The following is a 115,937-nucleotide window of genomic DNA, read 5'->3' on the forward strand; positions in this document are numbered from 1 at the left end:
GCTGGACGGAGGAGAGAGTCACTGTCCTTCCTCTGAAACATGCAGCTTGCTGAAGTCGTTTTTGTTGAAAAGCAACATGGAGGAAAGTATCATAGACCATCTCTGTGTAGCATCTAGTTTGGTCCTTCGTAATCTCCACAATTCCACCATAAGCTACAAAGCTGCCTTTAGTTATGCTTGAGAAGGCTCAAACTATTTCTTTTGGACTCAAAGAGAGGTTTAGAATGACACAGTTTAAGAATCTCCGGTTTAAAGGAATGATAGCAGAAAACTACACCATCCCACAGGAAAAAAAGTTTTAACAAGTGCAAACTTTGCTATAAATTCTCCGGAAGAAAGCAACAACTTTTGATGTTAATAAACCAGCGGTTTTAAAACCAGCTTCCCCATTTGCTTGTTCACAAAAAAGCCTGACATGCCTCTCCTCACCACATCAAATGAGGCCTCTTACTCCCATTTTGCTCCTTCCCAGATCCCCCTCCTGCCTCATCCCACAGCAGGGAAGTGGAAACAAGTCATTGAGTGAGAGGATGGGGAGAGCTACATGAGAGCTTAGCCTGAAGATTTTAGAGGCATTGTTTTCGCACAATTGTTTTCGCATTGTTGGCATACCCTCCAACATTTCTCTGATGAAGAACGTCCCATTCCATAATGATAATGTTACTATTTATACCCCACACATCTTACTGACTTTCCCCAGCTACTCTGGGCAGCTTCCAACATATATAGAAACATAAGGAAACAGTAAACATTTTAAAAAAGAAAACTTTATTGCCTTCAGACAGCTCAGGGGTCAGATAACTCAATACCCTTCAACATTTCTCCAATGACAATAGATGACCTAAGGGAAAGCAGGGCATTCTGGGATCAAATCAGAAACCTGGATGGCTTCTGTAAATCTGGGACATCCCTGGAAAATAGGGACACTTGGAGGCTCTGCAAGTGCACTGGAAGTGCAGAGCTGGCCAGGTGAAGAGCAGTGCATGAGAAACTTAGGAGCGTCTTCCCATTTGCCCCCCTTGCCTGCCTCTGCTTTGCCAACTCAAAAGAATAAAGTGCTTGCTTGGCCACTGTCTGGCTTGACAAGCGCTGCAATGGAGGCGAGAGGTCTGACTTGGCAAGGAGTTTGGTCTTATGGAAGCATCTATACCTATCTCTATAACTGGTGTGTGTCGGTCTGTTTTCTCTTAGGCATGCAGATTTACTCAGGCGGGCGTTGGAGTTTTTGCATGCAGAAACTGAACATACAAGAAGCTATCCAACATCCTGATGGGGGAAGGCTGGTAGCTCACTTGCTTTGCCTAAATAAATCCCCATAATGCCCTTCTTCACACTTGCACATCCCTTTCTATCATCCATCCAGGCAAGCAAAAGGTATCAGAGTTCAAGGACACATTCCAGCCTGACAAAACCAGTCATGGAGCGTGCAAAGCAGGACTGGCGAGAGAGTGTGGGTGGCCAGGGAGGAGGCCTGGCTGGATGCAGAGCAGTGGGGGGGGGGAGGCACCAGCTATGGAACCCCCAAGGGAAGAAGCCAAGGGGTTGATTGGTGGTGGGATGACAATGAGGGGTCAGAGGGAGAAGAAGGAGCAGGCTGGGAGGAAGAGGTGATATATTGCTGGCTGGCTCCTGACTGTTGTGGCATTTAAACTGAGTAACTGCGCTTTGGAAAGCATGCTGAGGATAACTACCCATTCTGAGTATAAATTAGGAGAATTGTTTTAATTGAAGAAAATAACAGAAGTTATATTAACTCTACAAAACGTTACAAAAACATGACCCAGCCAGCCACCCACCAGGGTACTGAGAGAGGTACACAAACCTCCTTATATACTATATCCGATTGCTGACACAGCTTAATTCACACAAACTTAACATCACCTGCTGTACTGCCTCGCAGCTGCAAAACTAGGTCATGACATTTACTTCTGGCTTTTAAAGAGATACACATCTTGTGAAACAATAACGAACCTCAAAACTTAAACCATTCAACACTGACTAAGGGTCTAAAATTCCTCATTCCTGCTCCATGTTCAGGTCTCTGAAAGACAACCACATCTGAGGATTTCCACCACTCCTGCAATCCTATGCACACATACCTGGAACATAGTCCCAGTCAACTCACTGGGATTTGCTTCTGAGTAGACATGCACTGTGAACAACTGGTGGTCTTTTGGATTAGCCCAGGCATCCCCAAACTGCGGCCCTCCAGATGTTTTGGCCTACAACTCCCATGATCCCTAGCTAACAGGACCAGTGGTCGGGGAAGATGGGAATTGTAGTTCAAAACATCTGGAGGGCCGAAGTTTGGGGATGCCTGGATTAGCCAATGAGATGGATTGAATTTCCCTATTGACATTTGGAGTCCTGTCCCCCTCCCCCTTTAAGGGCAGGGTATAACTGTCTAAAATAAACAAATAAGGTCCCGTGAATTGCAGCTAAAGCAATATTTTAAGGTGAATTTGACTCAGGTGAAGCATCTGAGGGATCTCAAGGGATGGAAGCGCAGTTTACACAGTTCTATTGATGTTTCTGATTCAGGGCACTCCCTAAATTGTTGCTGAGGTTTGCTGAGGAGGGGGGAGGAGATTCCTGCACAGAGGGCTTCTGAGGGAAGCAAAAAGAGCTTTGATTAGCCATGTTGAATTTGTCAGGAAGGAAATTTTCAGAGAGCGGAACGTCCAGACTAATCTGAATGAAAATACAGAATGATATACAGCTGAGAGATGAAAGGGAAATGAATTGGCCACAAAAAGGGTGCAGCTAGATATTGCAGGGAACATGTGCCTCCCAGTAATGCCTATTAAAAGAAGTCTGTGACAGGACGCCGTTGGGTTTGTGGTTTGCCCGCCCCCTTCGGAGAACAACCAATCAACTGAACTGGGCTGACTCCAGGTTGGCAAGGTGCCCTCTGATAGGCCTCCTCGGCTGCCGGCGGTGGGCCCTGCTGGGCTTACCTGGTCACAGCAATGCAGCAAGTAGCACGGGGGTTGGCTGAGCGTCGTCATGTTAATTTCCCACAATGCCCCAGAGTGATGCTACATTTAGGGGTATCGTGGGAAATGAAAATTATACCCTAGACCCAACTGCTCGGAGCATCAGCCTTTAGAGAAAATAATCGCAAAGGAGCCCTGGAATCTGCCCAAGAATCCCAGGTGCTGGAACTGGAGCAGGAACAGGGAGATGCTAGACACAGTGACATCACCCCACCACATGTTTCTTTTCCTAGACATTACCAAGGGAGACAAATAGGTTGGAGGCAGCAGCCACGTGCCCCACACAACGTCTCCTTAGGACACCGTTCCCCCCCCCCATTTGCTTCCTAGCAACACGTAAATGAATGCTGCTTCTCGAAACCGAGAACGTGTCTTAGGACGTGCACTTCCGTTTTGTGAGAGGCAGATCATTTGGCTGGGGAATGATGCCGAGCGATGTGGCAGAAAACTGACATGTGACACGGCTTTCCTCAAAATTGGCAGGCCCGCCATATGCTGCGAAATCTGGGACTTTCGGCACAAACAGTACCGTTTCAAAAAGACAAGGTTTTGGCAATTAGCAATTTCTCTCGCTGATGGCGACGTTTGTCACTCTAGAAATCATTCCTATCAGATGTGAGCTTGGGCATCGACAGAAAATTGGGCAGAGTTGATCAGAAGGATGCGGCTTCTGACGGCACACGAGGCAAACTGCAGTTTGGGATATCGAGCTGGGGGATTAAGCAATTTTGCTTTCCCACTAGCATAAAAACAATTACTATTACTGGAGAATCATTGGGACTAATATGTGAGCAATATACCTTAGAAAAAACAGGCGACACACCTGATCAAGGGAACTTGCTGAAGTAGTTTCAAAAACTCTGTATCCAAAGCTTTCTTGAGCTTTCATATCTGGTGGCACCTGACACATATCTCTTAGCTACACATGGCTCTTAAGGCCTTATAATAATTTAGACTATCAATATGGTATTTATTTTTCTTTCTTGGAAAAAAATGTTTCTAGCCCTCATTATTGCAAAACGAAAATTGTAAAATTATCAGAAAAAGATGAAGAACACAAAGAAGAGTCCAGGTGTATTTGTGTTTTTTGCATTTATCTATCATCTATCTATCTATCTATCTATCTATCTATCTATCTATCATCAGGGATGGAGAGACCTGTCATCCTCCTCATGTTTTTTGACTAAATCTTCGATCATCCTCTATGCTGATTGGGGCAACGAGAGCTGCAGTCCAAAAATGTCTGAAGCCACATGTTTCCTACTGCTGCCTTAGACATTCATAGAATTTTTCTTCTGGTAGAATAGATATCTGAAGAGCTAAACTTTTCTATGAAGACATGACTATTATGCACTGCTTCAAAGGAGTTTTCTTGTTTTCTATATGTTTTTTTTTTTTAAAAAAAGGATGATCGTGCCTTCCCTAAGTGATCATAAATAATAAGATCCAAAACAAAGAAGCAGTCCACCTCAGTTTGCACCCAGTAGTGTTCATTATACTAGCAAGTAATTAGAATGAGATGTGATTTCAAAACCTCCCCCCCCCCAAAAAAACCCCACTCATTTTCTAAGAGCTGGATACTCTAACTAGTCCCAATTTCCTGAGTGTCAGAGAATCAGAATTCTGGGCCCTATTAAATTAGTGCTAAAATTAGTGTCCAGAGAGATGGCACTGAAAGCAGGACACTTTCAATAGAGACAGAAGGAACTGTGTCATCGTGTCCAAAAGGCAATTTGTAAAGTCCAGCACTGTGGCTCTGTGACTTTCTCACAGGGAATGTACGTGCTGCATCCCATGCTGTGCAACTTCACAGTGCAGCTGTTTAAAATCAAATTAGGATCTTTGCCATCTACCCTAAAGTCTCAGGTCAGGGTCAACAGAGGAAGGCTAAAAGCACCATCCTGTGGCATGTGTCTTTCCTGCATCTATGCAAGGCCATGGGAATCTGCACTGATCTCCAAGAGACAGCTGCCCAGTTCACCCTGCTAAATGTCCATGGTTTGCATGTATCCATGCATCATGTTGAGAAAGGTAACTGTGAAACAGACTGTGTTCATGAAGAGCCAGTCAACCATTCCCAGGATTGCTGCTGCTGAAAAAATTGCAGCCGTGATCCTGGAAATGGCAAAGACTATTTCTAGAGGTTAGGAAGATTGTGGATTTCAAAGGGGCCCAAAAGTGGCACCATCACTTTGCAAAAGGCAAAATGGAGGTGTGAGAGAATACTTGGTTTGGTGTGCTCCACGTCTTCTGAGTTAAAACTGCAGCCCTCTAGACTGTCAGCGCTTACCATTCTGCAGAGTTTGCTTAGGTGCAATTTCAAAATACCCTCTCAAATGTTCTAGTGGCTGCCACAGGCCAGTGACAAGTGTCACCTCAAAGGACAAAACACCTGTATCAACCCTCCTCAGCAGCTCCTCATAAGAGGAATGTGTTTGATTTGCCCCATTGACCAGGTCTATGCCAGTTTATTGTGGCCGACCACAGCTTTTGCAACAGCCCCAGCCAAGCCACTTGGTATTGGTTAAGGGAGAGCAAGGTTGACAACCAGAGACCACAATCCTAGTTTCTCCAGACATGGAGTGGGGGTGGGGGTGGCAACAGAAATAGTGTGGAGGCTTTTGACAGCATTCATGCTTACTAGCCAGGCTATACCTGAAGGAGCGTCTCCACCCCCATCATTCTGCCCGGACACCGAGGTCCAGCGCCGAGGGTCTTCTGGCGGTTCCCTTGCTACGAGAAGCCAAGTTGCAGGAAACCAGACAGAGGGCCTTCTCGGTAGTGGCACCCACCCTGTGGAATGCCCTCCCACCAGAGGTCAAAGAGAACAACAATTACAAGACCTTTAGAAGACATCTCAAGGCAGCCCTGTTTAGGGAAGCTTTTAATGTTTGATGGATTTCTGTATTTTAATGTTTTGTTGGAAGCCGCCCAGAGTGGCTGGGGGAACCCGGCCAGATGGGCGGGGTATAAATAAATTATTATTATTATTATTATTATTATTATTATTATTATTATTATCATCATCATCATCATTGCTGACTGCTGAGTGGAAGAGAAATAGAAAGAAGTATCAAGCAAGCCATGTGCTTCCTATTTCTCTGTTTGCAGAGAGACTTTGCAATCTACCATTTATACAGGTGAGGAAAATTAGAATATTGTTGAAAAGTGCATTTATTTCAGTAATGCAACTTAAAAGGTGAAACCAATATATGAGATAGATGCATGACATGCAAAGCAAGATATGTCAAACCTTTATTTGTAGTAATTGTAATTATTTGTCGTTAGGCGGGTCAATTATAAATGGAATGTAATTAATGAAATGTAATAGTGATGTTTATTTTTGTATTATTGTAACTATTTGTTTTATTACTGTAGAATTTCCAAAAGAAAGCATTTGCAAAAATTAAAAGAAAAAAGAAAAAATAATAAGTTGCATTACTGAAATAAATGCACTTCTCGACGATATTCTAATTTTCCGAGTTTCACCTGTACATGGAGAGAACTAGCCTCCTGAGGCAGCCATATTTGGCTGTGTGTGGACTGCCCATAGGGCCATCACTGCACATAGATGGCAGAATTGAGACCTTGTCATGCCCATTTCTGATCCTGTTGGTGCCTCCAGCTGCTCTTGTTGTTTGGTGATCAGATTTGCTGCAGGGATAATATAGCAACCTACTTCACCTTCCCAATAAGGCTTTGGATCAAGAATCCCAGACTTTTAGGAGTTCTGTGGCTGTTAGACCCCCCCCCCCCAGGCTGCTTGCGTTTCTTTGGCTCTCCACCTTGCCTTGATTCCTCATCTGATGTCTGCCTGCCTTCATTTCCTGTCTGGCTGTTTGTCTGAGCTAAGCTAGCTGACTGTACTAAGTTTTCTTATCTGTTTCCTGGTCTGTTGATCTGAAGAGTAGGTAGGAATGAGGTTCAACTGGTTGGTCTGGTCCTGGATTGACGAACTGGGCTTTATCCTGCAAAGGCTGTTGTTCGAGTGGCCTTGTGTCCTGCTTTGCAAAGGACAGACCTTTATTTGAGGGAGTTTTCTAGCTGAAGAGCTGTTCCGTCTCAAGCCCAGCTTAAAGAAAAAGGACTCCAAGACAGAAGCCTTGAAGTTACACCTGGATAGCAGACTGAGTAGGCATACAGGTCTGGTGGTTAAAGTTCCCCCCACTATGATGAGACATATTTAAATCATAGTGATAGTTTCTGATTCTGCATCTATACCCATAAATAGCGATACTCACAAATCGACACATGCAATTGCATACTCAGACACAGCAACCCTCCAAAGACATGGCCGCAACTTTACTGAATTCAGATGCTGTAAACCTTGGCATAGGCACTGGGCATGTGTCCCTTTTAGCCCTCTGCTGGGAGCCTGGGCATGACAGGGTCAGTTAGAGGAAGATGGCACCAACACAAAACACATGTTTACATAGCTGGTCCCTCCCCAAATCACTGAGGGGTGCTCTATGGCCCTCCTGCCATGCGCTATGGACAGAGACTCCCCTCATTACCCCTCTAATGGAGTACCCTTGTATCACCGCTGCAGGAAGCGGGTGAGTCACCACTTCACCCCAACTTCAGATGTTAGACTAAAGGATTCTGCCCAAGGCCTAAACCTCCAAAGTTGTGACAATTGCTATGGGGAAGGCAAAACTTGCAGAGCAGGGGAAATTCCTTCCCGGCTCTGAAGACAGCAGCTATCGTACAACCATAGCAACGCTTGCATTTCTGGAAAGAAGAAGGTTAGCCTGCAAGAGAACGAGATTAGATGATGGGCTGGGTGGATGATGCTCTGGGCCGACTACGCTGCCATGAACAGCCCCAATATAAGCTTGAAGAGCGGAGTGGAGCCTGAGGCTCCTGCAATGCGGTCAGCTCCTATTGCCCTGCCCCTGGGCAGCCGCGGATTGGCCAGAATTTGAATCTAGGTTAGGTGGGAGCCCAGTAGGCTCCATGGCAGCCGGGGAGGAAGAACAACGGCTGCGCAAAATGATGTGGCTCCAGGAGGAAGGGAAAGCGCCATGCTAGGTCGCACACATAGTCCCTCGTACTGGTCAATTTAATGCAAATCTCCGTCCACCTTTGTTACTCTTATTTTGTGGTGCATTTCATCACTTTCAGTGATGTGTAAATACTTGTCCAGAGGGTCCTTGATGTTGTACTTGCCCAGAGGGTCCAGACATTTATCTAGGGCAGAGCTTTGCAAAATGTATGTTGTGACGCTTTAGTGCGTCAGCTGCAGTGTGTAGGTGTGTCCGAGGCTGGAAAGGGGTTAGTTTAACCTCTGGTTTGCTAGTAAAACTGAATTACTGTGTGGCAGAATGATGCCTGTCTAAAAAGTGTGTAACCAACATGCAGAGTTTGGAAAGCTCTGATCTAGGGACATGCTTTTGTCTACTGCTCTGGACCTGGGCACTACTGGCATTATATCTAAGCAATGCGTACACATTATTGGACTGATGGCTCATTTCACAAAAGGATTCAGTACTGGATCTTGACCTTTCAACTGATTCCACTAGATGTGGACTTCAGGTGAGCATTACATGTTTGTTTTTTTAAAGTGGAGCATCACACTTCCATCGCACATGAAAGCTTATTATCCACAAATGATACATAATGTCAGAATCAATTACCAAGAGATCAATGATGAAATGGCAGTGAGCAGCTGATTTCAGAGGGGTTTAAAAGCTTTCCTAATATGCCTATAATTAAAGCCATCAAGCTTCTCTATGAAGTTGTGTATGACTATCTGCAAAGGTTTGCCAAATATATATCTCTCTTTTTTTTCTTGGCAGCTGCCACAAGCTCCCTCTTGTCATCTAACGTTTTCTACTCTTACAGATGTGAAATTCTTGGGTAGTGACTGAACTCATACTTAGCTTTGAGAATGCACACAGGAGTCCTATGAATGGTACCCAAGTGAAGGCCTGGAGCCTTTAGTGAGTGATGCTTAACACAGTGTTCCCTGAGGAATAGTTTTGGCAGCTAACTTAAATGCATATTTGGTACCCATGCCAGGAGTTTTCTAAAAAAAGGTCCTGTCTTCTAGACTGGAGACAGATGCACTATTCTAAGAGTGGCGAAGGTGACTTGATAGCATCACCACTGTCTCCAGATTTCTTCTGACCCCTTACTCCATCTCCCAGAAACTCTGCTGAAACAAGTTCTCCAGGTTTTCACCAAGTTTCACAGGGAAAACATTCCATACTAACATGGGGAGATAGCTCTCTCAACTATGGCGTATACAGCTGTTTGGGGTGCCTTCTTCCTAGTGCTCACAATACCACTAGAGCCATGATACCATCAAGGTAGCTCTCTCCTGCTGCAATGGCTAAGAGTACCTACCAGGTGACACACCTTTGTCACATTGAGTTTCCCTGTCCCCATTCCATGTCATTTGCTGTCAAAAGCATCTGGTCGGAGCCCTACCATTCACAGTGTGAGACATTTCAGTTTTGTGTATTGTTTCAGCTGGTATAAATTAGGTGAACCTCACTGAGTCCTGCCTGCTAGGTCCGAACCAGCAGTGTTTTGCATCTGGTCGCAGATTGTGTGCCAAAATGCACTTTTGTTTTTATTTTTTTATTTTTTTTTGCAAGCAGAACTTAGGGTATTCTTCTGTTCTTTCTGGGTAGTTATTCTGTAAAAGAACTTTAGGATCATAAGCAGAATGCTTGCAAGTATGAAAGCAAATCTTCTGGAATATTTTGAATACTCTTTTGCATTTTTGGATTGCATAAAAAGTTTGCTTTCAAAGAACAATATCTTATGAATGGGTATGCAATGCAGAACTACCAATTAAGTCAAACAATTGCTAAAAATAGACGATTGACCAGGACATGACTATTTTTGGTCTCCGATAATTAGAGTTCTGAGTTGCTGTTTTTCTGAGGGGGAGGTGTTTTTTGTGAATATGTTAAGTAGGATTTTAAAATCAGTCATGGACCATGTAAGGAACAAATCTCTCTCCCCACCCCCACCCCCACTTCCCCTCATTTAAAAACTGTTTACAATAACCAGACTTCTCTAAATGTGCCTTTCACATGGAGTGGCAGTTATGTACTGTTAATTATTTTATCCTTTCTTAAGCTCCTCTGAGGTAAGTGGTTTGTTATGCAACAAAGAGTCAAATTGCCACATGTCACATGAGAGGACGAGGAAACCAGGCAAAACCTTAGATAAACTGGGATTCTGCTGGGTTACAGTTGTTGTTGTTGGGCACAGAAGCAGTGAGTGAACTCACCCTCCTTTTGGAGAGGACAATATATTAGCTCAGAAGTTCCCTATAAGTAACCCACACGAGTACCACATTTCCTGAGCATCTGTGCTTCATGACACCTTCAGGCCTCCTAGATTTCCTCGTGGAGGCCTCCAGCTTCCTCTCTTGTCAACTCAAAACATAGAAAACTACCTACAATGTTGCTGCAAGATTGCAGAAGCCCATGTGAAATGGAATGGTAGCTTCAGTTGGGCCACATTTCACTTTGCAACATTCAAAATGCCATAGAAGCCTGATGACGCTGAACCGCAAGTTTGAATCGTCCAGCAGTTTGGTCCAACAGTTCAACCACTCAAGTATGTTGGTTCTTGTGCCATGTGATCATACAACCGTGGGATCAGTTCATGTGACTGGGGAAGGTGGTATTTTAATTAAGATGTCCTCAACTACATCATGTGGTTCATTCATGAGTTTGGTTGGTGGAATGTTAGCCATTATTTGTATAAACAGTGCTTTTTATTCTGCTGGAGCGTGCGTAGTTCTGGTCTGGCTCCTCTCAGGTGGGCACCATTGCGGGCTGGCACTCTGCCTTCCCCCTTCTTGCCTTTACATACCTCTGAGAAGTGGAAAATGAGCATTTCAAGTCAAAACAGAAGCTGGCCAGCATGTGCGAGTCTTGCAGGAGAAATGGGACAGAAGCTGGCATCCAATCCATGGGCTGCCACTTCCTACCCCCTGTTCAAACATTTGGCTCCAGTTGGTGGATCTCAGGGATATAATAATAATAATAATAATAATAATAATAATAATAATAATAATAATAAACCCCCAAACAAAATATATCTCATAAGACAGAAGTCTTACCACTCCTTTTTTTGCACATCATTTATTTATTACAATTCTTATGTTACATTAATAAACACTGTTATGTTACATTGCAAGACTTATTGTACTATGATTTTCAACATATACACAAAGGTAATATACAAAATATACAAAATTAAAAAAAGAAAGAAAGAAAGGGGAGGAAACAAAAAAAACCCAAAAAGTAAAGAAGTAAAAAATATTCCCAACTCATATATATACCAACATTTTAGGCTTCCTGTCAATCCCCATTGTATATTTTTATTTTACAAATGAATGTACTCTTATTGTTATATATTTCTTTATATATTTTTCTATATATATTTTGTCTAATACATTCCTATATCAATATGTACACATTCTGTCTCCAAAGTCAATCGAATGCTAACATAGATACCGAGCCCTTACTACGGTATATCTTCGAACATATCTCTTATACCTATCCCACTTTTCCATAAATTTTTGTTTTGAGTTGCCTCAGATTATTTGTCCATTGCACCATTTCAGCAAATTTTTGTAGCTTGTTCTGCCAATCTGTTATCGATGGAGCTTTGCTACCAAAGTCCGGGCTGCAGCTGTTGCATATACCATAAGAATACCTCTCTCAATTTAATCAGGATATCCTTACCGACAATACTTAATAGAAATGCCTCTGGTCTTTTTAAAAAGGTTATTCCAAGCATTTTTTTCAGCTCATCATAGATTAAACCCCAAAACACTTTGATCTTCCTACATGTCCACCACATATGGTACATGTCACAATTGCTCCCACCACACCTCCAACAAATATTCGCTAGATTTTTGTACATCTTTGATAGTCTTGAGGGGGTGAAGTACCATCTGTGTTGCATCCATAGCTGCCAAGTTTTCCCTTTTCTCGCGAGGAAGCCTATTCAGCATAAGGGGAAATCCCTGTAAAAAAGGGATAACTTGGCAGCTATGGTTGCATCTTTAGCATATTTTCCTTAATATTATAACACACAGTAAATTTCATATTTATTCTCCAAAGATTTTCCCATTCGGCCATCACTATTGGGCGGCCAATATCCTGTGCCCATCTAATCATTGTTGCTTTAACCTCATTCTCCTTGACTTCGGTACATTCTAGAAATTATCCTAGTTTTATTGTTTATTAATTCTATTTCAGGTTTTGAGGGGTCTTTGTCAAATCTTTTTATCCTGTTTAAATATTTTGTACATTTGATGGGACTCCAACCACCCAGAGAGCTGGTCCTTTATTTCCTCATATTTCCTAAGTTTAATTTGGCCATCTTCCCACTCCTAATATATATAGTAAATACAAATCACTTCACCCGCTACTCAGATAATGTCCACAAATTACATTATCTGCTACTCACACGGAACAGATAAGATCTCTTTTTGTTAAGCAAAGCCGATTTAGGATTCATTGATGAACCAACCAGGCAGGGTCTTCAGTTCCCTAAGAGAGAAGGAAAATCAAGGCTGCTAATTTATTATGAAACCACTTGCATCTCGAATGCAGGACTTCAAAGTCGAGCAGCATGGCAAGTCCATTTGCCTTTGAAGTCTTTGAAGTCTTCAAAGCAGCTGCTTCTCAGAGATCAGAAACCGATGATTTGCGACAATATACAGCCCAGCGACAGACAGGCAGAGGGATGCTTTCGTGGCTGCTTTTTTTGGAGACAAGTCTCATCTTGTCAGGTAGGGGGAAAGAACCAGCAGGTAGTTGAAATAATGGAGATGGGGCGGTGCAAGGAGATTGAACAGATAGGTGGAGCATAGGATGAGGGCCAGACCAGGACATTTTGCTGCCTGAGGCAAAGATCAAGATGACATCTCCATCTCCCCATTTGATGTACAGAAGTCAACCAGACTTGCCGTTGACTTAAATTACTTAATTTAAATGTTTACAACCCACTCTTTGATAAGTGTGGCTTACAACACGCAAAACAGAATATAAACCAGTCCATAAAAATATCCATAAAGAATAAAATTAAAAACATCAGTAGGTACAGGTTGGTTAAAAGGAGAAATTCATATTGGCTGTTTTGTGAAGCCACGCTGCATTTTGGCTGCATGTGCCTGTTCTCAGCAAGGGAACACACATATGCTTTCAAACAGAGCAGGATTGCAGGGCTCTGGGAAAGCAGATCCTAGCAGAATGGAATCCTCTGCTCACCAACTGGTTAGCAGAGGGTTCCGTCCTGCTGGCTGCAGGTAACTCTCTAGTAAAGCAGCAGCCAACAGGGATGAAGCCTTCTCTACAATGTGCAGGAGGTGGCAGAAGCAGAAACATGCTCTCCTTCCTTTCCTATTCCTGTCCTGACTGTATGTTCAATTAGGCTTAAAAATAGAAAAATTTCATCCGACCCTGAATTGACTTGGGGCTGTATGTGGGCTGGTTACTTGGGCTGGTGGGAGGAAACATACAGAGGGCCTTCTTGGTAGTAGCTCCCTCCCTGTGGAACGCCCTCCCTTCAGATGTCAAGGAGATAAAGAACTACACTTGACATTTCAAGAACATCAAGAAGACTTTGAAACTCTCTCTCTCTCTTTCTCTCTCTCTCTGTGTGTGTGTGTGTAGTCTATCAAAGGTAGCATTCATGTGCAAAATGCTTCAAGCATCATCATCATGGGCCACTAAAAGAAAAATGCTTTCCTCCTAGTGAGGGCCTCTTTTAGAGTTTCTTTTGTAACCTACATATATCCATATATGAATGTCATTCTGTTTGGGGTGACAGTTTAACATTCATATATGGATATATGTAGGTTACAAAAGAAACTCTAAAAAAAGCCCCACATTAATTCAGTGAATGACCTTCTTTATACTGGTCAAGTAACATGACATTTCAAGTTCAACAAGAAGACTTTGAACCTACACACACACACACACACACACACACACACACTGTATATAGTCTATCAAAGTAGCATTCATGTGCAAGATGCTTCAAGCATCAACATCACGGGCCACTAAAAGAAAAATGCTTTCCTCCTAGTGAGGGCCTCTTTTTCATTAAATCATCAGCAAAGCTCCTGCTATGCTCAGTTAGAATAATATAGAATAATATAACATGACTTTGTTTGCTGAACAGTATGTGGTAAAAACACTGTTCTTGCAATACGATTTAATGGACAGTGGGGGACCTTTATTCCTGCTCATTCATAAATACATTGAGTCATTAGAAAGCCAGGTTACCAGAGAAGGGTGAATCTCTTAGTATCCCAAAGACCAGGAAGTGCATTGCCACAAAAAAGAACAGCTTATTAAATTTGTATACAGCCCTTCACCTGTAGATCCCAGGGCAGTTCACAGCAGAAAAATACAAGATAAAAACACAAAATCTATCTATCTATCTATCTATATATATAAATGTAAAAATCTTGAAAGTGTCGGTCTCACTTTTCTCCATAACCACTTGACCGATCGTCCTGAAATTTTGACACAATGATCCAGGCCACTCCCCGAGCGTTGTTGGGAACAAAAATCCCTCAAATTTCGCATCTGGGCAGGTAGAAACCTGGTTTTCCACCAAGTCAAACAGTGCCCTCAAGTGGCGTTATACCCTCCTCCCCCCCCCTGTGAAATCTAAGCCACATCCACAAACCAAATGACATCATCGACCAAGCAACTGAAACCACCAAGGCAGCCATTATCAGGGTGGGGGGAGCAACTGTCCAACAACCACCAAAACAGCCATTCCACCCCCAAAGCCCAAGCCCAAAGCCTCTCCCGGCAGCTGCATTAATAAACGCCTGGAAGCATTAGGCAGTCGTTCATCATTTCTTCTAACACGCACTTGGGGGCACAGCGAGGGGTTTTCACTTTATAATTTAGTGGCCATTGTGTCACATGCGAGGCTCCAGCGGCCATTTTAAGTAAGGGCAGTCATGCCCCTTTTAACCTAGGCTTCAATCCCCCCCCCCGATTTACAATCCCCTACCTTCCCCTTGCCACTTCCTGGGTTTTTTATGGAACCAAACAGCTTGGGCGCTTCGGAATATGCCTTCTGCTGCTACGGAGCTGTGGGGCTTCGCTACGACTTATTGCAAGCATCTGCGTCTTTTAAAAAAACAACAACCATGCACTTTCTCTCCCCAGTTTAAGTCCTCAGATATTTGCAGTGGCCAATCCCACCCCCTCGATTTACAATCCCCTACCTTCCCCTTGCCACTTCCTGGGTTTTTATGGAACTGAACAACTCGGGTGCTTCAGAACGCGCCTTCTGTTGCCAGGCCCTTGCAGGGCCAGACAGAGGCCCGGGCCACATTTTAACCCTTTTGTTACTTTTTTCATTTTACTGATTGTGAATATGCTGACCGAGAACCCCCTTTAGATTCGGAGGCCCGCGCCAAGTGGCCCATATGGCCCCCCTCCTTCTGCCTGGGCCTGTCTGTTGCTACGGGGCTGTGGGGCTTTGCTATTTGACCCCCCCGTCGGGATTTTTAAAGTAGTTCTCTGGGTCCCAGGGCGCATCATCACCCCCGATTCTTAATATAAATATATAGAAATGTTCACGATGCGTGTGCAGGGGCCAATGTATGGAGATACAGCGGGGAGGGGACAACAGAGGGCTCAGACAAAAGTAAATATTGGGAAATGGAACCCAGAAACTGACAGTTCCTTCTCCAAGGGTGGGGGCCAATGTAAGAAGATACCGGGGGTAGGGGCCAACACTCCCCAGGGACAACAGAAGGCTCAGACAAAAATGCATGCTGGGAAATAGAACCTAGAAGCTGACAGTTCCTTTTCGAAGGTATGGAGATACAGGGGGAGGGGCCAACACTCCGCAGGGACAACAGAGGGAAGGGTATCCTATCGAAACACAGGGATGAGCCAGAGTGGAGGGAGGAGGGGCAGGATACTTCATGGATCGGGACAGGGGTGGGGATCACAGGAAAGAACCACAGCAACGCGTGGCCGGGTCAGCTAGTACCTAATAAAAACAAGAACAGAACAGAACAATAACACCCTCTCTCACAAACACATTTAAAAGGATATAGGGTGTTAGTCAAAAGCCTGCTGGAAGAGGAACATTTTTGCCTGGCACCTAAAGGTGTATATTGAAGGCAGCAGCAAACACAGTGCTCTCGAAAATACTCGCTTGGATCCTCTGCAGTTATCACGCAGCTGTAGCATGATAAAACCATTGATTGGGAAAGGCCCATGCATGATCAATCCAGATCTGTTGTCCCCTCTCTCCCTCCCTCCCTCCCTCCCTCCCTCCCTCCCTCCCTCCCTCCCTCCCCATCAAATCCAATGGAATTTTAAAACTGAATATGGCAACATTTCTTCCTCATGTGCCTTCACCTTTGAGGCTGGGCTATCACACATGCCAGAAAAGATGCTTTTACAGAAACATGCCCCCCTCCCCACTGAATACGTATTAATAATGTATAACCATAATTTGGAGATAATGCAATAATTGCTTGCTTGATTATGTAGCCAAAAGAATCATTTCTGAGACGTTTGATTTCTACATGGTGACTGCATTTTGTATAATTTGGTGAGTCTGAAGGGCTGGGAAGTGGGGTGGGGGGTAAAAAAAAAAAGCAGATGCTCATCTATTTGTAATGGTCCAGAAAGCAGCACTAAATTGAACTAGAATTACTTTCAACCTTTCCAGGCACCTAATTTGACTTTAAAAATAATCACAGCATAAATGGTCTTATATCACTTGGAGAAAATCTATGTAACATTTATGGATGAAGAGAACAATTTCCTCTACTTAATAATCACAGAGTAATGTAGACCAAAAAATAAAATAAAAATCCCATAAATCATAAAGCACCTCATTTCTTTCCACTCCTGCTTTTTACCCTCTCCTCTTAGGACTATGTATGCATTTCAGTGGAAGGAACTCCAATTAAACTCACTGAAACTTCCTTCTGAGTAAACATGCACAAGACTTCAGTAAATCCCACCCATTTCAGCTAAGGAGGATGAACTGCATGCTTAACTCTACCATGAAACCAATGGGATTTAAAAGCCCTTAACTCTGACAGGATTTCTCCCTGTACTTGAATACATACTGTATGTGTTGGGCAGGGAGTTCAAACATGCTAGGGCTATGTTTATTTGGTAGCTCCCATTTTGGATTGCAACCCAGTTGTCTGTTTCCTCCAAAGCAGACCCAAACAACAACAACAACAACAACAACAACAACAACAACAACAACAACAACAACAACAACAACAACAATTCTGGGCAGCTCCCAATCGAGTGTTAAAAACAATACATCATTAAATATAAAAATCTTCCCTAAACAGGGCTGCCTTCATATGTCTTCTAAATGTCAGGTAGCTGTTTATCTCTTTGACATCTGCTGGGAGGGCGTTCCACAGGGCGGGCACCACTACTGAGAAGGCCCTCTGTCTGGTTCCCTGTAACCTCACTTCTTGCAATGAGGAAACCGCCGGAAGGCCCTCGGCACTGGATCTCAGTGTCTGGGCTGAACGATGGGGGTGGAGATGCTCCTTCAGGTATACTGAGCCAGGGCCGTTTGGGGTTTTAAAGGTTGGCACCAACACTTTGAATTGTGCTCGGAAACGTACTGGGAGCCAATGTAGATCTCTTCAGACTGGTGTTACGTGGTCTTGGCGGCCTCTCCCAGTCACCAGTCTAGCTGCCGCACTCTGGATTAATTGCAGTTTCCGGGTCACCTACAAAGGTAGCCCTACATAGAGCGGATTTCAGTAGTCTAAGCGGGAGATAACTAGAGCATGCACCACTCTGGTGAGACAGTCCGTGCGCAGGTAGGGTCTCAGCCTGCGTACCAGATGGAGCTGGTAAACAGCTGCCCTGGACACAGAATTGACCTGCGCCTCCATGGACAGCTGTGAGTCCAAAATGACTCCCAGGCTGCACACCTCGTCCTTCAGGGGCACAGTTACCCCATTCAGGACCAGGGAGTCCCTTTACAGGGGACAAACTATTTAAAAGGCTGCCAGAGACCAGCTCTGTCTTTGAAGGATCCCTGTTTTGAAGGCCATCCTGTTAAAGGTCTGATTTAAAGATAAGAAAAGAAAGGAGCGCAGAATGAGCAGGCACATAGGTCCCCTGGTCATAGTCTTCCCCACCATGATGAGATGTATTTATATTTAAATTATATTTCTAAATTTGCACCTGCACTTATAAGTCAGTATGTGAGGATTTTATGAAGGCCCCTCCCATCAACTTTGATGGTTCTTTATCTTTAAACTGGACTTGGGCTAGAGCTTCTTCAAATGGGGAGTATCTTCTGCAAAGTATGGCATGTAGCCATCTCATGCCTCACTTCTGCTTCCCCCAGCATTTTGAACACTAAATTGGGTCAGGTCTGCCTGGCACCTAGTTGAGTTGTGGTCGCTTCTGATCACTGAGGAAAGGGAATAGGGAAGATGAGGTCATTAATACCAGTCTGTATACACAAAGACTGTTTGGTTGTGGAAACCTCCTGATCCTTCAAGCGCACATTGGATGAAGCATTTAAAAGGCAGAAGCTAAGAAGAAGAATTAAGAATACATCAAAGCCCTGTAGTAATTAAAGTCAGAAATGAGCTTTTGTGGTGTACAAGGAAAATGCTGGGTCCAGGAAGTGGTCAATTTGGTTTCATGAAGGATAGTTCTAAGCCTGTTGCTAAAAAGGAACTTGCTCTGGCCATGTGAAGGTGCGAAGCAGAAAAACAAGCAATGAATTATGGTCAGGCTAAAGATAACGTCAAAAACGAGAATTAATGCATCACAACTGAAGGGAAACAAGTGTTTCTGGAATAGGTGGTTGAGAAAGGACGACTGTCTGAAACTTTTTTTTGAGGGCTTCTGGTTCTTGCATATCCTTCCCCACTCAGATGTATTTATAGGAAGGTGGCATATAAACATAACAGTTTGGACAAAATCCACACACACACTGCTGTTTTGTCATGGTGGGGTAATGCACTACTACTGCCCTCCACATGCTGGAGGAAAAGCCAGAAGCAGCTGTACATCCGTGGCCTCATTGCACTATGTAGAACCCTGCACCATTCATTCATTTTCTATCCCACCTTCCTCCTGAAGGAGCCCAGGGCAGAACGTTTTCATGTCAGAACATTCCCTGCCAATGGCCACCAAAGCAGTCATGAAGGAGGTAACGGGGCCAGAGAGTGTGGTCGCTGTTGTCTCCTTCACGTGACAGCACTCTCACACATGATGACACCTAAATATAGTCAATGCTGTTTTTCTAGAAAAAGAGGTGTTGGAACTCACCATGAACACCTCCCTCATTCTCTCAGAATGGCAATGGCGCCCACCTGAGAGGTGCCGGAACAGAGTTCCGGCAAGTTACGGCTGAAAAAAAACCCAACCTGGTTATGGTTGCTATAATTCAATCCCAGTTTCTCTTGGTGGTGGCTGGTGCCTGTTGGAAAAGTAGGGCAGAAGGCAAGGAGGCCAACAGTAGGTGGAACCAGAGGAAACGACAGGCAGGGACAACTAGTACTAACTTCATCCCCATCCTACATTGAGACTAAGATGGAGGAAGCTGACAGGCAGTGGCAAACCCTGGGATGGTTATAAGTAAGAAGGCAGGCAGGAGGGGGCTGGCTGAAGTTGGTGGGGCAGCGCCCCATTTGTCCTAATAGACCTGCTTTCACTGGTTTCTCTCTTCCCTATAGGGCCAAGCCTGAGTCATACAATACATTTGTTTGAGGCAGCCATTATGGATCTGTTGATGGTGGCTTCTTCACTCATACAACCGCCTGAATCGACTATGCGGGCACTTAAGACTTGCACACAGCTGGATTGCACCATGTCTATCTCCATCTTGTGTTCAGTTTCCAACAAAGGCCAGCCAAACACAGGTTAATGGCTCCAGTGCAACACCCCAATCTTCCAAGTTGCCAGGACACAGCAGTTTTTGTTTTCCTCCCTACTAAACAACTATTTGCTGGTCCAGCAGCTCATAGAATTGGAATGCCAGCTAATGGAATTAATTGATTGAGCAAGAATGGTGAGAAGCACATTAGTACTAAAATTACCACAAAAGAAAAAGAAAGAAAAAAGCAATTAGAATGGTGGTTTCAGAAGAGATAGACAAAAAATAATAATCTTCCAGATAATTATTTTCCACTCACCTGTTAAAGTTGGCTTCACTGCCTAATAAAATGACAGAACAAATATTAAAAGAAAAAAAGAATATCAATAAGCACACAGAGGGGAACAAAATATTGACTCATAAGCAAGTAAGTGTTGGACAGAAAACGAAAGCCATGTGATGACTCCAATGAATCGTGAACTCTGTAGAGGTTTTATACATCAGGAGAACCAGAATTCTTGTTAGTAGGCTCGCTGTGGTGTTAGCTAAAGGCAAAGGACTCATATATACACAGACCAACACCTACATTTATACTGCCTGTAGTGTTTGGTCATGTAAAGTGCAGTCTGGGCTGTTGTTGTTTGGGTAAATAAAAATAAAACACACCCTAGTTAATTATGGAGGGCATAAATACTCCCATTGGTTGCTTTATCTGTAGAATATCCAGAGTGGACTTACCACTTGGTAACATCGTCATGGTGAGAAGGGAGACTCAGAGCACCCCCAAATTGCCACAATTTTGCATGAGGGAGTCAAGTGCATACTGAGAAATTTAAGTTTACACAGCTCCAAGTGGATAAAAGCACCCTGTCCTCCTTGCAAAACAAATCCACTTCAAAAAAAGAAGCAGCAGCAGACTTTTTCCGGTTAGGAAAGTGACAAGGAAATGCATGGAAAGTGGGGAATGGGCAAGTGATTAACAGGAAACAAAGCAAGCAAATCAAGATGAATGGAGGGTGACTGTTCATTGTCATATAACTTTCCCACAAGCAAATCACAGCAAATACTCAATAAAGAAAAGACCAGGTGTAATCTAACCTCTGCATAAGTTTAGTACAGGCACATCAGAACGTAGCCCTCTCAGTATATAACATACGTACATTGGAAGCAACCACCCCAAAGAATCTGTAGTTTACCCCTCACAGAGCTACAATTCCAAGTTTCTCAGTAAGAAGCTGAAGAAGGGTGGACAGGCTCCCTCGAGAGACAACTTGCTCACTGCCACTCTTTCCCAGCAATCTAAAATACTGTTATGAGATTGTGGGTGCCAGACCCCTCTAAATCCCTGGATTCAGCAAGAGTTAAAATCTAATATGCCAGGTTTTCTTCCTGATAAGGTGTCACCTGGGTGACAAACACGGAAAGGGGGACACTGTGCCAGATGGCAAATGGATGAGATCCCTTCTTCAACTCTTGGATAGTTAACACGACAAAGCCTGAGTTTTAGAGCAGAGTTTGCTGTTATGTGAGCCGGAAGCTGGAAGAAAAGTTACAGGCTGGAAAGGCAGAGAGAGAGAGAGACAGTGCTGTGGCTGATTTTTGCTGGAACCCAAGCCTGTGGCTATGGGAGAAGCAAGACCCTCTTGGGGGTGTTAATACTGCAAACCCCTCCATCATAGGCTCGTCATATTTATTTTATGCAAATAAACCATATATCATAAAGACCCCACAGTCTCCACTGTGCCTCGTTTCCAAAAGGAAGCACATGTTTTGAACTACTGGAATCTTGCCCTGATCAGCGATGGGGGTGGTACACAACAATACGTTCTTACTTGATATGGCATTAGATGGCAGACTGGCGAAACAGGTGCCCCACATTAGCTGAGTAGTACATACAATTGAACCCTTACCCCCGAGTTCGCCTACTGTGTTCAGGGGAAAGTTCATAGAATCATAGTGTTTGAAGGGACCGCAGGGACCATCTAGTTCAGCCCCTTGCAATGCTAGAATCTTTTGTCCATCATGGGGCTTGAACCCATGACCCTGAGATTAAGAGTCTCATTGCTCTACCGCCTGAGCTATCCCAGCTCCTGTGGCAGATATGCAAGTGTTCCTCAGCAGACCAACTGATGTGGGAAGAGTTTTGTGAAAACCTCTGCCAGAGTCAGCTAAAGCAAGGGAAAGGGGATTCCAGAAATATCGGGAGGGTTGGACAGGAAGTCTCAAAAGCATGACTCTTGGTTTAGGGATAGATGGGCAAACAACATAAGCTGTGTGAGAGAGGCCAAATTTTCTGGTAACTATGGAGTGGTGAGCACTGAGAAGTTTAGAAGCATCAACAAGAAGTGATGATCTGAGATGGCCATGGGTCCAGTTAGGTTTAAGAAAATCCATCTCTGTCAGTAAAAATGTCTAATTGTCTAAGCTTGCTAGAAGCTTCTAAATAAAATAAGGATGCTCCAGGGAAAATCTGCCCAGGAACCTGTTTTCATTCGCCCCTCGTGACTGTGTTTACTGTTGCCTGCCACTTTGTATCCAAAACTCATATTTAATTGCTCATGCGTCTTTTAAATTCTCAAGGCTTTCTCGCTGAGGGCGATTTGCAGTACAATCGAAGCAAAGCAAATAAAAGGCTGTTTTCTATCATGAAGGAAACAAAGAAGCCCCTTTTTTCCCTTCTGATTTAAAAACGCAGCTAACTGCTTCTTTGGAACAAGATGGTGGGAGACAAGCAGATCAAGTTTGACAAGGGAAGAGGCTGAATGGAGGAAAAGCAGCTATAATCATTTTGTAGGATTGGGCTACAGTATTTGCATGGCCTAGTTTAGAGGCAGCCAGTGTGATGATCTCCATGTGAGGTGAAAGACCAACTTCTACCAGGCACAGCCAGCAGGGCCAATTGCGAGGCATGCCCAACAACATCAGGAAGACATAAAACCATAAAACCATAGAATTGTAGAGTTGGAAGGTACCCAGGGGTCATCTAGTCCAGCCCCCTGCAATGCAGGAATCTCAGCTAAAGCATCCATGACAGATGGCCATCCAGCCTCTGCTTAAAAACCTCCAAGCGTCCACAACTTCCCAAGGGAGGATGTCCCATTGTCAAACAGTTCTTACTGTCAGAAAGTTCTTCCTGATGTTTAGTGGGAATCCCCTTTCTTGTAACTTGAAACCACTGGTTCGAGTCCTACCCTCCTGAGCAGGAGGAAACACGCTTCTTCCCTCTTCCATGTGACAGCCCTTGAGATATTTGAAGATGGCTATCATATCTCATCTCAGTCTCCTTTTTTCCAGGCGAAACATATCCAGCTCCTTCAACCGTTCCCCGTAAGGCTTGTTCCACATGTCAAACGACATCTGGAAGACACCGCATTGGCTACTGCTGACCTAGTTAAACCCTTCTGGCTGAATAATGCGTATGTGAAAACCCATAAACTCCAAATGCTATAGTCCTGTACATACATGTTTAAATGTTAACTGTGGAGGGGTGTGTATGCACATGCCAAACCTACTGCCATTCCCATGTCCCCATGTGGGCTAAATGTGCCTACTGTCCTTCCTTCAGTTGGCAGTCTGGATTTTCCCACCCTAGGGAGGTTGCGACCATGTTCAACTGCATGTGCTTTCATCTCGCCCTTTAGAAACTTCCCACACAAGGTGAGGAGGTCAGATGTGGAAGGGGAGGTGTATGCAGCACTGCACCTTCATCACTGACAGAATTTAAGAAACCTGAATAGGTCGTGGCACACTAAAATAAATAAATATAAAGAGACTTCTGGTTGGACCTCTGGTCATGTTTACAAGCCTCCACAAATGAAGGCTGGAATTGGAGAGCACCCTCTCTTTGTCAAAGCTTTCCACGCAATGTAGAGTCTTGAGTGTGTACAGTTCTGCGTCGTGCAAGGAGTTTCCACTAAGTTGAGGAAGCTCCCCACTTCAGATCTTTACCCTCAAATGCATGGAGGGCTATGGTTGTTCCTTTGTGGTTGGCTGTGGTGGTCTTTGTTTTGTGTGTGAGTGGGGTGGGTGAGTGTTTTGGGTCAGGTTAACCATATTGATTCGTAGGCTGTTGGTGGATTTTGTCATTGTCTTGTTGGGCTGTTTACAGGTAGGTAGCCGTGTTGGTCTGACGCAGTCAAAATAAAAATAAAAAATCCTTCCAGTAGCACCTTAGAGATCAACTAAGTTTGTCATAGGTATGAGCTGTCGTGTGCATGCACACTTCTTCAGATCTTCTTGTTCGGCTGTGTATGTGATAAAGGGGAACCATACCGGGGTGAAGCCGTCTTCTTCTATTTGTCCCCGTGTCAGTTTCAACTTATTGGTTAATTTTTCTAGTAGGGCTGTTTCCCATACTATTTGGTACCATTGATCCATGCTTACTCCTGACAGGTCTTTCCAGTGTCTAGTTATGGTGCTTCTGGTTGCTGAGAGTAAGTGGGATATGAGTTCTTTGTGATACAGGTGGGCATTATTGTCCTGGAAGATGTTTAGCAAGGCCAATTCTGGGGTAAATTCTAATGTTTGTTGGGTTATTTTACCTATTTCTCTTATGGTTGTTGTCCAGAATAGTTGGATTTTGGGGCACTCCCACCACATGCCTGTTGAGGTGCATGCTCTCCATCACCAATGTCTCAACAAATGAAACTGATTTGTAAAAATGCTAAGAGAGACATTGCACCTATCTTTGTAAACCAAGAAAACCCTTAATTTAAAAAAATGCATGGAGGGCTGTAAATGGTATTCAGGTGATGCATCAGACAGGGTGAAGAGGGGCCCTTATCTGCAGGACTCTGCCTCCCACTCGTGTTTATAGAGATGGAGAAGAAATTCAATTTGGTTTGCATTTTAATGAGAATCTATCTAATTCATGCTTCTCGGAGCAATGCACAAACCAAAACACAGCTATCCTTCAATTCCTTGAATTTTGCAGTGCAGTTCTCCAATGAGTTAAAAAAAAAAAGAGTTCAAAAAATGCATATGCTGAGAGGAAAGCGTTGTGCATTACTTAAAATAGCACAGGAAAGTGCATTAGAACAGAGAATTGATAGCAAAAATCTGCTAGTCGAGACTGCCTGCAAAAGCATGTACTCTGGGAGAAATTTGCACTAAAATGGTGACCAACTTTCATGAGGGTGGAAGTGCGCCTGTTGCTGCAGAAATGTGGAGAACTGAATTTTAGCCTGGAAAAATGAGAAATTGGCAGAAACCAAAATCTGCAGATCTGCCCATCCCTGGGCAGCCCTGTTTAGGGAAGCTTTTAATGTTTAATAAATTATTGTATTTTAATATTTCTGTTGGAAGCCGCCCAGAGTGGCTAGGGAAACCCAGCCAGATGGGCGGGGTATAAATAAATTATTATTATTATTATTATTATTATTATTATTATTATTATTATTATGTGTTTGCTTACCCATGAGGAGACTGAATGCCCATACAGGGCTCCTGCAGATTCTCCTCCCGGTTGGCTTCCCACCCAAACTTGTGCTGGAGCCAGAGCATTTCCTTATTTCTGCAGCTGGTAGTTTAGGGGCCTAAGAAATGAGTGGCATGGCCAAGTCCCAAACTGCACTGCAAGTGTTTCTGAGACCACACAGGAAGCAAAAGGAAGAGGTGCTGCCTACGACACCATTGCAACATGCAATACTCAAGGCTCTGCCAGTTCCATTTTGTGGGTTAAAATGCCCTGGTTTTTCATTTTTTGCTCCCCACCCCCCGGGCTGTGTCTTCCTCCTCTCCAGTGCTCGGGTGCCTATCTCACCAGATATATAAAGCAAACCTGTCTCTTCTCCCATCCCCAGAAAAGGCTATACCATCACAGCAAGATTGTCCCCGGGGGTGGACTTTGGTCTTTCGAATTTCATCTGCACCCTGTGCGATGCCAAAATCCGGCTCTGATCTCCTCAGCTCTGCGCCCAGTGCAGGCGAACCTGTTGCATTGCCCTGTACAGTGGTACCTCGTGTTACATACTTAATCCATTCCGGAGGTCCGTTTGCAACATAACATGAGGCACGCTTTCTCTAATGGTGTCTCCCACTGCTGCTGCGCTGCTGGAGCTCGACTTCCGCTCGCATCCTGGGGCAAAGGTCACAACAAGGGGCATCTACAGTGGTACCTCGTGTTACGTACAGCCCCCCCTACGAATGCTGCGGGTTACGCATTTCACTAACCCGGAAGTAGATGCCCCTTGTTGCGACCTTTGCCCCGGGATGCAAGCGGAAGTCGCACTCTGGCACTGCAGCAGCGGGAGGCGCCATTAGAGAAAGCACGCCTCATGTTATGAGCGGTTTCCTGTTACAAACAGACCTCTGGAATGGATTAAGTACGTAACACGAGGTACCACTGTACTTCCAGGTTAGCGGAGTGCATAACCTGCAGCATTCGTAAGGGGGACGGTACGTAACACGAGGTACCACTGTACCTGCCTGTGATTATCCCCACCTCTTCCTTAAATGAGCAAATTTGACACAATACTTGTGGCTGGAGCATTGAGGGTGAGGAGTTTCAGGCTGCAATCCAATGGTCCAATGGGAGACCATCTCAGGGGTCTTGGAATCGGTTGGATTTCCCTCTTGGAGGGTGGAGAGGAGATCCAATGTTGGCTATCTCTCCCATGAGACTGGCAAAAGGACTGCAGCCAATTCCTCTTTGATGATGGAAACTCTGACATTGGAGAAGAGACAGAGGAGAGGTGGTGTGGGTGCAGCTATGCCATATATTATGTATTTTGTGGTTTAATATCTTGATTTTATTCTGTGAACCGCCCTGAGACCCCTGGGTATAGGGCAGTATAGTAATAATAATAATAATAATAATAATAATAATAATAATAATAATAATAGATCCACAGCTCTCTCTTTCTCCCAACGTACCATGGGAAGATTATCTGGATTTGCATTCAGGTGAGCTAGAGCTAAAGCGAAGGCATAAAATGGAGAATAACTCATGAGGAAAGGTACACAAATAGCAGACAATGACAAAATCATCATCATCATTCAGAAGAAGCAATGGTCTGCTGCAGTATTTTCCAGGGTAGGAACACCGAGAGGAAAATTTTTTGAATAACGCTAGTATGGTATCAGGAACAGCCCTTAACATTCCTCCAAACTGCCTATGCAACAATTGTTTATTTTACGTCACTTTCCGAGCCCTTACAGCAATGATGTGGCCTCGCTATGCATATGATAGTCATGTGCATCGATTATAACTGTGGCACTTTTATCTCTCAAAACAACAACCCGCTCATTTTCTGTCACTTGCTGATGTCAGTTCTTTTTCCTCCAAGCAATGCAAGCAGGGGCCGAGCCATATGACGGTGGTTTGGTATTCTTCTAACAAGCCTTTCAAAGCAACCACTGTTCAAATGCTCCACTGTCTTTAGATGTAGTGCATGAAGCAGTAGCAAGAGGGAACGAAGAGTCTGTGAACAGCGTTGCAGATAAAAACTCTTATTTGTTAAAAAATGTGTAGGGTTATATTCTGTGTGCGTGCGCACATGTGTATTTGTGTGTGTGGTGTGTACAGCAAGACAGAGAGAGATCCTTGCTCTGAGGAATTTACAGTCTAAAAAATTAATACAGGAGAGGCAGTAGGCAAGATTAATTACCGCCAGATGACATGTTTGCCTTATTGTGCTCTTCTACTTACCAGTAGCACAAAACTTGAAAAATCCCAATACTGTTTCTTGGCTCTCCAAGACCATAGCAAATCACATATGTAGAACAGGAAGGGTGGCAGACAGCCATGTGCTTACAGCGTTTCTGAATTTCACATGTGTTAAAGCCAAACACAATTTTATACACAGCAAGCCAGTCACAGAATTTATAAAATTGTGCAATGATTTCTGAAGAATGTCTGGCATAAAACTGTATCCAGGAAATCCTTGTAGTTCTTGAATAGCCGAAGTTCACAGTAAATAGCATTCTGTCCCAATAATGAGTTTCTATAATAGTACAAATCTGCTTCTAGAGCGGAGTATTTATTTATTTATTTATTTTTAAATCACCCAGTTCCGTTGTTACACCAAACCATTGTTTAGTGTTACAAGAACGTGCCCCGTCTCCGCTGGACTTAAGTATTCCCCTTCCTCTCCTTTAGTGCTGCTGCAAGGAGGTGATTGGAAGCTTCCACTTACGTTTTAGAGTAGCAGTAGTTTAGTGTGTCATCCAAACCCTAAACTGTGGTTAATTATGGTTAGCGAAAGCAAGATGACTTTATAAATGTATCACCAATCAGTTAAGACTAACAGCAATATGTCTGAGTTTTGAGGCACAAGAAAGTTCATTTCACCACAGATGGAAGAGAAAGATTCTGAATTCCCCCAGTCAGACTGGAGAAAGAGGAGTAGTATGAGAGTTTGGCAAGAGGTTAGGTTCATCCTCGTAATGCTAAACATTGATTTACCCTAGCATCCAAACCAGCCCTGCCTTAACTGTTGTTTTGAAATGAAAGAACAAATAAGTGTTTATAACTTAGCAGCAAGAAACTTGAAATAAAAGATCATTGTGTTAAGCCCACATAGTGAATCCAATGAATTAGGTTCAGTATCTTCATGCAATATTGTCAAATGGAAAAATGCATTGGGTCAGAGAGAAAACAAAAATTGCTATATACACAGTGTGTTGGAGATAAACTGATGTTAAAGATGACCATATGTTTGTGCTAGAGACCTCCAAATCCTATTATATGCCCAAGTTTGGATTAAGTAAAAACCCATGTGCAGCAAAAATGGAAAAAAAAGAAATCAAACAAGTGGTAAGATGTAGGAGTAGTCATGTGTATTGTTTGGGTAGATGATTCTCTTACCAGCCCTGTTGTTTTGCCCGTCTCATAGCTACTAATCTAATTTTCATGCCTTCTGTCTCCACCACCACTGTGTTTTCAAGCCCGGGTGTCTTAGTATTTCCCCTTTTCACCCGCAAGTAGGTATATAGCGGACATATTTTGTAAGTGGCTTGACCTAGTTCTAGCAGATTACTATTAAGTAAGTGTTAATGGTAACAATTAATTGCATATAACAGTCACCAAGGATGGGATATTATTGAGTCATCTGATTTAGCACGATTGCAGCTTTTTGACTCTGGATTTTCAATGTCTCCATTTGCAAAACTGCATTTTTAAAACTCAGAATGAAGTCCTAGTTAAGCTGTATCATTACCATAAGATGCTTTCAGAGCCACTGCGTTTTTCAACCTCAAAACAGATATGAAGTTACTCTCCTTTCACAATCTATAAAGCATTTTGAGAGCAATTTTCCTTATTTAATAGGGGTTGCCGTTCTGCTTGTGATTCTTTAATTTAAAGTCAAACACATTAGGCTCCCAAATATTAAGAATGATGGCAATTGAGAGAAGGGAAATTGGAAGGCTAGTACAGGCATTCCCAATGTGGAACATCTCTAAGGGATGGAGAAATATGGTACACGGCTGTTCATTTCCAGCAAATGCAAGCTGGTATATAGGACTCCTGGCACATCTAAAAGTAGTGCAGAAGAAGGAATTCATGGCAAACTACTCCTGCTGAAATTCCCTCTTCTACACAGCCAATATTCACCAATCTGATGCTATCCAGATGTTGGACTACAACTCCCATCTTCCCTGACCATTGGCTACGCATGCTAGAGCTAATGGAAACTGGAAGTCCAAAACATTGTTTGGGTGCATGCCAAAATGGGGAAGACTGTACCCAAATATTAAAAGGTGTACGAGCCCTGTCTCCATTTTTACTTGGTCCCCATAGCTTATATTCGTCAGGGAATGAATATGAAACCTCCACTCTTAAGACTGGCTCTCCTGAATCTGAGGCCCAAGTGAACTTCCAAACAGGTTCTGAAACAGAAAAGGATGTAAAAGTCGGGAAAAGGCACCAATCACATGGATGCAAAATCCCCCAAGAAACTTTGAGTGGAGAGACCACAAGGGTAGAAAAGGTCATAGAGGAGATTGACTGGAACTTCATTACTTAGAATTGCCAACTGCCACTGACGCCTAATTCACATAACAACTTTGTCGTTCCTTTAGACATCTCCTAGTTTTGCATTATGCTGTCTGGCTTACATGGGCCTGCAGTCAATTTTCAGGTTAGCACAGGGGTCGGCAAACTTTTTAATCAGGGGGCCGGTCCACTGTCCCTCAGACCTTGTGGGGGGCCAGACTGTATTTTGAAAAATATAAATACCCTGCAAGCCAGTCCCGCTGCTGCCTCTGGACCTGGAGGAACGCGTCTCAGCACCGCCCGCCCACCGGCGTTGTTGACGAGCAGCAGCCACTCGCATCAGCCCATCCCTGCGGAGCTCCCAGGAGCCTATCCGAAGCCATGCCAGTGTCACTGCCCGCCCAGAAGCCGTGCTAGCATTGCGGAAGTCAGTCCCCGCGCAGTGAGGTGTCTGCAGCACGCAGGGACTAACCGAGCAGGTGGCAGGGTCCACGGGCCAGATTTATGAGCCTGGGGGCCGCATCCGGCCCCCGAGCCTTAGCTTGCCAACCCCTGGGTTGGCGGATTGGGGATGTAGAAAACCTACATGCCAGTGAGTGATGGGTTTCCCCCCTTGTTCTAGGTAAAGTACTTCTGGTACCGGGCCTATCCATTCTAGTTCCTTTATAGTAAGATCGATCAACTACACTGCTCCCTGTGTCAGGAATGCACAGGCCAGTCATAGGGTGCTGGTGAATGAACTTAATTCAAAACCAGATGGTTTTGACTTGGCTTGCATATAATCCATCTCCATAGCTGGTGCACGTTTGTTGCAGTAGCACATGTGTGCAATTAAATATGGCTTTTCAATTCACATTTTTCAGTTGATCAACAACACTATTGAGCCTTTCCCTACTCTCTTTCACATTGGAGATCTCCAATATAGGTTGCCAGTAAGCTCATATAGACCATAAAAAAGCAGGTTGATTAAGCCACAGGGCAATGATGGAACTAGCAAAGTATATCACAGCACGGCTATAAATGAAGTATATTATTAACACTTTTATTTAAACTCTTTTAACAATACAACTTTTCAAACATCCACATATTTATACATACAGCTGCTTTGCATATATATATATATTTATATAAAAATATTTTTCAAGAACCTAAAGGAGTTGAGGAGACATTATTGCTACAAACCTGAAACTAATTTTTCCAAAAAAATATATAAAAATATAACTTTTGAGAACATTAAAGGAATAAAGTCTTCCATCTAAGTGCCAATGAAGTACCGCGGTGTGGAAAATTATTATGCCTTCCAACAGCTATGGCAGCCAAAAAGGTGTTGGAATGTATCCTTAGAAGTTGGGGTCAAGTGCAGGATAGAAGCCAAGGCTTCCCCATTATCAGAACAGGAAAATGACCTACGTGTGCAATGAGAACAACTGGTGCATTTCGGGAGCGTTTCCCTTCACAGAAGAGAATGGGAAACCCCTGCATATGTGGATTTTAGACTGAGCCCTTCTTCGCCCAAACTTTGGAAAGGTGCAAAAGCGTAAATAACTAGTGTCTACTGTGAAGGCTGGCTAGTAAACATCTGTAAATAGAGCCCCAAGTGGCATGGAGGAAAATGTAGCTGTAGATCAGATCATACAGTAAAAGTGAGTGGTATTCAGTGTAATTTGAGGAATCAAGCAGTGTATATATATATATATATTAATTATCTTGCATTTGGGTGAAAAGCTACTTCTAACGAAACAATGTAAACTCAACAAAGGTGTGCTGAAATAACACGGTGCTGAAATGCTGGTGCACTATAAATAGCTATTTCAAAATTGGTCTATTAACCTACATGCCTTCTTCTAGATTTGCTGCTTTATGGAAAACTGAATCTTTTAGGGGGAAAACAAAGGGTCTAGAATGTTTAAGCATCTTTTTACGGTCTAGGACAATAAGGATGGATTCTGAAACAACAGTAGCAATAGCGGTATGCCATTCCTAAATCTACCTGCCTGCTATACTCCGCTTGGCTCTAACATGAAAATCCACAAACCTCACCATCCCTGCAGTACATAATGTTACAGAGGGATAAGCCCTTCCCCAGGATGTGGTTATGTGGGCCTCTACAGAAAGCTTTCACGGTTGTGTAGAAAAATGCAACCAGGAGATATTTGAGGAAGAATAAGAAGGGAAAGAAAAGGACTTTTGCAAACAATAATCACGTTGGTGGTAATAAAAGCTGTGAAAAATGAGCAGCTTTCTTCAGAAGGTACCTAACTCATACCATTAACACCTTGCCTAGTCTCAGATCAGACTACGAGAGCTTTACAGAGAACATACAACTGTATGTTGTGAAATGCAAATAAGACATATTTCTTCTCCAGACTGAGAAGCAGCAGTCAACGGGGATGCAATTATTTTGATAACTTGGAAATAGCCACACAGCAGAGAATTTTCTTCTTCCTGGCATATGCCGTGAGAAATGGATGCAGAGACTTGACCTGCCAAAGTAGATGAAGCTATGAAAAATAATTAAAACCAACCACGGGACAGCCACTCACACGTTACAAAATATAGGTACATGTACATGAATGTGAACCTATGCATTCAAAAATGAAGCATGAACATAATCTTCTCTCTCCGCCACCCCCCCCCATGTGCGCCAACTTCTACCTGGAATGGAAGTTACAGAAGCATCAAGAGGGGGACAGACCAGGTGAGAACTGCCACTCCGATGTTGCTAGACTCTTTTCTGCCATTGGTTATGATCATATGAACTTGTCCTAAGAGGTGGCCCAACATCTGAGATGCTCAAGCTGAGGTGCTACAATATTCAGGGTCTTTCCATTCCCTTCTGCTCAAGTGGTCTATTTTGCTCCAGGATTTGGAATGTTATATGTTTTGCTTTTTGCTTGCATTTCTAACATATCTGGGGTTGGGAAAGTAATGGAAATCGATTCAGACACCTGCATTTATTCATTTCCAAACATAAACACCTATTTTCTAGAATCAGAGCTCTTGACGTCTGGCATTTTATATATATACATATATATACAGATAGATACATCTTTAATCCATACCAAAGATTTTAAACAGGTTGTTTTCCCCACTCCCAAATCTGGTTCTACACTACGAACACATTTAACATAGCAACTATACAGATTCTAGCAAACAGTGTAACGACATTGTTAACTGTCATGGGTAACCTACTTTTGTTTTTAACAGCATGTGATTTTTAAAAAGGGGGGACGGGGAACAGAGCAAGTTCCTACTACCCTTGGCGTAGTAGTGAATACACTGCGAACAAGCGGTAGTCATTTCGAAAACAACAACAGTAGTTTCTTCATCAAGGCTGGATGAGTCTCCTGTCAAGCAACTTCATGTGTGAGCAAGGGCTGAGTCGATGAAGCGCTGCTGCCTACTGAATTTATTCTCACCGAGTGATCTGGAGCATTTCCTTGAGTGCAAACGTCACTTGTAACATTTGAGTAAATCTGGAGAAAGATACAAGAACAGCGATCAGTATTGAACGACTGCAATGACAACAGACTACCTGCCCCATGGATCGGGATTAAAAAGCTCATGTTTGTTTTATATTGGTTTTTGCTCCCATTTACAATTGTAGAGAGATCCCTTAACTTACTTTTATTATTTCATTTATTTGCACCTTTGCGGGAACTTCCAAGCATTTTGCCAGGATTTCAATTATCGTTTCACTCCATCTGTATAAGTGTCAGGGGTTTCTACATGGCACATCTCCCCATCCAGACAAGCATTGCCGGCGGTTGGACTAGATGACTCTCGAGACCCCTTCTGACTGTACAATTCTATGATTCTAAGCTAGATTATTGCAATTAAAGGACACCTTCCAGCCACACACAAAAACTGGATCAGAACCAGGGGTGCTTTTTGTCCCTAGACCTGAGGTTCCCCACCCCTGATACAAACCAAAAATGGCTTTCAAATTTGTTCTGTTTTCTAAAAAACAGTAAGCTTTGGATTTAGTCAAAAAGCACAGTGAACATCATTAGATGGCAACATTCATAGGCTTCTCACTTCAGTCTAGATTATTTGGTCTCTTTTGATCTGTAAGGATCTCCAGTGTGACTTACATAAAGTTTAAAAGTACCTCAGAAGTTCTTCCATGCCATCTAACATAAAGCACTGCTCTGGGGTTGCCATCCCACAAACCCCAATTCTCATTAAGAAATTGGGGGTGTTCCCTTCCAATTTTATCCCACTTGCTGTCCCTGATTTTTTTGGGCAATTTACTGGTCAATTGTCTGGCTGTGTACTTCCCCTCTACTCTGGTATTTCTGCAACTAGCCAATATGACAACACAAGGCTTCTAATTTCGAGCCGAAATCTGCTAAATGCCATTCCTGCATCAAGATATACAAAAACAGGAACGGTATTTGGTGACAACTTCTTTTCATTTATACTTTTTCAAGCAACTGAGAAAGGCATTTAATGCAGAGGAAATTGGAGTGGGGGGGGGGCATTTACGGCGTGTAATGACATTAAACAAGGGCACTCAGCACCCATCTCCATCAAGAAGGCAGATTGAAAGGCTCAGTGCTTACATGGTTTGTGGTATCTGAAATCTGCTGCTCAATCAATTGTACAATTTGCTTAAAAGTCGGCCTCTTCACGGGGTCAGCATCCCAGCAGCTCTTCATTATCTCATACCTGCAAATGCGGCCAGAAATTTATCAACTGAGATTTCAGCAGTCGGTAAAATGTTAAGTAACATGTAGAGCAACGATGAGCAATACGGCATCCAAATGCATACTATTTTATTGCACAGTTTTTAAAGCACGTTAACTGGAATAAGTAGAAAGATAAAAAAATATAGTGATTGTGTGTGGAATCGTAAAAAGACAACAACAGCCTGTTGCTGTATGATGGCCTGTGTACTCAGTTCCGATCTTGCCTTGCCATATATTTGAGAAGCCCCCATTCAACATGCAGGTGGTGTGAGTTGATCTGCCTTTGTCATCAAACATCTCAACTTCTTTCAAAACCTATCTCTCATAGACAACTCACTTTTCTGCTATCAAGTAGCCCAAGCCCTTTGTTCTTTATTTAGTGCACCCTCATTCTTTATTTACTTCACCCTCTCCATTCATGCTCTTTGCTTCTGAGCAGAGACGCTACTCATCTAGATCTATATCCATGGTCTAGCACACTGTCGGTGGGAAATAAGAGCAGGACTTATGGGAACATCAAATCTTGAAGACCCTGCTGTCAAGGTCATCTGACAGTCACAGCCTGCTGGCTATCAACAACATCCCATCAGCTACGATGAGAAAATCAAACTGAAACTAGCTAACTTTGGGATACAAAGTTCCATGAGTTTGTTTTCTCTGATCATCATAATCATTTGCTTAATTCGTCAGTTGTATAGATTTAGTGCTTCTGTGATCATGTTACACCAGTTTCAAGTTTCAAGACAGGTTGGGAAGGTCATCAGCAATGGCTTCCAACATTTCAAAAGGTCATGTGGGGTGTCTTCTGGGCAGGATTTCTAGGGGCTGCCGTGTAGTCATTTCACCTCTCCAAAATCTAAGTGCAATTGTTCAAAATAAACAAATTTGGGAAGGGACCATCACCTTAATGCTAGAACATGTGGCCCTAGAGAGCTGGACCACTGCTTGGGCTACCCAGATCAAAATTCACAGATAATGTGCTTCATCTACTCACACTGCCAAATCCACATTTTCTGGGTGCATGCATTGGGTCATATTGCTGCTAGATTTTGTTTTTCTATTTTTAAAGAAAATCGAGTACAGATCATCATGCAAACTAATACCCCAATCTTACATGCATGTATCTGGGACATCAATGGTACTGATTTTACTGGGGAAACTTCCAAGTAAATGAATCTAGGACCAGCTGTTAAGGCAGTGATAGGGGATTTTGTAAATATTCAGTATACAATTGCAGTTTATTTCATGACTGCAACTTTGAGCAGAACACAAATACACTGCTTAAATCAAGAAGGTTAAATCTAGAAGTTTGACATTTTCAACTTCAACGTTGTTATAAATTTGTCCTCTCACATTTCAGCAGGTGCAAATTCTGGAGTAAACATTCTGTATCCTTCCTTAATCCTTTTATAGAACTTGGAATCCACAGGCATTCCAGGATAGGGACTGCTTCCTGTTAACACAGAGCTGTCTGTTAATATCTCATATCAGGTTTGGTTAAATGTGAGGAACAAAAGAGCCAAGAAGTAATTGTTGAAGCTCTGTATAAACTACAAGAGTTGATAGTCATATGCGTCTTACCTAGAGAGAACAGTTCCCAAAGCAGGATTCCGTAAGACCAGACATCACTCTCAAACGTGTATACACATTCAAAAATGCTTTCAGGTGCCATCCATTTCACAGGAAGCCGTGCCTTTACAGAGAAAGGAAAGAAAAATGAGTGCATAAACAGTGGGCGGGCAGGGGCTGAGCCAACCCCACTGCCATCATAAGACTACATCAGGCCTGATTTGGGTCCAGTCACTGTGCTACCTTCAGAATGGTTCATGGATTTGCTTGCCCCTTCAACTTCTGCCCCAGCCGGCTGGGCTGCAGACATGGCTGCATTGCTCCGTTAAGCCCTGCCAGGAGCAAGCGATAGGATTGCACAGCTCATTGAAAAAGTCATTCCTATCAGAAATAGCAGCTATAGAGATGAACATTCAGTGCCATAAGACAATGCCACCAAAGCACTGGAAAGGGTTCATTTCAAAACCCTTTAGGCGCTTAATCCAGGTAACAAAGATAGAAGTGAGAGTCTTCCACACCATCTCCTGCTCTGCTCTGAATATTCTGAAATGCTTAGAACCCACCTAGAGGAAAATCCCTGGCCTGCTTCTACAAAAATGTAGCCAAACGTCTACACCTATTGCATTGAAAGGCAGTTAAAGGAAAGGCAAATTAGGCAATCATGGCAACCAAACATACGCAGTACTGCCTATAGCAGTGGTGCCTTAAAGATGGTCCATCAGCCTCAGACACCCTGGCCACTAGTGAGGGAGGATGGGAGTTGTTGTCAAGATCTAGTGAGCACAACGTCTCGATTAAAAAAGAGTCACAACACACTTAGCCATGATGATGATCCTATTTATCCAACTGCTGTTTTATAGTATCCCACGGCTATGCTACAAGGTACTTTGTGTTTTTATTTGTTCAAAGTACCTTGAACTGTTTGAAACTGCTTATAAATACAATGAAAAAAAATCTTATAAAATAGAATCAACCTAAGGACAGTATCCCAAGAGCTGTGTTACTATTTTTTATGGATTCAAGTGGGTTTTAGATATGTATCCCCCCAGGCACCCCATTTTTGAAACTGAGGGGAATTTTCAAAACATTTTGTGATATAGCTGGGATCTTCCTGTTAAAAGATAATAAGTCAGACGTCCCAATGGATTCTCCAATGGGCTTGATTAAAGCAGCACCTTGGAAGTCGGTCTGATTCTTAATGTTGCTGTAGCCTATATAATTCCTAAATGATTGCACGTTTCTAGTTTTCTCATCACAAAGCAGTTCCTTTTCTCTAATGAAACCCCTTTTAAGTTGGTTTTGGGCATTAGAGAGCAATCTTAGGTTGAAATCACTGCACTTCAAAGGATCACCTTTCATCAAATGGCTGCCATTGTATGGTACAACCGCAATTCATTGTTTGGGTTCAGGAAACCAATTAGTGTTACTGTTTAGTGTAATTAGATGAAGTGGTAGCCTTGAATTACAGCAATAATCCTAAAGCCACCATATCTTTGATCACCGAAGGATGATCGAATCGTGGGTTTTTTTTGCTGGAGGTTGAGGTAGGTGCTGGCTGCTGTCACTATTCAGGGTGATTGGAGTTCCCCTAGCATCAGCTTTGATATTATGCCAGAAACAATTATGGAACATCCCTAGCTCCTAACAGCTGCAGCCAATTCGTCTCCTGACTCTTTCACTCTATGAAACATCAGGCAACTCAGGACACAGAAACCCCTTAATCTAGGCAAATGGAATGCAATTACTTACTGCCCCACTTGCCTAAGCTGTTGCCCTGTATGTTAAAAATTCTAGATGCAGATAATTAGTCTGAGGCTTCACAATTAAACCTGGTCCTCGCTTTAGTTTCTTTGCACATTTAGCTGCTATTAAAAGGCTTTCATACTCTTGTTTGCTTGCCTGTGCTGCACGCATTCTGTCATCACAGCTCGTGCCTGCATATCACATTGAATTTTTAAAGGGAAACAGGAGTGATGGTAAAACCTGAAGGAAGGAATGCAATATTCTTTGCCTGAGCCTCAGATGAGTCAGATTCTCCTTATCTCAGGAGATGGTTTCAACTGCACACATGGCACACAGGAAGAGATTACAGGTTTAATGAAGAGATTTAGTCGAGAGGAAGTTTATCTGAGGGAAGACCATTTACAACAAGCGAACCTATGACAGAAGGGACTTCCTCCATACCTTCTGTTCTGAAAATCAGCACAATTTGTTTCCATTGTCCATCTCTCCATTCCTATTCTAAGTTGGCCCCCCCTAGGCAAAGGCTATTTGGCACACAGACGCTTACGGGCGTGAACTCCAGCCACTAAGAATCAAATGCAGTTCCACAACACACTTTACAGTGGTGCAGGTTGCATCCAAACATACTTACATTTCCTTTGACCACATAATTTGAGTCATTCCTGATATCTCTTGCAAGGCCAAAGTCACATATTTTTGTAATCCGCCCATGAGTAAGCAATATGTTTCTTGCTGCCAGGTCTCTGTGAATGCACTGAAGGGATTGAATAAAAATATATATATAGGAACTATATATAACCAAATATGATTGTTTTGCATTGCACACCACCAATACAACTGTGCAGAACTGCACTTCTATTATATCTGAATTTCTTGAATATTAAATTTGAATATTAAATTTGGTCTTAATTTACTGGTTGGAGTCCTGTGGCTATAGCCAAATGACTTTTTGAGGATAGGAGAACCAGGATCTTATTGGATAAAGTAACATCCTACAGTTAGTAAGTTCGCCTTGCTTTACTTTGTGTCTGTTTTTATTTCCATTTGATTCCACAAAGGGGAGGGCAGCTTTCCTTCCCTAGTTCTCTTGATTCTGCCAACTCAGAATATTGTTCGCAGCACAGTCACTTGGAGGAAAGGTCCGTGGAAATCAATGGAATATGCTTTCAAGTACAGTGGTACCTCGACTTACGAACAACTCAACAACCGAATTTTTCAACATACGAATGGGGCAAATGGCCGCACGCTTACAAATTTCTCAACATCCGAACGGAAATGGTGGCGGTTTTAGATAGGGTTTTTTCGACTTATGAATTTTTAGATGGGGTTGCTTCGACTTACGAATTTTTCCGTTTCCAATGCATTCCTATGGGAACTCGCGCTTCCAATGGCGCTTTTTGACTTACGAATTTTTCGACCTATGAAGGTGCCTTCAGAACGGATTAAATTCGTAAGTCGAGACACCAATGTAATGTCTTCAGAACTGGAATGTATTCTGTTGGGGTTTCCACCCACTGCACCTACTTATCTTGTTCACCATGATCTAAGGAAGCCAGAAAGAGGTGCCCTCCACCAAGTGGCTTAGGTTGTTCTATGGTGTTGTTTAGTACAAACATTTAGCACGAAGCAGATAAAGTTAGGTGAAGAGCTTTTAAAAAAGTATATAAAAAGGCCGACTGTACAAAGCAGTATTTACAGGTGCCCATAGTATCACCCTAATTTAAAACACTTCCTATGACTGATGGTCATAGTACTGAAGGCCAGCTCTGTTAATCTACAGCAGGCATCCCCAAACTGCGGCCCTCCAGATGTTTTGGCCTACAACTCCCATGATCCCTAGCTAACAGGACCAGTGGTCAGGGATGATGGGATTTGTAGTCCAACACATCTGGAGGGCCGAAGTTTGGGGATGCCTGATCTACAGAGACCAATAACCTGGAAGCCAAAGGACCATCCCAGGTCACAATATCATCATATATCCTCCTGATTGGAAAGGGTCTGTTTCTCCAGGCTGAAGAACATAGCTGATTCCCTGCCCATATTCCACAACCTCTTATTTCCCCACGGGAGGTGTACCTGCTGGGGGAGAATTGTTATTTTACATTCCCAAGGTGGCATGAGAGCATATTCCACAACCTCTTATTTCCCCACGGGAGGTGTACCTGCTGGGGGAGAATTGTTATTTTACATTCCCAAGGTGGCATGAGAGCAGGGGTGTAAAAACATCAAGATCAGGAGGCAAATGCATCCCACCCGACAACACATGGTCTCCCATCCTTTCAAAAATTACTCAGCAGTGAAAAAGATGCTCAATTTAGTGCTCCTCTAGGTGAATGAATTATTATTTTCCAACTTCTCCACTCACATTTTTGGAGGAAAGGAAGCTCATCCCTTTTGCCACCTGATAAGAAAAACTTAGCAAGTCTTCAATATCCAGAGCCAGCTCATCATCTTCTAAGATGGCAATGGTGACATCCTGATTAGCAAACGATCCTACACAACACAAGCAGGGACAATACATAAATGGATTAATTATGGACATTTGGGAAGATAGCAGTGTTTCTATTAACAGAGCACAGCACTTAATTAACACAGATATACCCCTAAGCTGCTATTGAAACATGAAGCGATTCTGAATGTGCCCACCCAATGGAAAACTGCAAAACTGTTTTCCGTTTTCGTGTAGATTATTAAAGTTCTAATACACTGAATTAGGGCTGTTTGTTTTTTTAATGGACATGTTCTGATAGGTGTGGGCCATTTCAAAAAGAAACTTTCCTTCTTTCTTTTCCAATCCTGCTTGACAGCTTACCTGGCCTTCCTGGACTCCTTTTAGTGGCATTGGCGTGGACGACCTGAGAAACTCCTGGTTTCATGTCCATGTATTCATTAGCAGCATCACTATGTGCAAAACAGAAAACTATGAGGTTGGATAATATATGGGGAATCTGTTGGCTTGGGTGACTGGACCCCTAGCAGTTTGTATGATGAGGAGTGACTAAGGTTTTCAGCTATGTAGAGAATATGACCTGAATGAACATACCATTTTTTTTATTTGAGAGAGAATTATTTAATCCGTATTATCAACTGTCTCACAGTCTAGCATTCTAGATTGTTGGCTGACAAATTTGCATTTGGTCCCACCTGTACTTGCACAGCACAGAACTTTGCCAGGCTGCAAGACAACAGGAAGGCAAGTCCAACGGAAACAAATAATCATTGGCTGTGTGGTTCGTAATCCCATACCATTCCCATCAACCCTGACCACTGGTCTCAGTTGCTAGCGATGATGGGAGTTGTAGTCCAAAAACAGCTGGAGACCCAAGTTTGGGAAACACTGATCTAATCTATAGGAAACGTGGAGACTCAGTCAAAAGTTTGCGAGGAATAATCTAAGTGCTCTCTTGAAAGACAGCCAGAATGGGAGTGCTAGACTTGAATCACAAAGTCCAGGATTCAAATTCCTTTAAAGCTTCTAAGCTTAACTGAGTAGCCATGGGCAGGCCCCTTATCTTTCAGCCCAGACTACCTCACATGGTAGTTGTGATAGTGAAATAGGACAGCCTCTATGTACATCATCCTGAATTCCTCAGCGGAAGCATGAAATAGAATAAATGTGATAAATAAAAGCTCCCCCCCCCCAAAAAAAACCCCACACAAAATGAGTACAAAGCTGTGAAAAGCAACAAAACAACTCCCCTCCCAAATGCACAAGCGCACAAAAGGTGCACTGTGATTTCCTGGCAATGACCACAAATATTGGCACCACATCCTTACTACATGTGTTCTTTTTGATAGAGAAGGTTCTTGTAGACAGCTGTTTCTTCATGCTTTGGGCAAATAAAAGAGTCACGTTTCCTTCTCAGAAAATTCAAAAGGTCACCATAGCAGCAGTATTCTGTGATGACCAGAGTAGGACCTGCAGATGCAGAGGAAGTCAAAAGCAGTGGGTGAATTCTCCATTCTGGCTCGGGCATATTTAAAAACAGAAACAAACAAAAGCCCCTCGATTATTTGGCTACATGTACAAAAACGGGCCATTTCAGATCGCACTATAGAGAACTGTTTCAGCTTGAAAAGTCAGGGTGAAATTACATCAGCGGATTCTCTATTCAGGCACTGAGCCTTATTTCCAATTAAGACGATGTCATTCCCAATTAATTATTTTCACACATCAATAGGGCTGCAGTGTTAAGAAACACACACACACACACACACACACACACACACACACAAATTAAATAAGTCCTGTGATAATGGTGCAAGCCAGACACATCTGTTTCATTCCGGAGCTCTTCCTGAAGGAAGTTATCTGTTCCAAATGTAAGCTTTTAACATTAATCCTTTTGATTCACTCGTGTTTACAGTAGACTTCTCGCTCTTATAGTAATGTTTTGGAAATGATATAAAATATTATAGTCTTCAGCGTAATTGGGGGCAGGAAGAGAGAACCATTCAGACAGAACTCTCTACTGAGACAGAAAGCTAGAAGCTCCAGACTTTTCAAATGATTAAAAGGGAAATTTAAGGGCAGAATCAAATCGTCTGCGGTTCTAAAGTTTTTATATCAAAGATGTGTTTTTTTCTGAATGCCTGGCTGCCTCTAAATCATTTCAAGTACAGGATGCCTGATATTTCAAATATAGGGTTCTGTATCAGTGCTACTCTCCACTCGCACAGAACCGGAACTATTTTCCATAATAGCAATAACTGCACTCGTTTATACTGGGTGAGGTATTATGACAAGAGCACAAGTCTTCTCTTGGGGCTGTGAGGTCTCATTTTCCGTATCCCAGAGAAGCTTGCCTTCTTTCCGGACACACTGTTCCCTTTCCCCCTCAGCCCCAAGGGACATCCAGTGGCCACTAAGTGTGCTCAGTCATCAAACTACCCATTGCTTTCTGCCCTCTTGTGGGTTTTTCCTTCGGTAAGTTTTGTGTACTTCTGCAAACCTTGGGGTCCCCCTCAGCCTGCAGATGCCTCCTCCTCTTGTGTGTAGAATGGAGTAGCAGAGAAGGGTTGCTCCATGGCACCTGTACACAGTTTAGATCAGCGGTTCCCTATTAGCTAAGTCCTGCAAACCTCCTGTTTTTCAAAAGCCAAGCCATGGACACCCTACATTTGAAAATTTTGATATCTCTATGGTAGTTTTTTGTTATGTGAATGGTGCCACGGACCCCCTGAGTGGGTTACGCAGACCCCCTGGGGATCACAATCCACCATTTGGGAACCACTGGTTTAAAGTTTAAGATTGATGCCCTGAAGCAGGGAGGCTCCCAGTGTAATTTGGAGCAATGATTTGGTCCCGTGAAGACCATTCATGGGTAGAGGAGGGCTCTGAACATCCACAGGGGTCAGGGCTTGGCAGCACAGACTGCTCCCCACTTCTCCTCACCTGTTTGCCAACACACAAGATGCCTGAATGCCAGAATAGGACGTCTCTCTGTGTGAACATTACTAGCTTTCCCCTCAAGCCTACCCAAACTGAGCAACAGGTTGAAAACTGTACCTCCAACTGTACAGGCTCCGAGTAGATTGACAATGTTAATGTGGTTGCCAAGGTAACTCAGGACTTTCAGCTCAGACATCAGGGCTTCCTTCTCAGTGAAATGGGCGCTAGCTGGAGAGAGAAAGAGGAGAAATTCAGCGAATTTAAAAAGGGAGAAGGGAGTTGCAAAGGAACATGCCACGAGGTGCTCCAGGTTGGTTCCTGGCCCGATGTGCTTTCAGGTCTTCCAAGAAGGCTCTGCTTAAAACTAGACTTGCCACACTGGTTTCTGATCTTAGGAACATTTACTTTTAAGGGGTTCAGTAACTGGGGGGAAAAACCTCTCTTTAATCTGATGCGTTACAGTGTTCTGACACATGGGATACATTCTTATGGTCACACAATGTGCTCCATATTTTGGAGATCCTTGGATGGCAACCCCACCTCAAAAACCCTCCTGAAGTTAGGAAAATGGCTACTGGTGTGTATGTGGGGGGGGGGAGTGTACCTGAAGATTCATTATGGAATATCCTTCCCAAGGAGGCACTTCCAGGCCCACACTCTACCAGTTAGAATCACAGAATCAGAAGGGATTCCAGGTCATCTAGACCAACCCAGCATTCAATCAAGTATCTACAATGCCTGCCCAGCCTCTGCTTAATGCCTCTGACAAAGGAGAACCCACCACCTCCAAAAGCAGCCCGTGTTCCACTCTCAAACACTCGTACCATTAGGAAGCGCCTCAAAACGTTTAGCTGAGATCCACTTCCTTGCAATTTCCACCCACCAATTCTAGTACTGCCCTCTGGAACAACAGAGAACTAATGTCCTAATATTTCCTGCATGGCAGCTCTTCAGATATTTGAAGCTGGCAATTTATTCAGGAATTCAGTGCTGAAGGCAATGAGTTTCAGGTGGTTGTAGCGACGAGGTATGGTTTTCATCTTTTGGTGTGTATGTCGCTTTGGGAAACCTTGGGGTGACATGGCAAGAGAGATATTTTTTAATACGTAAAACTTGCAATGAAGGTGTTGGGAACTTACGTTTGAGCATCTTTACAGCTACTCTCATTGCTCCATCAGGTTTGAAGAGACCATAGGCAGTGGCTTCAACGACTTTCCCAAAAGCTCCAGCTCCAAGAATCTTGCCTAAAGGATTTTCAGTGGGGGTTTAAAAAACAACGACCAAACATTGAGCTGCTACCAAACAGATTAGCAATGAAATTAAAAAACACCTGATCCAATTCCTATTTTTTAAAAAAGAAATCTAAATCAGGGATAGGCCATTGTAAGATCCACAAACAATGTCCCATCGAGTAGCTGTCCATTCCATCATTTCATGAATCTGGGGAGAGGGTGGGGGGCAGTAAATTTGTTACTCAAAATCCAACACTATTAATATTTTGGGGTTCAAAGTCACAGTCCCTTATTTTCCCTTAGCTTTCCCTCTTTGACTCCATCTCTCCTGCCTTTTATGTCTTCGGTATTTGACAACAGTTACAGGTTAAAAAAAACCCAGTAACAAAGTACAGGCATCTAAAATGCATGCTGGGGTTTAGTTGTACGTGTGACGCACTTTGGAGGGGGGCTGTAAGCAGAACAACAAATTACGGAAGCAGAGTTAACTGAGAACATGGCAGTTAATGTGGACCTTTTCCTCCAGGAAAGTTCCCAACCATTTTCCTCAGCTTGTGACAAGGCCGCAGTGTAACACAATGCAAGTCAAGTGGGGGGGACAGTCTGTGGGCTAGGGAGAACTCTTGACTGGTTTTATATTGGCCTGGTTCGCACATAACAACAAGCCAAACTATGGCTTAATGCACAAATACCTGTAGTAAAATAAAAAAAAAACTTCCCTCAGTCGTGCTGCTGCCATGCTACCCAGAGCTTAAGCCATGATTTGGTTTGTGTTACATCCAAACCTGGGCTTTTGGTTTGTCTTGCTCCCAGCAAACCATGAGCTGTAACCAAGATTTGCTCTTGGTTTACTGCTTGTAGTTCATCTGCAGGAGATATGCCATGAGCCCAGGTTCTCACGCAACACTAAGCCAAACCATAGTTAAGCTCTAGGTAGTGCAGGAGCAGCAAGACAAGGGGAGAAGTGAAGTGACTGTGATTTCCCTTCCAAGTCATTACAGGCTTGTTTGTTCTCGGCAAGCCATGGTTACGTACAAAGAAGGTCACTTGCCTAACCTTGCTCTGAAGAGGTCACAAGCTCCTTAAAGGACTTCTTTAAAAAGGAGTGCTGGTCCTACATTCCCCACCCCCTTCCAGGAACAATGCCATTCTGGTGGCACAGAGTTCTATAGGTCAAATACATGTAAACCAGGGGTAGGCAACCTAAGGCCCATGGGCTGGATGCGGCCCAATCGCCTTCTCAATCTGGCCCGTGGACGGTCTGGGAATCAGCATGTTTTTACATGAGTAGAATGTGTCCTTTTTATTTAAAATGCATCTCTGGGTTATTTGTGGGGCATAGGAATTCATTAATTCCCCCCCCCAAAAAAATATAGTCCGGCCCACCAAATGGTCTGAGGGATGGTGGACCGGCCCACAGCTGAAAAAGGTTGCTGACCCGATGTAAACTAACCAAAACTTAGCCGGTTTCTCGGAAACTCCCATTTGTCGTCATAAGGAAGCTGTGTGGGATCTATGTAAACATAGTTGTTTCCATTTATTTCGTCAACTACTTTCCACTGAACCTCATATTTTGGTTTCTGGAAGAGAGATACAACCATGTTGAGTGCATAAAACCGTGAACGTAGGTAAAGGAAAACATGAAGATCGTGGGTAGTATAGCCACATGCATGATTCTTACCTGCAGATATTTGTACACAAGGATGATGACTGTGATGCACATCAGTCCTGCCGCTGCTCCAAAGCCAATTAACAAAGGAGTGAAAAGGGTGTGGGTGCTTATTTGTTCTGGAAAGACACACACAAAAGAAGCCTGGCGTAAATTTTTGCATTAAGGGACTTGGCCCGTGACTCATCAAGGAAGACGGTGCTTTATGGTATGAGCCAAAAGGTGTGTTCTCCGTCTCAGGGAGATTTCAGCATAAACACAGTATGCCGTTTCAAATATCACTCGGGCTGCCAGTTACCTTTAATGGCAAAGTTGAAAAAAGCAGTGCTCCTGGCAATGTCGTTGGATGCCTCACATGCAACAGTGCCATTCTTGAACATGCTGGCATCCACGGTGCTTTCAACAACTATCTTCCCAAAAGGAGGAAAAGACGAATCTTTGTAATTGGTCTTCACATCTACTGGTGAAATGTTGGGTGAATCTGAACACCTGGAAGAAACAATTCACTTGGGTGAGCCCACTTGGTCGACAAGAGAGAAAATATCCAGAATGTTGATGCCAGGAAAATGGCAGCACCCTTTAGGTGAAGAAATGCATATTGCTTATATCATAAATCCCTGCATATTCTGCATAAACTAAACCATTCAGTATTCCATTATTACATCAAACAAAACTTGTTTGCACTGTTGAACTTATCTTAATGCTGCCAACATTTTCAAGTGTACACAATTCCCTCCCCCATATATTCAATAAACATTTTCCAATCTTCTTTAAATGTATGTTCTTCTTGTTCTCTTATTCTATATGTTAGGTCCGCAAGCTGCACACATTCCATCAGTTTAAGTTGCCATTCTTCTTTAGTTGGGACCTTGCTCCTTTTCCATTTTTGGACTAACGAAACATGGGCCACAGTGGTGGCATACATATATAATCTTTTTTGACACCCAGGAAATTCCCATGTACTATACATTTTGAGTGAGTAAAACCTCATCTTAAAAAGCTTTGCCCATTCTAATAGGGAAAATATCTCATATCTCATACTCCCCAGCATTTCCAAAGAGGTGAAACAAAACATCTCTCAAAAAAATGTTTTCCTTTAATTTTTTGTTTGTCTCCCCCACCCACATGAGGCCTGAAGTGCATGTATAGCACCTAATGTAAGATATATACATAATTTTCTAACACAACATGCCCCAAATTATGTAAATCTTCTTAAAAGCCTACTTTGCATCTTCCACAAAGTATGACTTTAGATTTCATGGTCTTATCCCATTTCTCTTCTCATTAATTTTCAGAATACATATAACAGGAAAACAAAAGTGTGTCAACAAAATGCTCACAGCCTCTAACGGCAATTCATTAAAAACGTTACAATAATCCAAAGGGTAATATATTTAATGTCAGATTACAAAGTAGCATAAATGGTGGCGCATTCCCAGTGGCTATATTTTCCTTTGTGCCATGTTGCACTTTCAGCCAAGATGGCAGCAGGCACCATTCTCTAGGAAATCTCCTCTCTGAGCAAATTAAGACCAATCACTCAAGGCCCCGTTACCCTGAGACTCTGACCTTCCCACAACTACGCAGGGCCTTTGTAGAACTAAGATCCCAACAGATGCCCTCGACATATTTAGAGGGGAGATATTGAGGAATTCCCCATATGGATAGCTAAAGTATGCATGGATGCAATCAGGTAGAGGACATCTAACACTACCTGCTGATGTGCCCCCTGTATACAACGCCCAGAGGAAAATTTATATTGCCAATTCTTAATTGGTTTCCAGGTTGAACTCCTAGCAGATGAACATCTATATATTACACACCAGGTAGCCAGATTTGCACTGGCAGCCAAGAAGCTCCGTTCCAGCTATGTGAATGCACTCCAATATTAAGTAGAAGAGTTTGGATTTGATAAGTCTTAATGTTGTAAAATTCTTTTTATGTTGCAAACTGCTACAGGTTATGTGTATGATTTAAGATGAAAGTTTCCTTTTCTTCTCTGTCGTCCATTGCAAAGGCCTCTGGCTATATACAATAAAAATTGGCTGACTGTCCAGTCAGCTTCTTTATATATGGATTGGAATCGGGCAGCTGTTTTGTCTCTTGCTGTAGGGCAGCAAAATGTCTTGGGCTGGGCCTGAAGGCTCTCTGCAGGAACCTCTGCTTCTGATACAGAGAAAACTAAGGCCGTCCTAAAAGTGGTTTTCATTATCTACTACAATCTCACAATTTAAAATCCTTTTTAGGATGGAGCATATATACAGAGTTGAGAAACGTTGCCCGTTGCTGTGGATGAAAAATGCACACCTCAAAAGTATACTTAGGAAAGAATAACTTGTGAAAAATGATTCATACAGGAAACATATTATCTGCTAGCAAGAAAGTCTTTAGAACACTGTCAAAATAAGCAAGTGCTTTATAATCTTGTTTGCAAATCCTCTACCTGCACTGAAAGTACATACAAGCTTCTTAGAAACTTGGTAATTACCTTTGTAGTTAATTCTCTTCCCCCACCACAAGCTTACAAGACACATTTACCCTATAATCTACTGTGTGTAAATGAAAATCTAATTACCCTGTGTCCTGGAAAATTGTGTTATTACATGATAAATCCAAAAGATAATAGCCATACATGGGAGCTATTTTGTAATTGTCATTCTACGGGGTTAAATCATTAGGGCCAAGAACAGCCCGGCTGCAAGTGGGTGTAAGCCCCCTGAAGTCCATGTTTGGCCCTTAATGTTTAGTCATAAATTATAGTGACTCCTTCAAGAAAAGAGGAAGTAGCGAACCACAGAAAAGTCCTGCCATAAGTAAGGCTACTTAGGATAGTGAGTGTGTTAGAAAGCGGAGTCCTCCTAGCCTAAGCCAGTTCGCTGAGATACTGACTTGATCTGATCCCTCAGTTGCCAACCAATGGGCAAAGGAAACATGGGATCTATTCCAATGAACCTTCCCACAAATATGCATGGAGGAACCAGACCTGTTATCCCTGCTCCTGACAAATCCATGTGCCATGCTTCTCAAGGGCCATAGGTGCAGTGAAAGGGGCCTAAATGTGTATGCAAAGAGTTGTGGTGGACATGTAAAAAAAAAAAGCTAAAGGCTTCTGGGAAACGATATAAAATGAAATGAAGATGATGTTTAAATGGGCTTTATCCCCAAAAGACCCGAAGCTTTTCTCACAGGGATAATAGGGGTGGACATTCCGAAGAAAATGACCAAATCATTTAGGTACGTGACAACAGAAGCTAGAATGTTATATGCACAGAAATGGAAAGAAGAGAAGGTTCCAGCGAAGGGGGAATAGCTTAAAAAAATAATGGACTATGCCGAAAAGGCAAAGCTGACAGCAATATCAAGAGATCGAAACGATGAACTTCTTATAGAAGAATGGAGGGCTTTGGTGGAGCATTTGAAAAAAACAACAAGTGAAAAATACAGTCAAATGAACAGGATTCGAGATAGGGAGCAGTGGGAGAGAAATGATCAAGTAATTGTATTAGACAGATTTCTGTAATAGATAAAGAGTTTGAAAGACAGTGCAGTAGAAAAGGTTTTGAACAAAAACACTGTGGAGGCATAAGTGGGAAGTCAATACATGAAACGATGTAACTGTTCCATTTGAAGTCAATTTGTAAAAAAAATGGAAATTAAATATAAATTATATTATTAAAAAGCAATTGCAAAGAGTTGTATTTGTGTATAGCTCTATGCACGACTACTGGAAGGGCATACCTGGCTTCTGCTAGCAGGGATGGGTTAGCAGGCATGGTTTTGCTCACTTCTCATGTTAATTTATTGCGCTGAAGATCGAACCCAAAGACAAAGCGCACGATGGAAATTATTTGGCTCACTCACCTTTGCTCAGCTGCTGTGCAGAAATACCAGTCTATTTTCGGGGCAGGGTACCCAGCAGCCACACATTGAAGCATGCCATTGCTAAGCCTGTCTGAAGTAACAATTTCCGGTTTGGCTGAAAATAAAACGGACAGATATATAGTCATTCCTTAGATCTGCTTATGACTGGGCATTCATACTTTGGCCCAAATACTAGAAATATATTGAAAACGTGTGCCAATAAATTAAGCATCTGCCCCCAAGGCAGTCATGAATGCTTTGCCTACAAAGCCCTACTGAACACAGTGCTACTTCTGAGTAAACATGTGTTGGACGTGCAAAAAGAAACATAATATTCATCTTTGGAAACGCTCATCATTTCCCCCAGGCATCAAAGCATTTTGCAGAGTTTACCCCAGTGCTAGTTAACAGCACTCGAAGGACAGAACTAGGTGTTCTATAGTCGCTTTGTGTCCTGAAACCACAGGTGCTGCTTCTCTGCAAAATCCACCCCACTGCCGCCAATATGTTACAAAGAAATCTTGCAAAAAAGGGGGGGGGCAACCAAGTCAATCTCAACAGGAATGTAAAGAATTTAAAACAGGAAGTAGAAAAAATACCATTGATATTCATAAACCTATACAGTGGTACCTTGGTTCTCGAATGGCTTGGCTCCCGAACAAATCGGCTCCCGCATGCCGCAAAACCAGAAGTAAGTGTTCCAGTTTGCGAACATTTTTTGGAAGCCAAACGTCCAATGTGGCTTCTGCTTGACTGCAGGAATCTCCTGCAGCCAATCGGAAGCCATGCCTTGGTTTTCAAACCGTTTCGGGAGTCGAATGACCTCCTGGAATGGATTAAGTTCAAGAATCAAGGTACCACTGTATAGTCTTCCTACAGCTTCATATTGGTCTCAAGTTGACCTCTTGTTTGTACTCGAAACAGAGGTGTTGGGGAAAAGGCTGATGCTTGAGACTACTAACTATGTCCAGTATTTAGCATGAGTAGATAAAGAGATTTCAGGGCAACTGCTCAACTGCTTTTTACAAAGAGGCATCCCATGAAGCGAAATGAAGATTATGGGCTTGCTATGCTGTTACATACTTAACGTAAGTTTCTCCGTCGGTTAAGGTTTGTGGCCTTCTGCTTCCTTTTCCAAAACATGACACTTTCTTTTATTGCATTTAAGAAATAGCAGCACTGCTGCATTTAAAAGATTATTATCAGAGCCCATGGGGAAGACAGCAGCAATAAACAGGATTTACAGACATTTGTTCTAGCTGTCTTTGAAAAGGCATCCGAAGAACAGGTACACCAAGGGAAAGACTTCTGACAAAACTTTTCCATAACATCCTGTAAGGATTTAGTTAATGGAGGACCTGGACAGCTCTAGCAGGAACTGAGGCCAGTGCGATTTTGACAGTCACACTCATTCCAAGTCCCCAAGCACAAAAGAAAAACTTTGGTTTTGGGAGCACTCAGAGAAACTCTTGCAAAAGCCCTGGGTTTTTGAGAGCGTTCAATTCAAATACTTGCCAAAAGCCCAGAGGACGCCTTCAAAGTGCCCTTTGCTACTGCCTCCCTTTCCCCTCTCAAAAGCTGAGAATCTTACCGGCGCCAGAGGGAAGGTTAAGGTAGCAGTGAGATTCTCCCCAGGCCCTGTTGGGACATCTTCACTGGGCAAGAGACTGGGACTACAAGCCCCAGAATCTCTGTTTCTGTCAATTCCAAAGGGAGAAGGCCCTTCAACATAGTCCCAGCCTCAGTGGGGAAAAACCACTGCTTGTGCCTGAGAGAACCAACTGCTCTGCTGAAGGAAGGTTAATGAAGTCTTATGGACAGAGAAAGGAGGATGTGGCAGCAGAAACACTTGAAGGATTGAGGGGACCCCCGCCGCTGCCCGCTCTTACCGGCGTGGTGCGGCACGGCTGCCGACTTCTGACCCAGAAAAGCGACGGAAATAGCTTGTGTGCATGCGCAAGCGTCATTTCTGGTGTACCTCCAGGTCGGAGGAGGCTTCTGCACATGTGCACAAGCTATTTCCGGTGCTTTCTAGGTTGGGTGTGTGCCAGAAATAGCGTTTGCGCATGCACATGGGTGCGCATAGCCGCACGCTCCCACACCCTTCGGCCCACCACGCAATCGGCGGGGTGGGCATCTGGACCGAAGGCGGGTAAGTTTGGGGACCCCTGGCATACGCTATGGGCCAGGAGAACTCCAGCACAACTCTCAGCCATGAATTCATCCATAAGCCACTGTCTGAGCCAATGCATGCCAAGCACACACTCAAGGGAAGTGCTCTTGCCTCCATGGAGGTTACAAATTCACAAACGTATTTTTAAAACTGTAGTCGAGTTGCAACAGGAGAGCTCTTTACCAGGTGTATAACTTCTAAGCACTTGGATGATTTATACATCTTGAGATTATGCATGGAGGGGCCTTAGCTTCTGTGTGTATTCACTTTTCCTTTGCAAAACTCCCCCCCCCAATGGATTATGTTACAGGAACTGAAAATCCTTCTTCTCCTCTGTATTTGCACGCAGCACTTCAGTCAAAACAGCAAACCAACCAACCCTTTTGCAAAATCACCAGGCTGGATTCGCGACATGACTCAACTGAGTGCTGAACTCGCCGGTCATGCATATCCTGGTCGGAGGGAGCGTTGGGGGAAAAAAAACAGCTTCAGGCAAGAGAAGAGCTCTCTTATTTATTTAATTCCCAAGCAATCGCATTCATGATTACTGTTCCTCGCAGCCCCCAATCATGCCTAAGATACTTGACTGTTAACTGGATTTTGTAGCCTGATCTTAAGCTGGGTTGGGAACACAAGTTTACAGAGCGACATCTAAAACTGCCTGCCCTTGGCAACGGTTTGGGACCTTCAGCCAGTGCCTCCTAAATGCCAATGAGCTACTGGACTAAATTCAGGATGCACTGGTATACAAAGCCCTAGGCAGCTTGGGTCCAGGATACCTAAAAGATTGCCTCTTTGCCTACTCAACCCCATACCCAAGTGATTCCTACATTCTGCAGCAGAGGGCATTTTGTAGATACAAACCTCAGTGTGGCAGGAGAGCTGGGGGGGGGAATTCACATCTGGCAACCAATGCACCCCTTTGGTTTCAGATAGGGCATAGGCAGGTGAGTCTAAAAAGTCTGCGGCACAAATTTTAACGTCCCTGGCTTATTTACCAGAAGTAATGTATTTAGTGTTAACTCTGGAAGTGTATACAGTGGTACCTCTACTTACGAATTTAATGCGTTCCGAACGCACATTCATAAGTCGAAAAAATTTGTAAGTCGAATCCCATAGGAATGCATTGGGAGAAAAAAATTGTAAGTTGAAGCAACCCTATCTAAAAATTTGTAAGTAGAAAAAATCCTATCTAAACCGCATCCGAGATGGCGAACGGAGCTCCTTTTGTAAGTAGAAACATTAGTAAGTAGAGTTATTCGTAAGTAGAGATACCACTGTACTCGATTCTGACCAAACTAAGCCCCCTAATGTGTATTTTGCTCCAAACCCCTGAGATTACAACAGATTAAAGGCACTCTCTCCCCCAAGATCCCAATCTGGGTCATGCTAACCACCCTCCTATTTACCTTTTAAAAAGCCACTGAAATATTGCTAATTGCATGCATAGCATCTCATCCAGTTTGCTCCTTAGTTCCAATGAAAAGCTGATGCAGACACTCCTTAAGGCTAGGACTCCTTGATTCAGTTATGCCAGGGTACTTGGATTGAAACTGACGGGAGACCTGTTTTCATCTATGGGATTAAACGACCTCGAAACCTAGGTACTCCTTCACTACTTCTTTTTCGTTTGAACTAGCCTTGGTAAGATAACATGCACACAGACATCTGAGACGCAAGCCAATTAAGATAGAATATATATGGATTGAAGGAGGCTGCCGGAGCTATATGTTTAACTACCATGTTGAGGTCTGCTGTATTTCACACATGCGATATGTGCCTCTTTTAAAATTAGTTTTACGTCCTCCATTCCTACCAGCAGGATCCAGGTATGATTGAACAAGTCACTGGCTGCAACACAGTCCACTTTCAGATACCATTCTACCCAAAAGCAGCTGCAGCCATTACTTGATGCATAATGAATGTACCTATCTGCATAAGGACTGAGGGCCAAGTTCTGTTTGGCTCTCCTGTTTGTGGAACTGTCACCAAAGTTAATGGGAGTTCTGCAAATATATTCCCAGGAAACAGTTTCAACTGTTTATTCATTGGGCTTTTGGCAGCAAATATGGATTTCAAATAATTACAGAACTGGATGTATTTTCAGGATGAAAAGTCTTCCAAAGTTTAGAAAATGCCTCATTAAAATTACTTATTGAAGAGCCACCCCTTCAGATTTGTTGGTCCTGGGGTGAAAGAGGTGAGCCAAGGGAGTTTTGTTTAAGATTACTCAATTCATTTTCAGTCTCTTGATTCGTTCCTGCGTATGTAAACAAACTGGAGGATGAAATGAGTTCAGGATTTGTTGAAATGAGTTCGGCTGGAATTGTAAAGGTCACCTCTCCTTTGAGGTGGGCTTTTATATGCCCCTGAAATCAGTTTCCAAGCCCAACCAAGCTCAAGAGACTTTTGCCAGTATCTCCAGTTGCTTTTGTGTTGACTCACAGAATGCTGTGGTGAACTCTGTTTCTGCCTCTGCTCATTTCTGAGCTACATAAAAGGTTTGGCCACGGCTTCTATTCGTGATGCGAGCACAAACGGCATAAGGGGACCAGACACTCATCAGTGGGTTGAACCAGGTCTACAACTTTATTAAACAAAACCAGCTGATTGTTTTAATCTTTCATAGTTTTGCACCCACTTGCCAAGCCATAAAAGCCATTTTAATCCTTCATCAACCACTTTGGGTAAATAAATATTTTAAGCATAGGAATTGTGTGGTTCTGTTAATACCCCTGAGCGAGTAAAAGAATATTAGCATCTCTTATTTATTGATAAGCAGGATGTTGCCGTTACCAATTGTACCCATTGCAAAAAATGTTGTCCCTCTGTTCTAATTAATCAGCATCCTGTACCAATATTGCTGAAAGTCTAAACTGGGTTAACGGTGCAGAAGAAACAAAAAAAACAAAAAAAACTTATGGTAATTCCTCCAGTGCCAACATAGCTGGCAGACCAAAAAATAAAAAATAATAAAAATTCCTATACTGTCACCCAAGGGTGGTTGGACGGATACTGAGCATGGGCAAAAGGCAGCTGGCTGGAGAGAAACATATATAATGGCTCTATCCCGAGATGGCATCTGCTAAACAAGACAAGCAACTTCATGTCCAGTGGCTCCAGTGTCAGGCACGTGTAATCCTGCTTGAACATTTCCATGTTGGGCAGATAGAGTAGCTATTTGCCAGAGGGGCAGCACCACAAACCTGGTCTCCTAGCAGTGACATCACTGCCACGTACTGAGATGGTGTGGGTGCAAGGGGGCTGGCAAGGTTGGGGTGGTTTGGGTGCACTGAAGGGAGCATTGGATTGGCTCGTCCATACCTTACCACCACCCTGAAATGCTCTGCAGTGGTGATGGCCCTGCCAGGAGGCCAGGTCTACTCCACCTACCCTCTCCACTGGACGCTCCTAGCTGTCACATGAGAGCAGCAGAAGCTTCTGGTCCAACCTTCCACACCAACTAATGTCCCTCTCTCTGTGCTGCAAACTGGAGTGGCAATGGCACATCCAATCTTTCTATCCAATGTACACACCGAAGTTGTCAGCCCCGCAGTGCATAGCTCTGGGCCTGTGGGTGACAAATTCCTCTCCAGAGTGCGATGGTGAGAACGTACATATTGCCACCATGCAATCTTAAATATTTATTTGCCTCTAGTAATTAGGAGGGAGAAGGAAACTGGCAATAAAAGTAACGCAAATTGACTCAATGGTGCTGAAGTGACGACTACGGAGATGCAAAAGTAGGAAAGTAACTTCTTTAAGCTCTCTTCAACCGTGCTTGGAATCTGCCTTGCTGGTAGTTCAATAGCACTTAATAAACTAATGAAATTAGAGATTTAAAGCGCTTTATGGCTGATTATTGACAAGAGGATGGAACTATGCAAAACAGCTTAATGAAATGTTCAATAATTAATTTGTTGCAGCTGAAGCAGTGAGCAATACATAGCCATTAGCCTCATTGTTGTTTTTTTCCTGATATTTGGGATAATTAAAAACAGTGGAGTGAATCAAGCCAGCCCCTGTAAAAATAAATAAATGAATAAAAAGCTCCCAGAATGAGGCTGTGGGAGTAGGGAGTGTCATTTTAGAGGGTGAAACTTAATTTTTGCAAATTTCTTCAGCGAGGGGTCTTAAAAATATGTTTTTGAGTGTGAGGAATGGAAATCTGCTTTTATTTTTGTGACTGGACAACATTTAGCTTGGCAAGTCTACGTTTGATGAAGAAGCACATAAACTGCTTTTGGGAAACCAAATAATTTTACCTTCTGAAAATGTCAGATAATGCTACACTGATATAAAAAAATCTACTTGGCAAGCATTTTTAATGATTTCTATGCAATTTTACACACATTTTACTTACCTAGCAAAACTAAATTGTATTAATTTAACCGAAATATATTTTGAATTCCCCAGTCATGTTACAACTTTTTAGCACCCGTCATTTTTGGAAGTTGAAAGCTGAAAAATGCAACGGTATGGGAGGGTATCTCTGCCCACACTCGCTAGCACTGGTCCATGTTTGGATTGATGTTTCATTACATTCCTTTCGCTATACTTGATGATGTCATCAGCAGAGGAAGAAAAGCAAGGGGAGGAGGAGGAGGAGATTCCAGAACTTGGGCTAGCAGCAATATTCAAAAATCTGGTCACCCAAGTAGATTTCCAATAATGTTGGGGTACTCCCTATGATTTGACCAGTGGTTCTCAAAGGCTGTGGCACACCACACTGGTGTGGCAGGAAAGGAGGGCAAACATGGCAGGAAGATTCAATATGAAAGATCAGAAAAACAGAAAGGCTTATTTGTGCTCATGAGAAGATGAGAGTTTGTTTGACTCAAATTAGACCTACTAATATAAATGAGATTACCTAGCAAAAGCAAGCTCATGCCTCTCATCGAGCTTACATATATACTTAAGGTACATGTGTAAGCTTATTGATCATTATATTTTTGGGATGATTCATGTTCTTATATATCTGCATTGTTTTATACTTTCTGGATGTCCCATGACCATCTCATACAGCCAGTTGTGTTTTATGCTATAAATCAAACACTGCTAGTTGTTTCTCTCCCCCGCTGCTGAAAGTATTTCAATAATATATTTTTTAATGGCATGGTGTGAGCAATTTTTTTATTCTGAAAGTGTGGCCGGGGGGGGGGGGGAGTTTGAGAACCACTAACCTCCTCCACAAAATTGAAGTTAAAATGATATAATCCAGTCCTTGGTTGAAGCCTGGGATACAAAGGTGATAATGAACACTAAATATGTGAATATGGGCTGTGTGCCCTCTGAAACTGGCTATGATACAAGTGCACCAACTAATCCTTCCTTAATTTACACGTTGATTCTAAAACCCTGTCAGTCAGAAGAAGCTAGGCAGCTGCAGAGGGGAGAGAGACAGCTGCAACCTACAAAAACCTTTTAGACCATGTAAGTCTTGCTGGCTGAGAACAGACAGTGGGGCTAAGCTGTACTCCGAATAGACCCACTGAAGTTAAGGAAACGTGACTAAGTTAGGTCCACTCATTTAAATGGGTCTACACTTGGTGACGCGGGTGGCGCTGTGGGTTAAACCACAGAGCCTAGGGCTTGCCGATCAGAAGGTCGGCGGTTCGAATCCCTGCGATAGGGTGAGCTCCCGTTGCTTGGTCCTGCTCCTGCCAACCTAGCAGTTCGAAAGCACATCAAAGTGCAAGTAGATAAATAGGTACCGCTCTGGCAGGAAGGTAAATGGTGTTTCCGTGCGCTGCTCTGGTTCGCCAGGAACGGCTTAGTCATGCTGGCCACATGACCCGGAAGCTGTACGCTGGCTCCCTCGGCCAGTAAAGCAAGATGAGCGCAGCAACCCCAGAACCGGTCACGACTGGACCTAATGGTCAGGGGTCCCTTTACCTTTACTTTTACTCTTGGTGACTTCTGTTTCAGTGTATCTGAAAAAGTGTGCATGCACACGAAAGCTTATACCCATAACAAACTTAGTTGGTCTCTAAGGTGCTGCTGGAATTTTTTTAATTCATTTCAACTGTGTCAGACTAACACGGCTACCTACCTGAATTTAGCTGAACACTGTGCACCATAGCATTTCTGAGACTTTTAATCTGCCTACACACTATATCTGTTAAACTCATGCATTTATTTCAAAGAATTCTGGGCACTGTAGTTTAGCCCTCACAGAGTTACAATTCCCAGCAACCCTTGACAAACTACAGTGCCCAGAATTCTTTGAGAGAGGGGAATGTGCTTCAAATGTTTATAGAGTTATATTGTACAGGTATATGCAGAAATTGGCATATTTGCTAGGATTAAGTACCGTATCTTATTCTGACAGCAGAACTAGGTTAGCTGGTTGTTCGCTTTAAGTAACCTAGTCATAGTCCATGACATTTCTGCCAAATATCTAGGGGGGGGGATAATGTTTTATGACTTTTGAAGGCCTTATAGCTTATAAAGTATTTAGTCTAAGCTGAAGAAAACACGTCCCTTGAAAATGAATGAGATATACAGTTGATTCAAGGCAGGGATACTGAACTTGACCCCCTTTCAGAATCTGTTGGAATACAACTCCCTTCAGCCCCTGCCAGCATGTCCAATGGCTACGGATGACTAGAATTGTAGTCTAGCAACACCTAGAAGGCACCACATTTTGAGGTATCCTATGCAGCAGTATATATTTATGAATGTTGATGAACCTTTTTTACATTTATAGGGCTAGTCAAGATGGACTCCATAGTTTGCAAACCAAAAAACAGTCTTAAGAAACAATGCACACACTTTTCTGTTTTCCCTTCCCTTTCCTATGGTATCCCTAAAACCAGAGTTTGAAACCATGGTCTGCAAACCATCACTCTGAGAGAACATGATTAGCCATGTCTAGCTAAACAATGGTTAACATAAAGAAGTGGAGCTAGAGGAGAATCAAAAACCAGAGTTTGGAGAGAACACTGCCAGCACGGAAAACTAAAAACATGTTTAACGCCAAGAAGGGAAGAGAGGAGGGATTGTTCTTGAGATGAGAGAAAGGAAAGAGCGCTCACACCTGGGGCTAGCTCCCAATTCGCAAAACCATGTTTTACAAGGTGTCCATTAATCACTGTGATGCCTTGCATGTACAATGTGTTTTGTTAAATGCAGTGAACTGTGATAAAGAAATATTGCAGACTGCTCTTTTCTACTTACTGTTCACATAGACATTAAATGCTATAGAGGAGTTGGCATCTGAGTTGGACACGAAAAATGTGTATACGCCTCCTTCTGTTCCCTTCAGTCGAGTAAGGTGAAGCTCACTGGAATACCTACAGGAGGAGGAAGCAATTTAGTTTTATTACTCATATTACTCACAGTGCAAACAGAAAGGCCAGTCGCTATCCTGAGACATTTTTAAAAACTAAACAAGTTGTGCTTACACGTGGAATCTTAAAACCACCAAGGATACCATTCCGGTCTGCTTGTTCCTTTTGGACAACCACACTTTGCTATGTTGACAAAGGCAAGAGAAGTCTGCTTGAAGGCTCCTGAATCAGAAGACCATCACTTCTGCACTCTGGTACAGATGCATGTGCAAATCTTAGTGCCAGCCAGTTTCATACTGCCTGGCTATGTGAATTTCACATCCTATTCAAGATGGAGCTCATCATCAAAAAGCCACTCTAAGCCACTCTATATCAACAGCTGTTGTTTCTCAGACTAACTTTTCCCAGACATGATGGGTAGCTAAGATGACACTAAGATAGATATCCAAAGTACATTTACCTGGGAGCAAGCCTCACTGAACACAGTAATATTTCCTTCAAAATAAACTTAGGTAAAGGTAAAGGACTCCTGGACAGTCAAGTCCAGTCAAAGGTGACTATGGGGTGTGGTGCTCATCCCGCTTTTCAGGCCAAGGGAGCCAGCATTTGTCCACAGTTTTCCGGATCACGTGGCCAGCATGATTGAACAGCTTCTGGTGCACCGTGACGAGTGCCAGAGGGCACGGAAACGGCGTTTACCTTCCTGCCGCAGCAGTACCTATTTATCTGCTCGCGCCGGTATGCTTTCAAACTGCTAGGTTGGCAGGAGCTGGGACAAAGCAATGGGAGCTCACCCCGTGGTGGGGATTCGAACCACCAACTTTCCGATTGCCAAGCCCAAGAGGCTCAGTGGTTTAGACCACAGCACCACCCACGTCCCTTCAAACTTAGGTAGGATCACACCATAAGCACTCCTTGAATCCAAGGTGGCACAGAAACACCCAATCTAGTAACACCCACCAGCTACTTAGCAAAGCTAGGCACTGCTGTGTTGGATTTATTTGCTATTTGTTACTATTTGCTTAAGAAACCTTGCCCTCTAATTTATTGATTGATTGATTTAATTAAATTTATATCCCATGCTTCCTCCCAAAGGAGGCCAGGGCAGCATTTTCACCATCATTTCAAGCTTTTCCTGAGATAAATGTAGGCTTGTACCCATCAACCTGGCTACGGCAAATCGGTTATTTTCTCTCTCAGCTCTGGTAGGTACACCTTATGCCTGATGGGAGTTATCAAAGGGTGTCCTTAAGCAGAAGGCTGTGTCTCCCCAACTCTGGAAGAGGGCTGATGCTTGGAATATTCAGGCCATATTGGCAGTATGACAGCTCACTTACTCTGTCCCGCATCAGAGGTTGGCACAGCTGATAACTGTCCAAGCCCTGAGGGCCCACCACTGACCCCAAAGGCCATCTGCAGCAATCCAGGCCCTGCAGGGAAACTTACCAGCCACTGAGCACCAGAGCCTAAGGGGTTGTGGCTGGGACCCTTTTAAACCAACTCCACACACACATTGCCTCTGTGGTCCTGATGTGACATTGGTCCAGAGCAGGCATCCCCAAACTTCGGCCCTCCAGATGTTTTGGACTACAGTTCCCATCATCCCTGACCACTGGTTCTGCTAGCTAGGGGTGATAGGAGTTGTAGGCCAAAACATCTGGAGGGCCGCAGTTTGGGGATGCCTGGTCCAGAGAAATCCTATGTTGGGGCCCTAAGAAGCGCTGTGGAAAGATAAGACGTGGCGGCAGCAACAGCACAATGACTTGACTGGCTTTTCTGCTGTTGCCGCAGCAGATGCCTGCCATGGTTAAGACCAGGGGTAGGCAACCTAAGGCTAGATGCGGTTGTCCGGGAATCAGCGTGTTTTTACATGAGTAGAATGTGTCCTTTTATTTAAAATGCATCTCTGGGTTATCTGTGGGGCATAGGAATTTGTTCATACTTTTTTTCAAAATATAGTCTGGCCCCCCACAAGGTCTGAGGTACGGTGGACCAGCCCACGGCTGAAAAAGCTTGCTGACCCCTGGTTAAGACCAACGGAGGGAGAGGGTCCAGCAGGCTGAGGAGGCAGTAGAGGTCCAGCAAACAAGCCTAGGCGCTGGGTTCGATCATTAGGTTTAGTGGTCATCGGTCAGTAAGTTAAGTAGCAAATCCCCGAAACATACCTCCTGTACACCATATCGAAAGGTGGCTGGGAATTGTTAGAATGATTTAGGGTGCTCTTCCCTCCCCAGAAAAGGGGTAGATCCCAGCAGCTTTGTCAAAGCATGCTTCTTTGCAATGTTTCACATTACCTGTTTTTGCCTATGTTTGTGACCCGCACATAATGATCGGATGAATTTTGCAAGGTTTCATTCATGTACATCCATACTTCTTCTTCCGGCTTTGGATATGCCTCATACGCCACGATTAAATCCAGATTTTCTCCATCATTTACATTTACTGTTGTGTTTGCCGTAGTTGATAAATTGACATATCCTTTACCTGGTTGGTTGCCATATGGAAAGATAAAAGTAATAATAATTATCTGGGTTTCTTTAAAACTGCGTATAATTAAACCAAGGTCAGCAGAGAATAAGCAAACTTTACTGACAAGTATGTTAGAAATTGCAACCTGTGGAAAAGCAGGTCTTATCAGCTAAATGCAAGACTGAGCGTCAATGACATTTTACTGAGTGAGGTGAACAACAACTCTGTGCTTCACAAAGGGATCCTGAACTACTTCTATACAGGCATTTTTCATGACAGGCCTAGATATTTACTTATTATATTATATTATATTATATTATTATTCTATTTACTTATGCATTTCTCGGATTTAATTTATATCGAACCCCTTGAAAAATATACAAGACCTCAAGGCAGCCCACAGCACAAAACGTCATAAGAATACAACCAACGTAAATATAAAACAGCAAACAATAAACGCATCTGCAACACTAACATGAAAGAGTCATCAGTAAAATGAGCTGTGCAATAGTACAAATAAACAGAAAGCTTCTTGAAACATTATCTTGTTTTGCCATTAATGTTGCTTTATATGTCAAACTTTAATTGTACATTTTTAGTTTTCCATATAGTTTTATGTTTAGGAGAATATTTTATTTTCCTGTTTATTCCACCGCTTTAAATATGGAACTTTGTTGTACTCAGTATCTGAGTTTCATTCGTTATGTTTTATGCTGGTATTTTGTAATATTCTATTTGATGTTTTTAATTTGATGTTATGATCCGCTTTGATTTTTTTTTCAGAAAATGTAAAGCGGGACATAAATGCTTTAAATAAAATAAGATGCCATTGGGCCACATAAGGACTTTATAAGTGAGAACCAGCAACTTGCATTGCATCCAGCAATCAATAAATCTCTTTTTGCCCAGGTTTGCCTATTTCTGGGAAAGTGCCCACCAGTGTTTGCATCTGATGATGAATTCGGTCTAGTGGAATATCCACGGAATCAAGAGATGCTGCAATGTAACAGCTAGGTTTTATTCATTTCGTTTGTAAAATTAAAAGGTCTACGAAGCAGAGTAGTGGTGGTGGAGGAGGAGGTGGGGTACCCACCCTTTTCGCCAATTACGGATAAAGACATGTTCAGAATACTCCTGCTAATTACAGTACATGAATATGCTCCTAATCAGTTTAGCACTTATGGTAATTTTAATATTTAAAAAGTACTACATGTCACGGCAATCCCGCACTCTGGGCTGCTTTTCAGTAAAGTATGTTAATAAACAGGGCAATGTAAGAACCTTTGGTGGCTGGTTGGCAGAACTCATCTAGAGTTCACGAGAGACAATGGATTAGACTTTTTAGCGGGCTCTGGAAATCAAACCTTTCATGCTAAAATGTACTTTTTGGGCACACTCCAGCACACTTTGGGGAGCAGCTTCTCTCTCACATGGTCAATTACCAGATGAGAACTTGTTTCCTGCGCTTTCCATTTGTAGTAAAAAAAAAAAATCTGCTAATGTATAGAAATTGGATCATCTCTGCTGCAGTGCCCATTTTACCAGGTTAGCCTTTCAAAAATTGCTACCAAGTCCTGCCACTGTATACTCTTTGCGAAAACCCTTTCAGACAAAAAGTCACACTGAGTTCAATGGGACGTACTCTCAGATAAGCGTGTACAGAATTTCAGCCTAAGTACATAATATGCAAAGGCCGGTACATAAATATTTTATTGTGTGTTGCCTTTGGTGGAGAGGAGATTTAGAAATGCAATCAATCAATCAATCAATCAATCCATCCCCCATTTTATAATGGCACTCAGTGCATTTTACATAAAGATGCAATATGGTGACAATTCTATACTCTTACATAGTAGCGTAGTTGATGTAAAAGGTGAAAAAACCTTGGTTATAGCTCGCTTACTGGAGCAAGACCAACCATGAACCCAGGTTTAGACATACAGTAATGCTAAGCCAAACCATGAGTTTGTCCTAGGTACCAACTGCATCAGCAGCAAGACCATGGTGTTTGGTTCAGGAACCCCCATGTTCTCTCAATCACACTAAGCCATGTTTTGTTTTGTTTTGTCTTAAGTGTTATGCATGAATCAGGTCGGTATTCTACAGGAGAGCCTATGGCAGTGTGCAATTCAAAAACTCGAAGCTCCTTGGTCATCTACAGAAAATGAAGCTTTGCGAGAGTAGGAATGCATTACTGGATCACAGCCATATACCTTTGCAGTGCCAAGCTCATTTACAGCACAGAGATGGCGTAAGGCCATAGATGTTTTTCATGTTGACTGAGGACTGACTGACACACTGGCTGAGGTTGACTAACCAAAAGATAAAGTAAAGGTCTGGGAAAAGATGGATGGAAAAGATAATGGATGAAATCCACAATTTCCAGAAACGATCCATCTGACTTCAAGGAGATGTGGAAAAATTAGAATACCGGTACCTGGTTTGTGGATTGCAGGCTGTTATAGCATGTAATGCCAAAAGTAGCTATGCTAGCTTACCGGTAGGTGGGTCATTGTTGCCTACTGGGAGAGAAAGAAGTGAAGTGGTGGGAAAGCTGGTGTGGTGCACATGCACTGGCAGGAGCACCAAACTGGTTCCACTGGTGCATTTGCACTGCACCAACCTCCCTGTCCATTCCCGGTGAGCAACAGGGGCCCATCTGCTGGCAAGCAAGTATAGCAGCTCTGCCCGAACTCTTGAGTCACTTCCGTGTAATGCTTCTTCTTAACCTGCATGGGCAGACCTGGGGCCCAAATCTACCAAAGCTAGAATACCTTACTTAAAAATAGCATAGAGGCTATGACTTAGAAATCAGACTGTACAATGACTGAGGGTGCTGCATTCCTACAATGCACATGCATAATATGCTTGTGAATGTCCTGGTTCTTAATTAGGGTCTGTGCATGGGACGCAGGTGGCGCTATGGGTTAAACCACAGAGCCTAGGGCTTGCCGATCAGAAGGTCGGCGGTTCCCGCGACGGGGCGAGCTCCCGTTGCTCGGTCCCAGCTCCTGCCAACCTAGCAGCTTGAAAGCACGTCAAAGTGCAAGTAGATAAATAGGTACCGCTACAGCTGGAAGGTAAACGGCGTTTCCGTGTGCTGCTCTGGTTCACCAGAAGCGGCTTTGTCATGCTGGCCACATGACCTGGAAGCTGTACGCTGGCTCCTTTGATGAGCACCACAACCCCAAGTCGGTGACGACTGGACCTAATGGTCAGGGGTCCCTTTACCTTTAAGGGCCTGTGCGGCTAGTTTCTCCTTTGGAAGCAGCAGTACTCTTGCTGAAGGACAGAAACACTTCCTACACTCACAAGTTGTGTCTTAGGCCCAGTTCATACTTTGCATCTTGCAAAACAGGTGCACATTCTTATGAGGTCAGGGAACCAGGTTGCAACGGCAAGATAAGCAAGAACAGCTCACATAGGTCGGCAGTCCCACAATGAAGAGGTGTGCATGCATGGATGCATGTGAGTCACGCAGGCAGGGTCAACTGAATGGGCCTTTCCTATGGATTAGCATCCTTCTGCCATGAAGGTGCTGCTCCTGTGGGAAGGGTCTGTACGATGCCATCACATTATTTGGATTATGCTAGCTGGGTGTACACACAAAGGACATCCTAGTGGCTTCTTATAGGGGGGGGGGGGTCACATATGCAAACCCAAGGGTGATCTCTTTTGTTGACCAAGAGCAGGACTTTCTGTTTCCACATGCTAGTGCACCTGTTTTCACATTGTAACGTACACACATTGTAAAACTTGCTATTTTATTTTTGGCATAACATAACATAATATTATATTATATTATTTATATCTATATATTTCCAACCATCTCAGCCTGTATGTTATGTTATCCCCGTGGCACAGACATCTTATATATCTGCAGTATTACTATTTACCTAGTACTTTCAAGGTTATAGTGGAATTGATTGTTCCAAAAGTGTTTCTTCCTTGGCACACAAATGCTCCAGAATCATTAACTCCCACTGAACTGATGTTCAGCTTTAATTTCTTTTCATATCCATAAGTGCCCGTATTCCTGCTTCTCCCTGTAACAGTCTGTCGGCAAGGGGGAGGAAAAAAAAATTAACATCTAAGATACAGTGTATACAGCATGTTTCCTAGATAAATTAAAAATAGATTTAATTATAACTTTGCCATATTAATATTCATAACTTAAAACCAGAATAATAAGCCATCATGACAAACCTGCCACTGGAACCTCTCCATACAAAACAACTACGTTCTCAAAGCTCTCTTTAAAAAAAAGCTGAACTCACTTCCTCCCCCACCACCACCTTTTTTTCCTTTTCTTATTTCCTTTCTTCAGATCCACTCCTACATTCTTGGTAGTCTGCCTTCTAATTAGGAGACTCTGTAGACTCTTCCCAGTCTTACCTCGGCAGCATGAAAGGCATTACAAAAGCGTGTCTTTTTTGCAATGCTGCTTCAATACACTGGGGAAACATGGGTCATGCGGTAGGGGCGGAGCCTTCAACCTCGCTCTTTCTTAGCACTGAGATGACATCGCCGCAGTTCCCAGAAACACTGCTTTGGCAAGTTGCCATATCGATGTCTCCTCCCATGTGGTCCAGAGACATTACAGTGGCTCTTTCACCACTGAGGTAGCACTGGAGGGATTTCAGTCTTGGCCTGGCAAAATTCCACATCAGGGAAACCTGGATCTCCAACAATTGAAATTGTTGGTCATATAATTCTGGTCCACCGGCCACTGGTTGGCAGTAACCAGGGTTAGAATCTGGCACCAATAAACTGATTGATTAACCATCACTGTGGCAGCAGACAGAGAATGCATGTTCTGGCAAAGGGAGGGAGCATCCATTTTTGAGACCGGCTCCTGAGGGATGCGGGTGGCGCTGTGGGTTAAACCACTGAGCCTAGGGCTTGCCAATCAGAAGGTCAGCGGTTCGAATCCCTGCGACGGGCTGAGCTCCTGTTGCTCGATCCCAGCTCCTGCCAACCTAGCAGTTCGAAAGCATGTCAAAGTGCAAGTACTGTAGATAAATAGGTACCGCTACAGCGGGAAGGTAAACGGCATTTCCGTGTGCTGCTCTGGTTTGCCAGAAGTTGCTTTGCCATGCTGGCCACATGACCTGGAAGCTGTACGCCGGCTCCCTCGGCCAATAACGTGAGATGAGCGCCGCAACCCCAGAGTCGGTCACGACTGGACCTAATGGTCAGGGGTCCCTTTACCTTTACCTGATTTCCTAACCAAATTTAGGGAATCCGTGTTACCAGCCCACAGCTAAATGTCAATAGTCTTTCATCTCTGATTCCAAATTTAGCAGACTCCTCTAACACTATTTCTTAAAAATAGGGCTGAAAGCATCAACCCTCCCCAAATATTTCAGTAGCTTTTAATTCATGCAAATGTGGGGCGGGGAAATAGAACGAACAAACAAAACTAAAGAGTATGAATCTGAGTACATACGAAAACAAGCTTTTGTATGAAAAATTTATAATGCTCTTGGAACTTTCCCAGATCTCCCATCTGCAGGTCCCATATTTGACCGCATGCTGTTGAGGCTCGATTCACCCTTGGAATGGGTGAGTTGCGATTTGCCAACAGATAAGCACTTAAGAGTCAGCAGCTCTGCTGAGAATGGGCTCCAGGGACAGATTACCCAGGACGTATTTTTTTCCCCGAGGCTGTGCGATTTATCTAGCATTACAGTGCTGCCCTAGTCCTTTTCTGGGTACACATGAATCACTGATTATATATTCTAATCACTGCCATTAACAGTTGACAATTAACCGTGGGATTGTACTCAGCAAGGTTAGACGTGACCTTCTAAGAAATTTTCCATGCATGCTTAAATTACAAGATATGCTACTACCAGTGATTCAGAGCAGAGTGGGTGTTACCCAAACTAAAATAAAAATCAATTCCACATAGGTAAGGGGCCTAGGAGCATTGGGACCAAATCCCTTGGATGACTCTTTCTGCCCTGCTTGTTTTACTGTCTCTGGCCTACTTGTTGCTCACAGACTTCAACTCATGATGACCAAACTCAAATTGGAATTGGGTTCAGTTAACAAAGCAATTCCCCCTTAAAAATCAGAAAACAAATCAGTAACTTTTTAAGCCCCAAAGAGCTTTTCAACCTTCATTAGACACACCCAACAATTGTCATCAGGAGCATTATGGGGTTGGAATTCCTGCTATGAATCCCCATTAGCCTCAATCCCACCATATATTCTTAGGTAGCTGCTGCTGGAGCTGTAGGTAGCTCTAGTGTCCCCTGGCATTTGGGTCTTTGTTACACAGACCAGGGATGGAGAGATGTATCTGCCAACTCTTATACTATGAAGGTGTTTTTTGTTTTTACAGAATTATGTATTTTCATGTTTTTATATTGTAAACCACCCCTGTGGTCTTTGGGTAAAGGGCGGTATGGAAATTTAAAAAACAGAACAGAAATAAATACCACCACAGCCAGGTAATAACAGGTGACAGTAGCAACAGGAGAAAAGGAACGGCCACAGGCAAGTGGGTCCCAGGGGAGTGAATGGCTTGTGTGTATGTGTGAAGGATTGAGGAGGGTGAGATTCAGAAGATGAAACACTGAGATTTGTGATTCCTTGCCAAAGAACTGTGAACTTCAGAAGCATTGTGACTTGACATCCAGGCCTTTCATGCGGTAGTAGTGCTGCTTTAGATATTCAGGCTCCTCTCGCGTGTCTGGCTTTCTCAAATAAAAGCCTGACCTACTTTTCTGCGTTGTTGCTCTTTGGTAAAGTCACGACCACATTCAACAGTTGCCTGCGGTCTTTGCTTGACTTCAAATATGTTCTTGGCTGGGAACCTCTGTGCATTTGAACTTTGCTGGGTTCCAGTTCCCAGGAGTTCTTGCTCATGACTAATAGGGCCCTGATAGGGGATAACTACTGGATCAGCTTCTCACCTATGCCAGCAATTCACAGAAGCACTACCAGGCTCAGGAACCTGCAGCAACCTGTGAATATGAGTTTGGAGCTTTCTCAACCACTGCCTCGATTCCTAAAGCCATTGAGCTTCCTCTCCCTGAACTTTCATTCCTCCTTGCCTTACTGATTGACTACACGATTCAGACCTGCCCTTGAAGCCTGCTTCCTAGGCAGCCACTGAATAGTTTTCCCTCTACAAAATGGTTCCTGGGATGCTAACTAGCATACAAACGCATTTAAGAAGTTCCAAATGCAATCATTTAAAAAAGCAAAGGAGCTTCAGAGTCTAGCCTGCTTTACCTTGACAAAAGTGTGCTTGTGTTAGGTTCCTTTCATGTATTAACATGTAACATGTATTTTACCCCTTGAAAATGGAAGTCCCTGTGAGGCCTGGCAGGGTGGTTTTTAAATTATATTTTAAGCAGTTCTGCACTTGTGACTTCAAATGCACTCAGAGACCTGGGCTTATATCAAAAGTGGGTCTTTTGTCTAGATAATAATAAAACAAAAAGAATGAATGACAGCAGGGATAGAAATATGGAAAAGCAAGGATGGCCAGAAGGCACAAAACAAAGAAGAATCAAATCAGGGAGGAAGAAGAATAAAGTAGGAATGGAATCTAAAGTTGCAAGAGGGCCTATGGTATCTACCGGGAGAGACTGACTTCCTACTTTAAATAAATCCTAAGAAGCAGGTGAGAATTTCTGTGAGTAGAGTCCAGTAGCTGCTGTCAGTCAGAAGGAAAGAGACAGATCATGCAATTCCACATAGGTTGTTGTCATGCCATATGTGGCAGAAAAGGTAAAAATCCACTGAAAGGCTAGGAATCCACTGAGGTATCTTATTTGAGACTTGTCAAGGCTACTGCTCTGGGTAACGACACTTCTCAGGAATACTGTTTTGTCATAACTAATGAAGAACGCACCCCCAATGCGATCCTGTGGTGTGTTTTTAAGATTGTTCTTTCAAGTACATTAGTTAAGACTGATGGGGTATAATGAACTCACCGCGCTGCCTTGAAAAATCCAATTAGCTTGCAGAGTGCTATCTACATCCTTGATTGTGCATGTAACTTCAAATTCTTCACCTTCTTTAAGAAGTTGGTTGGTCTTGGATAAGGAGATGGCTGGAAGGGATTTGTGAACTGGAAAACAATTTAGATGTGCATTGTTTTTCATTACATGCAGTGCCTCCAAGAGAGAGGAGGGGTAAAAAAATCAAAAGTTATTAACCTCCCAATAAAATATTAGACCTCCTAGAGGTATTTTAAATTTCTGTGATGTATTTGAATTGTTCTTTCATGCCAAGTACATCTCTTAGTTAAAGTATGAAAACATTTATTGGCACTATATAGCATGCACAGATAAGCATACACAATATTTAATCCTGCAAAGACTGAAGCATAATCAGGAAACTCATTCCATGACCATTTTATAAGGTTACAACCCAAAACGCCTCTCCATCCGCTGATGGAAGCTGAGTGTACCATCTGAAAGAAATAATTATGTAATTATTTTGCCCTTGTTAACATGCAATCTTATATAAAGTTATACCAACTCTAATGACAGCCTGAGCTGCAGGAAGAAGTTTGTACACAATAATAGAAGTCATCAATATGGCTTTACTAGATATTCCAGTACAGAGGAATGTATGTCTTACCTGCCCTCACGACCAGTGTAATAAATTGCGACACCTTCTCCTCTCCATTTTGATATGCCACACACTGGTAACAACCAGAAAATGATCTCTGTACATTTTTTATGGTAATTCCTTTCTGGAGATCAGGAACTAACACCATATTCTCAGGCACAGGTTTCCCGGGACATCTTTTCAAAGTGAAATTTGAAATGTCTGGATCTGTCACTGGGCACTGAATGAGAGCATCACTATCTTCCATCGCATATGTGACAGGCTCACGAAAGAACAGGACTGCTGGATCTGTAATGAAAACAAAAACATTTTCCCTGAAGACTATATATTAATGGATGATGATGATAACAACTACTGCTACCATTCTTCTTCTTCTTCTTCTTCTTCTTCTTCTTCTTCTTCTTCTTCTTCTTCTTCTTCTTCTTCTTCTTCTTCTTCTTCTTCTTCTTAATTTATATGCCAACATCTGACTGGGTTGCCCTAGCCACTCTGGGCGGCTCCCAACAAAATACCGTGTTTCTCATATTATAAGACACGTCTTATATTTTTTCCTCAAAAAACACACACTATGGCTTATTTTCAAGGGATGTCTTATCTTTGTCCTCCTCCTCTTGCCGCGGCCGGCATTGCTGCTGCACCTATCACTATGTCTTATTTTCGGGGTATGGCTTATATTCCTTGAATGCTTAAAAATCCTGCTATGGCTTATTTTATGGGTATGTCTTAAAATATGAGAAACAGGGTATTAAAAACACAGTAAAACACAAATCTTCACACAAGTATTTCCTCCCCTCCAACAATTTGTGCTGTTTATGATTTGATTGTTTGGTTTTATGTTTTTTTTTTAAATTGTTGTAAACTGCTGTGATACACTGGCATATATAAATATTTCTATAAACAAACAAACATACAAACAAACCGGTTAATTTCAAGGTTTCCATAACATCACAAAAGCTTGCTTAAAATGCCTGCTGGAACTTTAAACCATATTCAAATGGTACCTGAAGTTCAGTAGGGAGGGAGCTTGTCTGATCTCAGCAGAAAGGAAGTTTCTACTGTACTCAGTGACTAGTGTTGGATACCATACTGATCAAATTTGGAGCCATTTTGAGTAAGGCATCTTTTCTGCTTGTTGTGCACCTTGATTTAGGCTAGGAGGATTCAGTTTCAAGCAAACAATAGTCTGCCAGGTGCCGATGGGAAGTTCACACGCAGAGCATAAAAGCAATAGCCACCCAGTGTTGCTTGCTCCCATCATCTGATACACAGGGTATATGGATCAAACACTGAGTATTGATGAATATACTGAGTGAATTGTCTTGTGCTAGGGTTGGATTCTATTGTCTTGTGGTCCCCTGTAATTCTACTTGTTTGTTAAAAAGTGGACTTAGCCTTTTACAAGCAGAGCTACAGACTCAGGCAGTCACAGAGTCTGAATTCCTTGGAACTACTGAGATGTCCTTTTTCTGAAATTTAGGCAATTAAAGAACTCTCTACTAAAGAATCCTTATCCATTTTTAAATCATCATTATGATGCTTTCTTGCATAATTGAAAAACAAGAAAAAACTCCTCTGGGACTCATTTTTGCTGGGATTGTCCTCAAAACTTTATAAATTCACCCCCAAGTGTACTTCAGACATTTATGACTTGAAAATAACAGAATGAAAATAATGAGGATGTTAACTAATGGGTTGTCAGCTGAGTGGGTTCTGAGCCTCCATGAACATTTCTCCAGATTAGCCTTTCCCAACCTTGGGTCCTTGGATGTTGCTGGACAACAACGCCCATCATCCCTGACCACTGGCCCCAGTAAAAGGGGGGTCTTTTACTACCCACTTCATCCTTTCCTCTTTCCTCTTGTAAACATCTCATAGGTCTCTGATCTCTCTGCCTGTCTTATGTCTTGATGTCATTGGCTAATCAGTTCTCTGTTACAGTGGGCCTCTTACGGTCGGTCACATGTGGTACCCACATAGACCTGGTCCTATAATCAGAAGCTGACTGTAATTGGCTCAATTTCTCCTAATGTCATTAAAGGGCTACTAACTTTATGGCCAGACAGATTTGGGGGAAATGAGAAAAACCTCCAAAAAGAACTTCCGCAAAATTAAAGTCTTATAACACTGTAATTATGACGAGGGATTTTGAATTAAGTCTATAGATAGATTGGGTTTTTAGCCAGAAACAGACTTAGTTGTTGCTCATTATTGGCAAACTGTGAGGCCAAAGGAAATACTAAAATTGTCTCCTTCTGGAAACTGGTGAGGTATTTTTACGTTTCCAGGAGAACAGAGCAAATTAAATGAATGGAATTACTTTAGTTATGCTTTCCAGCTCATCCTATTGTGTGTTAGCAAGCCCTAATGGGGGAAATAAAAGATCACAGAATGTCAGAATTCCTTTCATAGTACAATTTCCTTTTGTTTATTTAGATTTCAGTATGAAATGGAGCCCACACAGTTAAAATTCACACTTTGGTACATTACCATGAATAGCTTTTCCCATCTCATTCACAAACAGAAATTCCTATGGAAAGTGTTAGGACAAGCATCCCCAAACTGCGGCCCTCCAGATGTTTTGGCCTACAACTCCCATGATCCCTAGGTAACAGGACCAGTGGTTGGGGAAGATGGGAATTGTAGTCCAAAACATATGGAGGGCCGAAGTTTGGGGATGCCTGTGTTAGGAGATCCCTCCGTAACAGAATAGAACCTTAATAGAAATTATTTTAAAAGGTAAAGGTACCCCTGACTGTTAGGTCCAGTCACGGACGACTTTGAGGTTGTGTGCTCATTTTGCTCTATAGGCCGAGGGAGCTGGTGTTTGTCCGCAGACAGCTTCCGGGTCATGTGGCCAGCATGACAAAGCCACTTCTAGCGCATGGAAACGCCGTTTACCTTCCCACCGGAGCAGTACCTATTTATCTACTTGCACTTGACGTGCTTTTGAACTGCTAGGTGGGCAGGAGCTGGGACCGAACAACAGGAGCTCACCCTGTCACGGGGAATCGAACTGCCGACCTTCCGATCAGCAAGCCCTAGGCTCAGTGGTTTAGACCACAACACCAACCATGTCCTAGAAATTATTTTAACTGGTAGCAAAGGCTTATTCCATCTACTGCAATCCTCAAAACACCTTAACAGACATACTCCCCCCCCCCATCCACAGGCTCGAGTCCACTCTGGCACCCAGCGCTTGCATGAGCAGGATTCATTATTCCCATCAAAGGCTTTACGATGCATCTATATGCATGTGCAGAATTGCCCCCTCCATAAAACAGGGAAGCCACCTAATGCAGGAAGCGTTCTGTCTTCATCTGGGAGTACTTTTTGAGGTAAAACGCTGAGAAAAGTTTGATTCTATGTTACTAATGTGGGGTGGCCCATGATTTCCTATCTGTGGATGGAACCTGCATCACACTGGTAGCATTTGCATGATGAAAACACATGGGACATATCAGTGTGAGAGATGTAGCACCAACAGAAGAATTTCCCATATGAGCTGTCCCAGGGATGCAGCAGCCACTCTACGCTTACCACCTTGCTGAAGCTAAGCAGGTCTTAGTCTGGTCAGAGCTTGGATGAGAGACTTAATGGGAACCAAAGGCCAATTTGGGTTCCACAATGGAATAAATATGGGATATAAATGTAATAATATAGGACAGACACGCCATACTCCCTGACTACCACCAAATAACGAACAGAATATTTTGCAAAGAAAATAAACTCTCAGTCCCAGATGGACAGCATGGATATTTTTTCTTTATGCGCAACTTCACAGAGCAGAAGAAATCAACAAATGGAAGGCCAAAAGTAATTCAAAGACATCAACCAATAGATGAAGAGGAATATCTCCGTTCAACTGAGCACACACAACCAAGCACCACAGAAAAGTCTTGCAGACAGTGGTGGGAATGCTACCAGAAATGCACTACTAAAAATGCTTCCTGGTTCACACATATTTCTGTTCATCACTTCCTGTCTTACCGGTACATATATGAATGTAGTATCACAGTTCTAATACCACTAATCAGATGTTTCAAACCATCTCACATCACAGAAGCAAAGTTTTCCCATGCAGTTAGTTCACACATTCAACTGCCCTTCAGGATTATTGGAAAATCAATGAATGAAACATTTAGTGATCTGTACACATGTGTGAACCAGTCCTTAAGTGTTATCAGCAGCAGATTTTTAAAAAAATAGGGAAAACATGCACTTCGCTTTTGGCGGTGCTTCCATAAATCCCTTTAGTAAGATAAAGGACCACAGAACAGCTGCCCACAACTCATTAGAAACTCATACTCCAGATCCTCAGCTCCCTTATTTCTTGATATTCTAAAGATGTTTGGGCTTTACTTGGGCATCTTTCCAATCTGCTCAAGGAAAAAGCCCCAGCTTGAACATCAACAACAGGAACAACTGTGTCTCAAAGGGATCTTTCTGGAGCCTTCTGGCCCAGAACAAATCCCCGAACCAATGTTTCAAAATACTGTGTTACTGGACCTCATGTTTTACTGGAAGTTCAGTCCTGCTTCCAGTTTCAGTTCTGTGGCAACAGCCTTGGGCTACTCAGTAGAAAGGGGAAAGCATGCTTCTCAGATGTGCCTCTGAAGACTATCATACTGTATATACTGAGTTTTATCCTTCAAAACAAGTTTCATCATTGATCCCTGGTTTAAACCCTATAAATACCGAGGTTAAAACTATTGGGCAGGGTTCACTGGTTCAGCAGTTTTCACCTGGACCTCAGTGTTTGTTCAGATGTACATCTTCAACACTTGATGGCTACAACCTTACTAGATCATACGCATGTGTGAATCAACCACCACAGGTATTTCACTGCCGAGATGAACTCCAGTACCTTTTGGCATTACCTCCATCCATTGCTATGTTTGTCAATGGAGTCAGCTAAATCCCTAAATCCCTCAAGTGGCTCACGTAAGGAAATCTGCAGAGCAGATACTTCTTCATAGACACTATTGGGTTTCTCATCAAATGACAATGAGAAAAAACTGTGCCTGATTATCCTGAAAGAGAGGAGACACAGCAGAAATAGTGCTGTTATGTAGCCACATGATCAGGAATGAATAATGAAGAGAGATGCAAAGGACTTTGGCCCCCAACTGCAGGATCCAATAATTTACTTGTGGTAGGTGATACTACAAGTAAGTTCTCTGATCCTACAGCTCAGGGATGGCTAAGCTGTGGCCCTCCAGATGTTGCTAGACAATGGCACCCACCATCCCTTACTATTAGCCATGCTGGCTGAGGCTGCTGGAAGCTGCCGTTCAGAAACATCCTGAGGACCACAGCTTGGCCTCTAGGTGGATCTTCACTGTCCAGCCTGATACAGGTGACTACACGGTTAGCTGAACTACATCTACTCTTCTTTTCCACAACTATGTACCTATGAATATATGTACCTACCTAAACCATACAATCCTCTTTTGAGGCCCAGATCTCAGCATTTGCACTGAATGAAGAGAGTTGGATAACTACCAGGGAGAAGGCTTTTTTGGTGGTGGCACCCTGGTTGTGGAACAGCATTCCCAAGGCTAGTCACTATCTTTCAGACAGCAGGTGAAGACTTTTTGATTCACCTCATGTTGTCTGTTTTTAAATCTGTGTTTTAACTTAGCAGGTGGGGTGAGTTTTTGCTTTGCTGTGAAACTTTTGATTTTCTTGACTTATTTTGCATTTTCATTGTTTCATTACTTATTTACTGTTGGTCATCAAGATAACTTTATGTTATAGGGCAGCAAACAAATGTCGTAAGCAAACAAGCATAAATGAAACTGTGGAACACAATGGAACTAAAACTGATCCAGCTGCTCCCAACCAGTATCTGAGCTCACGTTTTCTCTGCTGGCATAGATCCAGCCACCCATCTGGTTGCCAGGAAGCATCACAATTCAAATTGTCTATCTATTGCACATGTCTATTTGCAGGCCTCAAGAGCAAAATGTCTGCATTTTTTAATGTAAAAATGTGGGAAGATTATTTTTTTGTGGAGGGGGGGAATGCCCATGCTTCTTAGGAGGGGGAAGCCTGTGATAGGCAGATACCCTGAATTAGTATACATGCACCACAATCCCATGCACATTTGCTCAGAAATCCCGCTGTGTTCAATGGGACATGCTCCCTAAAAAGTGTGTTTAGGATTGCAGCCTAAAAGGCTCATTTCAATATGCCCTTCGACATGGCCCTAAGTTTCCAGAAAGACAAGCAAAGGTTTTATGCCACATCCATCTCTGGGATGCTTCTTGGGAGCAGTTGTTTGAGGGTAATGCGGTCTTAGATCAAGACTGCCCCATCCTAGAATAATGGATAACAAGTAGCCTACACCGAAGTTTCAGTGATAGTTTAACTGGTACACACCTAAGCATTTGTTCAGACAACCTTGTGGTTGCAGCAGGTATCTGAAGGGTTACACTGGTTTCTTAGGATGTGAAAACATCATATCAAAAGCACCAATGTGATCAATATAAATGGAAGCACAAGCCAAGTTTTAAGGTGAGGAGGAAAAAACAAACAATAATATTTACCTTTAACAAAAACATAAATTGAGTTGTTCAATCCCTCTTTGTTTATACATGTATATGTTCCTGTGTGGCTTGCTTCTGCTTTAGGTATGTGTAACTCCTCCTTTTCTGATGATCTGAGGGGCTTTCCTGATGGGTCCGAACTCTGAAAATCCCAGGTCACAGTGCCACCGTCACTACACAACAGCTTAAACTCTTGTCCACTATTCACAACCCAAGTGGAAACTGCTGGAATAATAGAAGGTCTGGTACCACCTGCCAAAAATAAAATTTAGCGTTTAGTGTTTCGTACATTTCCTTTCATTGGTCTTTTAAAAAAAAAATCATGTTGTACAAGCCTACGTCAGTTTGATTTGTATTTTAACTTCTTTTCAAAACACAATTCAAGTATTAAATCATGGCTGGTGACTGAAATTTCTTGGCTGCTAAACCAGGCTGTTTTTGGTGCTCCCACAGCGGGTTGGGGGGGGGGGTCCTCCATGAAGACAGTCCCCGATATATCAGGAGTGGAAAGAAAATATCTGATTTTGGGGTGGGATTAAATATTTTTGAACAAGGCAAAAATTTCAGCATCAGTCTTCATTAGGAAACACATGCCCTGAGGCTACATCACAACATAGCACCATTACTCTGGACATTATGCTGAGAAAGGAAAAGATGGCTGCCCTCATGGGCTGCCCATGAGGGCAGCCATCTTCTTTTCCATTCAGTTCCGTGGTAATGATCTTTTATCATGATGTACTGTTATTCCCACTGGGCATCTGTTTACTAATGAAGATGGATGTTGCTCGGCTGAACAATCTTGGCGGAAGTTAAAGCTGCAGAAAAATCTGTTGGTTTAAAAAACTGAAAAGAAACTTATCGTCTGCTGCTTCATCTGGACGGCACCCCCTTGCCACAAAATCATGAGAATCTCTCCCTTGCACTAGAAAGTTTAAGAAAGTGCCTTCCCACCTTCACTCTGAAGGTGAGGAAGGACTTTTAGTATAGCTTGATTTTTTTGTCCAGCTCCTCCTTCAAGGCCAGGTTGTTAGAAATCCAGAAACATAAAAAAACAATGAGCTCTAAGAGATATACGGTAGTGACATCAGCACCATATATTTAAAGCACATGGCATCCCATAAATAACCCTGGGAACTGTACTTTACACCTAAGAGTGACACCTTTAACAAACTACAATTCCCAGGATTCTTTGGGGAAAGCAATGTGTTTTAAATGTATGATGTGAATGTGAAGGAAAACTGACCTTTTATTAAGCCTTGCTAGTCTTATGTACAATTAAGAGGACTTATCTATAAAGACATCCAAATTATTGTTCTTTCATCCATTCTTTTTCTTTTTTTTTTCTTTTTTGAATATGGAAGAGTGGTATGTGTCCCTCAAGGTTTTACCTTCGCATTATGCCTACATGCTAACAAAGGAGGAAGAAATCTAGCTTTCCAGCTTCCTCTTCTGGCATTTGCACAGGAAGAGAACAGCTGTAAGATATGCTCTCTGATGCTGTGGCTCTTTTTCATTACCCTACCCAGAGAGGTCAGCGATTGAACCTAGGACCTTTTGAATTCAAAGCACACGCTCTCCGACTAAGCTACAGCTCTGAATCAAAGGGAGTTAAATTAATTCTGGCCATCTTGGGGAGGTCTAAGTTCAAGTACCTGAGTTCAGCTACGGTGTATGTCTTATCACAGTTAAGCCGCGCAAACAGGGGATTCTTTTCTTTTCTTTTCTTTTCATTTCAATAGATAGTTTAAATCTGACAGCTTATGTACTGTATTATCATTTGCTTATAATTTGTAGATGCCCACAAAGTTTTTTAAAAAAAACCAAAAACCAGCGTAGCCCCATTTGGCTTACAGCGTGCTCATTTGATACCGATGGTAAGAACAATTCAATTAATTAATTATTGGGGGAAAGTTGATTTTTCTCAGCATTAGGGACAATGCCATCGGCTCAGCCTGCAAATGAAGTTTGCATGGATTATAGGGCAGTACCAAATTTATTTAACCGGCAACTTTAGCAGCTCTTAGAAGCACAATGGATTAAGAGGGTATCAGATAAACACTCCAGCTATTGAGAAATCCAAAGGTAGTTAAATGCAGATGATAAGGCAGAGAGAGAAGGTCAGATTCTCTTCAGAATCTAATCAACCCAATCAATAGAGACCCCTCCCAATCAACAAAGATTGGGGGCCAAACTACATGTTACACTTGAACGTGTAGTATGCTGCTATGTCTCACTTTTTTCTTAAATCAATTACAGTTGCTTGGGGTGGGAGGGATTGTGACAAAAATAACAGCATGCAGGGATGGTAAGACTTCTTCCCTCTTCTGTCCTCAACCCAACCCCAACCCTCCCCTCCCTGTGTGTTTCGAACCCCCTCCCCCCCAAACCCCCACCTCCATGGCTGTAATTAGGCATGCAACACATTTTGACCTTAAGTGTGGTATATTGAGTAGCATGATGGATAGGATTAGGTTTTAAATTTCTGCTGAGTCATAAAGTTCATGGAGCCTATTCCACTCAATAACACATGTGGAATAGCTCCATTACCACAAGCTACAATGGGGTGTGTGTGTTATGAACTTGTCACACCGATGCCAGATCCTGGGGAGCGCCTGGTATTGCAATCTCTCCCTAATATTTACAGAGGCATCCAGCCTTTTCCACAGGCAACTTCAACAACAACTACAGTGGAACCTTGGTTCTCGAACGCAGTCCATTCTGGAAGTCCGTTCAACTTCCGAAACGTTTGAAAACCAAGGCACGGCTTCCAATTGGTGCAGGCAGGCACCCCGGAAACAATAGCTGACAAACCGCATTGGATGTTCGGGTTTCGAAAACCAGAACACTTACTTCTGGGCTTTCAGCGTTTGGGAGCCGAAATGTTCGAGTGCCAAGGTGTTCGAGAACCAAGATTCCACTGTACAGGGAAACACTATAAATGCATGAATCAGGATTGGCTGAGCCTGAGCCCATCACTCAACCTAACTCACCTCACGGAGTTACCAAGAGAATATTTTTAAAGTCAGTTTTTAAGGGGGAATTATATATATGTGACACGAAAGATGGGGAAGTATGTATCACTCTTATTATTTCTATATTCATTTTAAACTCTTTCATTCTTTGGAGAAGGTTTAACAGAAGCACATGCACACACTAAAACATTTTGAATCCCCAACCTCCAAAAAAAATATGCATATTCGCTTTTATTTCCATGCATGCGTTCCTTTTATTTTCTGCTTTGGCATCCATAGGGAACAATAGCTTTCTTTCACTCTGTGCAGCCATGATTTCCAAGTCATACATTCAAAGGCTTCTGTCGGGCTTACAATGAATCTTCTCTTCTAAGCCACCATACACCTCTAACAAGGTACTCAGCATACGTCCCCCTGACAAGAATGAATCCAAAGTCACAGGACCGAGAGCAGCATTTGCAGTTCATCATGTGCCCATTTAGGATTCCCAAGAAGAGACAGCAACAAAAACCACTTTGTGGTATTAAAAGAAACACACGCCGCACATCATGGCAACACAGGAAGCTTCCTTATACTGAGTCAGACCAGTGGTCCATCTAGTTCAGTGTTTCCCAACCAGTGTGCCTCCAGATGTTTTGAGACTACAACTCCCATCATCCCTAGCTAGCAAGACCAGTGGTCAGGAATGATGGGAGTTGTAGTCCCAAAACATCTGGAGGCACACTGGTTGGGAAACACTGATCTAGTTCACTAACGTCTACCCTACATGAAAGACAGGTGCTCTACCACTGAGCTACGGACCTTCAAAATGCCACAAATCACACTTGTGTTCATTGGAACACAATGTGTGACCCACCAAACTGAACAAAGACATGCAAGTGACCTGACATGTGTCTGTCAGCTCTCCTGCTTTTGATGTTACAGGCAAACTGCTGCACATTCAATGGGCGGCCATTCAACCTGGGGTTAGAAGCAGAAGCAGAAGTAGAAGTAAAAAGCCGCTTTGCTTTAATAAACACCCCCCCCCCGATGAATCGCTTTGCTTTTCCCCTTCATCGGCCACCTTGTTTTAGAGGTGGGGTGATTATGCCCAATTTGGGAGCCAAAGTTCAAAACAGGGTGAAAGCAGTCCAGCCCTAGCTCAAATATAAGCTTGGCATTGGACATAGAAAGACCCAAACAATTCTAACCCCCAACCCAGCAGGACTGATCACACACAATGCTCCTGTTCCAACAGCCCCCAAAATGCAAAACCAAGTACTGGCCCGGTAGAGAAAGATGCCTGTAGAGGTGAAAAGTCCTCCCGATGACTCAAGAGAAGCAAGCACACCCCACAATATGATGAAGACTAGAAATGCGGCACAGGACCACTGATAAACATATTGCACATCTGCTATGATATAGACAATATGCAACCTTGGCAGAGGAATGGTATCTTCGAATGAAAATGCAGTGTACTGTAATTATTACATCATGGCAATATAGTGCAGTGAAGAGGAGTAATAGGGCTGCAATCCCACATGGGGCTTAAAAACTGTAAGAAAACCAGCAAAACTTGAGTGCATATAAATGCCTGTAGCCTTAGAGACCACATAGAGAAATCTCCCAATTATGGACTTCCAATACCAAAAAGGAAGAGAACACAATGCAATTGTATGAGAAAAGTAATGGTGATCAGGGCACTCATCACATTAGTTTGCTGGTGGCCTCATCACATAGTTCCATGATCTCAAGAGCCATTTACTGCCCCAACTGATACTGGTGACACCAGCACCTTGCCCATGTGTATGTGCATCCTTAGACAACAGGGAGTTAACTATCCTCAAGAACCATCGGAGGTACCAGCTCCTGCTGTGGGATTGCAGCTTTGCCTGCTGCAATATCTCAGGACTGCGACAGCAACAGTAGCATTTACTATATTAAATAGCACTTCACTACTGAAAAACAGCATGTTGGATATCAGGAACAAAATTACCTTTTTAATAAACATTTGAGATTTCTTGCTGTAGAGCAGGGGTGGGGAGCGGGTGTTGACCTCCCCCCCCCACTCCTGTGGGCCACTTTGACAGGTGGTCAGGGCAGGTAAAGAAGAAGAAGTGGAGTTTGCAGGACAACCCTCACTTTCAGCAGAGGTTGCGTTGAGTGTCAAATTTAAAAAGCACCAATGCAAAGCCCTGTTTGCACACTTTGCAGCCTTTGCCTTTGCAGCCTTAACTTTACCTGCCGCACACCTGGCATCATTTATGGCATCAGGGGCAAAGCAGGTAGCCAAAACCTTGGGGCAATGGCCTTGTGGGCCAAATTAGGAGCCCTGCTAGGCCAGACTGGGCTTGTGGGTCAGGGCTTCCCCAAAACTGCTGTACAGTTTCTAATCCGGTGACACTTTTTGATTTTGCCCGAGTTCTTTTAAGACTATACAGAACAGGCCAAGTAATGTGAAGCCAGTCCTTTTATTAGTTGTTCCTGTTAATTAGGTCTCCTATTAGTCCTCCATCAAACATTAGACCCTAAAAATTCAGAGCTGTATCCCACCTTCATGCCAAGCAGCTCTGTCAGGCCCACCACTACCTCACAAGCAAAGGGAACACAACAGTTCCTCAAAGGCCGCTGGCCTGCTTCATGTGGGAAGGCAAATCACCCCTTTACCCCTGCCCTACAATGAGAACATGGCAAGACCCAGCCCAAATCCCCCCAAATTGGGGAGGGGTAAGATACCACAAAAGTACTTCGCTTCACTGCTCACACCTACAGTATAAAATAGCACTGATGCTGCTCAGCTACACTGATGTCTTTCAGTCAAGCTTTTGAGCTCCCCGTGACTTGCCTCGGTCATCCTCTGCTCCACAACTGACACCTGTGGTGCATTTTGCACATGGCTAACCAAGAACAATGTTATCAGAGGTGATTATCACCTGCATTTCTCAGTGGAGTCAATAAGGGGCTACAGAAAGTTCAGGTCCCTGTTGTTCCTATTTGGATTCGCAACACGGGGGGGGGGGGGGGAGAGAGAAACAACAATGACCACAATACCTACTTTACAGGTACCTATGTTTACAGGTCTCCCTGCGGAACAAAGCACTTTGTTGCCACAATTAAACACAACTGACACCATAGCCCAGCAAGGCTTAATAAAAACAGGTCAATCATCCTTCAGTTACAGTTCCTGAGCTAAATACCCCAAAGGTTTTCAGATCAATAGTGGTTTCTTTGGAAAGTCTTAAAACTGGGGGAAGATAAAGAGACAGGATTAACAAGGACTCTGTTGTTTACCAAATGGGTTGTTTGCACCATCTGTGGAGATAATGTGATAATGATAATCTCCTTCTCTCTTTTAACATTAATCCTTTTCTCTTTAAAACTCTGAAAAGCAACAAGCTAAAATGCAAAGGGCCGAGGAGGGAAGTCGGGAGAATCAAGGTTTACCTCAGAAAGTACAAGTAAAATAAAATAAAGGTGATGGTTCTTGCAGGAGACATCCCTTATGATGTTTGTTGGAAGAGCTGTAACTCAGTGGAAGAGCATCAAATTTGTACGCATAACGTCCCACGTTCAATTCATGGCACCACCAAGAAAGTCTGGAAAGGGTTCTCTGCCTGAAGCCATGGAAAGCCGCTTCTGCCAGTTGGTGACAGGCTATACCGAGTTAGATGGACCTATGCCAGTTTCTAGTGTTCCTATGATAAAAAAAACACTTCTCCCAGGGCATGGTGGATGAGATGTGGTCCATGAGGGAGTTTTAATGCAGCCACAAAAGCAAGGAGGTCGAAGGGGCAGGCAGAAAGAGGGCGAGTATGGCTATGCTGCTACATAAGGGACACAAAGCACCCAGAATAAAAAGGACAGGAGGCAGGTGAATGGGATAACCAACTCCACCAAATTGCAGCTGAGGTGGTGTGCAGCTGCGATGGCTTGCTGGGGCCAAGCCAGGATCATTTTTCACTTGCACCAGAAAAGTCCTCAGCTGTAGACATATATATCAATCCTCACGTACTACATATTCGGGGGGCAGGGAACCACCCTAGAACAAACCTGGAGGAATAGAAAAGATAGAAGAACTGTGACAGTTATTTAGCCGAGGGATAGAATACCGTAACAAAAATGGGTGCCGAATTGGTTCAACATGCCTTCCCACACCCATGACATAACTTGAACCTTGCAGCCACTATATTCAGCCGAGGATTCTTCTATCTGCCCCCACTGAGAGGAGCTTATAGTGAAGTGAGAAAATTTAATGTGCTCAACTTTATGCTCATTATAGACAACGACTTGTACTGGACACAACTCAATTAAACGTGGCGTGCGGGAGGTTTGCTTGCGCTTTTAATAGTGTTGGTTTAAAACTGCTTTTAGCTGCTTCGTGCGCTGGTTTTATCTTGCGGTTTTTACTGATGTTTAGCTTTGATACTGAATTTACTATTTTTATTATGATTAGTTTGAAAGTCGCCTTGAGGGTATACGTGTCAAAAATGGACATACGTAAGCAATAACAGGTAACAGGATGTGAAAGGAAACGCAAAAGTAGATCTATATTTGGCTAGAGCTCATGAATTGGAAGTAAAGGCGAAGCTTTGCATCAAAATGAGAGTTAGATTGATTTCAGTGCCATATTTATTGACTGGACAATCCATGCTAGATCTGCAACAAAGGTTGCAGTGGATCCTCACCTTCTGGCAGGAATGTTCCTGCTCAGGGTTCCTTCCAGACAGGATACTTTTCAAAGCTCAAGGAGACAAATGTACCCACATCCACACATATACACCTGTTTTTACCCTCTCCAACTGACCTGAATGAGTATGCTAAGCCCTCTTTTGATTTTTCCACCCCAGACAGGGGGTGGGGAGGAATTCCCCATTTGTCCCCATCCACCAAAAAAACCTACTTCTGTAAACCTCAAGTTCTCCCAAACTTGCATCTCTCTTGTTTCTCGGAGGCCCCATTTTGGCCTTGCTGACAATCTCTATCTGAGCATTGTGGTGGGTTTTTGCAGCACGACCCCCCATGCATTTTGCTCAATCAAAATGTCACCTACTGAGAACACGTGGACATTTTTTATTTCCCCTACAAAATTAATGCTACTTTCTGGAATGTACTCCGTTTTGTTCCAGATTAATAAAACTGCTAATCAACTAATTGCTCCCCCTCTCAATTTCCCTCCCAACCATTGTACATTTAAATATGCAAAATATAAAATAATTAAGTTGCACCAATTAAAACAGATCAAAACTTACACTAATGGAAAATTCATCATTCAAATGTGTTGAGTTCTTACATTTTCATTCACTGTAACTTTTACAGGACAATTTGCTTAATGATTTTGCATTCCCACTCCAGTCCGCAACTTATCTTTGGAGGCGCTTCTAAAAGCGCATTATCTCTTTACTTTTTTTATTTGAAAGAAGTGTTTACTGTAATGTGCCACAAGGGTGTGAGATGATGTTTTCTAGATTTCTTTAAGAAAGTAGCATCAATAAATGGAAAGGAAATCTGGAGAGCCGCAAAGCTTTCCTCCCCCATAACACCATTTGAATCACCAGCCATTTAGAAAACACCAAATTCAACTGAAGTGCAGCTTTCTTGGTAATATGAATGCTAATTATTTCAAGGGCTAGCAGCAATTTAATCAAGATATTGAAGTTTCATTAAAGATATTCTGATAGTCTCCTAGATAAAGCCTTTACAAAAAAGGGGAAAAATAGCAATAACTACATACAGTAATTATTCTACTGTTGCTATTTTGTTATCTCTGGGTTTTCCCCTCTGCAATATATTTCATTTTGAGAAAAATGCAACAATGAATAAAACATGCAGATTAAAATAATCTACACAACTAAACTGAGGGTGAAAGAAAGCTAATATTATATCTCAACTCTAGTTGACAGTGGATTGCCTCAAAAGGGCCTCCTATGTCTTTAATAACTGCATAGACATTTAGGAAATCCAGAAGTAGGTAGCCATTTTAGAGTCTGTGTGGACATCGAAGTCCAAGAACCCTTCAATCTGCAGTGCAGAATGTCTTGCCAAAATGGGTTTCCAACTACATAATAGTCACAGTAGCAGTAATGTTGGACACCACCTTTAATTACTTTATGATTTATTATTACTATTATTTTTTTTGCAGGAGTAAGGGATGCTCAGTTTGCCAACCTCAATTCCAAGCCGAAGTAATATTTCACCCATCGTCAGTTGCTTTTGGTGGGGAGAATAATCCCTAATGAGGGTGCTAAATTAATCGCTGGCTGCCAGACATAGATGGCTTAAGGTTCTAGGACTGAAGAAATACCAGAAACGTGGTCCTCAAATGATTCAAGCTTGAGGAAGCCCACTAAATTTTAAGAACTCTAATCTCAATTTGAGACACAGGAGTAGCTGTGATGACAGGACTGGCCCCAATTATGCCAATGACCTCCTGCTCTTGCTGCCTATATGAAACTGCAAAACAAAACAGAACGAAAACAGTAATACACGTTTGGTAGGTTACAATTGGCTTAGCTGGTTACAAGTTGCGAAAGTCTGATTGGCAAGGTCCTTGAACACACAGTACAGTAAAATGTTTGCTTTGGCACATATGCCTGATTCCCTTCCAATAGAATTTCATATCTGAATAGTTTTCCGTTGTAAATAATTATAAACATTTTTTTTTGAAAAAAGAAACAAATGGTTCCAAATCTTGACTTTTAAAATAAAATTCTATATTCCGGATGTTTACATTTCCAGCTATTTGTGGATGCGAAGAATAACCTGTCTGTAAACATTTCTCTCTTACATAACTAATGAAGGCATAGGATGATAGTTGCACAATATGTAGGAGCCATTTTTGTTTCGATTGCTCTAAAATTTCACCGAAATAGCAGAGATCAGAATCCAGCCTTTGTCTGCGAAGTGCAACTGAGGAAAACGTAACGAATTCAAGCGCTGTTTGAGCCAACCATTGAGGACATCTTCTTTGTGGGGATTTTCTCCTGTCATGTAGTCAAAGGCTACACTCTTTTAGTCTGGGAAACTGACAAGTCATTATTTTGGGAAATGAACAAGGCAGTTCATGGCTCGCTCCCAATCTCACCACAACATCTGCAATCTCACCACACTCAGTAGCTTAAACAATAAATACATTATGGGGCTTGTTTTCTAGGCATAAACTAAAGCAAACCTGGAACATCCCCCAATGACTGCCTCTATAGAGATGACGTAGCCAGCTGGGGAGCACTGATAACAAAGCGTGTTCTCCTTCATGGAGAGCACGTGTTGCGGTGGGGACAGACAAGACCCCCCTCTGCTGCTGGGCGGGTTAGTTTGGATGGCCACGAATCTTATTGGGCACCTCTGGGAGAATTTGATGTTGCAATTTATGATTGACGGCCAAGGGGCTATTTATTCCCTGGGCGCAGCATTGAGCTGCCCTCTTTTCACTGCATGCATCAGATCACCCACCCACCCTCCCTATATTTAGGGCTGTTCATGTTGACCTTGCTATGCCTGTCATGGGGTCATCTGCTTTGGGGCAGGGGCCTGGTAGGAATTTTTCCATTTGGCTGATTGGCCAGTGCCATTTGGTTTTTTGCCTACTTGGTAGCAAAATCGTCACAACTTGTAAGGTTGCTGTTAGGCATTGGTTAAATTTGGTTGGTGGAGGGGGTATGGTTGGCTGTGCCGGCCCCTCCAATGCTGCTGCTGCAAGGAATTCCATTGAAGGAATCCATTGTGGGGCTTGTTTTCTAGGCATAAACTAAAGCAAACCTTGCTCTTGTCCGAACCCCTGGCAAGGGGCTAGGGCCACGCAAGAGCCCCTGGGAGCATTTGGGGAGAGGTGAGAGCCTGGCCCCCAGCTCTATTCTCTCCCCCAAAATATTTTACCTTATTGACTTTCACAGGCTTGCGGATGTCGGTTCTGTTCCACAGAAGTTGCCTCTAAGAAAAGCCACTAATCATTTGATCACAGTCCCTTGATGTGGAAGAGGTAATTTCCTTTAAAATCCCTCTGCTTGTTTTGTTAACTACACACCACCTGTGTAGGATGACAAGCCACCATCTAAACTGCTGTGATTAAACACATGGATTCTGAATCACCATTTGGAAATGCCTGCCTTCTTTAATTATCCGTTAGGTTTTTAAAAATAATAATAATAGTCAAATCCCACAATGTCTGGCATCAACTCCATATGGATATCATGGGTCTCCTCATTTCTCACGAACACGCTTTTTATAATTTCTACTATTTGCGTAACACATTTTAAAATGTTGGCTCATAATGACACTTGAGGTAGGTGGCTGGTAGGTGGGTGAGATTTTGAGCTTTGGTAAGAGAGGCAGAAATGGGCAAAGCAACTACAGTATAATGCCAATGTTACCTTTGCACAGGAGACTACTTTTGACATACACTGACATACCCTCCTCTCTTATTGTTTATCCAGCTAATGAAGTGGCATTATCAAGTGTTCAAGCACACATTCTCAAGGAGCAATACTGTAATTATTAGGGCTTGTGAGTTGGGGTGCAGGAAGAATAGGAGTGGTCCGAGGTCTGTGGGGGGGGCACATTTGGCTCCCCCCATGCCTGACTCTCCCCATCCCTGTGGAAAAGTGTCTGTTTAAATCAGGCATCCCCAAACTTCGGCCCTCCAGATGTTTTGGACTACAATTCCCATCATCCCTGAGCACTGGTCCTGTTAGCTAGGGATCATGGGAGTTGTAGGCCAAAACATCTGGAGGGCCGCAGTTTGGGGATGCCTGGTTTAAATTCTACTAGATTTGACTTTTACCCAGAACCATGGAAAAGTGAATTATGTGTGTGAAAGATTCTCTCTGCTAGGATGGGAAGGAAGCAACCAAAAGGTGTGTGTGCTTGCAGGCATTCTTTCAACATTCCAAATGTGCCCATGTGCCTAGGAAATTTCCCAATTCCAGCTTCCTTATCCCAAACAAATTCCTCTGAAGTCATCTTTCCATGGTACGGGAAATCAAAGCAACATGATTCAGTTTTTGCTGTCATTCATCCGAATTTTTTAATTTCCTTTTTTAAAAAAAAGAGAGAGAGAGGAGAAAAACACTCTAGTGTTCATTAGATCTCGGAACCGATGAGTTTTGGTTCTTCTTTCTTCCCAGCCAGTCTTTGTTTGTAATAGCTCACTTGATGCCACGAGGGACATCCGTTCTCGGTATGTCGAACGCTGCCAAGCCAAGTCTACTACTCACAGGAAAGAAAAGGCACAACACATCCGAATACCTTTGTTATCTTCTCCTTCCAAATAGCGTCAACTCGTTTGTCAGGCTTCCAGAATCAAACCTCCCACTGGTGCTGCCAACCACAAAACGAAGCAGATTTGGAGCTGTTAAACTCTAGGAAGCTGAAGTCTTCAGCGACAGTCATAGGGAGCTTGCCATTCTCCAATCAAGTCAGATTTATTTTATTTTATTTTAAAAAGGAATATATTATTCACAGTTCCAGTCTCCCAAACTCAGCTGCAGGTGTGACTATGAGATTTGCCTAATGGGATTTTCCCAGTGTTGGGTAGCTCTAAGAATTGTTCAGATAGAGGAAAACAGGAAAAAAGACGTAAACACTTCTCCAACCCCCACTCTGCAGGTCCCGGATGCTTAGTAGTAACACTGATTAATTAAGTAAAATGCAGAGCTGGAAATGTACAACTGATTATGTTACTAACGGAACATAATCAGTACTGTTCATAATCACTTTACGTTATTAAAATAATTTAAGTAAAACTACCATGAATGACAGATCGACATGTTCTTTGTACCTGCCTCTGAAGAAAAAGGAAGTTTGAATATTTTCCTTTTCCTTTTTTTGTATAATTGGTTCGTTTACAAAGATTCACCATAAGAGGGGAGACAGGAGTGTTATTTTGGGTCTACTGTACAACCTGCCTTTGTGGAAACCCCCCAAATGTGGAAACCCCCCAAATGTAATCATTCCCAAGACTGGCATTCCTATCTTAAACACATCTACTCTGAAGTAGTCCCACTGATTGCAATCAGGGTGCCAAAGATGATGTTTACATATGTCCTTCCCCTGCATTGTTAACCTGTACAATTCCGTCCTACATTATTTTTATACATGTCATGTGACTGACTTGCATGAGTATTCTTTGCACACCATGAAAAACTAGTGTGTGTGAGAGGGGGGTCATTCTCACATACGTAGTCAGTTGACTCATGTGTTTTCAGGGTACACTTTACACAGATTGGACAGTGTACTTCAAAGTGCCATTGTTAGCCTCCTTCCTATTAGGGAAACACAAGCATACATATCTTTGCAGAGAGACCACAACAATGGTGCTGCCGGAAAAATGAGCAGAGTTGCCAGAAGTTACAATATTGGTTCTTATTTATTTATTATTAGTCATTAGTTATACTTTTATACAGCCTATCCACCTGCATTCTCCAGGGGCAGTCCATAGAATGTTAAAACCAATAAAACAATAATAAAAAACCCCAACCACGGCTGCTGCCTGAGTGCTGGAAGAGAGACCTGCTCCCTGCCGCAAGGCCCATTTCCACCTGGCCTATGGGGTGGGGACCTCGCTCACCCTGAACAGCTAAAAGAGGCTCCTGGGGGGCCACTGGGACATTGCTGGAACAACTCTTGGGTTGGGGCAACTGGCTAAAATGTTTTAAACAGTTCTAATTTGGGATCTTCTGTTTCATTTTTGTCGGGTTGGTGTTGGTTAAATGTTTAGCTGGGGTTGGCGGTTACTTTAATTTGGGTATAACTGTAAACTGTTTGTTATTATTGTTACTGGTTTTTATTGATTTATTGCTGAGGAAACCCAGCTAGGTGGGCAGGATATAAATTAAAAATTATTATATTATTATTATTAACCATACAACACATTTGAAACAGTATAAAACAACAGCTAACAGTTTTGAACATGCACAAAACAAGAGGTGTAATTTTACTGCAAGATGCAAAAGGATGGGGGGATATAATTAAAAGGCCAATTCTATACATACCTTGTGGGACATCTTTGGGAGATGAAAAGTGTAAGGAGTAAGCCCTACACAAATATGGAATGGAGTCCCTAAGATGGTTGGATGGTGCCTGGTATGCCTTCTTTTGGCAACTCCTGCAGCCCAGCTAGTGCCAAATTTATTGCTTTCCTTTCCTTTGGACCACATCAGCAAGGCCGAGATGGGGTGTGAGGTCTTTTTATGAGCCCAGGACCTCCATACACAATGGTCAGACTTGCGCCCTGGTACTAATGCAGGCATCCCCAAACTTTGGCCCTCCAGATGTTTTGGACTACAATTCCCATCTTTCCTGACCACTGGTCTTGTTAGCTAGGGATCATGGGAGTTGTAGGCCAAAACATCTGGAGGGCCAAAGTTTGGGGATGCCTGTACTAATGCATCAAAAACAACTCTGAAGGCAGCAGTTATGAGTTACCGGTCTCTGCAGGCGCTGTGATTCTCCAGCAGTTTGACTTCACCCCTGGAGGTGAAAACAGGACGGGTGCCAACAACTATACATGCCTACTCAAAAGCCAGTCCCATTCAACTCTCGTTGATTTCAGCAGATTGCAGTCTGATGTGTGGCGTCTTGGATACTGGCAGTCTTGGATACTGGTGGTCTTATAACTTGATTGACAAGAAGGGAGTGGTGATGCAATCCTCCAAGTGCCTTTTCTACTACCTCCCTCCAGATGTTATAGGACTCCCAACTGCCAACAGCCTCAGCTATCACGGCCAATAGACAGGAATGATGGGATTTGTAGCCCAGCTGCATATAGAGGTCCACCCTCACATCCTGACTATCCAGCGGGGGAGTGGGGGAGTGTATCAGCCAGGGAAGGGATGTAGCCCAAAGTGCATACTTTGCACATCACAGTTCCAAGTTCCATTCCTATCCCTGGTAACTCCAGGTGTGACTTCTGCCTACCGTTCTAGACTAGCCTTCCCAACCCAAACCTGGTGCCCTACTTCATCAACCTCTCTTGCAGATATTGTAAACCTCAAAATATGGTACATGCAGGAATTAGCAAGTGGATAGTTGATGGTTAACAACCACAAAGCTATTTTAAAGTTAACTGTGAGGAACGAAATGTTAATTAGAAACAACTAGGGAAATAATGCAGCAACAAGAACAGACACATCAAGAACGGAGTGCCAGAAACCAATTTTTGGAAAATTTGTATTAAATTTGTTTTAATGTGGCTGATTAGGTAAAAAATCAATAAAAATGATTAAAAACAACAACCAACCTGGTGCCCTACAGATGTTGTCATTATTAGTTTCATTTGTGGATCTAGTTCCATGTTCTGGACTACAACTCGCATCAGACCCAAGCAGCCTGAGATGATGGGAATTGTAGTCCAAAACAACTTGGAAGGGCACCAGGTTGGGGAAGGGTGGTTTAAACAATATTGAGCTATATGGACCAAAGGTTGGACTGTCTAAGGTAGATTCCTATGAAGATAAGCAACCTTAACCAGGTGAAGGATGAAGAAATGGATGGTGAGGAGCGAAAGGGTTCAACAAATTCACAATAGCCCATGGTGGCAGGCATTGCCAGTTACTTGAAGGAAGTGAGTGGCAAGTAAACAGTTTGATGTGGCTTGACCCCAACATATTATAGGGCAATACAGGCCAAAACAATGGGACTTTTGTTTAGATACTTCAAACAGGAGAACTCCAGTTGTTTAGATAGTTCAGTTTTCAGAATAGGAAGGCCAGGATAATAGAGGACAAGAATGAATCTGAAGTTTATACTCTGAATGGGGTTTTTGTCCAGTAGGAATAACGGGGAAACAGAATAAATGTAGAATGTTCCTCTCTTGGATGGAAAAAAAGAAATATAGGTGGAGGGGAAAGTTGGAAACAAACTGAGATTTCACTAAACTGAGTACTACACGGAGTTAAAAAATAAAATAAAAAATCGCTTTCAGGATATTAGAGCTAATTTCCTCTTTTCCTTTTAGAATAGCTAAGAGAGACTTGAGGAAATGAGTCAAAATCCTGGAAGATGTTTGTAATACTCTAAAAAGACAAACAACATCTGTAACACGATGCTCAAATGAAAAGGGAAACTGTGTGAGATGGCACTTCTCTAGAGGAGTGAAATTGACAGGAGGACAAGAAAAGAACCTGCCTAAAGAGGTTTCACCTTGACTTACTAATGCCTCTCCTTATAAAATACATCTCATAAATCAGGCATGTCCAAAGTCCGTTTGGGGGACGTAATCCGGCCCGCCGGTCAGTTTAATCCGGCCCCTGTGGCAGTTTATTTCCTGGGGTATCTTATGGAGCCGAATTGCCCAGGGGTGAAAAGCAGGTCGTGCTTTTTTTAAGAAGAAAAAAGAAAAAGAAAGAGCTAAAGGCTAACAAGAGGGAAAGAGGTTGTTGAAAGGAAGCCGCTCAGCAGCTGATTGCAAGAGATCAGGGAGGGAGATAAGGGATGCTAGCTCCCTTCCCATCCCACCCCCTTGCTTAGGCCTCCATTGCTGAATGTTCTGCAGACGGAGGCTGTTTGTTTCCCCAGTGACATGTGACTGGCTGATTATCTGTCTGGAAACTGTAGAAATTGCTCCCTTTCCTTTCCTAAAGAAGCTGCAGAACTGTGAGTTGAACCCCATAAAAACAGGATTTTTTCCCTTTGCAAAGTAAGCTCAACAACTTTGAGCTGATCCTCAAAAATGGAGCTTTCCCCCTTTGCAAAAAAAGCTGCACAACTGTGAGCTGACCCCCCCCCCAAAAAACGGGGCTTTTCCCATTTGCAAAAGAAGCTGCACAACTGTGAGCTGATCCCCCCAAAACCAGGGCTTTCCCCCCTTTCCTCCTCTAAAAAATATGGGTGCGTCTTATGGTCAGGTGCATCTTATGGCACAAAAAAAATTATGGTCATTTTATTTTTCAATTAATTGCCGTTTTCCACCTTTTTGAGTCCACAGCTTCCTTGACCAACTCCATTCTTTCTGCAGCACCCCCATGGGGCTCAGGAGCCCAGTTATGTCAGGGTGAGGGGCTGCAAAGCTGGCAGCCCCTCACCCTTTCTCAAACACCCTCCCTTGTGGAGTGTCCCCTTAGACTCCTCTCCTCCCTACTTGGGAGCTGCTGCCACCACCTCTGGTCTCTGAGCTGTCCCCCATCCCTGCCCCAAAGCGAGGTGCCTCCTCACACTGCCCCACAGGGACCTGGGAAGCACCCCCTGGCCAGTCCCAGAGGCATCATTCACCTGGGGAGCTTGTAGCCAGGGGTGCTGCAACAAACAGCTGTGCAAGCCTTTGGGAGGCAGAGATGCAAAGGGGCATCAGAGGAGGAAGGGAAGGGAAGAGTGTCAGAGGCCAGTGTTCCCCACAGCACCCCTAACCATCATTCAAGGCACCCCAGGGTGCCACGGCACTGGGTAACACTATATAAGGCTATATAATTTACAATGGCCACATCCAAAAGATAGTTCGCTGTCCCCAAAGGGTTTACAAAATCACATCTGGCATATGGAAAGTAATAGAGAAAGGAATCAAGTACAAATAGGGGGGAGAGTATATATTCAATTCAGTTATACATACTAAAAACTTGGTTTCAGTGGGGGGAATAAGAGGGGATGTGCAGATGGATTCCTTCCCTATCATGAGGGCTTAAGATGAGGAGAACAGCACAATCCTATGCAGATCTACTAAGAAAGCCACACTCAGTTCAGAAGGACTTACTTCCAAGCACCTGTGTTGAGGGTTGCAGCCTAAGACAATTCAATGGAGGTCACTTCTGAGCAGAAGAGTATAAGACTGGTATATTTTATATATCCATAGTTGCTAAAGGTCTCACAATGTAGTAAAACAGTGGTGGCCAACCTTTTTAGGCAAGTATGTGATATGTTGCATCTAAAGAACATACGACGATTCATATAATCCCCACAACTACATTGGCCTCCCTGCTTTCCAGCCTCAGTGGCATGGAAGAGGCCCACCTGCATGGTTTCTCTCTCACGCGCAAGTTTCAGATCCTGAGAGAATCCTCCTCCTGCACAACAGGACAGGGAGAACCTTCAAAAACTTGCAGGTTTGACTATATGCAGATCCACCTGGAAGAAACATAAGACACTCACACCAGGTGGAACAGGCACACGTGGGTACATGATTTTATTGTGGATGATGGCAGGCAGCCACAAACCAAGCCACCAGCTCATCAGATAAACTGCTGGCCCTCTTGTAAGAAGGTTGCCCAGCAGCACACCTCTCCATGGCTCTCATTTGCAATGAATTTTGGGGCACTCAAGGAACAACAGAAGTCTCTCCCACTTTATCTTACCTTCTACAATCTCTGCCTCTCACCCAGGCATGCCAGGGCTCTTAGGGCTGGCAGTAGTGAACCCAGCCAAAAAATAGGGGAGAACTGGTGTTATGTACTGAGCTGAATCATAGAACAATAGGATCCAGAATCAGCAGTCTGATTGGTCCGCAGGAGCCACCCAATCCAACTCCAGGTGGAAGTGAATCCGCAACCTGATTGGCCTGCAGGAGCAGCCAATCAGGCGACGGGCAGAAGTGAATCCACAACCTGATTGGCCTGCAGGAGCAGCCAATCAGGCTGCTGGCAGAAGTCAATCCACAAACTGATTGGACCACAGGTGTAGCCCTGAAGTAGCCAATCACGCAAAGCCCATTGTGTAAATAAATAATCTGTTTTGGAGACGATCCCATGCCCCCGAAAAACCTTCTGGAGCAGATTTAGGGAGGGAAGTTTACAATAAACAACAACAAAATACCATACCCAACTTTAAAAAAAATAGTAAGAGGTAAAAGACAAGCAAAAAATATATAAATTTGATTAAAATCTCTCTGAATTCTTTTTCAAAGTGTCACTTGCCATCTAAAAGTCAACAGGGAAGGGAAGGGTTCCAAGCAAAGCTCTCAAGACAGGGACATTCACAGCTGCAGTGAGAAGGCTTGCAATCCTGTACACATAGTTGAGATGATAGAGGTGTTCACAAGAGAGGCTCCTTGGACAATCCTTGCACAATGCATGTGGGCAGGGTTTGAAATTAGCAGAGTGCCAGGTGCATTTCGCACCTAAAGATTCTCCATTTGCGAGCACCTCCAAAAGTCTGGGTTCCATTTTTTTTGCATCTGGCTGACACTCAAGGATTACTGAAATGAAGCCTCAAAGTATATGTTAAGGATAGACAATGTGTGAAGGAGTTTAACAATAAAGAGTAGAGTGTGTTGAAAACTGAAGTATGGTACCATTATTTTTATTGTAAACACACCAAATTAAACATGTACAGTGGTACCTCTGGTTATGAACTTAATTCGTTCCAGAGGTCTGTTCTTAACATGAAACTGTTCTTAACCTGAGGTACCACTTTAGCTAATGGGGCCTCCCGCTGCTGCCGCCGCCACGCAATTTCTGTTCTTAACCCGAGGTACTACTTCTGGGTTAGTAAGTGTTTGTAACCCAAGGTGTTTGTAACCCAAAGTACCACTGTAATTACAATTTCTACCAAAAATGTGGTATTAACAATGTGTCACTTGTGTGAATTGTGTATTAATTCATGCTTATCGAAAGAATAAATAAGAAGGATTTCTGACCTCCCCCCCCCCCCGGTGACAACTAGCCATTCTGTTTTGGCACCCACAACTCAGGTCCCAGAAGCCATTTGGCTCCTAGATTTCCTATCCCAGTTTCTAACACTGCATGTAGGCAAATACACAGGAAAAGGTGATAGAAAGAATTAGGCCATATAAGGCTTTAAAGTGAAAAACTATCCATTTGAATTGGCCAAGAAACAAGCAGGTCCTGATTTTTTAAGACCATGTTGTAGCATTCCACAAAGCTTTTGTACCTGTTAATGTTTCTGAACTGTCTTCAAAGGTAGACCCATGTTAGTATATTACCACAGTCCATGAAGTGGTTCCCAAGACATGAAATTATGGAGACAAGAGGATTCTATATAGCCAAGCTTGAGAAATGCTATATTTCTATAAAATATTTCTATAATATAATATATATTTCTATAATATTTCTATAATATGCTTACGTATTACTGGGCAACTTTCGAAGATGCAGCATGCATCGGATGAAGTGGGTCATAGCCTATGAAAGCTTATGCTGTAATAAAATCAGTCTTTAAGGTGCTACAGAAGTCTCTAGTTGTGAATCCTCATCTGCAATTCTCAACCATGTCTCGTGCAGCAGGTCAGATGAAATCAAAACAGTAAGGTGGCAGCTACATTCAAAAGGTTCGCGGAGGTGGCATGCATGGGTTTTTCCCAACTTCATCAGCACAGCCACTCTGCCAGGATGTTAAACAGAGAGACTGTGACTTGATCAAGGTCAGCCCATGAAATTAACGACCAACTGGGGATTCAAAGAGTCCAAAATTTCCATGGTTTGAGGGAGAAAGGAAGGTCACAATGCGCAACCTTCCAGTTAAGGTGTAAAATGGGGGGGGCGGGGAACTGTATGGAAGGTTTGGAAGCCCACCCACCCAAGGCCACAAAGATGCAAAATGTGAAAAAATTGAAGAGTTGAAGGTGTAAATAGCTCCGTTTCATAGGAAGGTTAGTTAGGTATTGTGCCAGTTCCCCTCTATTGAAAAGAGTGAAGCAGAACAGTAAACAAAGAAACTAAACCTAATGTAAATGTCTGCGCTATGTTTGCCTAGGTAGAGATCCATTAGGGCAGCGTGTCTCCTTCTGTATCTTCATGCTTCTCCTCCATATTAATAAATTAATCCAATGTGTCACTCAGAGCAAAAACAAACAAACGTTCCCTTCTGTGAGGCTCCAGAGAACACCCAATGCCCGAATATAGTTAAACAAAGAAACAGGAGGCAGAAATAATCACTCCAGCAACCTCTTGTCCTTTGCACACCAACGCTTAAGGAGGTGTGTTGACCTTCCAAAGATGATGTAAGGCCAACCCTGTTTTCCCAGGTTTTTCCCGAAGAAAAAAAATACATCCTATCGGTACTGTATCTGACAGAAATCATGAGGCACTCATCACACGTGTGGGGGATAAACCAAGAAAAGCTCAGTTGCCTTATCTCTGGCCTAGTATTTAATCTTTGCAATAAATAAACCATTGATGTCAATAATGGAGACCATGTTCTGAGGTAGAATGTTCAGAAATGCATTAAAAATGGATGTGGCTTTCACTATTAATATGGAGGTCAACAGGTGGAAAGAGCAAGCTGGTGGAACCAATCCTGCTGCTTGAAATAAAGCTTACACAGGGTTTGTATTTGTTTAGGGGGTGGTCTGCCCAGTTTAGCTCCATTTGCCAGCTTCCGCTTTTTATCCTCCTCCTTCTTGACGTCACCACCATGATTCTCCCCATAGTGGGCTGGCTGGTTGGTCCCAGGAGGCAGAACGTGGAAGGAGAACTCCAGCTCACTGTTTCTCTGTGTTAATGGGACGGCACTGCTGAAATGACGGATTTAAGTAGATCAGCTTCTAGCTCATTTCACCTTAAAAACATGCTGTCTAGTGACCCTTTTATGCACACACACAGATACACACAGTACTGCCATAGGCCTGGCTCACATTTTGGCAAGACCGTGCAGCAATCTGCAGATGTGCATGGCAGAGCCACAGATAAACACCCTTCCTCTCCACAGCAATGGACACCCACACACAGGGCGAAGTGGATATTCCAAATGGAAGGCTATGTGCACAGAAATCCAATTTGTGTGATTTCTCTTTCTCTTTCACACATGAACACACACCGCTACATGTGTTGTATATGGAGACTGGGACCCACTCCTCCAACCAAGAAATATATAGTACTGGTCTGTAAACATGTAAACCAGGCCAAGACTTGCACAATATGTTGCTGCACTATGCAGCCTGCCCATGTGGTTGCAGGGACAAAATGTGCTGTATTAGGTAGGTGCAGCAGTTTGCCACCTGAATTCCTGTCAAGGGATAGCTGCTACTTGCTCCAGGTAAGCAGAACATAATGATGGAGGCTTAAGGTTTCAGCTTCTCAGAGATGTACTCCTCAAGAAACACCCAGCTGATAACAGTGATTCTAAGCAATGTTTCAGGCAAGGAATCAGGACCAATCGCTCCGTTCCTGGGTTAAGAATGCCAGCAATTCTTTCCTTCTTTTTGTACACGTCAACATAACTCCCTGGATCTATCTGATTCAAAGCTGATTCAATCAACTTTGCTCACAACAATCCACACCTTCTTCTGCGACATGTCCTTTGCCAGGGCAGAAGAGTAAAGATGTCACTAACATGCCTCACATATTCCAGTAGCAGACACGTACAACCTCGGGTATTAGTGTGCAACCTGATCTAATATTAAGTCTAAACCACTGAGCCTAGGGCTTGCTGATCAGAAGTTTGGCGGTTCGAATCCCTGTGACGGGGTGAGCTCCCGTTGCTTGGTCCCAGCTCCTGCCAACCTAGCAGTTCGAAAGCACGTCAAAATGCAAGTAGATAAATAGGAACCGCTACAGCGGGAAGGTAAACGGCATTTCCATGTGCTGCTCTGGTTTGCCAGAAGCGGCTTTGTCATGCTGGCCACATGACCTGGAAGCTATAGGCCGGCTCCCTCGGCCAATAATGCGAGATGAGCACGCAACCCCAGAGTCGGTCACGACTGGACCTAATGGTCAGGGGTCCCTTTACCTACCTTTATGTTCGCATGGCACAACTTTGAGATCAGCCTGAAACAAAGCATCTACCTCAGCGTCTTTAAGAGGCTGTTTCCGAGTAGTTCCAATTCGACTATTATAAAAGCCTAAAGTTCAATTCTAAAGTTCATCAGTAGCCAAAGTGGTCCCCATCAGATTTTGTGGACCACAAAAGTTACCATTTCTAAGCCATGCATCAAGAGGGCTACCCTTAATGAATAGTGCTAAGCCCAATAGAAATAAATGACACATAGATGCTAAAGTGTGTGAATTTAAGCCAATGATTTCAACAGGGCTTAAGTATTGTTTCAACTTCCTCCGATTTGTGTCCCTGGCTTTGTCTTGATTCTAATTACGCAGCTGTTGCTGCCGCACCATCCTCTGAAAGATCAGAATCTGCTCTCCCCATACCACCTGCCAATTGCAATTCAATTATAGCATTTTGCAACAATACAGCAGACACTAAGCAGTTTATCAATGGCTATTAGCCACAATAGCTAAACTCCACCGCCCTCTTACTGCAATCACTAACAAGCATAGCTGAATGTGCAGTGTCCAAAGACCTTCAGGATACCAGATAGATAAGTCCATTCCCTCTCCTACTTCTAGATTCCACTATCACCAACCACTATGTCCAATTCCTGGCTATCTATTTGCTTATTGCCGCTGGGCGGTTCACATCATCTGGTACTCGTGTATTGAGCCAAAACATGAGCCCATTTCAGTTGTTTGGTACCCAGGTGTTCAGAACACATGGATGTTCTTCTGAGAAAATGACAGCTAGCCCTAGATGCATGATTGGTGCCAGTTTGAATGTGTGTGGGGGGGGGGTCCATGCACATGAAGATATGATCTCTGATGGCCTAGAGTTCTCCTCCTTGTGGGGAGAGCTCTACAAAGACATCTCTTTACAGGCATGCCTCCTTTCACATTGATGCCAATCAAATGCCGGCTGTGGATATGGCCAACACGTGTACAGATATCTAGGGTGTAGGACTAATCAGGTAGCCTCTTCACATTGTTAAGCTATCATGGTTAAAAGCCACAGACTGATTCATGCACAAAGCTCTTGAAAGACGGCGCCAGCTTTTGCCAGCATAACACTGCCAACACTTCTGTGGCACAAATTTTGGTGTGTGCTCATTTATTTATTACGATACACCGTCTCCCACTGTTTCACCAATGGCGCTCAAGATGGTAAACAACAACAATTACAATAAATACAATGCTGGGCTTGTGCAGCAATTTGTGTGACTCCTGCTTGGGACCAAGCAAGCTATTAATATTCTGCTTCATAAACTGCTGTTTGTGCTCACAGTCAATGCTACATCAAATAGCCAAGTGCATGTTTATGGGAGTCCACTGGCAACAGACAGGTGAGTGGTGGCTTGGTAAAGACTGGGCAGGTGTCTTTTGCTGCCAAAAGCTGCAGCTGGTCACCAGGTACGCCTAATAAGAAACAGCCGCAGCTGTTTTCAAATTACGTAAGGATCTGAGGTTACCAAAGGTGCCGTGCAAGCTGGTTCTTATACCTCCAAGTTAATGGTTTTAAAACTGCAATGCAAACTATGTTTTACCTAGATGGCTCCATGCACGTATATCAACAAACTGACAGAGCAGATCTGAGGGATTTGTGACAAGGTCAACAGAGAACTGCAACTGGGACCAAAAGGAACGAAATTACATTGCTGGGCTCCTTAATTAGCCATTGGGGAAACCCTGAATTAGGTGTGCTGGGTTAGACCCAACAAACCCATTTACATTAACCAAGAACAGATATAAACAGCTTTGGTTCCTCCTTCACTGGAAAAGTGGTGGACACAGCCCTCAATCTCGTGTATTATTTCACCGCTGTACGCTTTGCAACGTTCATTTCAACCGCAAAGGCAGGCTGTACTGATTAGGAGATAAGTTAGCCTCAAAAACAGCACCGTGCAGAGAGATTCATACTCTCCACCCACCCCCATGACAGACACGGCATGGAAAAACCCACCAACTTGCTTACAAAAAACAAAATACAGAAGTTTAAAAAGTTGTTCACATAGGCAGTTTTGCAGGCATTCCGGAGTGAGAACTGTACGTATATGGTTGCTGGAGTCTCCTCTCAGTGGCAAATTCTAATATTGCACCTGCCCAGGATGCAGCTCAGACTCCTCGCGAAATGGTTTTAAAAAGAGGGGGGTTAAAAAGGAATTTTAAGAGCAACGAAACCAACATGTTGGAAGTCCATAGCTGCAGCCGACATAGAGCAAGTTGAGAACATTTATCCAATTATTCCTGTGCAACCAGCACTGTAAACTACTCTATTATTCCTCCACTGTTATATCCGGGGAATACTGTGACTTCTGCATGGTGTTCCTTACTAATCCTAGACAAGCTTTCTATCTTTCACTACTCTATACAGAAACTCCCCCTTCCCCCACAAGTATCAACTCAGCACTCTTTTTTGTTGTTGTTGACTAACGCCCTGCTCCAAAACACATTTCAACATTCCGTATTTCCAGTAAATAACACTCCTAAAAGATCACAATAGCAGGTCTGCTAAGGGAATTGAAGGGTTGTTTCTTTACGTGTGAGACAGGCACTTCACACAGTTTGCATAACAGAATATACCATGCATGTGGCATGGCAATCCGCAGAGCCATCCGGACATCTCAGTTGATTTCACTCACAGATTTCAGCTGCACTGAGCTTCGGGTAGGAATTAGTGGCTGGCATGGTTTAACAACACATTTCTGCTTTGATTTCACTGCTGTAATACAATTAAGGCTTTTTGAGTGGCTTCTGACATGCACCTACCAGCAACAGGTACATCCACCGGTAGCAGGCTTAAAAACGCATGTTAACTATATAATATGTCCTTTCTGTGTACCAAATGGCTCTCACTGACAGGTGCCAGCAGAGGGTGGCAATCACCTTACGAGGTCGGGGGGGGGGGAGGAATGATCCGGCAAACAACGTGGCAGCAGTTGCCACTTTAAGACTCAGTATGTTGGCTCCCCAAAGAAACCGGTCATTTTATATGCCATATGCAGGTTCCAATCTCAGCATGTGTTGTCTGACACTAAAAAAACAGCAGCGGCAATGGCAAGACAAATCTTTTGTGTGATAGTGGATACTGATAGTGGATGCTGAGACATGGCTTGGGAGTTTGGATGAGCAAGATTCTTAAGCAATGGCTCCACAACCAAGTGGTAGGGGGAATCAACACAAACTACTGCAAGTACTGGCGGGAAGGTCCGCTCTACTAACCTAACATGACAAAAACTATTTCTCAATATCAAAAGATTTGTAGAAATTACAACTTGCTTTTTATGCAATTAAAAAAAAACACCCTGCATTTTCAAAGCAACAGTTTTCTGTAAAAGGTAGTTATGCTCCGAGTAGACCCACTGAAATCAATAGGACTTAAACTGGCATGATTCCAAGTCCTTTGGGCTTGCTTCTGCTCTAAGGTGCACAGGATGTGACTGCGTTGTCCCGTTGATTTTGCCACATAACTTGATTTTCCCTCTAGGACCGGAGTGCTTCTTGCAGAAGACCCCCATTTCTCCAGAGAATTTAGGACAGGGCTCACTGATGCGATACAGTGGGGCGGTCATTTGAATCCTACTAAAACACGTTATTTGGAAAAAGCTCCTTCGCAATCAATGAAACTGTTTGTTTTGTTTTGTTACCATCCCCACCCACCCCTCAAAAGATCATAACTTTAAAGTTGCGCATTTAAGTATCGCGGCTTGCAAAATAAACCTGCAGCCTTTCCTGACGCTTAACGCGCCTGCGGATCGGAGCGCTGGAGCCTAAGGGAAGGCGCATCCCGTGATTGGTATGACTGCAAATACTGACCCCCTGGCCGCCTACAACTTAAACCGGACTCGAGATCCCTTCCCAATGGGAAGCGGGTCAAGCTGACCTCGAGCTCCAACTGCCCTTCCTCTGGGGGAAAAAGGGGCCGAGCTGTTTCACCCAAACTCGCGAAGCCACCCAAGCTGGTTGCCAAACAATCCCTTCTGCCCCCCACGCCCCCAATTTCCCCACTCTCCGCCTGACCCTCAGGCGTGTGCATATTCTGTGCTCCCGGATCCCCAGCACGGATCTCGAGGGAGAGGCGCGAAACCCAAGGACGCGCCTCCCACCCGGGCACCGTTTGTGCCTCTCCGCGCGCGCCAGTCGTTCGGCTGCCGTGCGCAACCGTCCTCAGCGCGCCAGGTGCCGCCGGTGGCTTCCCGGAACGCCGCCGTTAAGAAGGGATCCGACCCGCTCGCTTCCCACCTGTTGATTCGCCCAGAAGAAGAGCCAGCAAAGCGACCGCCCAGAAAGCTCGGGAGCCTTCCATGGTCCCGCTGCCCGGCGTCCGATCCTCCAGGCGCAGAGGTTCTCCAGGCTGACCTTTCGGAAGAAGGGTACCCTGCGCGCGTAAAGACACACACAGAGAGACGCGAGCAAAGCCAGCTCCACGCAAGAGAGCCCGACTCGCACTGCCTCTCGCCTCCTGCGGCCACGCCTCTGTCTCTCTCTCTCTCTCCAGCAGCCCACTGGCTCCGACAGACAATATTCCCGCGACAAACTCCAGGGGCTGGCGCGGGGTTGGGAGGGGGGGGCTTGCAATGTGGAGGGCTGAAGGGAGCCAATCAGACCTAGCAAGTTATCTCTCCTTTTTTCTGGAAGCGTTCTAATGTACACAGAGGAATCCTTTCCCTTTTAAATTGAAAAATAAATAAATAAACCACTCTCTCCCCTCCAAGTCTCCCAGAAACTCCAAGGGGGAGGTGTTAATTAAGAAGGTAGTAGTTGTTTTATGGGAAGGGGAAGAGGCAATGCAGAAGTAGCTCTCCCAACAATGAAAGCCACCACGACTACTTCCCTTCAAAACTCTACAAAGAAAACATTTATTTATAACAGTTGCTCTTATGGAGTCAGCTGTTCTTTATGAGATATATTGTGCCAAAACATGAGCCCTCTTCTGTTGTTTAGCACCCAGGTGTGCAGAACACATGAAGTTGTGCAACTCTAGAGGGGAAATCGGGAAAACGTCTTGATCTGCCCCAAGTTAAGCATGTTTATGTTGCATTGGAAGGGCTGACTAGGGGCTCAGGGATCTCTCCTGCTGAAATCAGTGGACATTAAAAGGGCTTGAGTTAGGCTAAATCGTGTGCATTATGAACCAGTTCTATTGTAATATTTTCACTGATGAATACACCAAATATGCATATCAGGGCAAAATGAGGGAATGAATGCCAAGTTTGGTACGTGATATGATATGAAGACATTTGTGCGTATGTGTGTGTGTCAACTTCGAAGTGAGGGCTAAATTGTTCCCCCTTAGGAAATTAATGTGAGTAACATTGTGAATCTGGCTCACACCACTGCACCATATTCCAGTTCTGCTTAGATTCAGATCCAATCTATGCTCTTTGGCTTGTTGTGCTCGTTTTTTGGAATTGCTCTGATCACTTCCAAAGAAGGAGCAAACAATAAAAGCAGGGATGGGGAACATGTGTCCTTCCAGGTGGAGAAGCGGAGGCCTTGCATAGCTTAAGAAAATGGCTCCTTTCAACAAACCGTAGTTACGATTAACCATAATTTGAGAGTTAGGATGTAACACTAAACTGTGACTAAGCTAAAATGGAAGCAGAAACTTACGGTCTCCACAAGACCATGCTGGAGGAGGAGAAAGGAAAGAGGGAGCACACAAGCTCAAAACTTGCGCAAGCTCACCACCTGAAGGAGCGTCTCCACCCCAACCGTTCAGCCGGGACACTGAGATCCAGCACAGAGGGCCTTCTGGCAGTTCCCTCACTGCAAGAAGCCAAGTTACAGGGAACCAGGCAGAGGACCTTCTCAGTAACTGGCACCACCCTGTGGAACGCCCTCCCGTCAGATGTCAAGGAGATAAACAACCACCTGACGTTTAGAAGACATCTGAATGCAGCCCTCTTTAAGGAAGTTTTTAATGACTGGTGTTTTAATGTACTGTTATTTTTAATCTTTGTTGGAAGCTGCCCAGAGTGGCTGGGGAAACGCAGCCAGATGGGCGGGGGTACAAATAATAAATAATAATAATAATAATTATTATTATTATTATTATCACCCGTAACACTAAACTCTAGTTTAGCATTACATGCTAACTCAGGCATCCCCAAACTGCGGCCCTCCAGATGTTTTGGCCATACAACTCTCATGATCCCTAGCTAACAGGACCAGTTGTCGGGGATGATGGGGATTGTAGTCCAAAACATCTGGAGGGCCGAAGTTTGGGGATGCCTGTGCTAACTGGTCCTCTGCCAATATTACTGACCCGCCGTAATGTATGACTGCAAGGGAAGAGTGAACTCGTTTTTGGGCACACTCTCAGTGCAAGGTGGCAGGTAAGCCTGATGGATGGCACAATATCAAGTTGATGCTCCACATAAACATAGGAACATAAGAGGAGCCCTCTGGATCAGGCCAATGGCCCATCTAGTCCAGCATCCTGTCCTCACAGTGACCAACCAGATACCAGCAAGCAGCATTCAGGCACAAGAGCACCCTCCTCCCATCCTATGGTTTCCAGCAACTGGTATTCAGAAGCATTGCTGTCTCCAACTGTGGAAGCAAAGCAGAGCCATCATAGTTAGTAGTAGCCACTGAATCTGTCTAATCCTCTTTTAAAGCAATCCAAGTTGGAGGACATCGCTGCCTTTTGTGGGAGCGAGTTCCGTAGTTTAACTATGCGCTGTGAAGTGAACATAAGTCAGATCTTCTGAAATGTGCAAAGATTCTTCAACAGGTATGTCCATATATAGAAAAGATTTACCAAGGAGAAGAAGTTTGAAGCCACTGCTTTATTATAGCAGGCATTTGTCCAGAGATAGAGGTGGCCCTGATAGATAATTCCACGGGGCCTAAAATATGGGGAGGCAGGAATTAACATACACACCCTGTCTGAAAACATACACACCCTTGGCTCTCAGTTTTATGAACTGGTAGGAGCAGATGGGTTTCAAAAGGCTGTGTCAACCATGAGAGAGCAAAGATATACACAAAAGTCCTATCTTCATTCATAGTATAGTACTGTATTCCAAAGGTAGCACATTGTTTACTGATGGAAGAATTCAAAACAACTTGCCAGAAGAAAATCCATACAAAGATTGAGAGAAAGACGTATTACTGTTCATAACAATGCAGCCACTATCAGGATAAAAGAGAATTTCTCTTCCTCCCTCTTCAAGGCCATCAGATACTTGAAAGAAATTGCCAGTGGTGAGATGTTAGTTTTGTTGCTGTCCCAAACTGCAAATCTTTTTCCAAAGGTTAACAGCCTTATCCCACAAAGTCTGGCAGCATCAGATGAAAGATTTGCCTTGTATGTAGAAACTGTCTGTCTCGCCATTTCTTTGCTCGTTTTCATTTTTTGACAGGGAATCTCTTTTGTCTGGTGGATCCATCCTTCTTTGCAAAGTAAAGTATTGATATATTTACATCAGATAGAGTACTTCAAAACTCATTTCACATTAGGGTCAATCTCATCATACTTTTTTTTTTAGAGGAGGAGAAGAGGGGGATTAAAAAAATACAAAGAAAAATGTCATGACTACCCCACATTTTGTGGTTATTTGTCCTAGATTCTGCATAATGGATATGACTTAATCTGTTCAGAAATAAGGAAATCATTCAAAGTTCCTCCATGAATCCAGTTGCCTGTGGTACACACATCAAGATGACACAAATAATCTCCTCACAGATCTATTCATTTTGTAAGATTTTAACAAATGCATTTCACTTAATTCTATTTTTGCAAATTCAAGTCAGATGCAAAACAAGAAGCAACATACACAAATCACTATGAAAAACACGGTGTTTTGATGATTTTGGTTCTTTAGAGCAGGCCGGCACCACTTATGACCAACCAAGCAAAAAAGTGGGGGGAAATCAACAAACCACCTCCTTTTCTTGCCTGGTTGGGAATGCAAAGAAAAAGAATGGGGTTGCCAATCCCTTATAGGTCCATATATGGCTGGTGGCCTATCTGTGAGTTGTAATATGCCTGGTTTAAAGAACTGCAGGTTTTTATTTTTGTGGAAGGCACACATGACCAATCAGATTTCCAGGCCTTAAGTAGATTCATTGATGTGGAAAGCGCAACTGGAAACAGACATGCTTATATTGTACACCCTCCATGTGCCCCCGTTTTCCAGGAACAGTCGGGGAATTATGGAAGCCGTCCTGGCTTCTGATTTGATCCCGGTATCTCCCTATTTCTCCCACCAGTGTCCCCACCACTGAGCTTGGGGAAGAGGGTGAGTCAGTGCTTGTTGTGCACGGTGGCGGCGGCAGCAGTGGCAGCTGAACGGGAACATCCCGTTGCCTCTCGGTTGCCTCTCCACCGCTGCCAGCCTCCTCCCTTGGGCGGCTTGTGGGTCTGCGGGACAGGCAGAGCGCAGGCCTGCCCTAGGCAAGAAGAAAGGGGGAGAGTGTCTTTCACTTTTGTTAAGAAACCAGAAGCCTTTTTACTGGGAATAGTAGGGGAGGAAATCCCCCCAAAAGGACATTACATTCTTTCTGTATGCCACAACTGCGGCGAGGCTACTACTGGCTAAGAACTGGAAGAGTCAAGATTTACCAACTATAGATGAATGGCAAATGAAAATGATGGACTTTATGGAACTTGCCAAACTGACCGGGAGACTTCGCAACCAGGGAGAAGAGACGGTGGAAGAAGATTGGAAAAAAATGTATATTATATCTGAAAAAATATTGTAATATTTAATATTGTCTAGGGAAGTAGGTATAGGTTATCGGAATTTGCTTAGGATATAGGTTAATTTTAAGATGTTTTTCAGGGAAATATTGTATAAGAGATTAGTTATTAGAAACTGCCAAATAAGATATGGAAAATGAAATTCAGAAGGGGGGACTGGGGGAAGTCACCCATTGATGTAAAAAAGCAAAGTTATGATGTTGTAAGAATTTTTTTCCTTTTAATGTATTTTTTAAGGCTTCCTTATGTTATAAAATGAATAAAAATTATTTTTTAAGAAGAAGAGGAGGAGGAGGAGGAGGAAGAGGAAGAAGAAGAGGAAGAAGAAAGGGGGAGAGGAGCAGAGGTGTTGCTGTTTTTTAATGCTTTGTGTGACCACATCTAATCTTGCCCCTTTCTAAAGTTTATTTATTGGTGTGTGCTTTTCTTTTTGTAAATCTACCAAAGAATAAAACCGATATTAAGGGGTCTTTTCAGGACGGTGGAATGTGTGTGTGTGTGTGTGTGTGTGTGTACACGCTGTGTCCCGTTGGTTTGTGGTAGTGGAAATGTTCTGGGTAGGGGGCCAAAAATGGAGGGGGGTGTCAAGTCAGTTGTGGGGTGTGAGAAATGTCCCCATTTTCACCAGAGGAATGTCGGAGGGTATGCTATCGGGTTGTAAGATCTCTTTAAGTTTTTTTCCATTGTTTACAGGGAAAACATCAAAATAAAGTAACTATAACCAGAAAGGTGAGTGGTGGGGAGGGCAGCGAAACTTGCTTGGGTGTGTAGCTCAGGCCTGTGATAGCTGGGTGTGGGACTCATTCCTTCTTAGAGTCCCTCCTGAGGGGATTCTTCTGCAGAGGTCTAAAATGAGGTACAACTCACAATGTGAGCCTACTGTTTCCTAAATACCCTTGATAAAGGTGGGGCTTGCTGAGTAAGCATGTGTAGGATTCTGCTACTCTTACTTATTTAAAATACAGTATTTCTACCCCAGCTTTTTTGAATCACTGAGATACCCAAGGCTGCTAACAGTCGCTGTTGCTCTTCTTATCCTTCAAAATACAATATGCCACTACACCACTGCAAAACACAGTTTCATTGGTCAGATCAGATAAGTAGAATAGTGGTTGGTTGACAACTCCAGCTATATCATAGAATCATAGAGTTAGAAGAGACCACAAGGGCCATCCAGTCCAACCCCCTGCCAAGCAGGAAACACCATCAAAGCATTCTTGACATATGCCTGCCAAGCCTCTGCTTAAAGACCTCCAAAGAAGGAGACTCCACCACACTCCTTGGTAGCAAATTCCACTGCCGAACAGCTCTTACTGTCAGGAAGTTCTTCCTAATGTTTAGGTGGAATCTTCTTTCTTGTAGTTTGAATCCATTGCTCCATGTCCGCTTCTCTGGAGCAGCAGAAAATGACATCATTTTATATATTTGAACATGGCTATCATATCACCCCTTAACCTTCTCTTCTTCGGGCTAAACATACCCAGCTCCCTAAGCCATTCCTCATAAGGCATCGTTTCCAGGCCTTTGACCATTTTGGTTGCCCTCTTCTGGACACGTTCCAGCTTGTCAGTATCCTTCTTGAACTGTGGTGCCCAGAACTGGACACAGTACTTCAGGTGACGTCTGACCAGAGCAGAATACAGTGGTACTATTACTTCCCTTGATCTAGATGTTATACTCCTATTGATGCAGCCCAGAATTGCATTGGCTTTTTTAGCTGCTGCATCACACTGTTGACTCATGTCAAGTTTGTGGTCTACCAAGACTCCTAGATCCTTTTCACATGTACTGCTCTCAAGCCAGATGTCTCCCATCCTGTATTTGTGCCTTTCATTTTTTTGCCCAAGTGTAGTACTTTACATTTCTCCTTGTTAAAATTCATCTAGTTTGCTTTGGCCCAGTTGTCTAATCTGTTAAGGTCATTTTTGAAGTGTGATCCTGTCCTCTGGGTTATTAGCCACCCCTCCCAATTTGGTGTCATCTGCAAACTTGCTCAGGATGCCCTCAAGCCCATCATTCAAGTCATTGATAAAGATGTTGAATAAGACTGGGCCCAAGACAGAACCCTGTGTATATATTCCTTAACAAAATTGGTCTGGGATTATGGCTGTCCAGCTTTCAAAAGTCACTGACTCTGGGTAAATTTTGCATTCTATAATTTGCATTCTGTACAGCAATCTAATGAAAAAGTCTGGGGTGATGATCACATCCATTTTGGAAGGAGATGCAACCGTTCCACAAGAAGACTCTGGTGTGCTAGAAGGAACCATAACGTTACAGGATGCCTTAGTAATCAAAGAGTCGCTTATTGCATATATCAAAATGGCTCACTTATTTTAACGTTTGGTTTTGCTAATTAGCTATAATGATTTGCAGTTCAAGCTAATGATTTCAGGGTTCAGAGTAGATAACTATTTTTGTAGCGTGACATCCATGTTGCATGGCATTTAAACGATCTTGAGCAGCAGCTTAAAAACACTTCTTTTCAATAAGTGTGTCTCTAATTCCTGTGTCCAATCAAACCGGGCTGCAGCGGATTTTTCTATCCTTTCAAAATAAAACAACATTTTGTGTGATTATGTAACCGAATACATTGCAGAATGGTAAGATGCCACTCTGAAAAATCAGTTACTGCAAAGTTATGCCTGAGACTAGAAGGAAATTCAGAAGTATACTTCCTTCAGCAACTGCTAAGTCTATTTTCATATTTTATGCGCTTGTAAATATCAGGTGTGCAGCAGCAATGGATCGGCAGTGGGAACCATTACTTTTTTAATTTCCTGACTGTGGAGTTATTAAATGTTCAGCTTGTGTATTTCATATATACTATATTCCCCAATGGAATTTTAAAACAGCATACAAGAAGACATATCAACAATCTTTAGATTTTATGAGGACTCATTCTATGAGTTTGTTGATGGGCTGAGCTGACTAAGTTACCCTACTCAGTGGTAAGGAGGAAGTAGTGAAACATCTTTTTCGAGGCAAGGAGCACAAACATCCCATGATACACTCCCCTTCCCTCAAATCCACCTGTTCTCTTCCCACTGACAAATATTAGCTTTCAAGCCATTATTATTATTATTATTATTATTATTATTATTATTATTATTATCATTATTATTCCACTTATACCCTGCCCTTCTTCCCAAAGGAGGATGGGGCAGCAAACATATAAATACAATTTTCATTAAACACATTCTAAAACAGTTTTAAACAGTCACATTCTCCCATCCAATGATTTCACAGCCACCGGGAATTGTGGTTGGTATTCTTACTCAAATTTAGACACATTGAAAGTCATGAACAAGACTAAGTTAGGTTCATTAAGTTCAGTGGGTCTACTTTGAGCAAAAGTGGGGTATTTTTAAATAGCCAAAAAATGCCTGGGTAAAGAGGAATATTATTAAATTCCTCCCAGAAGTCAATATTAAGGAAGACAACTCCACCTCGTCAGAAAGGGCATTCCACAAATGGAGAACTGCCACTGAGAAGGCCTTGTCACAGGTCAGCACCAACTGGGTGGCAGAACCACCAACAAGGTCCTGCAGATCATTAGCTTTAACTCAGTTGGTAGGTAGAGCATGGGAATCTTAATCCCAGGGTCATGGGTTCGAGCCCCACATTGGACAAGAGATTCCTTCATTGCAGGGGGTTGGACTACATGACCCTCGTGATCCCTTTCAACTCTGCACCTCAATAATAATAATAATAATAATATGGAAATTTATTTATACCCCGCCCATCTAAAATACAATGGTCTGTTAAACATTAAAAGCTTCCCTAAACAAGGCTGCCTATGATGGTTGATACTGGAATATGCACTCTTTTAGGTACTTGGGTCCCAAGTCATTTAGGAGTGTTTATGCAACGGCTAAAACATTGAATAGGACCAAGTACCTCACTAGCAGACAGTGCGGTGCTTTGAGGAGTGGTCACAAATGGTCCCATAGGGCTGTCTCACTTACCAGCCTAGCAAGGACATTATGCACTAGCTGCAGCTTTCGGACCATCTTCAAAGACGGCCTCACAGACAGCACATCACAGGAGTCCAGATGGGAGGTCACCAGAGAGCATGGACAACTGAGAACAAGCTATCCTAGTCCCGAAACAGTAATAGCTGGTGAATCTGCCTAAACTGGGCAGAAGTGTCCCTAGTCATAGAAACCAATTGAGACTCTAGTGACAAACTGGAATTGAGGAATACTCCCAGGTGCAACTCTCTCCAAACCCCACCGGAACAGGTCACACACCTAATCCCAGTCACCCATCCACAACACTTCCATCTTATCAGGATTCAGCTTCAGTGTATTGTCCCTCGTCCAGTTGGTCACTGCTTCCAGATACCAATTCAGCACCTTCAGAGCCTCTTCTGATTATGATGAAATGTACAGGTAGAGCTGCATGGACCTCCAAATCCCCAGATTTGTGGCACCCCAGAGCCCCGAAGCCGTGAAGCTGGACAACAACATCCTCGTACTACTTCCTGGTAGTGACAATGCAGAAACACTGTAGGACAATATGTCCAAGTCCCATCCCTTTGAGTTGTTCCATAAGTCAATAGTGTCAAAAGTTGCTGAGAGGTCACAGAGGACCAGCAAGGTCACATTCTCCCTGTCCCTTCCCCAATAAAGTAGGGGTAGTCCTTCCTTCCTTCCTTCCTTCCTTCCTTCCTTCCTTCCTTCCTTCCTTCCTTCCTTCCTTCCTTCCTTCCTTCCTTGTCAATGATGGTGCTATAATAACAGCCACAATCACAATAAAAAGAGCGACTCAACTGAGAGTGAAGTTTTGAGTGACGCTCTGACACCAGAACAAGACTCTCAACTTTTCTTGGATTTAATATGAAGAGTTTAAAATCACGCTAAGGCGTTTTAAACAATCCTAGCAACACCTTGAGTCTGGTCTTGCAAAACCTATTCTGAAAGACATTCAGGTACCATGCAAATTTGGATGCTAACATCATTGTCTCTTGCTATGTCAGAGTTTTAGGTAACGTTCCACAGACATTATTGTGCCTTGTGATCCCTGGGAAGAGATAAGAAGACCCACCAGCTGCTACTTGATACCATCAACCCTGAGGTGCTGTTGACAATTGTTGGGAATGGTAAACAAACCCTACTGTCCTTTCAGGTGTGGCCTTTTTCTTTAGTCTTTGAAAGGGCTCTGAAAGCACTCTAAGCTTTCACAAGACATCAACCTTTTTCTTCCATCTGAGCTGTCTAAATAAATTAGGTTCTTTAAGAAAGCCCAGTGCTGCTCCCCACCCCGCATAATTGTGCTCTGTTAATTTTGTTATAATGGACATGTTCCTTTGTCCGATTTGAATTTTCTTTGGTAAATACCAAACTGAGCAGTCATGGGATAAAAAATACAAATCCTGTCATGGATTTGCTATGTTCTTCTTCTGAGGCCCTATGTATTTACTTCATTAGTTGCATCCCACCTTGATGGTGAACTTCATGGCCACTTTGGACCCTGGTCTCCCAGGTATCGTTGGACCATTTTGGTCTAGGGGCAATAGCTGTGGCGGAGTAAGGTAAAGGTAAAGGGGCCCCTGACCACCAGGTCCAGTCGTGTCCGACTCTGGGGTTGCGGCACTCATCTCACTCTATAGGCGAAGGGAGTTGGCGTTTGTCCGCAGACAGCTTCCGGGTCATGTGGCCAGCATGACAAAGCTGCTTCTGGCGAACCAGAGCAGCGCACGGAAATGCCGTTTACCTTCCCGCTGGAGCGGTCCCTATTTATCTACTTGCACTTTGATGTGCTTTCGAACTGCTAGGTGGGCAGGAGCTGGGACCAAGCAACGGGAGCTCACCCCGTTGCAGGGATTTGAACCTCCGACCTTCTGATCAGCAAGCCCTAGACTCTGTGGTTTAAACCACAGCGCCACCTGGGTCGGTGGCGGAGTAGTTAGCCACAATGATCTGCATCCCCAAACAACAAGATGGGCTGCAAGAACTACAACTACATAAGTGATGGTGCCCTGACCTCACAGCTGCCCTACGCCAGCCCAGCCCCAACCAGGAAAACAGCAGTGTCGCTGATGTCCACAAACACTGCTGCTCCAAATGGAGACACAAAAGCAAAAGGCTTGTTCGTCTCATAAACCCTCCTAAGGTGTGCCTGAACTGCTCACTCTGACGCCGAGATGCTAGCCAAGGGCTCTTCTAACTTTCTACCCACCAGGGCTTCATATTTCTCCTTGTCTGAGTTTGACACAGGCCAGTTTTTATCCATCAAAAGATAATAATATCATCGCCAGGACAAAATAATAATAAAAAATCCTTCCAGCAGCACCTTAAAGACCAACTAAGTTTTTTATTTTGGTATGAGCTTTCGTGTGCATGCACACTTCTTCAGATTCGCCAGGACAGCATTTCTTCGCGAGCAAAAGAAATATATGACTGTATTTTTTATATATGTTTTTCATTCCAAGTAAATATTAGGTGTTTGGGAGACAGAGGAGAATTATCACTCGTTTGCTTATGATCGCTGTGGTAGACACTTCTTTATTCACTGCATAAATGTTATTTTCCTTTTTAAAAACTTTCAGTCTGCAGTGACTTTCCTGCTTCGTGCTTCTGCAAGCCGTTACAATTAATAATGATTTCATAATCATCCCCGATCCAGTCCTTTTGAGGGTTCATGTGATTCTGACTACTGAGGAAATTAAAGACTAAGAAGGAGCTTGTCGACAGAGTTGGCTTCTCTTCCTTCACCACCAGCCTGAGGAAATCTAGATTTCTTTTGAAGATTTCAGTCATATTGTCACATAGAGAGTTCTTTAATACCAAAGAGTTTTGTCTTTTTCTGATCTGTCGCCACAAGCTGGAATGTCTTTTCTTGTTGTGGGAGAAAATAGATTGTAAAAGTTAGGTTTGGCACCCATACTTACAACCCATAACTGACTGAGAGCTGATGTAGCATACCGGCTAAGAGAGAGAACTTTGAATCATGAAGTCCCCAATTCAAATCCTGCCACTGCCATGATGTCACCAGGCTGCCTTAAGCAAGCCACCATCTCTCAGCCTCAGTTTCTTCCCACAACTCTTCTATAAGTGAGATAATAATAATAATAATAATAATAATAATAATAATAATAATAATAATATTTTATTTATACCCCGCCATCCCCAGTCAAAACCGGGCTCAGGGCGGCTCACACCAATAAAATTACAATAAAACATAAAAAGCAATCAATTAAAATACAGATTAAAATACAGTATTAAAATTTAAAATGCAGCCTCATTTTAAGTAGTCCATAAATCCAAGCCATGAGGGAGGAAAACACAGGGGTCAGACTAAGTCCAACCCAAAGGCCAGGCGGAACAGCTCTGTCTTGCAGGCCCTGTGGAAAGATGACAAATCCCGCAGGGTCCTGGTCTCCTGTGAAAGAGCGTTCCACCAAGTTGGGGCCAATACTGAAAAGGCCCTGGCCCTAGTCAAGGCCAATCTAGCCATCTTATGGCTCGGGATCTCCAGAATATTGTTGTTTGTGGACCTTAAGGTTCTCCGCGGGGCATACCAGGAGAGGCGGTCCCGTAGGTACGGGGGTCCCAAGCCGCATAGGGCTTTAAAGGTCAAAACCAGCACCTTAAACCTGATCCTGTACTCCACCGGGAGCCAGTGC

The 115,937-nt window shown here is 43.2% G+C and overlaps 1 protein-coding gene across 2 annotated transcripts; it reads right to left on the minus strand.

The window, feature by feature from the left end:
• Nucleotides 1-30,793: 30,793 nt before the first annotated feature.
• On the minus strand, nucleotides 30,794-104,198 carry KIT (KIT proto-oncogene, receptor tyrosine kinase). Of its 2 annotated transcripts, XM_035113018.3 has the most exons (21): nucleotides 103,840-104,198; nucleotides 77,007-77,258; nucleotides 70,468-70,746; nucleotides 69,816-69,952; nucleotides 65,760-65,919; nucleotides 61,689-61,878; nucleotides 59,282-59,397; nucleotides 49,930-50,044; nucleotides 46,367-46,557; nucleotides 46,081-46,187; nucleotides 45,853-45,979; nucleotides 44,307-44,411; nucleotides 43,285-43,395; nucleotides 41,553-41,694; nucleotides 40,588-40,676; nucleotides 40,141-40,268; nucleotides 38,407-38,529; nucleotides 36,045-36,156; nucleotides 35,817-35,916; nucleotides 34,338-34,443; nucleotides 30,794-33,248 (listed from the first exon to the last, which is right to left on the minus strand). In XM_035113018.3, the coding sequence occupies exons 1-21, from the start codon at nucleotides 103,901-103,903 to the stop codon at nucleotides 33,123-33,125; spliced, it is 2,880 nt and encodes a 959-aa protein (XP_034968909.3). In that variant the 5' UTR covers nucleotides 103,904-104,198; the 3' UTR covers nucleotides 30,794-33,122. The 2 variants fall into 2 exon arrangements, with proteins under 2 accessions (XP_034968909.3, XP_034968910.3); XM_035113019.3 differs by lacking the exon at nucleotides 77,007-77,258 and having other exon boundaries at nucleotides 103,840-104,086.
• Nucleotides 104,199-115,937: the final 11,739 nt, after the last annotated feature.

The sequence above is a fragment of the Zootoca vivipara genome, chromosome Z1, assembly GCF_965207765.1.
Source record: "Zootoca vivipara chromosome Z1, rZooViv2.hap1.1, whole genome shotgun sequence".
Lineage (NCBI taxonomy): Eukaryota > Metazoa > Chordata > Lepidosauria > Squamata > Lacertidae > Zootoca > Zootoca vivipara.

Coding starts and splice junctions, on each gene's coding strand:
- KIT (XM_035113018.3), bottom strand. CDS start 103,903: ATGGAAGGCTCCCGAGCTTTCTGGGCGGTCGCTTTGCTGGCTCTTCTT. Junction 46,558..49,929: donor TGCACAGCAGCTGAGCAAAG/GTGAGTGAGCCA, acceptor TGTTTCTTCCAG/GTGTTCAGATTCACCCAACA. Junction 43,396..44,306: donor AGCTGTAAAGATGCTCAAAC/GTAAGTTCCCAA, acceptor TTCTCTCTCCAG/CTAGCGCCCATTTCACTGAG.